The sequence below is a fragment of the Camelus dromedarius genome, chromosome 5 (genome assembly GCF_036321535.1).
Source record: "Camelus dromedarius isolate mCamDro1 chromosome 5, mCamDro1.pat, whole genome shotgun sequence".
NCBI lineage: Eukaryota > Metazoa > Chordata > Mammalia > Artiodactyla > Camelidae > Camelus > Camelus dromedarius.
Window position 1 is genome coordinate 32,062,336 of NC_087440.1, and position 121,896 is coordinate 32,184,231.

General features: G+C 48.2%; 5 protein-coding genes, 1 long non-coding RNA gene and 2 other non-coding genes across 17 annotated transcripts; 5 read left to right on the plus strand and 3 right to left on the minus strand.

Moving 5' to 3' along the window:
• Positions 1 to 37,398: 37,398 nt before the first annotated feature.
• TRNAD-AUC (transfer RNA aspartic acid (anticodon AUC)) lies at positions 37,399 to 37,471 on the minus strand. The gene has a single exon. It is a non-coding gene; the product is annotated as a tRNA-Asp (tRNA).
• An 18,681-nt stretch (positions 37,472 to 56,152) lies between these two features.
• Positions 56,153 to 56,225, plus strand: TRNAF-AAA (transfer RNA phenylalanine (anticodon AAA)). The gene has a single exon. It is a non-coding gene; the product is annotated as a tRNA-Phe (tRNA).
• Positions 56,226 to 60,590: 4,365 nt separating this feature from the next.
• LOC105102407 (dehydrogenase/reductase SDR family member 4) lies at positions 60,591 to 72,245 on the plus strand. Of its 4 annotated transcripts, XM_010995752.3 has the most exons (8): positions 60,602 to 60,901; positions 62,643 to 62,820; positions 66,948 to 67,049; positions 69,082 to 69,152; positions 69,247 to 69,298; positions 69,593 to 69,727; positions 70,161 to 70,216; positions 71,718 to 72,245. In XM_010995752.3, the coding sequence occupies exons 1-8, from the start codon at positions 60,771 to 60,773 to the stop codon at positions 71,830 to 71,832; spliced, it is 840 nt and encodes a 279-aa protein (XP_010994054.1). In that variant the 5' UTR covers positions 60,602 to 60,770; the 3' UTR covers positions 71,833 to 72,245. The 4 variants fall into 4 exon arrangements, with proteins under 4 accessions (XP_064341914.1, XP_031309325.1, XP_031309322.1 ...); XM_031453462.2 differs by lacking the exon at positions 69,593 to 69,727 and having other exon boundaries at positions 60,598 to 60,901; XM_031453465.2 differs by lacking the exons at positions 69,082 to 69,152; positions 69,593 to 69,727 and having other exon boundaries at positions 60,592 to 60,901; positions 71,718 to 71,856.
• Positions 61,995 to 73,557, minus strand: LOC116153489 (uncharacterized). The gene is made up of 3 exons (XR_004137254.2): positions 73,371 to 73,557; positions 71,676 to 73,151; positions 61,995 to 64,971 (listed from the first exon to the last, which is right to left on the minus strand). It is a non-coding gene; the product is annotated as an uncharacterized LOC116153489 (long non-coding RNA).
• CARMIL3 (capping protein regulator and myosin 1 linker 3) lies at positions 73,075 to 89,800 on the plus strand. 6 transcript variants are annotated; one of them, XM_031453459.2, is made up of 40 exons: positions 73,075 to 73,158; positions 74,611 to 74,705; positions 75,010 to 75,060; positions 75,164 to 75,223; positions 75,309 to 75,424; positions 75,641 to 75,738; positions 75,978 to 76,048; positions 76,150 to 76,223; positions 76,461 to 76,536; positions 76,614 to 76,702; positions 77,154 to 77,248; positions 77,476 to 77,562; positions 77,773 to 77,882; positions 78,032 to 78,109; positions 78,651 to 78,727; positions 78,809 to 78,913; positions 79,009 to 79,078; positions 79,550 to 79,631; positions 79,759 to 79,855; positions 80,001 to 80,055; positions 80,135 to 80,307; positions 80,562 to 80,630; positions 80,853 to 80,946; positions 81,037 to 81,135; positions 81,570 to 81,698; positions 81,877 to 81,990; positions 82,437 to 82,612; positions 83,418 to 83,505; positions 83,647 to 83,784; positions 84,071 to 84,134; positions 84,252 to 84,460; positions 84,865 to 84,968; positions 85,577 to 85,892; positions 86,252 to 86,380; positions 87,004 to 87,070; positions 87,171 to 87,260; positions 88,693 to 88,811; positions 88,904 to 89,078; positions 89,239 to 89,349; positions 89,472 to 89,800. In XM_031453459.2, exons 1-40 carry the CDS (start codon positions 73,119 to 73,121, stop codon positions 89,498 to 89,500), a joined length of 4,119 nt encoding a protein of 1,372 aa, XP_031309319.2. In that variant the 5' UTR covers positions 73,075 to 73,118; the 3' UTR covers positions 89,501 to 89,800. The 6 variants fall into 6 exon arrangements, with proteins under 6 accessions (XP_031309319.2, XP_031309320.2, XP_031309315.2 ...); XM_031453460.2 differs by having other exon boundaries at positions 84,868 to 84,968; XM_031453455.2 differs by having other exon boundaries at positions 73,076 to 73,158; positions 88,898 to 89,078.
• Positions 89,801 to 91,636: 1,836 nt separating this feature from the next.
• CPNE6 (copine 6) lies at positions 91,637 to 98,438 on the plus strand. Its single transcript, XM_010995753.3, has 17 exons — positions 91,637 to 91,731; positions 93,000 to 93,171; positions 93,595 to 93,774; positions 94,098 to 94,172; positions 94,330 to 94,404; positions 94,563 to 94,646; positions 94,738 to 94,827; positions 95,183 to 95,287; positions 95,529 to 95,615; positions 95,867 to 95,926; positions 96,524 to 96,657; positions 96,734 to 96,788; positions 96,881 to 96,932; positions 97,266 to 97,399; positions 97,527 to 97,763; positions 97,963 to 98,137; positions 98,243 to 98,438. The coding sequence occupies exons 2-16, from the start codon at positions 93,004 to 93,006 to the stop codon at positions 98,098 to 98,100; spliced, it is 1,674 nt and encodes a 557-aa protein (XP_010994055.3). The 5' UTR covers positions 91,637 to 91,731; positions 93,000 to 93,003; the 3' UTR covers positions 98,101 to 98,137; positions 98,243 to 98,438.
• Positions 98,439 to 100,171: 1,733 nt separating this feature from the next.
• Positions 100,172 to 110,044, minus strand: NRL (neural retina leucine zipper). Of its 2 annotated transcripts, none has more exons than XM_031453476.2 (3): positions 109,919 to 110,044; positions 102,810 to 102,902; positions 100,172 to 101,571 (listed from the first exon to the last, which is right to left on the minus strand). In XM_031453476.2, exons 1-3 carry the CDS (start codon positions 110,024 to 110,026, stop codon positions 101,167 to 101,169), a joined length of 606 nt encoding a protein of 201 aa, XP_031309336.1. In that variant the 5' UTR covers positions 110,027 to 110,044; the 3' UTR covers positions 100,172 to 101,166. The 2 variants fall into 2 exon arrangements, with proteins under 2 accessions (XP_031309336.1, XP_031309334.1); XM_031453474.2 differs by having other exon boundaries at positions 102,495 to 102,902.
• Positions 110,045 to 112,740: 2,696 nt separating this feature from the next.
• Positions 112,741 to 121,168, plus strand: PCK2 (phosphoenolpyruvate carboxykinase 2, mitochondrial). The gene is made up of 10 exons (XM_031453468.2): positions 112,741 to 112,917; positions 115,190 to 115,435; positions 115,863 to 116,047; positions 116,134 to 116,337; positions 116,697 to 116,884; positions 117,208 to 117,370; positions 117,642 to 117,860; positions 119,759 to 119,896; positions 120,203 to 120,298; positions 120,541 to 121,168. Exons 1-10 carry the CDS (start codon positions 112,889 to 112,891, stop codon positions 120,993 to 120,995), a joined length of 1,923 nt encoding a protein of 640 aa, XP_031309328.1. The 5' UTR covers positions 112,741 to 112,888; the 3' UTR covers positions 120,996 to 121,168.
• The last annotated feature ends 728 nt before the right edge of the window (positions 121,169 to 121,896 follow it).

The following is a 121,896-nucleotide window of genomic DNA, read 5'->3' on the forward strand; positions in this document are numbered from 1 at the left end:
TGTAATATTCTTTTCAAATTTTGAAATGAAAGTTTATGCTGGTCTTATGGAGTGGCTTGAAAAGTGTTCTGTCTTTATTTTCTGGAAGAGTCAGCGTAGGATTGGCTTTAGTTTTTTCATAATTGTTTGGTAAAATTCACAGGTCTGGAGTTTTCTTTATGGGATTCATTTTTTTAAATTGTTATGGAGCTATACATATTTTTCTATTTCTTCTGATATAAATTTTGGTGAGTTGTATTTTTCTAGGAATTTTTGCATTTCATCTAAATTGTTCATTTCATTGGCACAACATCACTTATAACATACTTCTATTATCTTTTTATTATCTGCAGGATAAATAGAGATCCTTCTTTAATTCCTCATGTTGGTTATTTGCATCCTCTCCCTACTGGCAGTCAGGTGTCAGTCTTATTAACTTTTTTAGAAGACTGAATTTTGGAGTTTTTGTTCCTCATTATGCTTGTTTCTTACTTTCCTACTCCCTTTGATTTATTCTTTCCTTTCATCTGCTTTCTTTGAGTTTATTTTGCTATTCTTTTTCTAATTTCTTAAAATGGATGCTTCATTCACTGATTTTTCAGCTGTTCTTTGTGAATAATGCATTCAAGACTAATTAATTTCCGTTTAAGAAACTTCATTACACAGGTTTTGATATGAACTATTTTATTATTCAATTCCAAATATTTTTATTTTTTAATTATTTTTAAATTCTTTTTTTAAAATTCTTTTGAGGGGAGGTAATTAAGTTTATTTATGTGTGTATGGAGAGGTAATCAGGTTTATGTATGTATGTATGTATTTAATGGAGGTACTGGGGATTGAACACAGGACCTCAGGCATTCTAAGCATGTACTCTACCACTGAGCTATACCCTCCCCATCAAATATTTCTAAATGTCCATTATGATTTGTTCTTTGACACGAGTTATGTAGAAGTGTATGTCTTAATTCCAAACATGTAGATTTTCTAGCTTTGGTTGTTGTGGTTGTTAGTTGAAGTCTAGCACAACTGAACTGAGGACCGAAATCATGGTCTGTATGATTTCAGTCTCTTTGAGACTTGTTTTATGGGTCTTCATTCCTGCCGTGTAAGTTTGCTAGGTTGGTAGTTATTTTCTTTTGGCTCTTTGAAGGTATCTGTTCATCTGGCTTCTGTTGTTTCTGTTGAGAAGATCAACCAGTCATTTGGCTGGTTCACAAACTGATTATATTGGACCACTTCATTCAGAAATTCATCCTGATGGTGACTGACGTGTGTTCTGGGTAAGATGTTTGGCTTTTCCACTCACATTTCCAACACCATTAATCAAGGACTCACAGACTGTCTAGTTTACCAGTAGGGGATTCCACATAATATTACCCCAGGTCAAAAAACCCACTCTATGTGAAAAAAAAAAGTGTGACAATGGGCACGTGACCAGAGGATCTACTGGTTCCACCACGTGCTACGTCACCCAGAAGCTGTTCATCTGAAAAAGCATTGAAAGTGTTTTTTGAAGGCATGCTAAGGCACCAGTGTGGAGATAATATGCCATCTTTCAGGATGCAGTGGACATCTTAAACCAATGGTCATTAAACCAATGATGCTGTGTCCCCATAGATAAAACACATGCATCCAGACACAAAGCAAGAATAGTCCATTTTATTGCCATTTCCAGCAACTCACTTGTGTAATTTTTGCTTCTTATGCCCCTGACTTTAATTTCTGCAAATGTAGAGGTCCTGAAGCCAGCAAAAACTGAAACTGGTTGCTCCCTAGTCATTGTGTTCTCCTCATGTACACAGGCCAGCAGGCAAAGAAAGGAGTTAAGACACTCGCAGGGACAACTGGTCTTGATCATCTTGAGGATATAGGTTGCTGCTACATTTTAGGGACAAGAAGAAACACGTCTGGAACTGAGGGAACCATTGAGGCATCTCCTGGTGCTCCCATGCCCAGACTTAACTGTGAATGGGCAATTGTTACCAACCATACCTGACAAAGGCATGCCAAGCCACCTAGGCACGCAGAAATGCTAGAATGTGTTGTAGATGAATGTCAGCTATAACATCAGGACCAACTGCAGTTGTGGGTACATAGATTGCCCAACTAAGTCTCCTCTTTCAAATTTTCGACATGAATGGTGGCTAACCACCATCTTGAATTACCACTGCTAGGATAGAGCGAACATAATGAGAATCTTGAGTGGATATGAGTGACACAAAGGGTGGACTATAAAGGACAATACTGTGCTTTGCTTAACAAAACATCTTTCCCCTTGGCTTTCTGTTTTATGCTTTCTGTGCGTGCCCTGGGGCTAAGTGTGCTTTCATTTCCAGGAGTCAGCACCTATGACCTTCTTTTAAGGACTGCCCTCCAACCTCATTGAGAGCCAGAGGATCTAACTTTATGTCCTGCCTTATTCCCCTCCCAATATCACTAATTATCAGAGAAATGAAAATTAAAACTACAATGAGGTATTACCTCACACCAGTCAGAATGGCCATCATTAAAAAGTCCACAAACGATAAATGCTGGAGAGAGAGTGTGGAGAAAAGGGAACCCTCCTACACTCTTGGTGTGAATGTAATTTGGTGCAGCCACTATAGAAAACAGTATGGAGATTCCTTAAAAAACTAAAAATAGACTTACCATATGATCCAGCAATCCCACTCCTGGCATATATCCGAAAGGAACTCTAATTTGAAAAGGTACATGAACTCCAATGTTCATAGAAGCACTGTTTACAATAGCCAAGACACAGAAGCAACCTAAATGTCCATCAACAGATGACTGGATAAAAAAGATATGGTGTATATATACAATGGAATACATTCCATACAAAAGAATGAAGTAATGCCATTTTCAGCAAAGTGAATGGACTTAGAGATTGTCATACTATGTGAAGTAAGCCAGAAAGAGGATAGAAAAATACCATATGATATCACTTATATGTGGAATCTAAAACAAAAATACCGCAAATGAACTTATTTACAAAATAGAAACAGACTCACAGACATTGAAAACAAATGTATGGTTACCAGGGGGATGGAGGGTTGGAAGGGATAAATTAGGAGTTTGGGATTAGCAGATACAAACTACTGTATATAAAATAGATAAACAACAAGGTCCTACTGTATAGCACAGGGGACTATATTCAATACCTTGTAATAACCTATAAAAATATGGAAAAGAATATGTATATATATGTATAACTGAATCACTTTGCTGTACACCGGAAACACACCATCCTAAATCAACTATATTTCAATTAAAAAGCCCATCTAGGTATGACTCCTATACATAATTTATAGAATTTCTACCATCATCTTCAGTTCTTATGTTAGTTTTCCTTTTAATCTGTGTATTTCTCTCTTTCTTTGGAATTATTAGTGCTTGCCAACACCTCTCACTACTTTTTTTCTCCCCTTCATCTCTGTAGTCCAACAATTTGCAGTGAGTGTTTCTGAATGTACTTCTCTCAGTCCCTGAATCAGATGTCTCTTCTGTGCGAATATAACCTGCCTCTAGTGGGGATTGTGTCGTCAAGAAATAGGGTGTGGCTGTGATTCCGGAAGTCTAAGGAGGGGCCTGAGCATGTTCACCTTCATAAAGCTCCACCAGCAATCCTGACATGTTCCTCCAGTTGAGAACCTGCCTGAGAGAACTCTGTATCTTCTGTTTCTCTGCATCTCTGCTCCACCTCTCTCTTGCTTCCAAATGGACATTCTCTGCCATGAGAGTGGGTAAAGGACTCACCATCCCTGAGAACTGCCTTTGTTCTGGGGTGAGTTCCAGTTTGGGTGAGGGTGTCCTTTGCAATCAAAAGAGCTTAAATAACACAAACTAGTTATTGATTTTTTGTGTCAACTTGGTTGGGCCACAGTACCCAGATAGCTGGTCAAACACGAATTTGGATGTTGCTGGGAAGGTATTTTTTAACCCTAGATTGACATTTAAATCAGTAGACTTTTAGTCACACAGATTATCCTTCACAATGTGGATGGGTCTCATCCATCAATTGAGGCTCTAAGAGAAAATAGACTGAGGGACCCCAAAGAAGGGGGAATTCTACCTACAGATTGTCTTTGAACTTGAGCTGCAACATCAGTTCTTCCCTGGATGTCCAGCACAGCAGATTTTAGATTTACCAGACTCCACAGCTCCACAATCACTTGAGCCAGTCCCTTGAAATCTCTCTCCCTCTCCCAATAGACAGACAGATAGATAGGGATAGAGACAGAGGTTCTATTTCTTCAGAAAATGTTAACACACGCATTTCTTGGTCTCTCACCCCTTGTTCTTAGCTCCCTGAGTGAACCTGACCTCTGGATGTACAGAATCCTGCCTTGAAAGAGGCTGCAGATCCTGGATGATTGGAGACAGACTCACTGGAATGAGACCCAGAGGCTGGACTCAGCATTGGTGTGAACACTCTCATAACTGTTAAGGGATAGGTTTAACGCAGCCTGCAATGAATAACTTGGAAGACTTGTGCATACATTTTTAAAAGGTCCTTTATCAGTAAGCAAATATCCTGGTTTTGTTTTCCTTTTTCTGTTTCTCTTGTCCCTGGGGACCCGAAGGAGCAAAGACCCCTTGACATTCAGTTTCATGACTCTCAATGATAAATTTCTGATAAAATTAGCTTCTTTCTAACCAGCTTCCTTCATAGTTCATGTGAGCAAAAATTCTCCTCTCATTCCAGCAAAACCGTAGTACTGAAACGAGAAAGACTCCTTTTCTTGTTTTTTTTCTTAAGCTTCCATGAATCTTTTTGTTAGTTACGTGACACAAAATGTTTCTGAAAATGTGGCAACCTATGAATCAAAGTGAGAAACTACTCACTTTCAAGCCACATATTGATCCTGAGTGCTTTTCTAAATGTATGCGTCACTTCTGGGAGTTTGTGCTTTCTCTCATTCTTTCTACGCCTCTTCCCACCCAGTGGTGCCTCAGTTTCCCTAGCCGGTCTGCACTCAACAAAGCACAAGGGAATATGGACCAATCTGATCATTTCTAATGGATTCTTGGATGAGTCATCATTTTCTAACAAGTAAACAAGAGTCGAATGACTTCATTTTAACTGAGAGGTAAAATGTTATGCAGGAATCTGTTGATTCATTAGCAGCTTGTCTGTTTTCTTTCTCCTTTTTCTTTTCTGCATCTTCATCCAGAACCTTGGTGAAAGCAGGAATCATTCCATGAGCTCTGATTCTTTGACTACCAGCTCTAATGCCTTCCCAGAATAGATATGTGGGGACTTCCTGCCTCCAGCACTCAGAAACCTGTCCCAGGCCTCTCAGCCTGATGGGGGCCCCTGGGGAAAGGCTGTTTCAGGGAAAGAAGGAACGCAGGCTCTCCGTAGTCTCCTGTTTCTCACAGACCTCCCTAGAGCTCTCCTTGCAGCAATAGCCCTTCTCCCCTCCCCCAGGGATTAAGTCATCATGAATTCAAAATCTAACTGCAGGAGAGGCCTTGTTTGTCAAAGGTTCAAGAAAGACCAACACTCTACATTTTTTATTTCTGTCTGAACAGGATCATAAATATTCTAACTTCTAGCCTTCCTGGTTGGGTACAGTGAGTTAGAGTTCTGATGATCTGAGCAGAAGCCCATTTTGACCTAAATCAAGTCAGTGACACACTTTCCAGCATCTTGGCCATCACAATTTTACACAAAGAACCTGACGTTCTATGCACGCAACTATTTTTTTTTTCACTTTTATTTTTTGGGGGAGGGAGGCAATTAGGTTTATTTTTATTTATTTATCACTCAACTATTTTGATGCAGTAGTGAGGAAAAGTGTGACTCAGACTAAAAAGGACTGTCACGTAATCAGAATGCTTGCCTTTGCCCCATTTCTGATCCCACATGAGGCTCTGGGAGCTGAGCTGTGGTCCTGTGATGTCTACTGCACACATTACATGCAAATTTAAAACAAAGCCCCTTGAGGAGGGGATTGGGTGGGAGGTTTGGAAATCTAGGGTTTTAGGGAAAAGTAGATTGTTTAAATTAAAGAAAACGGAGACAAAGCTCTTTTGGACTGGATGGAGGAGGTATGGTGCAGCTGTCCAAGCTTGCTACCCACCTGCTGACTGAGAAGCCACGCCAGCTGCAGCCCTCATGTGCTGGCAGATACCCTCCACGCAGCTGACAGGTATCCACCCATCCTGGTGTGGGATGAGGGGAGGAGAAGGGTTCCTCATGAGCCAAGGTCTGCACCTGGAGACGGCCGGACTGAATGAGTCCAGGAAGGCAGTGCATAACCGGATGTAGAGTGCACGGAGCTCCTTTATATTTCTTCTTGTCCCACAACATCGCAGCAAGAGACAGAAGTGAAACAGAGGGAACAAGCAAAATCAAATTTATAAAATGGTATACCCAAACCAAACATGCCAATAATTACATTTAAAAAAATGAGATCTATCTCCATGCTCTAACATGGAAAAGTCTCCACACATATTGTTACCTAAAAAACAAGTTACAGAACAAAGCACTCATTGTAATCCAGCGAAGTTCTTAATATATTCCTATATGTCCATGTATATTTTCCTTTCCAGCCCGACACAAAGGCATTAGAAAGATCTGAAAGTATATTCAAATTGAAAATAGTTCTTGAAAAGTCGCTAGGATAGGAGAGGAGAAAACAGTGTCGAGAGGAAATTTTTTTCTGTATAATTCTAATTTTTATGACAAGGAAGTGTTTATGTATTATTTTGTCATTAAAAATCGATGAAATGGAATTAATTTCAAAAGAACATATTGTTTCACAGTGTGCTGGTTATACCATCTGGGAATTAGACATTTTTAGGTTCCCTAACTCAGGAGTATACTCAACTGTTTTCAGCAGAATTTGTCAGATGAAGTTATCAGAATTTCAGTCTATTTCCTATCTGTGCCATGTATCTTCTACTCCCTTTTTTCTTTCCCTTCCCAAATTTAAGCCCTCAGGTCTGGAACCCTGTGACCCCAAGGGTCATGGATGTGATCTCCCTTTTCTTCACCCATTCCAACATCATACTACTTTTCTAGAATTTAATATTTTCCAAATTTTAAATAGTCCCAGGAATGGCTTTTCTATTAAATATCTTAAGCAGTTTTTCTACTATTATTTTTAAAATAGCTTTAAGAGCAATGTTTTTTAAATTGTAGATCTCAATTAGTAATAGGTCATAAAACTTATAGAGTAGGTCTCAGTTTATATTTATTTTTAAAGAAATGAAATAAAATAGAAAATATCAGAGTACATTGAAACTGTAGCATGGGTGAGAATTGTTTCGTGAAATTTTTGTTTTGTTCGCACATGTGTGTGTGTAGTGGGTTATAATAGAAAATGTACTGTGGGTTGAGGTAAAAGGAGGAGTAGGAAGAGAAGAAAGTTTTAAAACACTGTTGTAGTGAAAACATTTAAAAGAAATGATGCAGACATGGAAACAACCCAAATGTCCATCAACAGATGATTGGATAAAGAAGATGTGGTATATATTCAATGGAATATTACCAGCCATAAAAAAGAATGAAATAATGCCAATTGCATTAACATGGATGGACCTAGAATTTATCATATTAATCAGACAGAGAAAGACAAATATCATATGATGTCACTTATATGTGGAATCTAAAACTTGATGATGAAATTATTTATGAAAGAGAAACAGACTCACAGACATAGAAAACAAACTTAGGTGAACCAAAGGGGAAGAGGGGGAAGGATAAATTAAGAGTTTGGGATTAGCAGATATAAGCTACTATAAATAAAACAGATAAACAACAAAGTCCTACTGTATAGCACAGGGAGCTATATTCAATAACTTGTAATAACCTATTATAATAAAGAATATTATATATGTATAACTGAATCACCTTGCTGTACAGTAGAAACTAACAAGATTGTAAATCAACTATACTTCAATTATATAAATTAACTAATTAAATAAAATAAATGATGTAATATGCCTTCTTTCCTTCTCATACTTACACATGTAATTAATGCATAAGTACTCACACATTAAACAAATGTTTGTTTAATGACTGACCAACATACTCTTAGCTGTGTAGGCCTAGGAGTGTTAAGTAATTGGAATTTTTACAAATAATGCCATTCAGCCATTCATCCAATCAGTATTTATTTAGCATCTATTATGTGCTAGGTCTCAGTGAAAAGAATCTTTGGAAATGTCAGGGGGGAAAATAACTAATCTCTTGGATGGAATAATGAACAAAAATAAATAAGACATTTGCACAGGGATTTAAGCTGGTTTTGTAATACAAATGTAATACCATGCATAGATATCCCCGAGAGGAGAAGGGACAATCAAGCATGCGCACCAAGATTCACCGTCTCTGGTGGGGCTGGGAAGGACTTCCAGAGCAGAACAGGCCACAAGGCTGGCACCACAGTTCCACCTCAGCATAGGATCCCTTGGGTGGAGATGCCAACCTTCTGGGGCCAAAAAAAAAATACTCTCCTCACCAGGAAAGGCTTGGCTCTCACTTACACATGACTCAAAGGACATTAATTAAGGGATGGGAAACAGTGATGGTTTTGACTGTCATTTAGAGAGTTGATTATTAAAAAGGAAGGAAGGGTGATTTCCATTTCCTGAAAGTCAGAGTTGGCTTGTGAAAGGCTGTTAAACAACATGCTAAATATGAAAGGTCAACCCTCACTCTAAACTCCGTGTTCAGAGCATCACATGAAGACTTCATGGGGTTTTATAGTGGTTTTCTGATTTTGGTAGTCCATTGAAAAAGAGAGTCTGAAATGTGTTGTATACTGTTAGCGATTGTCTGCCCACGTCCTGCCTGGAATACCATGACTGTTTATGAAAAGCATCTTTAATAAAGCTGGACACAGTTTGGTTTGGAAAAAGAGAAGGAAAGGTGAAGGAAATGAGGTGGGGAGGGAAAGGGGGAGGGAAAGCCACATGAGAGGTGACGTTGGTAGTGATGTGGACAGTCTGCGCCATGCCACTGTTGTTCTTCCATGGTGGCCCAGGACGAGCCATTGGGAAATTGGCAAAATATGCCAGTTTATAGCTGAGTTGAAAGGCATAGAAAAGAGACAGCCTTGGAGTGGGTGTAAGGTAGATACTGTGATGTCTGACCAAGAGAGTCTTAAATGTCCTCTCGGCTTGACTAGACTTTAGGCAGGCTTCTTCCTGACTCCAGTCCCTCACTTTCCTTTCCTTAGAGTGCTTACTTTTCAAAACCTATAATTATAAATTCTTTCTCTGCCCCTTTGATATGTAAATCTTTTTGAAAAGCATCTTGCCAGTTTTACAACCCAGGAATGTCTTTTTCAAGGACCAGGGAGCCATCCCTTTGAAATATACACATCAAGGGAGACAGCACCCCTATCTCTCAGCTTCCCTGGGAGCACAGGAGCTTAATTTTGGTAGGCGCCTCACTCCAAGCTGTAAAACTACCTCCTGTCATGTCATGAAGATACAATAAAGTTTATTTTTCCTTTGGGTAAGACCAATTAACAAACGCCAATGGCCTATAGCACCCCCATCCCAGCTCCTAAAACTTCCTGCCCTTTGCACAGAGTAGGGCTCAAACCGAGCTCTGGACTCCAGACCTTGTTGCAATAGCCTTGAAGAAAAGGCTTCTTTGCCTGTTTATCTTTGTCCAGGGAGATTTTTCCTTTGAGATAGCCAAGGGTTAGCCTGGAAAAAAAAAATACCTGGACTGAGGGTCAGGAAGCTGGATCAAGGTACCCTCTCTGCTCCTAGATTAGAGGACCAGTGGGCAAAGCAGTTCACCCCACTGAGCTCAGGATCTTCAAAATTTAGAGGTTAGAAAGATGGTCTCCAAGATTTCTTCCAGCATCAAGGTTTTTCGATGACAGATGTGCTTGATTGACAATGTAGAAAAATATACTTATAAAGAAACACAGCAATTTAAATCCAACTGGGCTGTCATGTCATATTGAAAAAAAAAATGAAGGACCAACAGGACCATACACTGTTGCATTGCTCTTGCCTGGTCCTTAGAAGACAAAGGGGCTCTTGGGGAAGCATGGATGTGACTCCCAGGTGGAAAACTCTTGTGCCCTGGGGAATGATGGATGCCCAAGATTCCCACCTTGACTCCCCAGAGACACTTATTTCCAGGTGGGTATATCTTTGAGGTCACTTTTAAATAAATATTCTTTCTCTACAGATTCTTTTTACTTGTTATAAACACTGCTCTGCCCTGTCATAGGTCAGAAACCAAGACGACTGGTGGGGATTTGGAACAAGAAGGGTCAGAGTGGGGATAGGAACCCAGATAACCAGTTAAGGGGTTGTGATGATTACTCCATACTATTTAACTCACTATGCACTTCTAGTGTATAAATCTATCACCTTCCACTCATTCTCCTCAAATAAAAATCTCATTCATTTATTTATCCAGAAGAAACATTGAGAACCTATGGTGTGCCAGGCACTGAGCTGGTTACTGGGGAAAACCTACTATAATCAAAGCACCATGGTCCCTGACCACATAGCTCTTGCTGTTCAGCAGGGAGCCATACATTAAACAAATATTTACACAAATAAATATTTAAATTTTAAGTATGATAAGTTCAGTGAAGACGTTTGAGGGAGGGTTTGGCTAACTTAATCAAAGGGGGTCAGAGGAAGCTTTTGTAAGGAAATTAAAAATAAGCTGAGGTGGTAAGGATATGGAGAAGTTGGAACCACTGTGCATTGCTAATTAGAATAAAAAATAGTGCAGCAGCTATGAAAAAAATATGGTGGTTCCTCAAAAATTAAACAAGAGATTTACTGTATGATCCAGCAATTCCACCTCTGGGTGTACACTAGAAAAAAATTAAAAGCAATGTCTCAAAGAGCTATTTATACACTCATGGTTACAGCAGGATTGTTCACGATAGCCAAAGGGTAAAAGCAACCCAAGCGTGCACAGAAGGATGAATGGGTAAATAAAATGTGGCATATACATACAATGGAATAAAGGAAGGGAATTCTGACACACGCTACAACGTGCATGAACTTTAAAGACTTTATGCCAAGTGAATTTATGCCGATCAAAAAAGGACAAATTCATAGAGACAGAAAATAGAGTGATGGCTGCCAGAAACTGGGAAGAAGGAAGAATGAGTTATTTTTTAATGAGTACAAAATTTCTGTTAAAGAAGATGAAAAAATTCTGGAGATGGATGGTGATGACGATGGAACAACAATGTGAATGTATTTAATGCCGCTGAAATTTAAGAATGGTTACAATGGTGAATTTTAGGTTATGTGTATCTTGCTACAATAAAAAAATGATAAGTTGAAAGATGAGTCTTGAAAAACGTGTGAGACAGGCAAGGAAGAGGAACATGAAAAGGCTTCTAGGCAGGGGAACAGAATACAGTCTTGGGTGTAGAGGCATTTTGATTATGAGCATTAAGGCCAGTGCTGCTGGAGGGTAGGGTGTCGGCAGAAGGCAGGGGATGTGGGGAGAGATGGGGCTGAGCAGGCGGTTACTCTCACAACCAGTCAGTCACCAAACCCCACAGCCCCACCCTGAGAAACCCCTGGGGCCCTGCTGCCCCACTTATTGGAGACCCTAAACATCTTTCAGAAGTAGAACTAAAATTCTCTCTCCCTCTCTCTCTTTTTTTAATTGGAGTATAGTTGATTTACCATAATATACAATTTAGTTTCAGGTATACAGTGAAGTTATTCAGATAAATTTTTTTTCAATTCTTTTCAATTATAGGTTATTATAAGATATTGAATATAGTTCCCTGTGCTATACAGTAAATCCTTGTTGTTTATCTACTTTATATATGGTAGTGTGTATCTGTTAATCCCATACACCTAATTTATCCCTACCCCCCATCCCCTTTGGTAAACATAAGTTTGTTTTCTATGTCTGTGAGTCTGTTTCTGTTTTATAAATCAGTTCATTTGTACTAGTTTTTAGGTTCCACATGTAAGTGATATCATATGATATTTGTCTTTCTCTTTCCAGCCCACTTTTCTTAAAATGACTACTTCCAGGTCCATCCATGTTGCTGTAAATGGCATTATTTTATTCTTTTTTATGGCTGAGTAGTATTCCATTGTGTATATTTATACTGCATCTTCTTTATCCAACATTTAGGTTGCTTCCATGTCTTGGTTTTCGTAAACAGTGCTGCTATGAATGTTGAGGTGCATGTGTCTTTTCAAATTATATTTTTCTCTGGATATGTGCCCAGAAGTGGGATTGCTGGATCATATGGTAAGTCTATTTTTAGCTTTTTACAGAATCTCCATACTGTTCTCCGTAGTGGCTGCACCAATTTACATTCCCACCAAGAGAGTAGGAGGGTTCTCTTTTCTCCACATCTTCTTCAGCATTTATTATTTGTAGACTTGGGGTTTTTTGTTTGTTTGTTTGTTTTGTTTTGTTTGGGCAGGGGGAGGTAATTAGATTTATTTATTTATTTTAATGATGTGCTGGGGATTGAACCCAGGACCTTGTGCATGCTAAGCACGTGCTCCACCACTGAGCCATACCCTCTCCCCCTGTAGACTTGTTGATGCTAAACCTGTCTCTTAACCTGGCTTCTCCTACCATTGAGTCTTTTCCCATTTGACTGTCAATGGCATGGATGAGATCACAGGTTCTAGGGGCAGATGGCTTAGGTTTGAATCCTGCTTTGCAACTTGCTAACTATGACCTTCGGCAAATCACTTGGTATCCTTAAATGCCCATGGCTAAATGTGGCAAATAACATTTCCTGCTCCACAGGGTTTTTATGATGATTCAAAGATCCAACACATAGGCAGCGTATATGAAGCTCAGGCAACAAACACAGGTCTACAAGAAACATAACTTTATTCTATAATCAGACTTTTAAAAATTTAAGCCACCATTCTAATAGCTGCCAGAAAGTTGATCTCCAGCAATACAAGGCATCCCCAAAGCTTTCCTTTCAGAGACTTTCCGGAGCCACAGCGTTGGTCAAGGAGGAGCCATCTGATCAGACTCTTAAGGGTAGGATTGAAGGCAATCAGTTCATGTCAGAGGTGATCCCGGGAAGCACCAGCAAGTGAAGGTGATGTGAGTGACAGAAGGAAGCCAAGACTCATGCCTTGAGGAGGAAGTAATTGCTCTAGACTACTGTTACTTCTGCCAGATAAAAAACAGGACTCCTGGTTAAATTTGAATTTCAGATAAAGAACAAGGAGTTTTTTATATGTCCCAAATTATTGTAAGGAACATAATTTTACCCCCAAAACATTCATTATTTATCTGAAATTAAATTTAAGTGAGTGTCCTGTTGTTTTGCTTGCTAAAGCTGACAACCCTGGCTACTGGGGCCCAGCTCCCTCTGAAAACCTCTCACAGAATATGCCTCAAAGCTGTCCCCAAGGGCGGGTGAAGAAGATGGGGGTATTTATCTACCTGCGCCCAGTCATCATTGGTTGAGGACTCCCCTGGCATTTCTGCCCCCCTTCCTACTCACAAGCTGAATGTCCCCTGGCCAGCAAAGCCAGGTCATAGTCATAGGTGCTTGCCTTAGGCTGCTGTCTGCGGGAACGGTGGGTGCTGAGGGGAAATGGGAGGGACGCTGGCAGTGTCTGCTACAAGGGTCCTCACCACAGAACGAGGCGGGCATGCACTGAGACCTTGCACCCCCAAGTTGTCCTTCATTTCCTTTGGCCCCAACGGCCAACTTACCCAAGGACTTACTAGCTCAGATGTTGTGCTTTAAAAAAAAAGGGAAAGGAAATGTGAGTCCATGATAATGGATAAGAGTTCCTCCATGACATATACACTCACATCTCTTTTCTTGAAAAAACAGTCCTCAGATGGCCCAGAGGTGAGGAGTGGACATCCGTCCCTTTCATTCAGTGTCATTCACTGCCATAATCTTAGACTACAGCCAGAACGTGCATTAGCCAACCAGCCCACCTTAAAGGCAGTGGCTCAGTCTCACTGAACTCCAATAAAGAAAGGTCACAAGAGAAGAGGGAATAAAAACTGACCGTGTTTGTCCTGCTCCATCAGCAGCGATTGTGGTATACATACAGCAAGGACCTCTGGCCACAGGGCTAAAGGAATTATTCAGGAGCTGCCTGGTCTATCATACTAATAAATCTAATACTAATATACTGATACACTAATAACTCATAGGAGTGAGCACTGCCCCTAGCCACCACTGTGACCACCAGCAGGAGGCGGGGAGGTGCTGCGGGGATGTGCTAGCAGGCAGAGCGCTCTTGGTAAAGGGGAAGCACTTCTGTGTTCCAAGGAGAAAGGAATTAGAAGCTTATACCATGATTTGAAGGGCCGGGGAAATGGAATGGAAACTGCTGCTGGTTCATGAAATCAGGACAGGGTGGATCCTAGGAAAACCGCTGACAATAATCCCAGCTGTCTGCAACACCAAAGCAGGTGGTTCTCAGGAGGGGGCCGGTAGTTGCAGCAAATCATATGTCTATCATATGTCCAAGCACCTGTTCGCAGCCACCAATGGAGACACTGACTCCTCTTCTGCCTTCCAAATGTCCCGTGAGTACCGTTCATTGGAAGACTCTAACCCAATACAGGAAGGAGATCCTAGGAAATGGAGCTGTGATGCAGGGAATGGAGAAAGGGGTGTGGATGATGTCGACTTGACAGTCTGGTATGAGCAAATTAAGCCAAATACCCCTATCAAGGGCAGAAGGCACACAGGATGCCATCAAAGCCCATTCAAAGCCCATCCCCGTGGATTAGTACAGAACCTCATGGACCCTATGGGCAGAATCCTTAGGGCAAATTAAGCTGGGCAGGTGTGGAGGCTTGATAATTCAGCCAGCTTCTCTTTCCTTCTCAGATGTTAAACTGCCTGGAAGTCTCAGATATGGCTCTGACACACACACTCAACTCCCACTCAACACAGGCTAACTTTTCCTCAGCCTGGCAGTACTCTCGAGCATAACTAGACTCTTCAAAGCTCAGGCCCAAAAGATCAAGGTCTGGAAAGAGAAAGGAGTTCCCTCCTCCCCCGCCTAGGTCCTCCCTGGGGCATCGCTTTGTAGGGCCCAGAGCATGCCTGATGGTTGACATAATACCCAAGACCTTGTGTTTTCAGTGACACCAGAAAGATATGGCCTGAACCTATGACCCCACAGGACAGCCACATCATTATACAAAAATTTCACCATTCACCATATAAGATATAAGCATCCACAGTAGCAGGGGGGTTATTCTGCTGCATGCTCAGATGTCTAAAGGCAGAGATGGTGGTATTATGAGCACAGGAGAGAAAGGAGATTTAAAGGAGGGAGGTGAAGGCAGCTGGACACTCTGAGTTTAAGCTGTCTGCAGGAGAGCGGGGTAGGCAGCCAAGAAGGCCCCGGAGCCAGGATTCTGTGTATTCCTCCTGTTGAAAACACATGACAAAATCACCACGCCGCAAACCCCCCAGCTCTTCCAGATTCACTGTTGTTCCTCCAGGCCTTTCACCCCCTAAGGGAACCCTGCAGATGTCTCCTCTCCGCCACACTCTTCCCTCATTTCTTCTGCCGCATCAACCGTTTACAAACGCACTGTGCGTGATCTAAGCCTAGGGTGCTGAGTGTGACTGGGTCATCAAAGAGTAGTCATCTTGGGATTAACATATATAAAATAGATAACCAACAAGGGCTTCCTGTATAGCCCGGGGAACCACATTCAGTATCTTGTAATAACCTATAATGGAAAAGAATCTGAAAAAGAACAGATTTATATATATATACATAACTGAATCACTTTGCTGTATACCTGAAACACTGTAAATCAGTATTACTTCAATATAAAAGATGAAATAAAAAAATAAAAAAGAGATGTCGCATAATAAATATTTGTTGAATTGAACTGATGGGAAAGGCTAAAGTTGTTTAAGTTATTACACCTTAAGCTGTTTCCAAATCAGATTTGAGGAGGAGCCAGTTAAGGCCAGATGGAGCCAAAAACAAGAAGAGATCATGGATGCCTGGGGTCCTGGCCCCGCACCGACAAAGTTCTCTTTTGTACTGCCCCATGCAAATCCATCAGCGAGCAAATGCTAATCCACCTGCTACCTACTGTGATTCAGAGAGAAAAATCCTGGTGACACAAGGATGCTGTGATCAACTCTAGAGGCAGGGAGCTCTGGCTTAGAAGAAGCAACTCATTCCTTCCCCTCCCTTGCCTCACATACAAGCCTGGCTGTGCTTTTCCTGTGTCAGAAACAAAACATGATTAGTTATCTCATTCCCTGCTAAGTTTGGTTAGAAGGCTATACCTGTGGGGCTGGCCCGGAATAGAACCAAGACAGAAGGAGACCCCTGCTGGCCCTGTCTCCACTGAAGGAAGGCAGACCCCTGCGACCTGAGCTATACTGAGCCTGTCTGGGCTGAGCTCCCACTGCCGGCCCCGCCTTTTGGGGTGCAGAAGCACAGACCATCTGGTACCTGCCTCTTCTGGCGAGCTGAGACTCACAGACCAGAGCTGAGCAGGACAGAACTTGAAGGCTGTGACTGTATTTTGTCCTTATGTTAAGGGTCCAACCCTAATCCAACACCAGTTAGAGTGCCATGTTTGGTGGGTTCCTCAGAAATCAGAACTCAAAGCAAAGCTGACACGGTAACACCTTATTAAGGGTCAAGGCTGAAAAGTGAAGGACACAGGGCAGTGAGTGGGGGATGGAGGGCAAGAGAATTCAAAGGGGCATGTTCCAGGGCTGTCCGCAGCCTCCTAAGAAAGATTCTTGATGCTCAGTCATGCCTGATGTCTGGGAGAGGCTGAGGAGAATCCCAGTGCCTCACAACAGTCTGGCTGAGACAGAAAGGACAAGAACTGTATCTGTCAGCTCTTTCCTATCTCCTGTCACTCACACCCACGGGGTGTGAACTCTCCTATGCTCCCTGGTTTGTGATCAGCTGCCGGGGAAGCCAGAGCCTCCCCACGTCTCATAGAGTCAGGCAGCTTTTCTAGAATCCTGGTGGTCGTGTAACATGGGAGAAAGACCCATGGGGAGTCTTCCTTTTCAACTCACCATATATTTTTTTTTAACTGAGCACCATCCAAAGGAGGTACCTAGTGCAGTTTTGGGGTTTAGTCATGATGACATAAGAGTCTTGGCCAATGGCCACTGTGTCTAAAATCTCTGGGGTATTTCTCAATACTTGAAACCAATTTTAAGAAATGGGAGAAAAATATTAAAGAATCTATTACTTTTTAATACAGTTAGATATTTCAAAATAATGTGAATTCAATTTTTTTAATGGAAAAAAGAAGTATAAAGAAGATAACTACCAAGGCCAGTGAACTGGACACGTTCTCTTGGCTCCCCTTTCCCCCTTTCCATTGCTGCTGTAATAAGCTTCATGCAGGTGTAAACTGACACCACCTTCCTCAGCACACCCTGCATCTCTTGCTCTCTTCCCAGCATATCGCTAATGCGAGGGACAAGACTTCCTTAGGAAACCCTTAACCAATGGGAGAGGGAGCTGGTTGGACAACTGATTCCCCTCTCCCAACCTTTGAGTGGAGAATCCAAGGTGCATTCTATCTGGCTTCTCGGAGGATCCCAGTGGCTCAAACCCCAGCCTCCCACAGTGGTGACTGACTGGAGATCACACCTTCGCGTTGGCTTTCCCTTCCTCTCTGTTTCACTTTCCTCGCTTCCTCTCTCCTTCTCCTGAGAGTATTCCCCCAAAATTGCCTGTATGCAAGTCCCATGTTGAGCTCTGCTTTCACTTTTTTTTTTTTTTTGAAGCAGGGGTTGGGGTGTGAGCAAATAATAAGGTTAAATACGGTGAAAGACCATGTTTAAGAAAATGAAGGGGTATCGCTTGAGATTGAAAAGAAAGAGACCCACACAGGGAAAAACAGACCCCCAAATTTTAAAGCTCATCAAACATTTCGTCCCACTCTTTACTTAATAATTTAGGGAACTACAGCCCTGAGAAGTAGGTGATTAAGCCAAAAGGAGACATCTAATTAGTGGTGGGGACAAGTGAATAAATCAGACCTCTTGACTCACTATCCATTATTCTTTCCACCACACCAGGCTGCCCTCAGCAGATGACAGGTAGGCAAGGCAGTAACAGATTCCCCTTAAACAGAGATTTCAACTGCCACCCTAGAAAGATGGAAAAGTGGAATCAGCCTCACCTTTTAACTGTGAGCCCTCTGCAGGGAGCACCTTAGAGGGTGCTAATGAGCAGCAGAGGGAAGGATGGAGCTGGGTGACAGGACACCTGGCATTTCTGCAAGTTGACTGAATGCCAGCAAAGTTGTTGCCCATCAATTCCGTAATGGGAAATCACGTCTATTTAACTTCTGGCAAACGTTTCATCACAGGACAAGATTCTGACACTTTACAAAATGCTTTTTTAAGAGCAATAAGATGCAGAGGGAAGAGAGGAGAGGAGGGAGTTGCTACTTAATGGGCACAGAGTTTCAGTTCAGGAAGACTAAAAACTTTTGAAGATGGATGGTGGTGATGGTTACACAACAATGTGAATGTACTTAATGTCAAAGAACTGTACACTTAAAAATGGTTACAGTGGTCCTTTTGCTCATTATGCCTTCTTTAAGATAAAATTAGCCTTGCAGATAAGAAGTACCCATCTTGCACTGACAACATGACACATCTGATCAAGGCTAAATAAGGACAAAAATCCCTCCTCCTTTTAGGATGGTGCAAAAACTGGGATGAAAATCAGGAAATACTACTCAAACCCCTCCCCCCTCATTGAATATTCCACCCATTCATTTTTTACACCCTGTGTAACCAGCCTGCCAAAGAAGCTCAGCACAGCTACTCACCTGAGTCTGCCCAGTCTCCCCTTGAGAGCACTGCACTATCACTTAAAAAATCCTCACTTTTGCTTTCTCAAAAAAAAAAAAGTTTACTGTGGTAAATTTTATATTACATATATTTTACCACACACACACACACGCACACACACACAAAGATGCCAGCATTGGGAAGGGTTGGGCAGAAGTGACTTGCCAAGGGAGTTACTACTTGGGCCACATATCATATTGCTAAGGTATTTAGGTCCCATTGGATATGTTTAAGAGAGTTATATAACAGTTTTATTTCAAAATATGAATATTTCAAATATGCCAGAAATTACTTCCTTAACAGTGATTTAAATGTAGGTATTAACTCAAGAATCTGTCAGGGTGGGGAGGGAGGTCGCTCAGAGGTAGAGTGCATGCTTAGCATGCACGAAGTCCTGGGTTCAATCCCTAGTACCTTCACTTTAAAAAGACGAAGTAAAAAAGTTAAGTCAATGTGATTTTTTTGAAAAACAATGTATAAGGGCTGAACTAGTTTTTCAGAATCCTTCCAAAGGTTCATAGACAAGAGAGTGGGGACCACTACTTGCTCTGGCACTGTGATTACCTTTGCATGTGTGACAGTGACAGAGACAAGAGAACACTAGTCGTCACATCAACCAGGTTCAGGTCCCAGCGCTCACAAGGCTTACTCTCCCATCCACATCAGACTCCACTGACTCCACTCAGAAGTCACCTCCTCAAAAGTCTTCTCTGCGCCCTTGAAAAGCTGCATGCCAGTGCCTTCTGCACCAGACCTGCTGACTTTACTTCCCAGCACTTCTCTGTCTGCAGCAGGATGTGTAGTTCTTTGTTCATCTCCCCTCTTGAGGGTGCCCTCCTTGAGGGCAGGGCCTGGGGCTCTCTTGTTCTCTGTGGCATCTCCTGAGCTTAGAACCGTGCCTGTCAGGGTGAGGTAGACTGGTTCACGCAACGTTCCAGCCTCTGGACTTGCCTGACGCTTATAGACCCTTACAGGTTTTATGGGGGATGGCGCTATAGCCAAGCAGGCTCCCAGGCAAGACATGGTGGACGGAAGCCAGGAGAAGTCACTACCGCAAATAACAAGCAGCCCCACGGCCCTGCTTAATTAAGCGCAGGAACAGAAGCAATGCAGCTGCAGCCCCACCTCACTTCGGCTTTCCTAGCTCTTAAAAAGTCTTTATAGACCAAACACAGTTTGGAAACTATGACATAGGGAATGTTTTAAGAACATTTTTTAAAGCACAAGCAATATGAATAAGCAATTAAAGAAAGCAAACCATTTTCGGTTACTCAGAAAACACAGATGCGTGCCATTTGTGTTCCAGTCTCAGAGCCAGGGGATGAGGGTCGGGGCGGAGTCTTGAAGAACAGGGTAGCGTGTTCTGGCAGAGGCTGGATGTGAGGATAATGAGCAGGTGCAGAAAGAGGTAGCTGAACTCAGCTGGCAAAGAGGGCTCTTTGCAGGGGAAAGTGGGAAGCTACTTATTGGATCTGTCATGACCGCCATCAGAGACCACTGCAGGCCAAGTTCATCAAGAAGGTGACCCAGACAGAGGCCAGCATGTTGAAGATGGTGGCCTAGGCCTCCTACCTCTGTAGTCTCATTCTCCTGGGGGAGCACCAGCAGCAGAGTCAACAGCAGGAGGACATCAGTCAGTCAGATCACAGGGTCCACAGTGGGTGAGTGCCCCTCATTGGGGGTCCATGGAGTGACAAGTGACCTTGGGCTGTCTGCCTCATGCCCTAACTCATTCCATCACTCCTAGTCCTCTGATCATCCCATAAGTAGAGAGAAAGCTTATCAGCTCTGGGCTGTGGATAGAATCCAGATGGTGGGGGAAGGGGCTAGGGTCTCAGAAAAAGAAAGCCCAGCCTGGAGAGAGGGGTTCAGCCCAAAACTGAATTGTCACATCCTCTCCATTTCTGCTCCCAGGATCGGCTTTGCCATCAGCCAGCATCTGGCCCAGGATGGGGCCCATGTGGTGGTCAGCAGCTGGAAGCAGCAGAACGCGGACTGGGCTGTGGCATCCCTATGGGGGAGGGGCAGAGAGTGATGGGAACTGTCTGCCACATGGGGAAAGCAGAGGGCCAGGAGTGGCTGCTGTCCATAATGAGTGGTTATTTTAAAACCATAACTGCGGAAAAATCTGGGTTTGAGTGTCCAAAGGATCCACTGGGAAGTGCTTTTAATATTATTCCTACGCATGCCTGGTATAGAACACCCTCAAGCCAGAAAGAGATCAGTAGTCTAGAATAAAGGCAAATTTTGGCCTTATCTCGTAAAAGCACTCATACTAGTACTCCTTAGTGGCTACTGAGCATTCAAGTGTGGCATGAAAATGAAGAGTTGGGTTTGGCCCTCTGGATGCTCTTAGACAGAGGAGACAGACTGAAGGAAGGCAGGAGAGGGCTCTGATCCTGACCTAAACTCCCCTTGTGCACCTTCATGGTCCTCAGTTTCCACTTCTGTTCATGTCCCAGCTGTATTTGCCCCATTCATATGTGGATCCATCTGGATTTACCAGTTTTTCCTTCCCAGAGGAAATTCTGTGGTTCTGTCATTCTGGTCTCCTCTGTTGGAATGTACGCCTGGAAGCTGTAAATATGAACTTCTATGGTTCTAGATTCAGAGAAAGGACACAGCCCCATTTGCCAGGAAAATGGAGAGGTCCAGGGAGACCCCAGGGCAGGCTATTGCTAGGTGAGGCACACTTACATAAAATTTGATCAGTGAGTGTCTCAGATCTTCCTTCTCCAGAAAGAACACAAATGAATGCCTTTTACCCTGTTTTAATGACATTATCAAGTGATCTCTGCAATTCTAGGCACAGGCCTAGAAATCCAATTAAAACTCTCCTCCACAGTTACCATATATGCCATCTACTTCCTTTTCTGTTCACAGAAACTAAGGGCCTGTAACATCAGTAAAGCAACCATGCTGGAACTAAACATGAGCTGGCACCAAACATCTAGTGAACTGCCTGGTGCCGGGAGTCACTGATGCACACTTCAGCCAAGTGGTGAGGACCAAGGACAGCTCCTGCTCCTGCCCCACTGAGCACCAGGGTGCCTTCTCCTGCCAGCTCATGCCCTACGGGAACCTGGACTCTCAGACCTGGACCTGTGGACTCCCATTTTTTTTCCCACAAATAAAATCTTTTACTTGTTACTATTAAAATTCTGAATTTTAAACAGATTCTTGGACTGGTGGCTCATATTCATCAGCTTGTCTGTGGACTCATTTTGATGCTCTGATCCACAGCCTTTGAGATCAGCAGCAGAATCACAACTTCAGTCCTCTGTGAGGGACCAGCCCAAAGTGTCCCCTAGCAACCCTTCCACAAAGACATAGGGCTGCATAATGTGAAGCCCATGTGACTTCATCTGTAAGAGCAGTACTAACCTTTTGACTTTTCCTTTAGCTATTTGAGGACTTAGTCTTTTGGGACCATACGAAGGGACTCCATGAAATACAGAGGCAGGTTATGAGTGAGGCAGAGTCCTTTGTAGATCCGGATTAATGTGACCCCAGAACCTTCATGATGGATAAAAGATCAAAAGCATCGCTCTGCAGGCTGTTACCCATTCCTCTCTCTGAGATCTGATGACCCACCTAGCCCTAGGATGAGTAAAAGTCCCTGCAGAGCCCACATACCACCACTTGTAGCCCTTCGCTCATCCCCATGGGAGTCTCGACTTCGCAGCATCCCACAGGAGCCCAGGGTTCATGGAGAGGCAGCATCACTCTCAGCCCCACCTCCTCTTTCCAAGCAGAGTGAAGCGGTCTGAGGACTGTGTGGGACTGTTGTCCTTCCTGTGCTCTTCCTGATGCCAGCTACATCACTGGCAAAAATATCATGGTGACTGGCTACCCACTCACCACCTCTGAGGGGCATGAGCTCAGAGCGCAGGCTTGCCTCTGGATGTGGAGGCCCATGTGGCTCCAAGGCCACTGTGTTGCAACACTTCTATTAATGATGAGCCTGTGCTCCAAATACACACTCTAGTTCAAAACCTTCACTGCCAGAAATAATAAAGGACATCAGAAAAGAGGGCTTGTGGTATGAAACTGTCATTAAACCAGCTAAAATAATGTCAGCTTTGCCAGAAAATAAATATGTGCTTGAGAGTCTTGGGAAAAAGGAAGGAGCTAAAGATAGGAAAGGAAAAAATGCATTTTGAGCACACTAGTAAATGCTTTCACACAGATTATCTCCAAAACACCTCTGTGAGCCTGATGTTTATGTCTCTAGTTAATTCTATGGTTGAGGAAGCCAAGACTCAGAGAGACTTAAGGAAAATGCTCTGATAACACAGCTACTCCATGAGCAGGAACTGAACCCCAGGCTTTGGCACAACAGAAAAGGACCACAATGGAGCTGGAGGTGTCTGAAGGGAAATACCAGCTCTTAGGGTTCTCATTCTTCCTCAGATCCCCATCCTAAGAGACTAGATTTAGTCTACCTGCATTCATACAACTCAGCATTCTACAGATATATGCCAGGGCAGTAACTTTTATCTCCCATGCAATGAATTTAGACCCTTGGTGCCTGAAAGTCAGGGACAGTAGCAGACCCTATGGTTATATCCTGTCCATATCCCCTTGGCCCACACTGAAGTCACAAGCATCTTAGTGGACAATTCCCATACACACTGAATGCTTCAAGCTCCAGCACCCACGTCTGCCTCCCTAAGGGCTTTCTCTGGTCCCAATAGTGTGCTCTGCATATGGGAGCAGTTAGTGCCTGCAGAGCAGCCCACCAATAAGGGATGGTAGTTGGGGGATCAGTACCCCCGCCCCCGCTGTTTGCCACTTGGTGGGACAATGCTGGAGTGTGTTCTACACAGTGTCTCAGAGAATGCCCAGCAGTGGGCACTAGCCCACAGTGATAACTTACTCTTAAACGCGCACCTTATTGCCTCTTCTCCCTTCCCTCTCTCATTTCCCACTCCCTCACTATTCTCCCCTGGTTGATCTCCCAAGGAAACTACTTACACCCAAATTTTGGCCTTAAGGCCTGCTTTGGGTGCAATCCAAACTAAGTTGGGGACAAAACCTTTCATCTCACATTTATAAATAAAAGGCTAAAAATGCAAAAGTCTCATTGAAGCAACACCGTGACTGAAAATCATTCACCCTAAAGAATAATAAGCCAATTATTATCTACAAAAAGCACATATATTTGGAATCAGATTTCTCTCTCTTAGATAGTCACAAAGAGTTAGAAATCAGAATAGTTGTTGCTTAAAGTTAAGGAAAATGATTGTCAAATTTTGAAAGAAGTGAAGGAAAATAAGAATTTATGTAAATTACTAACATCAGACCCTTACTAAGGTTATTGGGGAAGGGGATAGTAAGCAAGATGGCACTGAGTACTTAAAAGCTAAGGAGGAGGTAACCCTAGAAAGGTGATACAGAGCAGGGACAGAGACTGGGATGCCAGAAACCCTGAAGTTTGACAATGCTGTCTTCATATCTTTCCTGAATCTCTATTTCTTCATTTGTTCTTGAATTCACAGAAGATTTCTGGAGGTATCTGCAGCCTATAAAAACTGTATACACATAGAGGAATCTTGGAAGATGGCAGAATAGGAAGCACCAGGATTCTGTCTCTCTTCCTAGACAATTGTATCCTCAGAATCTGTCTGATCTAACTATTTTGGAACTCTGAAGTCTGTTGAAGATTTGCAACTTGCAGGGGGAAACTTGGATAGTAAATTACAGTTAATTTCAGTCAATTTCAGTTCTTAGCATAGTAGCAATTACCCATCCCCCACCCTTAACCACCCGGTAGGTAGGCAGCTGTGCATGTGTTCCTGGAGGAGCTTGCACACAGCTTCCAGGAGCCAGTGTGAGCAAAAAGGACCTTATTCTCCAAATATCATGGATCTGTTCTCTGACTGCTGATTGCTGCTTCTGATCACAGAAGTGCAGACAAAGAGGCAGGCAGTCATTGTTATAGCACCTCCCCCCCCCCACTAGTGAAAGCCCCTCCCCCTCTGGCTGAAGGTGACTTTAGGGGGATTTAAAAGGCTGGCACCCTTCCCCTATAGTTCATTTTTTACTTTTTTCCCCTTTTGGAACCCAAATATTAAAGACTGGGACATCCAAAAACAACTGTAAATACAGGGGAAATTAGAAGGTGACTGTGCAAGCCCAAGGCTCAGAAAAGATTCGAATGGACCTTAAGTTTACACCTCAGGCTGATCCCCAGCACAAAGACAGCACAGAGACAACAACAAAACAAAAATCAGCAAATCCTGGGAAAGGGGAGAATCTGATTTCCAGAGTTACCACATTATTACATTCAAATGTCCAGAGTTGAACTAAAAACAAAACAAAACAAGACAAAAAAAAAAAAAAAAAAAAAACACCACACTAGAGATACAAAGAAACAGCAAAGTATGGCCCATTCAAAGGGGAAAAAATCAACAGAAACTGTTTTTGAAAAAAACAGATGGCAGATCTACAAGACAAAGACCTTAAAATAACTATCTTAAAGATGTTCAAATAACTAAAGGAAGATATGGACAAAGTCAAGAAAACTACTGGTGAATGAAATGAAAATATTGATAAAGAGACAGAAAACCTAAAAAGAAACCAGAAAGAAATCTTGGAGCTGAAAATTACAATAATTGAAATGAAAACTTCACTAGAAGGATTCAAAGACAGATTTGAGTAGGCAGAAGAAAAATCAATGAACTTGAAGATAAGACAATGGAAGAGTCTGAAGAACAGAAAGAAAAAAGATTGAAGAAAAGTGAACAAAACTAGTGGGACATTACAAGTGGACTAACCTACGGATCATGGGAGTCCCAGAAGGAGAAGAGAGAGAAAGGGATTGAGAGAGTATTTGAAGAAATAATGGTTTAAAACTTTCTTAATTTAATTAAATATACAAGTATAAACATCCAAGAAGCTCAGTGAACTCTGAGTTAGATGAACTCAAAGACACATTAAGACACATTAAATGGCCCATACATATGTCTAAGTCACAATACCACAGATCTGCACACAGTGTTCTTTACGCCTTCTCTCTACCCCAAGCAACCTCACTTCCAATTTGACTCCACCCTCCTCCCACCATTTTCTTCACTTCTTTATCTTAGCCTAAAGATAAAGCTAGAGCAATGCACTCAATTCAGGAAAGTGTCACTTGGGTGGTTGAAGTTGACATGAATTACCAGAGATGGAATTAGCTCTCCAGAGGAATGCTTCTTAGGGCTACTCATGCCTGCAGTCTGACGTAAAGATTCCTCACTGGAGAGTTACAGGGGAGGCACTCTCTCTATCATCAAGAAATGGACAAATTAAGGGTAATCCATAAAATTCATCCACAAATTTGAGAAACTTTAATGTACAAGGAAGTTCTTTTGACATGGGCATGGTTGATGTTGCAGTAAACAATGAAAACAGGAGTGCATCCTATGAAGTCTAGAAATAGGAATGTTAAAGCAAAAAGATATGTCACTTTCTTTTAAGCAATCTACAGGAGGAAAACAACAGGAAAACTTGATCCACATTAAATATTCCTTAGGTGAGCTGGGTGAAAAGTTGTCTATGAATCTGAAGAAAATGTTAACATCTACCCAATATTATTGTGAATCCATAGTTCATATTCAAATTGCATTTGAATATTTGAAATATTCATTTCAAAGTTATTATATCTATAGTCCAAATTCAAAGGTAAGTGGTCTAAACATTCCAATTAATAGTTGAAAACCATTAGATTGGATTTTTTTTTAAAAAGCAATATCCAGCTATGAGGTGCCTACAGGAAATGCATTTTAAATATAAAAACACAAATATGTTAAAAGAAAAAAATGGAAAGATATACCATGTTATTAATCAGAAGAAAGAGCTATATTAATAGCAAACAAAGTAGATATCAAAGTAAAGGATTTTACCAGGAATAAAGAAAGTCATTTAACGATGATAAAGCTCATAACAATCTTAAATGTTTATGCACCTAATAATACTGCTTCCAAATACATTAAGCAAAAAGTGATAAAACTGCAAGAAGTAGACAAACCCACAATTATAGTCAGCAGTTTAATCAGTTTAATACCCCCACAGAAGATGTAAAAGATGTGCCCATTGAGAATTACAAAACTTTGTTGAAGGAAATTTTTAAAGACCTAAATAAACAGAGAGATATACCTTGTTCATGGATTGGAAGGCTTAATATTGTTAGGATGTCAATTCTCTCCAAATTAATTTATAAATTCAGTGCAATCCCCCCAAAAAATCCCAGCTGACCTTTTTTCTGGGGATTTTCTGGGAAAAACTGATTGTAAAATTCATATGGAGATGCAAATGACTGAGAATTGCCAAAACAATTTTGAAAAAGAACAAAGTTGGAGAGCAAATGCTACCAGATTTCAAGACTTACTTTAAAACTACAATAATCAAGAGTGTAATATTGTTCCCCAATCTTAGAAAGTTAAATATACACCTACCTTATAATCCAGCCATTTCTCCTGTAGATATTTATCCAAGAGATTCTTGAGGACACTTGTGTGGAGTGAGCTTAGAGCTAGGGCTTAACTCTCTAAATAGGTACCACATGTGGCCCTGTAGACTACAGTAGTATATCTTTTTCTGACTTATCAAATTTTTTAAATCTCTGTTTATCTTTACTTGTACTCAGAGACATGGCAAATACCTGGAGATATCTCTGACCTACACAACTGCACATAGATGTTAGGGTTTTGGTATACTATATTGTCTCCTGTTAAGCTTTAAAGGGAACATCTCAGTACTGTAAATAATTTCCCTTCTACTTTGGCCAATTTGATTCTAAGAACAATTTGTTCCCAGAAGACTCATTAAGTAAATTGTCACTGCACTTAAACGCAACTGAAGCACAAACTGTTGGATTTCAGCAAAACAGTTTATTATAAATAAGGCTTGTTACAAGTGTAGAAGCTCATTTTCTTCTAATATGACTTGGTTACAAGCGGTGACTAGACTCATCCCATCACTAAGCATTTAATCATCTGGCTTTTGCTCTTACCTTGGCAGTTGACAGTCCTCTTGGCTTTCCTGCAAGTTCACCTTTATTTTTATCAAGGACAAGAATTCTCATATTTCAGGTTTGGGAATATCATCGAACTTTAATCTCTGTTTGATGTTTGAATTCCCTCCACAATAGCTTGCAAAATGATCTTTCATCCTCTATCTCAAAAACTTAGTGTTAGGGAATTCACTATTTCTTATGGCAGTATATTTTATCTATGGATAGTTCTGGGTGTTTGAAAATACCTTCTTAAATTGAGCTGAAAAATATCTCCCCATAGCTCTTCCCCATTGGTTTTATAGCTATCCAAGGAGTACCATTGATCAAGTCAATGCTCTCTTCCTCATGACAGCTCTTCAAATGATAACACAGTTCTGTCATCCCCACACATCCTACTTTGGTCTGTTCTACATCCCCATTTCCTTCTTTAAGAGCCTTTGATCATCAGATAAATAACATTTACTAACATCACTCTTCCCACCAGGAAGATATTGATCCTACTATAACTAGAAACACATGAGCAATATCAAAAATCTTAATTCAGTCCACACAATTTTTTTTCTGAACTGCTAGTTCACACTTTATTTGTAGGATAAAACTGTTCTTGAAACTACCTAAATTTCCAAGTGTTCTGAAAAACACTTAAGCATCACCAGTAAAAATCACTTAATTCAGGCTGGAAATCACAGGTAGAAGAGTCAGAAGATTTTGAGAAGGATCTCAAAGTCTCTTGGCATCCTGCAAAGAGGCATCCTTAGACCCAGTTGCAGCTGGATGTACAATGGGGCTGTGTTCCATGAAAGGGACCCTTTGAGTCCTTCAGAGAAGGAAAGAGGAGTGTCTTGGTTTCTATTTCACCTAGTGTTTTTTTAATGGAAGCACTTTTTACATAAATTCTCACCTCAAGGTCAACTTTGGGAATCCACCTCACTATCTCACTTACTGCCATCAAGGGGGTCCTGGATATCAGTGAGTATTCTAGAATCCCATCCTGAAGGTCTACTTGCTAGGGCCACTCCTGGTACCAGTTATCTTAGTTTGGGTCCCTTGAAAGCAGACTCTTTAGGCTTTGGTACAAACAGTGTATTTGATACATCATCCTAGGAAGCAGGAGTAAAGGAGTGGGAAATGTGACATAGGTTTAGTGGAATCATTTCAGTGTCCTTGGTAGACGCACCCAACTGTCACTAACATGTTCCTCACTGCATTTGTATAACAAGTGTCTTCTAGGTTCTCCAGGGGACCATAATCAGTCAATAGGTTCTCAATCTTATGTAATAAGTCCATTGTAAAATACCCATTTCTCCAACGCTTTTGACCACTTCTTCAATACTCTAAGGCAGTTCCAGCTTCTCCACTCTCTTTATTGTCATTGTTTTCAAGCCTCAAGGAGCCATCTACACAACACACTAGGACCAGCTCCAGGTGTCCATGCCTAGATGTTAATCCTTGGTCACCATATCAGTAAACTCTATCTTATTTAGCCTTATAATCCAACCTGTCTCCAGTTCGCACCCTCAATATCCACTCCAGACATGTTTTCTCAGTTCCTACCAGTATTATTTATTATTATCCCAGTACTGCAACTTTTTTGGTGAATAATGCTACTCTTGAAGCATCGCCTGTATTTCCTCCACTGGACCATGTTGAGATCTGACCCTAACTAAAGGCCTAGAAGTCATGGGAGAGGTTCAGATAAACTTTGAAGAAGGTAAGTATCATCTTTCAAGGCATACACCTTGTGAGTCCTCTGCATGATCTCCAGCTAAAAAAAACCTGCTATTCTTGAGCAAAGAAGGCGGGGATAGAAGATGAGGGCCTCCTCCTCAGGCCCAGAGAGTTTAGAGAGACCTTTAGAGGATTCAAGTTTCTCAAGCACATCCACCCAGATGTCCTTATCCCAGAGCTCAGGGTCAGACTCTTTTACTGTCAGACCACGATTGTGATGTGAGAGATTTGCTGAGACAACCAATTCATCCTTCTCATAAGGCCCACTACTTTTGCAGTTAGTTCCCACCTCTGGTCTTCACCATGATCTGCCCTCCAACTACAGGAGTTAGAGTTCTCTTTAAACATTGCCAAAGAGGCTGTCTGATTTCCTTATGCCCTAAATTGGTAGTTGTCTCACATGAGCCTGTCATTTTCTCTCTTCAATACATTAGTGGCAAACAGTGACAGTCAACTAACTCCATGTCATTATAATTGATACTTCCCCCACAATTCTCAAATACTAAAAATGTCTTTCTTTCTTCCTTTCTTTTGATCTTTCAATGTTTCATCAACTCTTTATGTTGATGCAGAATGTGAAGCAATGGGAACTCTAATATGCTGATGACGTGAATTCATACAACTGTTTTGAAAACAGCTAACCATTAGCTATTAAAGCTAAAGACACACACTCTATGAACTAAAAATTCTAATTCCAGACATACACACAACACAACTGCATGCCCATATGCACTAGGATGTAAGATGAGAATGTTTTCTAGCAACACAATTCATAAAAACAAAAAATTGGAAACAATCCAAATTTCTATCAATGGTAGAATGGATAAATTGTGGTACAGATATACAGTAAAATGGGTGTTGGCTATCTATTGTATGTAACAAACCACCTCTGAAACTTAGTGACTTAAAACAACCTTTTATTTAGCTCACAGTTCCGTGGGTCAGCAATTTAGGCCAAGCTGAGCTGGAAAGTTCTTCTGGTTTCAGCTGAGCTCCCTCACATATCTGTGATCAGCTGTGGGTCAGTTTTGCTGATCTTGGCTAGACTCTTTCCCACTTCGAAGGCCTCAGTTCAGACAACAAAACTAACTCAGTTATGGTCCCCGTTTATTATGCTCCAGCTGGCTAGGCTGAGCTTATTCAAATGAAAGAGGCAGAGGTCCCAATACATAGATCAGAAGCACACAAGGGCTCTGGAGGCCGGGACTCATCACTGGCACATGGTCACTTTGACCTCATTCCATTGGCCAAAAGCAAGTCACGATGCCAGACCAGATTCAAGGGAAGAGAAAATAGACTACCTCTGTCCACAAAAGGAGTTTTCAAGTCACGTTGCAAAAGATGTGGGTGAAAAGGAGTGAAAAATTATGGGCATTTCTTTCATCTGCCACAGAAACTTAACTATATAGAAACTAAAAGCAATTAGCTACTGCTATACACAACACAGATGAACCTCACAAATGTTGAGTGAAATAAGCCAGACAAAGACGAATGCATACTATACTATCCTATTAATATAAAGTTCAGAAACAGGCAAAATTTAAGTGTAGTGTTATAGATACATGCTGAATTAAGCATTTTTTTAAGCAGTGAATTAATTATCATAAATATCAGAATGGTAGTCACTTTGGGATTGGTAGCTACTTTTAAGAAGAGTGGAAAGGCATTGCAATTAATACACAACACACCCGGGCTTCTGGGTTGTTGGCAGTGGTCCTTTTCCTAACCTGAGTGGTAATTACCCGGGTGATCATTTTAAATCAGTAAGTGGTAGATTTATGTTTTATTTTCCCTTGTGTTACATTTTATGATAAAAACTTAAATACTGTATGATATTGGCATAAGAACAAAAAGATGGACAATGGAACAAAGAACTGAGAAATAATTGATACCCACAGATGAGAATTTGATATACAGTAAATATTGCATCACAATTTAAAGACAACACACTGTTTAAAAGAGGGTGCTGAAAAAACTGGCTCACTAGACGGAGAGAAATAAAACTGAATCCCTACTCTCTAGAGGACACAAAGAGAGCTCCAGGGAGATCAAAGACCTCTAGGCAAAAGATTGTAAGTTAATGGTAAATATTGTGGATTAATATCTTCCTGATACACAAGGCAAGGAAGTACTTCTGACGAACAGCAAAAGAAGAAATTATAGCATCAAAGCTGATTAAGTAAATTGCATCAAATTAAGAAAATGTGTTCAATGAAGAACATCATGATCAAAGTTAACAAATGGATGACAAATTGAGTGTTAGTTGTTATACTTAAAACTAATTTTTTTAAACTGATATCTATCATGTACAAATGTTGCCTGAAAATAGGTTCTTGTCTTGAGCAGGAATGAATTCAAGAGTAAAGTGAAAGTTTTTCAGGGAGATACACACTCCATAGACAGAGTGCGGCCTCTCAGAAGGCAAGAGAGAGCGTGACCACAGAATACAGAGTTGTTAGTTTTTATGCGCTCGGTAATTTCATATGCTAATGAATAGAAGGATTATTCCAACTATTTGGGGGAAGAGGTGAGGATTTCCAGGAATTGGGCCCAGTCCACTTTTTGACCTTTTAAGGTCAAAAGCCCAGAAACTGTCAGTGCCTGTGGGTGTGCCGTGAGGCTCAAGGTCTATTTGAAGTTGAGACTTTCACCATCTAGGTTGATTACAAGTTTGTCCTGTCCTCAAATGCTTTGTCACTCCTTCAGTGGATGTGCCCTGCCCTCTTCCCTCCTATCTCACAAGGAACTCTTAAGAGATTAAAAATCAGGAACCCCAGAAGAAAAATGGACAAAAAAAATGAAAAGACAATTTGCAGAAGGAGAAATCAAAAGGCCTGGCAAGCATATGAAGAGACGCCCAAACTCCTTAGCTATCAGAGTAAAGCAAATTTTTAAAATAATATTATTTTATTCAGCTGGCAAAAATTATAAAGCTGAGTAATACCAAGTGTTGGCAGGGACTTCAGAAAGAGAGAGACCTCTTATGCTGTTGGTGGGAGCGCAGTCTGGAGAGTAATCGGGCAGTTCTTGGTTGTAGACCATTGTATTTCATGACCGGCAAGCCCCACTTCTGTATATATTTCTCAAAAAAAAATTCCCTCTCAAATTCAGATGAAGACATCTATAAAGATGTTCATTCCACTGTTTGTGGTGGTGAGGAGCTGGAGGTGACCCTGATGTCTATCCAAGAAGTAGACTGGAAGATGAGGAGTACCGTGCAGCAGTCAGAAGCAACAATTACACGTACCAGAGCGACAGGCATCATGCCGAGGGAAAGCAGGAAGAAAAGAATGAGATCTCTAGCATACACCACTTACATAAATTAATACATCACACCCAACAGACAATACACACCTTACAAGAACACATACAACTCAAAACACATTCACTGAACAGGATGGTTATCTATAAGGTGGAAAGAGGCAAATGAAAGTGGAGAATGGGTCCTACCCAAACCTATGAGTGCCATGAACCAAAGACTATAATGAACGCAATCCTCTATGTCCAGAATTCCCTCAAAAAAAAAAAAAAAAAAAGAAAACCTCAAAAAAAAAAAAAAGGAAAAGAATAGGAAGGTTTGAAAGGAAAAATATAATCTTTCTTCCTCCATGGCTTTTCTCTCCACACATCTGCTTTTAATCTGTGCGTCTGTGTGTCTGTGTGTCTGTGTGTGTAGCACATTTTCTAGGAAAATGCTGAATGCATTTACTAACATACGTTCGTAGGGACATGTAATTTTATTTATATCACATTGTTCTCTATTTTGTTCTCTTTGCTTCAGAATATACTTTGGACACCTTTCCCTTTGAGCACTTACAAATGGATCTCCTTTATGAACAGCTGTATTACGTTGATATACTCCAATTTAATTTTCCTACAAATAGATATTTAAGATTACTTTTTAAGTTGTTCACTATTAAACAAGTTAGCTTTTCAAATTGTTATTAAACAATGTCTTGCAAACATTCTTGCACATAGATTTATGGGAAATTTTAGCAAGCATATTCACAGTGTAAACCCCTAGTGGTGACTTCTCAATCGAAGCAGTCAAAATATACGTACACTTAAATGTTTGATAGATGTTGTCAAATTGCTTTCCCAAAGGTTGCAACAAAATAAAATCCCATCAAAAATATCTAAAAGTACCTATTTCCGCAGACTTTTGCCAGCTCTGCATATTATGAAGCTTTTTATTTTTTACCGATCTAAAATTTGAAAGATTGTATCCTTGTTGATGTTCTGATCTTCGTGTTTTTAAACATAAGTGAGATGAGTATGTATCCATAATTTTATAGACCATTTATATTTTTCCTGTGAACTGTCTGTTCTCACAACTTGCCTATTTTCTTTTGAGTTGTTTTACTTTCTTTCATTCATTTGCATGAGGGTTATTTTGCAAATTACGGCAATTAGCCATTTTATCATATGCTCTGCAACTACATTTTCACAGTCTGTCTTGTCTTTTGCCAAACAGAAGTTTTAAATTTTTTACACAAATTTATCAATCTGTTCCTTTATGGCTTCTGGGGAACAGATATTTTAAATTGTATTTTGTCACTTGGAAGTTTAAGTGCTTTTCTGAGAGGATTGATTAAAGTGTCTGAGGTGAAGAGGGAGGAGGGGAGTAGTTGAGACAGTCACAACTTATAGGCAGAACAAAGAATTTAAACCAAGAGGCAAGGGGGCGCTGGTGTCAGCAGGAATCGCAGCCCCACTGGGGCCAGTTCCCGACAGCAGCATCCCAGCAGAGCCTGCTAGGTCCAGTCACTTAACGGGAACTCTTAGCTCCCCCGGTGAGCAGCCCAAGCTGGTCCTGAGACTTGAGAAAACACACCTCGTGCTTCCTGGACACATCAGGGAAGGGACCTTCCCAAGTAACTGAGACATTTCAAAATAGGGTGTCATTAATTTCTCCAAAGAAGACATCCCGATGGCCAACGAGCATATGAAAAGATGCTCAATATCACTAATTATTAGAGATATGCAAATCAAAACTACAGTGAGGTATCACCTCACAGCAGTCAGAATAGCCATCATTAAAAAGTCTACAAATACTCAATGCTGGAGAGGATGTGGAGAAAAAGGAACCTTCCTACACTGTTGGTGGGAATGTAAATTGGTGCAGCCGCTATGGAGGACAGTATAGAGGTTCCTTAAAAAACTAAAAATACAGTGCATGATTGGCATACAAGAGGTCCTGAGTTCAATCCCCCAGTACCTCCATTTAAAAATAAATATATTATTATTTTTTAAAAAACCTAATTACTTCTCCCTAAAAAACAACAAAACCAAAAGAACCATGGAAAAGAAAGCAATTATAAGAAAAATTTAAAAAAATATATATATACATGTATATACAATTTTATATGACATTCTTAGGAGTCCTCTGCCTGAAGATGGGACAAACTGTTTTTTTCCTGGGACGGGAACACTGAGTTATACCTACATGATCTAAGTCATGTTACGATTTGTTCTGAATAAAATAACCAAAAAGATGAACAAGTTCTTGCAAGACCAGGTTCTAATGCCAGTTAACCTGTCAAGGATGCGAATCACTGTTCCTCTCAAAAGCATGTGTGGACTCACAGCCAGGAAAGCCAAATTACACTAGGCATACTTTGGTAAGAAACTACCTGGTAAAGAAGAATTGGTTTTGTTTTTTTAAGACTGACTCCAAAACTGGCTATGGAAGCCTGTATCTTGCTAATAAGACTTAGACATACAATATTTGAAAAAGAACAGGTATATCCTATTCCAAGGAATTAGGAACAGACACAAGGGAGAAGGGCAGGCGAGCAAGCCTTTAGGCAGCAGCCCAGGCTGAGCTTTGAGAGGCCCACCTGAAGGCAGGAGGGGGAAGGAGGCCCCATAGTTACCCTGGTTTTCACCTTCAGCCCACATTTATACACCCTCCTATGTTGTAGATGTGTTGGGTCGGGATGCAAAATTATTTGAGTTTAAATTCACAATGTTTAATCATCACTGAATCCATAAAACATGTCCATATATAAGATATGCATCTAAGATATATATATATAGATAGATATTAAGAGTCGGGGACTTGGAGACAGACCCCAGTGCTGATGAACAGTGATTATCTGTGGTTGGACAGGTTATTTAACTACTCTATGACCTGGTTTCCTTCTGTGTAAATGAGGACAGAATCACTTACTTCAATGGGTTTTTATAAAGATGAAAACACCTAATGAATCTGAGTTTGATACACAGCAAACACTCAAAAAAAAAAAAAAAAAGGAAAGAAAGAAAGTCTGTTGGACACCCCTCCACACACACACCGCCTTAGGAAGAAAGAGGCTGATGTAACAGAGAGCATCAGCTAGACCACACACCCAGTTTCTCCAGCCAAATCTCAGGCTCTGACTCTTCGGGTCGTGACATGCATCCTCACAGTGCCGTAAGAAGCTCGAGGCATCTGCAGAGAAGAGACATGTAATTTTTTTAAAGAAAATTCTGAACAATAAATGCAAATCTAACTCTGGAGAAGTATAAAATATCAATTCTGACCTTAAGGTACTATCAGCCTGATTGGGTGTGGGAGGAGGCATAGGGCTAAAACATAGAGTTTGGTTGGAAAGACCAAATAGGTGAATCAAATAAGGCTTCCCTGCAGACATGATTATCTCCAGAGGAGATGATGCCTGTGCTGAGTCCTGAGGAAAAGTAGGAACAATCCAGAAAATGAGGAGATACAAGCATAGAAATACAAGAAAGTTGTTATGTTTCTAGTAAAAGGAGCGTGTGAAGGCTAAGGGAAATGAAGCTAGGGAGATAGGTCAGGGACAAATCAACAAAATCCCAGTACGAGAAGCCAAGAATTTAAACTTTATCATAAAAGTCAATGGAGAGCTGTTGAATTTTAGCAATGAGATGGACTTGATCAGATCTTCACCTTGGAAAGATCACTCCAGCCTGGGGCTGGGGGTAAGAGTAGGGATTAACTGTGAAGGACATGAGGGATCTTACTGGAGAGATTAAAATGTTCTAAGACTGTCTCAGTGAGATTGTTTCACTCCTGGGCAACGTTACCGGAGATCATTCAATTGTATACTTAATTTTTACATGTAAGATATACTTCAATAAATTTTTTTTTGAAAAGAAATCAAGATCTTTCCAGATCTTCAACTTCCATATATGGTCTTTTCTAAAAAAATTATTTGCCTGAGAAAGTACTTGTGTTCAAGGTTATGTAAAATCGCCTTTCCTATCTCCCCTTACCAAGCTCAAAAAAGGGGAGAAAGTCATATTATTCCACTATGGTGTATTGGCGCAGAGTGAGAATACCTCCCAGTTGTCAACAAAGACTATTCTAGACATTGGTTTCTGGGATGCCCCATTTAATATTTAAATACCTTAGGGCTTCTAATCTTTCTCTAGCTTATTCTTAATTTTGTGAAGAATGTAGCCTGGTATTCAAAATTAAGTGTTTCAGCCTGTGTTGTGTTGTTCTGAATTCAGATATATTGTGGAATGAGGCAGTGGATGTGTGAACAATTTTTATTTAAGGACCTCGCCTTTGCACACACCTCAAGTCTCATCAAGGAACACATATGGGGAAGAGTTCTACAGGGGCAAAGCGAAGATAGCGTTGATACAAAACAGTCAATGCTGAAACTGGCATTTCCAAATATTTAAACATAAGCATTCTTTTCAGCTCTTCTCAACTCTCAATCCATAGGTTGTGCCATTAGCTAGGAAAAAACATTACCTTTGAACAGACGAAGCTGAACTGTTTAGAATGGTTTCTAATACTACCGAAATTTCAAGATATACTGATTAAAGTCATGAATAAAAATTTCACATGACTTCTTGCATTTTTAAAAAATTTGAGGGGGAGGTGTAATTGGGTTTTATTTATATATTTATTTATGTAAATGGAGGTACTGGGGATTGAACCCAGGACCTCGTGCATGATAAGCATACACTCTACCACTGAGCTATACCCTCCCCACTTTTTAAAAATATTTTTTGTGGGTTTTTTTGGGGGGGAGGGTAATTAGGCTTATTTATTTATTTATTTTATTTAATGGAGGTACTGAGGATCTAACCCATGACCTCATGCATGCTAAGCATGTGCTCTACCACTGAGCTATATCCTCCCCCTAAAATTTCACGACTTCTTCAGAGTCAATCTGAGTTTATCGGAAAGGTAGTTAAAGCTTATTTTATAGATTTGCATCATAAAATGCAAAGTCCAGTGCTATGATCGCTAACCAGTCTTGTGAGCCTTGATGCTGTCCCGCATCATACTCTAGCTCCATTTATTCTCCCCCTCTCTTGACAGCTGCTTCATGATTTCTCTTCTCAAAGCTCCAGCACTTCACTCTTAGCTGGTGACCTCACTTCCTTTTTCTCTGAGCAAATGAGGCAACAGAAGAGAACGTCTACAAGCTCTCACCACATTTCTGCATGTTTACTCTTATCTCTTCTCCTCTTCCTCTGGATGAATGATAGGTGCTCCGAGCTAAAAATCAACCTTCTCTTTCAGGGCCCCCCTGGAGTGGGCAGTAACACAACAGTGGCCATCTTGTGCTCACACCAACATATCATTTACTCATTGACCAGGACCAAGTTACTTCCTTATGTGCCATCTGGTCATAGGGGACACTGCCCTGAGGCCCCAGCATAAACTGAGAGGGAGGCATCCACACAATAGGGGTAGGTGACCTGGGAGCCTGGTGTGTAACCTGTAATACATGGACCTGCTTCAGCCTGGTCCCTGTTGTGCCGCTGCCTTTGACCTCCGTGTGAGGCTCCCGTAAATACTTGTTTTCCTCCTGTTCATCTGTCTTCCGTCCATGACTAGACCAGCCAAAGGAGCCTACAAGGGTGAGGGAAACTCTTTTCCTTGCCAGCACTGTCTTGTACTTGCCCCTCCAGACTCACGCCCTCCAGGTCTTCACTCTGTTCCAGGCTCTTGGAGGCTGTCTGTACTTGACTCTGCAATCAATTCATCTTAGAAATTTTGTTGAACATCTTCTAGAAATGACTACAGTAAAACTTTAGGTTAGTAGTGGGCAGGAGAAAAAAAAAATGCCTCTTCCAGAATGCTGTCTTAATATGGCCTATTTCAGTCCAGAGCGATCACAGGGTACACATTCAATATGCCGGAGCAGGGCACAGGAATCAGAAAGTTACCAGTATTTATGATTAATACATCATGTAACAAATCCTGCCAGTAAAGCTTTTTGGCCTTTTTCGTCATTTGTATTATAAATTTGGTTATCAAATTTTTCATTAGTAGAAGTAAAATCTCATTATAAATGATTCTAGAGAATAGCTCTCTTCCAAGTCATCCACAGGGCAATGCTTCTGATTCCAGTAGTAGTTAATTGTCCAGGAGGAAAACCCCCAGTTGTCCCCTGTCTTTAGCACAGAAAGAGCTGGAAGAACTCCACCAGCCACGTAGCAATTCCGTTTTTCCCTGTGTCCCTTTCTAGTAAATGTCTCTTTACCACCCTGGACATTCTAATCATTCCTCCCCCTCAAAAAAAAAAAAAAATCATAAAAAATAAAATGTTTTTAATGTTTAGAAGTTGTAAAAAGAAAAAGAAAGCGTTGGCTAGCATTTTCTTCTTTGTTCTACTGGATGTAGAGTTCTTGATAATTCAGTCTCTAGGCTTCGTTCTGATTCACTTGCAGGTTTTACACCCCTCATCACTGCTGTCATCAGCCTTAGGCTGGCTTTGCGAGAACCACAGGGTAGACACAGAGCTAGTGGATCCTGCCCTCAGCTTCCTGTGCCACCTTCTTTATTTTGTGTCACCAAGACAAAGCTTAACTACAGGTTCCTACCCTCAGTCAACTTATCAAGATTTCTAGGGGATCACTAGGAATATGTCACTATTAGTTGTGTTCCTGAGTATACAAGACAAGAATAATATTCTCCATTGCAGAGTAAAAGGAAAAAAGTATATGGCACATAACACATATATGTGGTTACGTATGTGTGTGAATATCTGCATGTAGATTCTCATATGTACACACGTATTCTGTTCATATATTTTGGTGCTTTTTTGTTTCTATATGATTTCTATACCTTCTCACATAACTTTTCACTTTTTTCCAAAATATTTCTCCTTCCATACAATATTCAGAGGTATTTTCAGGTAGCGGTTACCAGAAAAAAAAAAAATGTCAAAGTGCTTTAATAAGTATTTCTAGCTTTCACCAAAAACGAATGTTTTAAAAATACAACTGGTCTTTATAATTATATAAATGTGGTCATATTAAACTCAGTAATGTCATGGATGAGATTTTTTTTTGATCTCCAATAATTGGACTAACTACAAAGCCAATTAAGATTTTTAAGTGTGATTTTCATTCCCAAAGAAAAGAAACAGAAATACAAAAAAGATAAAACCTTCTTGGTCACAGCAAGAACCCGGAGAACTATCCCACCTATCTCTTGGCGTAAATTTTACCTCAAACATGCACATACAAAAATCTACTTCAAACAAACCACTGCCATTAGCTCAAGCCTGATCAATAAAGTCAGCAGAAGAGGGGTCCTCTCCATGCCATTAGAGAGAAAATATATCTCCATTATTTGAGAGACCTAGGGAGAAAGAAATCTAAAAAAAATTTCCCCTTGAAAATAGTAAGAAAATTAAATAGCCGTCTTTCAGTTTCTGCGACTGGGGTGACATGGCTGGAACTTACTACACAGGGTCTTCAGAAAATCCTTCTGCGATTTTCAACTTAACTCTAAGGCTTTGTTAAATCTGGTAGTGGGAATAATTAAAACACATACATTAGAGGGGAGAGGGTATAGGTCAGTGGTAGAGCACATTTGGCACGAGGTCCTCGGTTCAATTCCCAGTACCTCCACTAAAAAGATAAAAAAGTCAAACCTAATTATCTCCCCTGCCAAAAAAAAAAAGTGTTATGACATGAAACAGTAAACTCTCCTCTGCTAGCTGAAATGAACTTCCATACTAGGATCACCAGACAGAGTCTGTCCTCTCATTTTCCGAAATCAGTTATTTCCTCAGGACCTGAACTAAGACAGCACAGCGGTTCTGTAAAGAGCTCAGATGGACACCACCCAGTGTCCCTTGGTGCAGGTGGAACTCACAGTGGCAGGGGCGGCAGGGCCAGGTCCCTGTCTCCCAGGAGAGGTGTGCTGGGCCCAATGGAAGTCACGTGCCGCGGAGGAGACCCGCGGAGCGCTTGTCCCACCCCCGGTACTCCTCTGTTTTATGAGATGTGTATAAAAGTGGCCTCACATGGGGGATTAGACATTTTTTTAAAACACTTTTAATTGATTTATAATCACTTTACAATGTTGTGTCAAATTCCAGTGTTCAGCACAATTTTTCATTCATTCATGGACATATACACACTCATTGTCACATTTTTTTCTCTCTGAGTTATCATAACATTTTGTGTATATTTCCCTGTGCTATACAGTGTAATCTTGTTTATCTATTCTACAATTTTGAAATCCCAGTCTATCCCTTCAGGGATTAGACACTTTTGATATGCACACCAAACAGTTCTAATCTTAGGTGCCCACTGTCGAGCGGGTTGCTCTGGGATGCCTCGGTTTCCAGACTTCGGAGACTTCGAGAGGCCTCAGTCCCGTGGGGCACTGAGTCTGAGAGCTGGCGCGTTGCCAGGCAGCTTAGAGAGAAGCCCAGGCCCAGAGTCGTGCTCAGATAACCCTGGGGTCTCCACAACTCACAGCAGTGTACAGTTCACATACATACGTACACAACACGCACACGTCTACAATTGGGAGGGGGTTACTTCACAGATTTTATTTTTTTTAGGGTAGTTTTCGGTTCCAGGTGATCGCGATGTGTCAATGTAGGGTCACCAATTGCAACCATATCTATTTAGGTTTCTGTGTTTAATTCAGACTTCAGTTAGAAACAATCCTCAGAGCCAGCTGGAATAAGGTGAGTGACTGGTTGCATTTCTAAGACCTTGAAGAGTCTTTGTTGCATCCCACATGAAGGGCAGCTGGGCGAGGTCAAGAATGAACGGGCTCTCCCTTTCTCTCCCTCCTTTTCTCTCTCTCTGTCTTTCTCTTTCTTTCAGATTCTTGGTGAGAGTTCCATATCCACCAAGCTCTTTTTATGTTACTAGAGAAGGCAACAGTCTTTCTAATTTACATTCTTTTAAAAGTGCTCTTTTCTTTTTGCTTATTATTGCAAATGCATTTTCCTTATTGTTTAAAATGTGTCTAAGATGCTCCCACTTGGAGAGCAAGACCCAGACTTGAACTTGGGCTCTTCACTTACTAGTTACACCCCTTGGGCAAATCACTGAGACTCTTGGAGGTTATTTTCTATCAGCAAACTGAGAGAATAATAGTATCTGTCCATCTCATACGTTGTCGTGAATATCAAAAGAAAAGACAGATGAGAAACAGACTCACAGACTTACTGTTACCAGGGGGGAAGAGGGTGGAAAGAGATAACTTGGGAGTTCAAGATTTGCAGATACTAACTAATATACATAAAACAGACAAACAACAAGTTTATACTGTACAGCACAGGGAACTATATTCAATATCTTGTCATAATTTATGGTTAAAAAGAATATGAAAACGAATATATGTATGTTCATGTATGACTGAAGTATTGTGCTGTGCACCAGAAATTGACACAGCACTGTAAACTGACTATACTTCAATAAAAACCTATTTTTAAAAATACAGATGAGAGTGATTAACAAAATGAAGGGGAAAAACCATATAATCAAAAAAAAAAAAAAAAACAACCATATGATCATCGCATTAGAACTCTTTTGTAAACAGCAGGTCACTCCTCAAATGTTCATACATGTTCTATTGGACCTTATGACACTCCTCCATCTCAAATCTGATCTCTTCTTGGCTCTGGGAAAATGTATTATTGCATCTTTAATTATTGATTTAGTGCCTTTTATTTGGGTTGCTTATTCGGGAAGCCTAGCTATTCAGAAATTGCAATGCTGAACTCTATTCCCCAGATCTGCCCCGTGAAATGTTTCATTTCTTATTTCAGTTTCTTAAAATTCTGGATATATTGCTGAAGTTTTCCTGTTGCTTATTTAAGTGCCATTTCTGCTTTGTGCAGCTGACACATTTTCAGTCTATCTTTTGCCATGATCGTTACCTTCATTCTTTTCAATTCTGACCTTCACTCACTTGAGAGGATGTGGAGTCCATTTTATTTCTTTGAAAAGAGGCTCCAGCCATTTTCTGAATTCTGTGTATGGTCCTCTATTGTTGCTCTTTTTCAAGATTAATTAAAATAATTTTCTGTGTACTCTTTGGTCTTGCTTCGAGTGGTGAAACTTTTTCAGAGAGCCCACATAAATTTTTCCAGTTTAATGCATCCTCCCTTAAGTTACCTTAGTGACTGATCTCTGCTCTACTGCTGAAAATTCTTTAGTAAAATTTCTGATTGATTTTGATAGAATTTGTGATTAGGAATTTGATTGGGTTTCTAGTCACTCCACCATCTTCCTGGATAATTTTCCTACCATGTCAGATCTTTCTATCCTCTGGTTCAATAGAATCTGGAAAGATGCCAAGGACCAAAGATGGGATTAAAACCAGAGAGCAAAACATTTTTAATAGAAAACTGGAAAATGCCTCTTTTGTGCTTTGGTGCTGCTGTTAAGGCTCAGGCTGGGCCTAAGAAAAGGGGCGCAAGGATGGAATGTTGAAATGAAATCTTACTACAAACCCCTTCATGACTCTACTTATTAACCACATTCCTAAAGGTTCTGAACTCTCCAGGCATCTTGCAAGCAGCAAAGGCTGTGTTGGTTTCCTTTATAAATGAGGGGGATGCTAAATTATCTCCAAGGTCTTTTTCCAGCTCTGAATTTCTACATTAAATAATATTTTAGTTGCAGAATCAGGCATGAATTGATGTAACCAGAATTATCCCCACTTCCGGCTACCCCACCTTCAAAATGGTGCGCGCGCGCACGCACGCACACACACACACACACACACACACACACACACACACACACACACACAGGTCTACTTTGATTTGTAAATTTTCCAAATCAACTGTTACTAAACATAAAATGAACCAGTAAAAGGGAAAATAAGGGAACTGGATAGGAAATTGCCCCCCCCCAGAATCAGGACAGCCGCTGCTCCCCTAGATCTACTCCAACTCGAGGTACCCAGGAGTAGACCCCACAAGCAGCCAAGGTAGAAATGAGGCACCAAGTCTCAGCCCAGTCCGGACTCTGTGAAGGGGAGGCCCTGCAGCCCTCTGGTGGACACAAGGTGAAACTGCAGCCTTCTTTGCCTCCAAAAAGGCACCAGTGACCTGAAACCCTAACCAAGGGCCTACCTGAGGGACAGTCTAGGTCTTTGCTTCAAAAATGATGTCTTGTGTCATTTTGAGGCACACCTACCAGGAAGCTATTAGATTTGAAGCCCAAGAAAACGAGGCTGGATTTCAAACTGGGTAAGGTTAAATGGCCTACATCTTTACTAGTATTTTGGGTGCTCTCAGCAGAAGAAAAATTTTTTAATTCATGTATTTCAGAATGAAGTTAATCAGAAGGAAGCTGCTGACCCCAGGGCTCTTGACTCTCCTTTGAACTTCAATTACACTTAGTTTACATTGTCCAAACTCATGTCTCAAGCAGATATCCATGGCAATAAGTAGCAGAGAAGTGAGGCATGGAATTGTTTTGACAGGCTGTGAATGGGAGGGTTGTGAAACTTTAGATTACTGTTCAGCCAATATTTAATGCATGTCTATCTGCCTAGTCATTCACTCAAGCCACAAATATTTACTCGTTCATACCGGATCGATCATTGCCTGTTTACTCTCAAATCTCTTCCCCATCCTTCTCTTGAAAACTGTTTCCTGTTTGTCTTTGCCAACTATCTTCCAGCAAAAGCCAATGGGAAGCACTAGCAAGAGATTGGAGGCTGAGAAATAAGGAGAAGGTAGATTTTTTTTTTCTGACCCTCTCTCTCTGTTTTGTGCATAATTTTCCTACAGTGGTTCCAGCTCCTCATCAGATGAGCCCCTCCATCCAGGGTCTTTGGCAGTTCCCACCATGGGACAGCCTCAGCCTCTGACTCTGGTGACACCAACCCTCTCCTGTGTCCTTCAAGCCCCAGTAATGGTAGCGTTTAGCTTCTCACCTCTATGCATTTCTTGTGTAATCAATTCATTGTTTTAAATTCCCTCTTTGACATGCCCAGGATGATTTTGTTGAACTTGGCAACAGGGATACGGCAGTGGGCAAAGCAGGCTCAGTTACAGGTCTCAGGGAGCCCATAGTCCATCAGGGAAAATTCAGATGTTAAATATACAATCAGGAGCAGGGTAAGTATTTCAAAAGAAGAGTATATAAGAACATAGAGCAGAGACATCTAACCTAGAATAAGAATACATTTTATAGCTTTATAGGTGACACTAGAAACCCTAAGTCAATGGGTCTTAACACAAAGAGATGGCTCCATGAGCTAGGGTTACCGCAAGGCAAGTTTTAATGCTACCTCGCACCCTTCTTGGATCTGGCAGGGAAGAACGGAAGGGTCCCAAGTCAAAGAGGGAAGTTAAGGGTTTCAAGCAGGATTCAAGGCCCAGTAGTGGCAGAGAAGCAGAGATGGAGTCATTCTGGCAACCTGCAAGGGTCCAAGAAAATTAGGCTCTGCCTGATCCACACAGGGGAGAAACCAGAATCTTGGAGGACTGTGTCGTCCCCCTGGCAACCTCCAAGGCATGGGAGTCCGGCAATGTCCAGCCAAGCCTAACTCAGAGAAAACGGCTTCCCAGAGATTTAAGCTCCAACATCCTAGTATGTCCCAGGCCTGCTCCCAGCCCAGCACCGTGTGGTGGGGAGGGAGGGCAGGCAGGCCAGCCAGCTCCTGTGCCCTTTTTTCCCAGCAGGTTTCTACTCATGCCTGGTTGAGTTTGGGGCTCCCTTATCCTCTCCACCTACTCCTCTGTCCTAAAGAATTCCAGATTTACTTAACTCTTTGACTCGTCTTGCCAAATCATCAAAGCTCCAGCTTTATACATCAGATGGGGTAGGCATACCTTCTTCACTTTTGCCATTTAGGTCACAGTTTACCAGATCTGAAGTGCGTTTGTTTTTGTTGTTTTCAGAGCACATGTGAGATTTAATCATGGGGAGGGTCCAGTGGAGACATTTTTACCAGGTTGGTGTCAAAATGAAACAAGGTCCACACATCTTTATTCTTCTTCTTCTTCTTTTTTTTAATAATCTCCACTTTTTAAAAGTTTTCTTTTTCTTTCTTTAAAGCCTTCTTTTTTTTCAGGGTAAGGGAGTAATTAGGCTTCTTTATTAATTTTTTTTTAATGGAAGCACTGGGAACTGAACCCAGGACCTTGTGCGTGCTAAGCACGTGCTCTACCACTGAGCTATAGCCTCCCCCCGGGACATGGTTCTTAACACAGACTGAAGTGTGTTTTTTAAGTGGAGATGTTCCAAAATTCCATTCTGTGCATGACTCAAATACACGGCCATTCCAAGCCACCCTGGCACCCTGGCAGGAGCTCCCTGGTACGGAAGGAGACAGAGAATAAAGTTTGAGGGTCCGCCCCTCCCTCCCAGCTCACTGCCTTCTAATAGGTCAGTATTAGCACTTAGCACATCTGATAACATTATAACTCAACATCCCACCCACCACCGGGCTCTGGTCTCCCTTTCGAACTCCAATTACCCTTAGTCTATACCATCAAAATTCATGACTCAAGAAGTTATTGTGGGTCACCTGTGGCAACTGAGGCAGGCTAAGAAAAGGAGGGAGTTCAGTTGTTGCTTGAGACCCTTGGACATGGGCCAGGAAGCAGCCCTTCTCAGTCTGGGTTCCAGGACAGAGCTAAGCCCTAAGGCATCTAGTGTATGTAATGGATTAACTTGTATCTCTAATGCTTCTGGGATGGTACTTGCTATGTACCATCCTTGGAAGCATTGAGAAAGTATTCACTCTAATAATATTCCATAGACTTTAATTCTCTCTTGGAAACCCTGTTGAGAAAGACTGGCCCAATAGCAGAAGCTGGTTCTGGTAATGCTTTTGTTTCATCTATTTCAAAGGATCATACACGAATGATTCGACACATAAGCATTACCAAAAGTGGGGGGTGTTTATTTTAACAATATGGGTATAAATGCATAGTGAGAGAACACAGCAAAACAACCAGGGGAGCCACCAAGAAGTCCACACCTGTGTCTCCTGATGGCCTTTTGTATTCCCTCTGACCCATTCAACTAACGAAATTCAGTTTTTTTACTTTATTTTTTCTTGAAGTGTAGTTGATTTACAATGTTAGTTTCAGCGGTATAGCAAAGTGATTCAGTTATACACATACATACTCTATACACACACACACACACACACACATTATTTTCAGATTCTTTTCCATAATAACTTATTACAAGAAATTGAATATAGTTTCCTGTGCTATACAGTAGGTCCTTGTTGGTTATCTATTTTATATATAGTAGTGTGTATCTGTTAATCCCAAACTCCTAATTTATCCTTCCCCACCTCTTTTCCCCTTTGATAACCATAGTTTGTTTTCTATGTCCATGACAAACCCATTCAATCTTAACAGATGATCAAAGAATTAAACTTATTTTCACCTGCAGGATCCTCTTATCAGGGTCCATTTTCTGGAATTATCTCCACATGAACCTTTACTCGCAGCCACCAGCACTGAGCCCAGTGGGAAGGCAGGGGACTAAATCCCACAGCATGAGGAGGTGGGGGGGGACGGAGCCGAGATGCGCATTACCTGCCTGGCGCCTCCAGAGTTCTGCCACCTGGGGTCGGGAGAGCCTCGCTGCAGGGGAAGGGAAGGAGGTGTGAAGAAATAACACTTAGCGGAGCACTTTTTTAAGCAGTTGTTTTCTAGGTGTTTCACTGACATGTCGGATCTCTCTGCAGCTAGATTGTAAATTGCTTGAACGCAAGGACTCGGTTTCTGCTGTAAACCTTTAATCTCCTGCAGTGTGGAGCCCAGTGCTTCTCCTGCAGATGCTTAATCAGCACGCTGTTGGTTAATTAGACTCTGCTTTGGAGAAGAAAAAAAATAGTGTATCTTTGCAACAGTTGCAGTGTAAGGTTTATGGGAAAGTACTGTATGAATATAATAAGGTTCAAAATATCGAATACTTGTGCACTATAAACCAAGAATCTCCCCACATCCCACCCCACCAAGTCTCATAGGAGCCACCCCACCCCACCCTGGACATTAGACAGAGAAGCCTGAATGAGGAACAAGCTCGTCACCACTGAAATTGAGCAGAACGTCCCCTGGAGACACAGCCCAAACATTCCCTATATTTCTAGGAACAGCAGGCCAGACAGAAACGGAAGACAAACTTGATCCTCCCCCAACCCCATCTGCTTTCCACCCAGCTCTGCTTCTGAGGGTCAAAGTTCTCTCTCATCCACCCCCATGTGAACACCCCTTTATTGCTGGACTCCAGAGTCTCCCCAGCAGTCCGAGCTGGGTACTCCCTGTTAGGCACTGGCAGGTACTGCCTGTCCCCAAGGTCTTCAGCTCAGCCTCAGGATGAGGCAGGGGCCTGGCACTCCTCTGTGGTCTTGGGGTCTGTGAGATTGGACTGCCTGTTTCTGGCAGGGTCCCCCAGCGTCCTGATTCCTGAGTGGCTCTCGGACTGGTCAGCCAGGAGCTTGGATAGTCTGGATAGTCAACACCTTGAGGGGAATACAGCAATGACTCTCACACCCCCAACTACACGAAATTGATTTAGTCTCAAAAGCCAGTGGACTCAGTTTTGGTGGGGAACAGGTCCTTCCAGTAATAAGAAAGGTGTTGTCCGTGATCTGTACCTTCTACCTGCACTAACAATCAGAAAGCCACAGAGCAAACATGGAATCAGGAGAGAGGGAGGTGGCTGGTGCTGAGGACCCTTCAACTAGAACTTGACCGAGCTGATGAGTGCCCACTCCCACACTGTGGCACATCTTTGGGGTGACCAGAATGTCATGTCTACCAGAAAGCATGTCTCTTCCCCAGGACAGTACTAGAGACCCCATGAATTCTTAACTCACAGCCGTCTTCATCCTAAACTTGTTGAGCTTAATCATTCCATTGGATTTTCAATGTATTAGTTTGTTTATTGAAATACAGCCAGTTTATAACGTTGTGTCAATTTCTGGTGTACAGCATAATGTTTCAGTCATACATGTACATACATATACTCATTTTCATACTCTTTTTCACCATAGACTACTACAAGATATTGAATATAGTTCCCTGTGCTATATAGTAGGATCTTGTTGTTTATCTATTTCATACATAGTAGTTTGTATCTGTAAATCTTGGATTCCCAATTTATCCCTTCCCACCTCCTTCCCCCTCTGGTGCCATAAGTTTGTTTTCTACGTCTGTGAGTCTGTTTCTGTTTTATAAATAAGTTCATTTGTCTTTTTTTTTTTTTTTTTAGATTCCACATATAAGTAATAGCATATGGTGTTTTTCTTTCTCTTTTCTGGATTACTTCACTTAGAATGCCACTCTCCAGGTCCATCTATGTTGCTGCAAGAGGCATTATTTTATTTTTATGGCTGAGTAGTATTCCATTGTATAAATATACCACATCTTCTTTATCCAGTCCTCTGCCAATGTACATTTAGGTTGCTTCCATGTCTTGGCTATTGTAAACAGTGCTGCTGTGAACATTGGGGTGCATGTATCTTTTCAAATTAAAGTTCTCTCTGGATATCTACCAAGGAGTGGGATTGCTGGATCATAAGGTAAGTCTGTTTTTATTCTCTTGAGGAATCTACATACTTCAATGTATTTATGTTATTTTTTTAACTATAGAACCAATCTTATATCAAGTACTGACAGTAAGGATCTTCGAAGGACACCATGATGGAAGGGATCCCTAGGCTTCCCCTGGAAGATGAGTATCTTGCCCTTTCCTTTGCACTGCCTTCCAGATCCTGTCTCTGCTGTCCTTTGGGAATTGGTGCTCTCTGCCTTACACTCATTGCCTCTGATGGATTCCTGCTCCAGGATTTCTGCAGATCTGACTGACAGAGACTTGTCTGATCTCTTAGCTAGGTCTCATCGGTTGTTAGGGAGACTGTGATGTGTTACCTTCCCTTCCTTTAGCTGCACTGTCTTTGGGTGTAAATGCAGAGCAATTCTGAACCCCCCTACCCTCCCCATCCAAGCCAAGCCTAGGGCCAGAGCTCTGAGATGTCTACCCGGCCATGTGGTCAGGCACACCATCTGGCTCTGCTTCAAGGCAAACTTGATCTTCGTGTTCCTGCTAGTTTGCAAAAATTTCATAAACAACCATCATGAACTTTATACCACATTTGCCAACCTTCACAAAGGGAAATCTGGACTTTGGAAGCTGTTTGGCAGGCTTGACTGCCCAGGGTTCAAAGAACAGCCTAATCAATTGTATCAAAGTTGATGGCATTCTCTAGACCCATGACTAATACAGTCTTATTCAGTATATTTTAAGTCGCTGTACTCAAACAGGCAATGAAACCCAGAATCTGATCTGCGGTTCTGATTCTGGGGCGTCCAGGAAACTTTCCAGCTCAGTGAACCATACACAAATAGAGAGACGGTTTAATGTGGTATAGGACAGTGGCTTTCAAACTTCTTAGCTCCAGACTAAGAAATACATGTTAAATGGCAACCCAATCCCCAGACACACAGAGACATACACACTCCTCCACATAACTGAAACAGAAGTTTCTTGAAACAATACTGCCTTAGGGGAAGACATATGTGAAAGTAATTTATTAGGAAATATTTCCAGGGAAAAGAGAGGAATGAGAAAGTTGGACCAGGAAGGGTGTATTATCAAGCCATCACATAGAGGGTAATTTTGATTCATTCTCAAAGAGGGCTTGGGAGGCACTACAGGTCATACCTCAAAGTCATCCCAATGAGAGGACGCTAGAGCTGGAGTTTGTATATTTCATCCCCATCAGTCATCAGCCAAGGGCTGTGGAGGGAAGGAAGGGACACACATTCCAAGGCCCCTCTGGTTCTCCTACACATGCTGGCTAGGGGGAAAGAACTTGCACTGGAATTCAGCTGGTGTGCACAGAGAAGGGGACAGGATCCCAGGTGACACAAGCAGAAAATAGGGCAGCACCTGCTACAAACACTCTAACCACGAGTGATCAACTGTGTATATTCTATTTTGGTTTGTTTGCATGTTTTTTAACTGTTGGCCGTAGACTTGAATCTCAATGCAGCCACTTAAGAGCTGTCATTCAACCTGCTTGAGGTATGTCCTCATTCCTAAAATAGGAATAATAGTATCAACTTTGCTCATCATGATGAAAATCAGAATTGACATAGATGTCCCTAGCAAAGAGAAGATGCTCAGCTTGTAGCTATTATGATTAATAAGTATATCCGCAAAATGCCTCAAAAAAGTAATACAAAAATTTCTGTGTGCTCTTGACTGTACTCAAGACATGCGCACATGAAAACACAAGTAGTGGAATGTGGGCTCCTTTTCGCAGGTACGAGGGGCATCGACGCAAACTTTCACCGTCTCCTGCCTCCACGCCTTTGCTCTTTATTCCCTTTGACTAATGTTGCTCATCCTTCAAGCTTCGTCTTAAGTGTCCCTCTTTCATGAAGCTTTTCCAGACTACCCCAACTAAAACTACTCTCTCCCGCCTCTAAATCACCATGCTGTTCTGTTTGAAATTATTTTATGGAACTTATTCCACTTTCCTTTTTCCTTTTTGCAATGTTTATTAAAATCCTGACTTGGGAACAGATAGACGAATCAATAGAATGAAATAGAATCCAGAAATAGGCCCAAATACCATATGGGAGCAATAAAAATAATCAAGGCATTGGGGGGGATAACACAGATAGTGCGGAGATAACTGATTAATCATTTGGGAAAAACACTAACCTGGATCTCTATCTCACTTCCCATAAAGGGCAAATATTAGATGGCCCAAAGATTTTCACATACACACACACACACATACACAAACCTACATTGAATAACTACACAAAAACATGAGTGAATTATTTATATTCTTGGAGTAAGAAAGGCCTTTCTCAGCATGACATGTAACTCAGATGCCATAAGAGAAAAGATAAATAAATTTGATTCTGTAAAAATTTAAAACATCTATGTGGCATTAAAAAGATATAAACTCAAAAGTCGAACTGGGAAAAACACTTGCCACACGTGACAGTCAAATGGTTAACTTCCTTTCATAAAGAGTTTAGAAGAATAAATCCTAACATAAATAATCAACCCAATAAAAGTGAGACAGGAGGGAAGGGGGCAGAGCACAACCATTCAAAGAATGACACAGCAATTAGCACCAAGAAGGCAGAAAATTCAACTCCCAGTAGACTTTGAGCTTAATATACGCTCATTGAAATGCAATAGCTGCTAAGTGGCACTCTCACAGGTGCTGAGACAGTTTCAAGGTTGACCATAAGAGGTCAAAAAGTGGGTGATGGCTGGTTCCTGGGAATCCCAGCCCCTCCCCAAAATTAATTGGAACAATCCTCCCACTTGTTAGCATATGAAGTTACCGAGCCCATAAAAACTAACAGCGCTGCATGGCCGATCTCACTTTCCTAAATGACCCCATGCTCTGGGGCCACCTCTCACCTCTCGAGATGGCCTGAATTCTGCCTGTGGAATGTGTGTCTCCTAGGCCTCTGTCGCTCTCTCCCACCTGCTGAGACAGCCCGCACTCTGTCTATGGAGTGTGCCTCTCTCTGAATAAATGTACCTCCACTCTCCTGTGGCTCACTCTTGAATTCCTTCCTGCACCAAACCAAGGACACTCACTTTGCCGGGCACATCCCAGAGGCTCAGCCGAGACCTGAGACATGACCACCCTCTCGTGCCCCGTTTTCCTGCAGCAGAAGTGAAGAGAAGACATAAACAAGCAGTTTATGAAACAAACACAGATACCTGCGAACATATGAAAAACTAATCATCTTAATAGAGAAATATAAATCAAAAATACGTCTTTTACACAGATTGGCAAAAATTAAAATGTTTGGTGAAACTGAGTGCTATGAGGGGGTGATGAAATGGACACCATCACACAGAACTGCCTTTTCAGGAAGAGTCCCTAAGATGGGAAAAGGGCACAGCTTTTCTGGAGGGCAGCTGGCAATTTCTCTCAAAATGTCAAAGGCACATACCCTTTGCCCTGTGGCTTCCAGTATTTACCTTGGTCCGCTACAAACAAGTTCTCCTAAATGTACAAATATGCTATTGAAACATCCTAAATGTCAGAGAAAAAATAAACAACTGAAGTAGACTTTAGTGGGTGGTCGATGAATGATCGTCCATCCAGATAATGAAAGAAGGAATAAGGATGAAGCAGATCTGTCCGGCCCACTCACAAAACATATAGCAACAAGCTAGAGAGTGTGTGTACACTGACACACACAAATGTGTCAAACATAAAAATGATGAACGCTGAGTAAAGTCTTTAGTCTGGTTAACAGTGTTGCACCCCTGCCAGCGTCCTGGTCTTGACATGGTACTACAGATATCGCCACTGTGAGACGCCACCATGGGGGAAGTGGGGGGAAAGAAGGGTACATGGGGACTCTGTGTACTACTTTTGAGTTCATAATTACTGTGAGGCTATAATACTTTGAAATAAAAAGTTTAAAAAGAAAAAAAACAACAAGATGCAGAAGGTGTGTATTGTATGATCTCCTGGTTTTTCACAAGCATCAAAGGGTAAGAACAATCCCTATGTCATTAAATTTAATCTGAGTGAAAAAAGCTTATGTTACCGGAAAGACAAACCCACCCACCCCCTTCGCTCCTGAGGGGTTGCTTGAGGCAGGAGGATAATAAGTTCTTAAACTAGCCCCACTCCCTTTGCAGAGATTAGAAAAGAGTGAGTTTCTGCTCAAGAACTGGATCTGGCCCAACAAAGAGAGAGCCCTCGGAAGCAGACCACTCTGTCGTTTTGGCAAGGCTCATGACAGTCCTCACTCATTTCATACCGAAGGCCTCTGATGCTGTTCTGAAACCAGGACAGGGCGCCTGAACCTGCTCTGCATAATAATGGTAAATATTATCTCCACCCTGGGGCGGGCTGGCACCTCCAGGGAAATGGTTTGCTTTCTTTTGTGGCTTTAGGTCGCATTGTCTCTCAGAATTGCTGTTGGTTCTTGGAAGGAGTGTGGGTGAGTGGGGTGTATGTGTGTGCGCGGGCTCGTGCGCGCGCGCTCCCTGGATCCAAAAATTCACAGAAAAATAAAATACTTTTGGAGGGGCGAGGGAACATTTCATCTCATACCAGCAGAGAAGTCTCAAGGAAAACACACAGAGCTCCAGCGCTGGCCTCGCATGCTTGTACTAGCCTGAGACTGTCAAAGCCCACTCTGCAATTTTCTGCTCAAGCCCCCATCATAAAACGCTAACTGGCAGGAATTGCAGCTACAGAGTGCCCTTGACATTGTACAGCGTCCTGATGCTCTGATTCGGGGGGAAAGGACAGATCCTCAGGGAGAACACCCGCTGTGTGTTGGGAGGGGGTTCTTGTGTTTAAAAGATTCTGAAGAAAAGAGACTGTCAGTGAGTCCCCAGCAAAGCAGATGCCTGGTTGAAGTTAGGAGCCCAAAGGGTTTAGTTACAGTAACACTGTAAAAGAAAAAGGGAGGAAGCAGGGTTAAGAAGGGGGAGTAATAAAAAATTCAAAGACCTTAATTTGAAACTAGTAATTTTTCTGATTTAAGCATTTGGGGCATCATACTGATTTCTCGCCATTTTCTTAAGTTTGTTTTTGTTTTTTAAACAGATTTTCCCTATTCTAGATCTAATTTTGGGGGGATATAAGGTAATTTTGCACCATCAACTCTAATTATTATAATTAAATAAAGGCAGTTAATGTGCACCAGGAAAAAAAAAGGAGGAGCTGTTGGACCCCAAGATGCAGATCTGACCAACGCCAGCCCTACAGGAAGCCCCAGAGCAAAGATGCCCCTGAGAGGAGCCCCATGTTAGGCAGAAATGGTGAGGTCCCTGTACTATGTCCTGCTCAGTCACTAGCTTGGCCACCCTCAGAAGGCGTTAACTGTCAGCTGGAGGTGACAGCTAATCAGACTCCCAGCAGCCAAAGTGGGTCCTTTCTAGAAGGTGGATCTGAGCTGTTATCTGCATCTCCATGTCTGCCACAGGGACTGTCTCTGAGGGAGGCGGTGGAGGAAACCACGATTTTGAGAACAGGGCTAGGAATTTGGTTGTGCCCATAAAAGATCCAGTGTGAAGTCATATTAGGCATCCTGTCTGGGGAATTTGTCCTCCTAAAAAGATGCACAACGTGAGAGCTGTGAGTTCAGTTTTATTTGGAGTTTACTGAACACTATAGCCCGGGAGACAGCCTCTCAGGCAGCTCTGAGGAACTGCTCTGAAAAGATGAGGGGGAGGTCAGTATATACGTGATTTTGGTGAAGGGAGTACGTGCAACCAAGTACACGTCTCGGTAGAAGGTTGCTGCTAGTCATGAGGAGACGGAAATATGTCTCCATTCATGACTTTGGTATTTTTCTTTTTTTTTCTTTTTCAGATTTATTAGGTAAAATTATTACAGTTTGAATGCACATACACATTATGTTGCATGTAAATACATATATACAGTATACTGCACTTTTTTTTAGTTTACATATATGTACTGATCATTGTTTCTAAGAACAGATTAGAGCTTTAGCTTTTAAAACTTACATAGATATCAAAGGAATAAAGCCAACTACAAAATAAGAATCAGCAGAATGTGTTTCTCCAACCATAATGGACAGTCAAATTTGTTTACATGTATTCAAGAAATCAATCGTCTAAATTATAAATAAATGGTAGTTCATTTTTGTCCTTATTATTTTTAGATTCCTTATATAAGTGATGTCATATGGCATTTTTCTTTCTCTTTTTGGCCCACTTCACTTAGAATAATGATCTTCAGGTCCATCCTCATTGCTGCAAATGGCATTATTTTATTCTTTTTTATGGCTGAGCAGTGTTCCATTGCATATATGTACACTTTCTTTATCAAGTCATCTGTTGATGGACATTTGGGTTGTTTCCATGTCTTGTTGACTTCAGTGTTTTTCTAGGTATGAGAAGATGCAAGAAATTGCATTCCTAAAATTTTCTCTTGAAAATATTTAACTATCTGAAGGGCTATTCTTCCATATTTTCCCAGAGCACAGAGTGCCTCATTCCTGATCCCCACCCTGAACTCCTTAAGGGTCAGGAACTTCAGTGGCTAATGACTCAATCCTTGTAGAGCTGAATGGTGAGTGACATTCTTTAGTTTGCAATTGTAACTCACTCTACCCCCAACTCTTCATTAATTTTTTGGTGCAATGGCACTGTGAGGGAAAGAGGGTAAGGCAGCTGTGGAAATGTGGCCTTCCTCATCTGCCCTTGCCCTAAGCCTGTGTCCCAGCAGCCATTTGAAACCACGCAAGGGCTAGAATCCTGGAGTTCCCAGGAGGGACGAGAGCAGAGAGCACGGAGGCCCAAGATGAAACCAACTGCTCCTTGAAAATAAACACCCTTCACCATTAGCACCCCTTTTCAAGTACAGCAGAAGAAAGCAGTCCTGGGCAGGAGGAACAAGAGAAACTGATGCCTGTCTTGTAAGAATCTTTGCCTGCTAGTGGGAGGGGATAGCTCAGCGGTAGAGTGCATGCTTAAAATGCAGGAGGTCCTGGGTTCAATCCCCAGTACCTCCATCAAAAGTAAATAAATAAACCTAACTATCTACCCCCGACGGAAAAAAAAAAAAAAAGAGAGAGAACCTTTGCCTGCTGCTGTATAGCATTTCTGAAAAGAACCTGTACACACACTGAGTGGATGATTTCTGAATAGAGTTTGTGAACAACTGCCTAAATACAGGGAAATCAGTTAAAAACTGAAAAACCAGAAACTGAATAAGCTCTATGACAGAGTTATGAGATTCTAGATAGAGCAGTATCTCACAAAATTAATACACCATCACATGGAAATAGGCAAAGACCAGGTCAGTCCCTGGCACCTACAGACACAGTCACTGCTTTCATTTTATCTTGTTGTTTTGGTTGTTTTGTGGGGTTTTTTTTTTAGTAAATTTGTTGCCAACATTTAAGAATCAAATATTTCATAGTAAAATCCAGATTTCTACCTTCTGTTTAAAATTCCTAAGATTTGGCAACGGCCTTGTCAATGCCAAATATGATAAAACTGAATGAGCCTTAGGTCTGCAAGCTGCAGGTCAAAGGAATCCACCAGTCCCCATTGGCTCCCAGCCACTGAGGCTAAGGCATGCTGCCTCTTGTCACACTTACACCACCCACCAAAAGTTTAAACCATTCTACATACGATGTAGAAGAGGGTAGGGCAGCAGGTAAATTCACTTTAGAAAAACAAATCCATCAAAACTCGTTATATCTTTCTTAAGGTCATTTGACCATAGCCATCAATTTAAAACATTTGACCCAGGATACAAATGTACTTGCACCAATACAAAATATACATACATCCAAGGTTGTTCATTGTAGCGTTGTTTGAAACAGCAAAACACTGGAAGCTACTTAAACGTTCATCAGTAGGAGACTAACTAAAGTTATGGAATATCTACATAATAGAATACTGTACAGCTATTTTTAAAAGGGAGACAGAGAATAAAGTAGATCTATTGTGTACCACTCAGAACAGTCTCCAAGAAAGTATTTTAAGAAACAAAAGAAAACACGGGGAGGGGATAGCTCACGTGGTAGAGTGCATGCTTCCCATGCACAAGGTCCTGGGTTCAATCCCCAGTACCTCCTCTAAATATAAAATAAATAAAACTAATTACCTCCCTCCCCCAAAAAAACACCAAAAATAAAAGAAAGAAAACAACAAGGTCCTAATGTATAGCACAGGAAACTACATTCAATATCTTGCAATAACCTATAATGAAAAAGAATATGAAAAGAATATACATATATATATATATATAGAACTGAATCACTATGCTGTACAGCAGAAACTAACACAACATTGTAAATCAACTACTAAAGAAAAAATGAAAGAGAGAAATGGGGAAAAGGAAGAAAGAAAAGAATCAAGCAATTTATAGGACAGTATGTGTAGTGTCATTCCATTCATGGGAAACATTTTTAAGGGAAAAATGCATATAAATGCATAGGAAGCTTCTGGAAGGATATATAAGACCAAGAGCTATATGGGGAGCAAGTAGAAGAAGCATAGGGTCGAGTGACTTTTTTACTTTTCACTTTGTAACCCTCTGTCTCTTTTAAAAATCATAAAAATGTATTTTCTGTAATTTAAAGGATACTTTAATGATTACACAAAAATGCACTGATGCTGAAAGTAAAATTCCACTTCAGAGAAAATTAATTTCCCAGAAAACTGTCATTCTCCAACAATGTCAGAAAAATTAAGTGTAGCTATTCAACATTGACAATAGGTCAGGTTGTCATGACTCACTCTGATTTCACATATGGAAATAAAACTGCCTACCTCACTGGCTTAGACGTCTTCAATAAAATTTATAAAAAGCAGCCAAGAGTCCCTGGTGCTTAGTAAGTGTTCAGTAAAATTCACTATTATCACACAGCCCTCCCACACCAACCAATCCTGACTTGTGTCAGTGATGCATGAGTCAATGACCAATGCGGAATGGCCACTGCAAAATGCAAGACCTAAATTCCATCCCAGGTGACTTTCCCTCCACACTGCACTCAGCCCTTGAAGAAGATGGAAGTCTAGTCCTCAGTCATGGAGGCCTTTCCACAAACACCGCAGATGGTGCCACCTCCACACAAGAACAATCCCATTACCTATTAAAGTTCCCATTTCGAAAAGACTCCTACACGCATATGTATTTCCCCCGAAGATTTCCTACCCCCGTCTCCAATAAGCCAGCCTGGGGTGGGAACTAGAGATTCCCACACTTCTTGCCTTCCTTCTAGCCTTTTCCATTCACAGATGCCTTCCCTAATGCCCCCTGTGCTCTCCCAAAAGAAATGGTGCTGGAGACCAAATATTGACGCTGCCCAGACAAGGAGGGGTCATGAGATGTTCACGAGCTCTCAGGCCAGAATTCTCTTTTCCCAAAACCCTTTGCTCTTGTGGGTGTGGTCTCCCTCAGCCTTCCTACCCCAAAACTCAGCCCCTGGATCCTGCTGCCCACCTCTGGGCAGGAGGTGAAGAGAGATCAGATAGGCCCTGCAGGCCTGTCCCTTTGAACCAAAAGCCAGAGAGGCTCTGCTTGGGTCCTTCTACATCCCCTCCCCCAGCCCCGCACACAGGTGGGGAACGCTGGGAAGGGTTCCCACAGTGCATTAGCTTTGAGCCGGTCAGGAGGAAGAGTGTCATGCTATCCAGCCTCTGTTGTCAATAATTCATGAGGTTCAGACTGAGGGGCACCAGTCAGAGAGTCAGTTTTCCCCAGACATAGGGAAATTTAGACTCAAGCTTTCTTATCTCATCGGGATGTGCTGAGTCCTGCAGCTGTAACATCTCATTTGAGAAATAAACTATAAATCCAGTGCATGCTTGTTCTATCACTCACTACTCATACACCCCCTTCTGAATGCTGAAATCCTTTTTAGCTGCTCAGCTGTCCTACACATACACTAAATGAATCTTTAGCAAGTCTGAATTTTATTAAACAGCGATTCCCAGAACTGAATTTCACAGACCAGGATTCTCTCTCCTAATTGTAGGGACTGACATCGAGTTGCCAGACGGGTGATTTCACGAACTAACAACACTTTTCTCAACCTACCCGTCTGCTTCCATCATCTTCTCTTAACAAAAAGACTAGCACCAAAAAAAAAAAAAAAAAAAAGGAGCAATAGCATGTCCCAGAATAAAGGACTATCTGTTAAGTTAAATATGCTCAGCTTTATGAAACTGACTATGTTGTCTTTATTTTTCTCTTTTTGCCTTGAACTAGTGAAAACTTTGCCAGAGATCAGCACAACTTCTCAGTCCAGCATTTGGAGACCACTGGGTTAAACCAGTTCAGGCTGGCACTGGGTCTGGTGGGGCCTTTCTACAGTATATCATAAGCCATCTAGATTTATTAATTCTCCCAGAAACCCAGGAGGGAGATCATTTCAGTCCACTTGGCAGAAGTAGAGGCTGAAGTCTTGGATGCAGAATTTATAGCTGGAGAGGACCTTATCCATCATCTACTCCAGCATCCTCAGTTTGGAGACGAAGAGCCTGGCCTATGGCGGCAATAATAATTACTCTAAGGTGGCAATAATTACTAAGTGTTTAGTAGTTTACAGCTTATAAAGTGCTTTTATATCCAACCAATATTTTTGAACTAGGATGGAGGCTAAGACCTGGGGACATAGTGATTACGGAGAACTTGAGTGCTCCTGAGTTCTCCATATTTCTACCACTGACTGGGGGACACTCTAGCCTCCCTGCCACCACTCAGGCCTGAAAAAGGAGATGTCCTCTTGGGATGGAGGGTATAAGAGATCCTGTCCAGTCAGGATCTTTATCTCCACACACTGGTTCCCACTGGTGGTGGGAGTCTGCCCTCCAGGCCTGTGGGAATGGAGGAGATCTTGAGCCAGAGTGAAGGGCAGTGCCGGCCTAGCCCAGCTGCTCCCCAAAACATCTCTTAGGCTCCTCCACCCTCACCTGAGACCCTCATGTGGTGGATTCCGTGGGGACCACGGGCCGCACGCCCAAGGGCAATCTCAAAATATTCACCCTTCTGTGGCTTGTTTCATAGGTAGATCTGAACTTTCATGGAAAACGAAGTCCATCTTGACGTTCTGGAAAGTAAAAGCAACCCACTCAAAGTCTTCTCTCCCCCAAGAAAAGAAGTGGGCAAGCAGATGTAGAAGGAGGGGTGGGGGGACAGGGGATTCTGCGGGTTCCCGAAGATGGGGGCAGCCCTACTGGAAACCTGAACCTACAGCACTGTCCCACACAGGCTGGGGAGGCCGGGGCGCCGCGGTCACAGCCGGCAGGGGGCGCCCGCGGCCACAACTGGCCCCCGGCGCAACGGGCCGGTGCCGAGGGGGACGAGCCGTCCAGACCTCCGGCTGGTGGGGGGTGGGGGGGGGGTGGGGCGGGCAGGGAGCCGGAAGGGAGAGGAGGGGGGAACAGGGAGCCGAGCAACGAGCCGAGCCGGGAGGGGAGCGGGCAGCTGCGAGGGGACCGCGCAGCGGGGCGGGGTGGCGGCACGCCCCTCGCCCTGCCCCTTGCCCTACTCTGCTGACGCCACCCCTGCGCGCTGGAGAACCCTGAACCCGGCCGGCGCCATGCAGAAGACGGGGCTGGTGCTGAGTGCTTGTGCCCGGACGTGGAAATCGGTGCAGATGGCCAGCTCCGGGGTGGCGCGCCGGAACCCGCTTGAGAATAAGGTGGCCCTAGTCACGGCCTCCACTGATGGGTGAGTGCCCAGGCCGGTGTCTCTGAGGCCCCCGCTGTCTGCAAACAATTACTAACCCCTTGTCCTTGGTCTCCTCTGCCCCGTCCTCAGGCCTCACACGTGGCCAGAATCCTGCCCAAAAAGAAAGGAACCACGTGGTCGGCCTGCAGCCCCTCAGAATCCCCTGAGCCTGGCTCCTCCATTGCCAGCGCTTTTGTCCCTGCTGCCTCTGGCTCAACCGCGCCACTTGGGTGTTGCCCCCGCCCATCCAATCTCCCAGGGTTCTGGGCTGCCCCAATCAGCCGGCCCTATCTAGGGTCTGGGTAAACCAGACCAGAAATCCAAGACAGTCAGATTTTAAAAATCCCATCCACTGCCTCCTCTGACTGTGGAAATATTCCAGACACCCCATTTTAGCACCCGCCCCCACAAGTCTTGCAGAACTGCACCCCTTACCTAGAGGGGACACAAGACCCATGTGTCCAGGTTTTGGGTTAATTTAGTACCTTTTAGCCTCCCTTACCCAGCCTGTTTCTCGCTGTCTCTGGGGTCTACCCTGTGTCTCATTCCCACAGAACTTTGCTAGGTGCCAGCTCTTCACAAATCTAAAATATAAATGGAAGGGCAATGCTAATGGCTAACAAGTGCAAAATGTGTAAGTCTTTCTCCCAGGGGATTATGTAAAAAATCTACATTTGTAACTGGAGACCCACAGTTTCACATGTACCCCCAAAATGTAACTAACAATAGAATACTGAAATGATGTAGACTAGTAAGGAAGCTATTTGGGGGTATGAGCTTTTCCAAGTGAGACCCTCGAATCATGGAAGTAGCCTCTGCTACACCCCTATTTCATCTCTCTCCTCTTGGTCCCCACAGTGTATGGGGCCTGTGACCCATGGTGACACCTGTGGAAGGTGATGTCACTGCCTGGGAATTTACCCTGAGGACCAAAACCATAAGAAAAATAAGTAAACAAGTACCAAAAATGTGCTAACCACGTCTGTCTGTGTGGTAATGGCTGTGCCATCAATCCTGTCTAACACATGGAGGTCCTGTTGCTGAAAGATTGGCCCCCACCCCTGACAAGCCGAAATGAAACTCAGAGACAGGGTCTTAGGGCATAGAAGAAAGGAGATAGCTTTATTACTTTGCCGGGCAAAAGGGGACTCACAGCAGGCTAGTGCCTTCAAAACTGTGAACCCATCTTGGGGATGGGGCGGGGTGATTATATAGCCATAGCTCAAACAATAAATCATCTATAACAATCAACAGAATCATTTTCTTCTCGAGTGGTGTCATGGTGTCTCCAGGTGACCAATTCTGTAGATGCTAGTGGTTGTCGCTCTTTTGATCTCTTTATCTTATAAGCACCCAATGCATGGTCTTCTTGGTAATTCAGGCTATTTTGTGAGGTTACAGTCCCGTGAATTTCTCCCTGGAGAATGACTCAGAGACCAAGCATGATTACTACTTTCGATTACTGGCATAAAGCAGAAACAGTAAAATTAATAACTTTATTTTAACAATGGGCCTGGAGCTGTGAGTAGCAACCGGTCAGTCAGGTTAGTTGACCGTTTTAAGGACAAGCATAAGAATAAGCAATCTGTTAGCCTAAGTATGGCCATCTTATTAATTCTCTTTCAGTCCTACAGAAAGAGAGAGAGCTGAAATTCAAAGCCCGGGCAGTCTGACTCAGGAGCTCATGCTCACCCTCTCTTCCTATTCTGGACTTGACATTCCTCTCTCTCTCTGCCCACAGGATCGGCTTGGCCATCGCCCAGCGTCTGGCCCAGGACGGGGCCCGCGTGGTGCTCAGCAGCCGGAAGCAGGAGAACGTGGACCGGGCGGTGGCAGCACTGCAGGGGGAGGGGCTGAGCGTGACGGGCACCGTGTGCCACGTGGGGAAGGCTGAGGACCGAGAGCGGCTGGTGGCCACGGTGAGCAGCAAGGATATGGGCGCAGAGCCAGGAGGTGGCAGAAGGAAGCCAGCCTGAGCTGGCTTTCCTGGACAACAGGAGTGTAAGCCAAGCCAGCACTGTTAACTAAAACATAACAGTGCATTCTGCATACCCACACCAGTCCACTAGCATATTCTTATTGTGTGTCTTTGTGTTCTGCTTTCAAGAATCATCCCATATCAGTCAGAGAATCAAAAACCACTATAATACTTCAACCCTGCATCATCCTTTGGAGCACCACACCCCAAAGAAAAAAAACTGGTCCTAGTTCTCCAGTAATTTCCAATCTAAATACAGTCGCAAAATAGGTATTCCCACTTGTGAGCTAATAAACCATCAATCCCTTATTCTTCAGTTTATAAAGTCAAGTCCCTGGGAACAGACACGAGGTAGTCCACCATGATTCAACCACCTGCTGTGTGCCATTAACTTTGTTCCAAGCCTTACTCGGGTTATCTCTAAACCTGACAACAGCCCAAGCAAGGCAAGGACTATTCTCCCTGAATAGAGAGACTGGTTCAGAAAGCTGGTGCAACCGCCCACTGTCCCACAGCTAGTAAGAGAAGAGCTGTGAGCCAACCCAGACTTGCCAAGCTGCCTACAGACTACCGGCCATTTCCCCGTTAGCATTTCCCCATCAGGTCAGGCCTTGGGTGCCCACGAGGACTTTAGTCTCAAAGAAAGTGTCTAAGCCAGTGTCAGAGTTGGTACTTGGCACCAGCCTTCCAGCTGCACAAGAAAATATGAACATCTGGCAAAGGAGGCTGCTCTCCCTAGGCTCAGGGCACACACTTTATGTCTTGGAGTGGGAGGGAGAAGCTAGCCAAGAATGAGAAGTAAAAGATTGTGCTAACAGAATGGAAAGTGGCGGAAATAATTGGAGTAATCGTCTTAGACAAGGAGGATGTGAAATGATGGTAGACAGTGGTATAGACGACAGCATAAGGTTATTCCATTTGTAGGGAACCATTTGGCAGAGGCTCAAATGTGCACTGGCTCCAAGAAAGTCACCTTGCCTGGCACAGGCTGCTGCACAGTGCCTGAGACTGAGACCTTGATCCTCAGAATGAAGAGAGCCATCTGGGATCCTGGGCCGACTAATAAGCTACATGGAAATGTGTGTAGCTACTTAATGTCAAAATCCTGCCAGAAAAATGACCTCTGGTCCCTCACCAGTTCCACTTCACCCATCCTGCAGCCGTGGCCCAGAAGTGGGGTCTGAGCTAGACCTTGAGGAGTAGGTGGGACTGGGCAGATGGCATAGGGCCGGGATTCCGGATGACCCTGCAAAATGAGCAGACAGCCAAGGAGGGACAGAAGGGGAGAGGAGAGCGCTGTGAAGCCACAGCAGAGAGTGCAGGTGCCGGAGCGCTGGTGGGAAATGTGCCAGGTAGGACGGATGGGGGACAGGGGCCTCCGTGGCCTCCCAAAGGAGTTTAGACACGTTCTTGGAGGAAATAAGGAACCATGTGAGGTTTTGAGCGAGATGAAAATGGTTATTAGAGAAAGATAATCTAGCACTGGTAGGAAGGTTGTATTGGACTAAAGATTCCAAGCCAAAGACATCAGCGAGGAAGCTGATGCTGTCACTTAGGTCTAGAGCAGTGGTTGTAGGACCAGAACAGATAGGCCCAAGAGACATTTAGTGGGAACCAACCAAGATTTTTTTTTCCCTAACCTGATGTCAGGAAATGGGAAGTATAGCAATGAATCAAAAATGACCCTCAGGTAGTTTGAATGACCAGTGTCAGTGGTGAATGATAGGATACTTGTTAGCAGTTTGAGATGTGTTCTGCCTCTTGCCAGCTGTTACCCTGTGATGAGGAAAGCTGCTGCCCTGAGGATGGTTACTCCCCAGTGGCCTCCTAATCTGCACTTCGAAGCTTGTCAAAGGCATCGTGAGCTGAAACCAGATTAGCCGCTGCTCTACTGGATTCTTCTTTTTCTTAAAAATAGACCTGTCAGAACACAGAGCAAGCAACTCTTAACTATTTTAGGGTAGCAATCACGCAATCTAGAGCAAGACTTAGAAGACACCTGGATGGTCAGAGTACCCTTGCCATTAATCTTCCATGGTTCTCTGTCTGTTCAGTCCAAAGCCAGTCTTCTCTCCTCTCCACGCTCTTAGGCCTAGAAAGAGAAGGGAACGGCAGCAGTGGAAAAGGGCTCCAGGTGGTTTGGCTGCGGTCCACCATCTTCCCACCCCCCAAAGACACGCACGAGCCCAGCACACTTCGCTTTCTAATGCATTCTGCACTTTCCGCATCAGAATTCCATGAGACTTAGAGCCAAGGCAGGTGTCGGGGGCTTTGTGCTGGGACACTAAAATTTAGAGAGTGCAAGACAGTATTGATACAGGTTTTAAGAGATTATGTGATTTTAAATTTTCTTAAATTTACATGTTGATAGCCCAGGCATTCCCTCAGTAGTGTGGAAGCAACTGAGCTTAGCACCTAGTTAGCAAGAATAATTAGTTAAAAAACGGGAGCTAGCAGATGGTACACATTGTTAATAACACCCCTCCGTGTGCCAAATCGCGAAGCACAAAGTTGATGGAGGGCCCATTTACTGTTGCTTGCCCAAGGCATCAAAATTGCCAGTTCTGGGCAAATGTGAAGTCTGGTTTCAGGGTGGAGTGTATTGTTGGCAGGTTCTGTTTGGCTACTCATTACTCCAGCACATGCCTTCACCACCTACTTACAATGTATTAAGGAGGTGAGATGTTGCCTTTCTTAGTTTTCCCAGCTTAATCTCAGTTTCTGCCTTGAATCTTCCATACCTCCAGCCCCCCCCCCCCCAAGAAAAGCAAGTGGAGGAGGGGAGAAAATGACATCCTCAATGAGTGTGGAGCTGCTTTAAGTCTCCTCCATCATGGCTCTCCTGGGTAGTCAGTTTCATAGTGTTGCAGGAAAATGGGACACAAGAGGATGGCAAGTCCCTGGGACACTCCCCATCAAGTGAGCATCCTTGGCTTTGCACATTAAAGAATCTAAAAGCAAGCCAGAGTGAAGTGAAAGCAAGTGTATTTAGAGAGATATTCCATAGACAGAACATGGTCTGTCTCACTCATAAGGGAGAGTGGCCACAAGGTATGCGGGTGATTAGCTTTTATGGTCTGGGTGATTTCATATGCTAATGAAGGAAAGGATTATTCCAGCTATGTTGGGGAAAGGGAGAGGATTTCCAGGAACTGGGCCCCGCCTACTTTTTGGCCTTTTTCCGTCAGCCTGGGTGCTGTCATGGCACCTGTAGGTGTGCCATGAGCCTCAAGGTCTACTGGAAGTGGAATCTTCCACCATCTTGGTTCTTAACAGTTAACCTATCCTCAGTTGCTGCGTCATTCTTTTAATGGTTGTGTCCTGCCCCATCCCTCCTGTCTCAATAGTTGCCCTGACTCTCTCTTGAGGACTCTTATATTAGCTCTGGGTTGGAAAGTAAGTTCTGCCACCACTAACTAGCCTTGTGCCCTGGGCAAATCACTTCACTTCTCCCGAATACTGAATGACCAGGCCTCCTGTTCTTAGTCGGCGCTAATGGATCATTACTGGGCCATATGACCTTGAGAAATTAACTTCCCTGGACCTCAGTTTTGTCACCTTCATAATGACTTTGGGGTAGATGATCTCAAAGGCCCCTCCCAGTAGCAATTTCCTATGGGTCTATTTAAACTCATTTCTCCATTCAGGTACATGTGGACAGGCTGAGTTTGAGATAATGGTAACTCATTCAAGGAGAACTTGACAGTAAGCATTTGGAGAAATGGGGCCGGGACTCAGTGTGAAAATAGGAAGGGTCTAGAAATGGATTTTGAGGTGAGACCTGAAGCCATGAGAATAAAGGTACTCCCAAAAGGGAAAGTCTAAAAAGTCAAGGGTCAGCGACAGCCTTAGAAAAAGCAGGGGCAGAAAGAAAAGACTGCAAAAGAAATTAGATGACTTTAAATGTTTTAGCAGCAGAACTTCGGGTACCTTTGGAGAAAAAATGTTTTAAGGAAAAGAGGTCATTTTGACAACTGTTCCTAAGAAGGAGTTCGTTATCGACATTGATAAATGCACACCCCCTCTTTCTGGCCATGCAGCCCTAATTCAGACCTTACTCCTCTCTAGGCTGTGAAACTTCATGGGGGCGTGGACATCCTTATCTCCAATGCAGCCGTCAACCCTGTCTTTGGAAACATAATGGATGTCACCGAGGAGGTGTGGGACAAGGTGAGAGGGGATGGAAGTATCAGGGGGCAGGCCTCAGAAGACAGCACACACCCAGTCTGCTTTTAGAATGCATTTGTCAAGTACAGTGTAAATGTGAGGAATCTTTGCAATTTGCCACACACCTGGAGTGCACCTGGTAAAGGGGGAATCAGGGGAGGGCTGGCTTCCTCTGTCCCTGCCCTTCTCTTTCATTTCTGCTTCTCCTCAGTTCTGTCTTCTTCATTTTCTCCTTGTTTCTTTGCCTCCCTCCCCCAGCTCTCTTCCTGCAGCGGGCTTATCCAGGCTCTTCCTGATTTATTTCCAGCAGACATGGCAGCTAATATGCCCATACCTAAGACACTCAGACTTATACACCATCCCTCCTCTTTTCAGCTGCCAAAAAAGAATGATCTTTCATTAGTTGGAAAACTTTAATAACTGCTAGTTAAGTGAAATATCAGTTCTGGTGAAATGTGCTAAGTTGCCACTTTATAATATACAGCCTTTGAAAAAGACCTGCTCTCTTTTCTTTGTAACTCTTATGTCAAGAAAATCTGACATCCAGGTGTTCAGGGGCCAGAATACTGGTTTTTGTGTGAGCGTGTATAATTACTTTATATTTATAATATATTTCACACACCTACATTCTTTAATTATAAGGTCTTAATTAAAATATTTGTCTTTTTTACTAAGGTTAATATTCCTACATGATTTGGAAATGCTTAATTTTTTATGATCTCCCATAGTTTTGCTTTTTTACCCTGATGTCATCAATAATTTCTCGACGCTAAAGTTTAAAGATACTAAAATATTCTAGTTCGTTTATCAGTGTTTCACAGACAGAGAGACCAAAGTGCCAAAATGCTCTTCAATGAGTCAGTTCCTGATTGATATTCTTTAAAGCAGAGAAACATCTTTCATGAGGAGGTTGAATAGAGACCACGTGAAAATCAGTTATAAACCAAGTCATTTTTCTTTTTACTTGGCTTTTTTTAAAAATATCACAGTCTATCAAATCTAAAGGCAATGGTTGATCCTTGATTGAACCTGGGACTTTTAAAATAAGGACACTTGGGGGACAATTGGGGAAATTATATTATGGACAGTAAAATCTTTATCAATGGTAGGTTCCTTGGGTGTAATGATAGACGGTGGTGTGTAAGAATGTCCTTATTCTTTGGAAATAATGCTAAAATATTTAGGGCTAAAGCATTAGAATGTCTGCAACTCACCTTCAAAGGGGAAGGAAAATCTGCATAGATACATAGGGCAAATGCAACAAAATGTGAACAACTGGTGAATGCAGGTAAAGGCTATCTAGATATTCATTGTCATTCTATTTCCACTTTTCTGTACGAGTGAAATTTTCCAAAATAAGAAGTTGCATGGGAAGTGTAGGAGGGGACTCTCCCAGCAGTACCTAGAGCAATGTAATCAAGGGTCATGCATTTGTTTTAAATTATGGATGTGGGGTTTTGATTGTAGCCTATATCCCAGCTCTCCCAAAAATACTTCCTCTCAATTCCACTTGTCAATAAATGTCCAGCCAGATAGTCCATCCCGGAGGGCCGAGAGCATCTTGCTCCCTGAACTCAAAAGCCAGAAAAGTGCTGGAACAACCCCAAGGGCCTGAGGTCAGGCCATGTTTTTTCTGAGAAACACAGCCCGCTCTGGGGCAGATCCAGGCAGCCAGCCCAGTTCCAGGGTCTCCCTAGTTGGAAGACATGCAGAAAATCCAGCTCAAAATCAAGGCAGCCCTGAGCATTCAGGTCCATTCTGGGCCAAATCATACTTAGCTGGTTAGGAAACAAAAGGAACCAGGCTCCGTTCTCTCTCCCTTGAAACCTAATGTGTCATCTTCTAGCCGAATAAGCTGGGGAAAGCCACCTCTCCCCGGGCCTTGGTTTCTTCACTCGTAAGGTCGGGTAAACCATCTCTAAGACCTCCACTGGCCCTATGAAGAGAAGCCTATGACCCCCACTGCACCTCCCCATCGCCCTGCCTTCTCCAGCTCCCTCCCCTCATGCTGTTCCTGCTCTTCCCTCCATTTCAGGTTCTGGACATTAACGTGAAGGCCACGGCCCTGCTGACAAAGGCAGTGGTGCCAGAGATGGAGAAACGAGGGTACAGAGTGAGAGGGAGCTTGGGTGTAAGGGGCCCCTGTGGGCTGAGGGGAGGGGTCTCCACTGGGAAGAACGTCATTCTGTTCTTTTTCCAGAGGTGGCTCAGTGGTGATCGTGGCCTCCATAGGCGCCTACAGCCCATTTCCTGTAAGAACCTCCTCTGCTACCTTCATCCCTTCCTCTATCTTGTACCTCCCGCCCTTCTGGTCACCCTAAGAAGTTTGTGTCCCCTTTGGGAAATCACACCACCAAGTACCTTCCCCCAAAATAGAGGCCTTGCCTCCACAAACCCTAACCAAGGGAGGTTTCATCACAAGACAGTTTTCTCACTGGGACCCTCCCTTCCAAGAGATACTCTATTATCTGTTGCCCTTTATATCTTGTTAAGAACCAAGAATGAACTGGAGTTGAAAAGACTAACCCATTCTCTCCTTTCCCCAGGGCCTGGGCCCTTACAATGTTAGTAAAACAGCCCTGCTGGGCCTCACCAAGAACCTGGCCAGAGAGCTGGCCCAAAGGAACATTAGGGTGAACTGCCTGGCACCTGGACTCATCAAGACTAGCTTCAGCCAGTTGGTGAGAGAGGGGAGGCCTGCTTCCCGCTGGGACCCTAAGGGGTACCTTCTCAGATGGGGAAGCCCAGCACCTGGGTCCTGAGCTCCCAACCACTTCCGCCCCCCTCCCCAGGCTTTTCCACATCCATGCTGCATACGTGTCCAGACTAGACCCCTACATGACCCTTTCTTGAGGTGCACAGTGAAACTGGGGAATTCAGACTTGACTCAGGCCATTTCATATCTCCTTAAGTGGATGAGACCTGGGGTCACCCAGCAAAATGCATCCTTAGAACCTGAAGAGAATGAAGCAAAAGAGGGCGGTGGACAGAGGCTGGGAGCTGGGAAGGACCAGGGAGTGAAGTGGGCAGCTCTCCATCCTTCCTCCCCATAGAGGGCTGGCAGTTTCCCCCCACACTGTCCCTCACAGGAAGAGATTTCTCTTTTTCCTGCAGTTGTGGATGGGCAAGGAAAGAGAGGAGAGCATAAAAGAAACCATGCAGATCAGAAGGTAAGGCTTCACAGGGGAGGGCTGGGAGGGATAAAGAAAGGGCTGGTCCCTCACAGCTCACAGCTCACCGTCTCTCGGGCCCGCAGACAACACAGGCATGCTTTCCTCTACTTCAAACACACAGACCTCACAAGTTCGCAAACACTGCAGCACTACAGTGAGGGAGCAGGGAGTCTGCTTCCATTGCCAAAACTAAACACAGAGGCATCCAGGGTTAGCAGAGCAGAGCCCTGGGGGAGACCCTGACTCTTCTCTCCACCTGGGTGTCTGCCTCCACCTCTGGGCATCCCAGCCATAAGGGACAAAAACCAAAACCAAAACATGCTTTTTTAGTCCCCTTGAATAAAGAGTCATGTTTCCAACACTCAGGCTAATGATCCTACAATCCAAAGAAATGGAATGAAGAGCTTTACTAAGTCCCCAAACCCCCCTTGCCTAAGAAAACTAGCTTCTTCTCCAAAGGGTGGGCTGAACTGTTCAGGCACCTTTGTCTGGCTCCCTTTCCTCCTCTAAGTTCCCTGCCTTCCTCCAGCTTCTGGCTACTGGGAACTCTCTTGTCTTTAGCTCCTCCACCTTGTCCCCTCAAGGACATATGTCAGCAATGCCTCCTCAGGAAGGGAGACCCCAACAAGGGCTCCCAAAGCCATTCTGATGTCAAGCATGAGCTGCAGGCCTAGTTCACAACTCATTAATAAGTTGGGGAATCCTAGACCCCCAACTAATGATCGATCTCCGTGCTTCTCAGTCTTGGATGCACATTAGAATCAGCTGGAGCGCTTATGAAACCACAGATGCTCAGGCCCCACTCGCAGAGATTCTTTTTCAATTGGTCCAGGGTAGGATCTGGACATCTTTTGGAGGGTATGGGGCAGTGCTGAGGGGAGAAGTGAAGCCTCCGGGATGACTACCGTGTGCAGTTTGGAGGGAGACCCACTAATCCTTCTAGGTTTGAGGTGCCCACTCTACCCACCTCTAAGCATTCCATGGCAGTCAGGTTAAAGTGTTCCCTAACTATGCCATCACTGGTACAAACACTGAGAATTAGCAAATCTCACAAAATGAACCTGACTTTAAGGGACAAAAATAGATTCCTGGAAAAGTTGTCTGTGAATTGAAGCTGTACAAATGGAATCATTTGAAACAAACCATTGACTGTCTCGCAGACTCCCTGACACTTGAATAGTATGCGTACATGTCAAGCAGATTCTTTGGAGAATGAAATAGCTACTCACCAGTTTATCATGTATAACTTTGGATTTTGATGTCCTGAATTCTCTAAAAAACAAAGCATTTCTATATTGTATGAATATAATATGTAGTGTTTTTTGCAAAGTATTTATGTTTATACTAGATTATAAATAACAGCTTATCCTCATGGTAACCCTATTTGATGGGCAGTAGCTTGTACACTAGTCCTGAAAAATCATCTGATACTTTCTGATTAAGCAAATTTCATTACCTGTTTGACTTTTAGTCTCTTCCTTGTTTCCCCTCCTGCCAGGTTAGGCAAGCCGGAAGACTGTGCAGGCATCGTGTCTTTCCTGTGCTCTGAAGACGCCAGCTACATCACTGGGGAGACGGTGGTGGTGGGTGGAGGGACCCCTTCCCGCCTCTGAGAACCTGGAGAGCATCCACCAGGGCAGAGATTGGGCTCCAACTCCTGGGTCCTGTTCCAGTATTCATCAACTGGCCTTTCCCACCTCTGCCTAGCATACTGCTCACCTTACACCATACTCCCCAAAGTCAATTCTGCCTTGTAAAAAGATCCAGTGTTCTCTGTGGTCAAGGTGTGGCCTTATGAGGATTCCCACTGTTGCTGTAGTCTTGGATAAAGGCTTCCCCTGAGAGCACAGGACAGGCCTGCTGTGAGGGCGGAGTCTGCCTTGTCGAAACCAACTAATTTTTTTTTTTTTCTGGGCATCAGGGAATTGAGGGCTATGAGAGAGAAGGAATCAGGAGTAGATGAAACAGGGTTGAAAATTAACAACTTGCTGCAAATGAGGTGCAAATAAAAATGCAAATGATCACATTGCTTTGAATCAGTGTGGTTTTTTTCAGTGTAGGGTGCATAGATGTGGTAGCCCAGCAGAGAGCACTGAGTGGACTGGATCCCTCTAAGATCCCCTGAGATCCTAAGTCTGGATCTTCCTGACCCTCCTCCCTGTCTCCAGGACCTAAGCGTAATGCTCAGGGGTGGAGGTGTTTGCAGAGCTGCCAGCTGGAAGGGGGTGGCAAGGGAATTCCCAGGTGCTACTCTCGGCCTCATACCCGCAGGGATGGTGCCAAGGACGCCGCAGGGATCTCCCAGGCTGGGCAAGCGGGAAAGGAAGGACGAACTCCCCCAGATTCTGCCAGGTCCTCTCCCGGCATTGCCCTTGGCCGCGAGTTCCTTCCTTCGCGGGTCAGTGAGGACAAACTGGACGGTCCCGGGCAAGCAGTGAAAAGGGAGGATCCTTGCAAGGGTGACCCGGCGAGGGGTACCCAGGCCCACAAACAAAAGAAATGGGTTCTGCTCACAGTGCCTGAGGAGTAGGTGACACGGAAAGTGGGGACGCTGCCCCCCACCCGGGAGATGGCCCAGGCTCCAGGAGACACGCACAGGGCGTCGCACGCGGGAGCCGGCGGGAGGGGTGGGCGCGAGCGCGCGCGGGGTCTCACGCGGCTGGGAGGCGCGGCGCGCATGCTCAGTCCGGCACTTCTCCGGGCGGGGCGGGAGACCCGGCGCTCAGAGGCTGGGGGGGAGGAGCGCTCGCGCAGCCGCCCCTGACTGGAGCGGGCTCCGCGGCTGCTGCAGCGCTCAGCGCCCGGGCCCTGCCGGAGCCGGGTCTAGCATGTGCCGCGGCTCCCCGGCGGCGGCGGCGGCGGCGGCTCCTCTGCAGCAACAGCGGCAGCAACGGCCGCCATGGCCAAGTCCAGCGCGGAGCTCACCCGCGAGCTGCAAGGTACGAGGCTGCGGTGGTCTCCGGGACGCCCCGTCCGGGAGCCTCCCAGACCCAGTGCGTTCCTCCGCGCGGTACACCCTAGTCCCGGTGCCTCCCGCCCCTCATGCATCCCGGTTCCAAGGCAGCCCCCTGCCCCTGCATCCCAGCTCAGGGCATCGCTGTCCCCAGAGCATCCTCCGTTGCCCCGCTAGCCTCACCCCGTCAGGATCTACCTGTCCCAGAGCCTCCTGTCCCGATCATCAGTAGCAGGTGCAGTCCCCTTATGCTCCCCGGGGCTGACTCTCAGCGATCCTGGCCCACCCATCGGCGAAGCACCCAGTGTCCCCTCCGGAGAGTCCCCGTTTCCCTGCCGGGCGGGGCCAGGCCCGCCCCGCCGGGTGATGGGAGCTGCCCCAGGTCCTGACGCCTCTGGGCTCAACACCCTCCCTCCTCCGGGCCCCGCCCCGGAACTGGCTCCGGAGTCCGGAGCCCTTCTAGCAGCCAGGCTGTGCCCAGGCCAGTGGGGCAAAGAAGGGAGTCAGGGAAGACGGCCTGGATTGGAGCTAAAAGCAAGAGCAGAGTCTCTGTAGCTTACCTAGCACAGTCCTGTCCTAGCCTGCCCTCTTCTCCCTACCCCACACCCACACCCACACCTCAAGGGCTCTCCTGTTTGCGTGGTTCTCAGACTCAGTCCAAACCAAGGCTCAACTCCCCAGTACTGCCACAACCCTGACCCCCAGAGGCGGGAGCACAGGCTAGCCCACGCAGAGACCAGGACGCTCAAGGATACTCAGAGGCATGCTGCACCGTCGCGATTTCCCACACCATACACACACACATAAGCACAATCATGAGATATGTGTACACATCTTTACAGAAATTGTGTGCACACACACAGGGATATCTGGATGGTTCTGCCAGCAGATGGGTTTGGGACTCCTTTAAACACTAACTCCTTACTACCCCCCCTACCCCCACCCACACCAGGACTGTCTGGCTCTGTGCCCCTTTCACAACTGCAGGCACAGCATACTCATTCACACTTACCCATCCCCACCAATGCCACACACGGGCTCCCTGGCATCTTCTTTCCATGCGTAGTAGAAGGCAGACACTCACACCCGGACCACATAGAACATAGTCAAAGGGACACCCCCGCACACTGACTCACTGTGTATGTGTTGATGGCTGCTGGAGTGCACAGGTTGGAGAAATCCTTCACACTCTCCCACAGTGTCACTCAGCTACTGTCCCCTGATTTAGGGACATCAGGAGCTGGAGTTTTCTCCACACCCCTCTGCTGCTCTAATAGGAAGAGACAAGTCACCCAAGAAGGAAAAGTCTCAGTCCCTGTCCTTCTGTGTCTCTCTCTGATTCTCTCTCCTCCCCTCTGACCTGCCTCTGGAGACCCTTGGGTAGGTGGGGGGTGGCCAGGGTAAGGGGAACTCTGAGCAGCCCACTGCCCACCTGCAGACAGCATCCGGAGGTGCCTGAGCCAAGGGGCAGTGCTCCAACAGCATCGCGTGAAACTGGAGACGAAGCCCAAGAAGTTCGAGGACCGAGTGCTGGTGAGGGCACTGGGCTTGGGGAAGGGAGAGAGGATCGAGGACACCTGAGCTGATGAGGGCAAGGAGCCTGGGGGGTGGGGGAGGCAGAGGTGGGGGACAGCTGAGGAAACATAGCCTGGGGGAGGGGAAGTCTGGACTGAGTGGATGATCAGGAGCCCCGGGCAGGGCATGAGAGGGGGGACTTCCACAGCAGAAGGCCAGCTGGCAGGGGGTGCTCATAGGCTGAAGGGGCTAACGGAGGGCAGGGTGATGAGGGCCCAGGAAGCTGCCATTTGCTGCTGACACTCTTCCCCTCTCTCTGAAGGCCCTGACCTCCTGGCGCCTCCACCTCTTTCCCTTGAAGGTCCCAGCCAAGGTGAGTTGGGCTGATGAGTGGGAGAGCACCTGGCATGCTCCCCCCCAGCCTGGAAGCCAGGCCCTGACCATGAGCTGGGCATCCCCATGCCCCCTCCCCCCAGGTGGAGAGCTCCTTCAATGTCCTGGAGATCCGCGCCTTCAACACACTCAGTCAGAACCAGGTGAGCACCAGGGCTTGGGCCCCACTGCTGGGCCAGCAGCAGGAGGGAGTTGGCATCTGAGGCCCTGCTGCTCCCCCACCCCCAGATCCTAGTGGAGACGGAGCGCGGCATGGTGAGCATGCGGCTGCCGTCGGCTGAGAGCGTGGACCAGGTGACACGACACGTGAGCTCTGCCCTCTCCAAGGTCTGCCCAGGCCCTGGGTGAGTGGCAAAGGAGGAGTCTCTCAAAGGGTTAGGCAACAAGGAGACCTCCCTTCCTTCCCTCTCTCCTTCCCCTGGACCTGGTCCCCCAGGACACCAAGGAGAAGAGCTCTCATGTCCCCACTCCTGCCTTTCCTGGGGATCCAGAAGCTATAACAGGGGAAGAATTGAGAGCGTCATTCCACCCCTCTTGGGATGGATTTGTTTACTTTCCAGGAGTCTAATCCGACGTGGAAATGCAGACACCCCAGAAGGGCCTCGAGACACGTCCCCAAACTCTGAGACTTCCACATCCACCACTCACAGTGTCTGCGGTGAGTAGGGGCAGACTTGAGGAACGTGGGGCCTACACCACCCTGCCCCTTGCTCAGAGTCCTCTCTGTAGGAGGCTTTGCCTGCCCTGAGACTCCACAGTTCCCACACCTCAGAGGTTCATGATGTAGCAGGAACCCAGGACCCTGGCACATAAAATGACCTTGACCTGTCCTTGAACTCCAAGCCTGTTCCCCATCCCCTTCCCTCTCAAGGAGTCAGCCCATCTCCTGCCCCACAGGTGGCTTCTCCGAGACCTACGCTGCCCTGTGTGACTACAATGGGCTGCACTGTCGTGAGGAGGTGCAATGGGTGCGTTGGGCAGGGACCCAGCCTGAGGGCAGGTGGGACCCGGAGGGAGTGGGCAGAGGAGGCGGAGGGGAGCAGGTGTGAGCCAGTTCCATCTCTCCAAGGATGTGGACACCATCTATCATGCTGAGGATAACCGGGAGTTCAATCTTTTGGATTTCAGCCACTTGGAGAGCCGGTAAGCGGATGGGGTAGAGACTCGACCCCCCAGCCCAGTATCATTCCAACCCTGGCCCTTCTCGCCTCTCCCTTCTGGTCCCATCCATAGCCCCAGCTCTGTCTCTCACTCCCCACCCCCCACTGCCTTCTACCTATTTAGGCTTTCCCCAGCCCAACCACCCCATCCCTTGTTTCTTCTTTCCTGCCCCAGCCACCTGCTCACTGCTTTCCTGCCCTCTTCTTCTTCTCCCCCCAGAGACTTGGCCCTAATGGTGGCAGCCCTGGCCTATAACCAGTGGTTCACCAAACTCTACTGCAAGGACCTGCGGCTGGTAGGGTCTAGAGGGGTGGGGGGAGGGGAGAATTGTGCCTTCTCTGGCTCTGAACACATGACCCCCTCTGTTCTCAGGGCTCTGAAGTGCTAGAACAGGTGCTACACACCCTGAGCAAGTCAGGGAGCCTCGAGGAGCTGGTGCTGGACAACGCTGGGCTTAAGACGTGAGGCCAGCCTCCTCCTTGGGCAGTGGTACCCCCTCGATGTAGTCTTAGGGTCCCCAGAACCTTAGAGCATGATGTGGGCCTCTGAACTATTTCACCCAGCTCCTCACTTTACAGAAGAGGAGACTGAGGACCAAAGAGGGCACAAAGCAAGTCACACCTAAGCCTCTTGACCCCCAGCTCCATGGCCTTCCCCAGTCTGCCCCACCCCCTCCTGCCATCAGCCACTGAGCAGAATGCACTGCTCCAGCCTCAAGGACCTGAAGCTGGGCTTTGTCTCAGCACAACTTCCCAGGTACTCCAGAGTGATGAGAAGCTCCCTGGCAGGCCCCGAGCTGCTTCCCACCTGTGGGGGCCTCTGGCCACTGCAGCCCCAGCCAGGCAGGCAGGTGGAGGAGGAGGGGCAGCCCAGGGGCTGGGACAAACACATCCTTCCTCCCCTTCCCTGAAGGGACTTTGTCCAGAAGCTGGCCGGGGTGTTTGGGGAGAACGGGAGCTGTGTGCTGCATGCCCTCACTCTGTCCCACAACCCCATCGAGGACAAGGGTGAGCCCCAGCCCTGAATCCTACCCACACCTCAATGCAGACCCCTGTCCCAGCCCAGAGTCCAACCTGGGTCTGAATAGGAGCTCTCTGACCTATGACAGCCCCTACCCCAACACCGCCATCCTTGACCCCAGGCCCGTACTCCACTCAAGCCCCCAGTCTGACTCTGCACCACCTGTCCCCACCCCCCACCTCTCAGTGGGCCCATTTCTGTCTCCACTTCCCAGGTTTCTTCAGTCTGAGCCAGCAGCTCCTCTGCTTCCCCACTGGCCTCACCAAACTGTGCCTGGCCAAGACTGCCATTTCCCCTCGAGGTACTTTCCCCAGGACCCCCCGACTTCTGACTCTGCCCCTCCCCCAGTGCTGCCTGGGTGTGGAGCCCCAGAGATACAGTCACACACTCACACAGCATCCCAGGGACCAAGGAAGGGAAAGAAGCCACGTGTCGGGAGCGGGGAAGAGCTGTGTACAAGGGAAAGAAGTGGGGATGGGGGCCAACCCAGCCCAGTGCCCGCTGTGCTCAGGGCTCCAGGCGCTGGGCCAGACCTTCGGGGCCAACCCGGCCTTTGCCAGCTCCCTTCGATACCTGGACCTGAGCAAGAACCCTGGGCTGCTTGCCACCGATGAAGCCAATGTGAGTCCATAGTCCATGAACGTAGCCTCAAGCCCCTGCCTGCAGAAGCAAGCTCAGGCTTCAGGGCCTGAAGTCTCTGCCCTTAGCCCCAGTGAGGGGAGGGGGTCTGCCACCCTTCCCCCTGCAGCCCCTCTGTCCTTCCTTCCCAGGCCCTCTACAGCTTCCTGGCCCAGCCCAATGCCCTGGTGCACCTGGACCTGGCGGGGACTGACTGCGCCATCGACTCGGTGAGGGGTTGGCAATGGGGGAGCTGGCCTGCGGTGATTTGGGGAAGCCAGAGTGGGCCTCTGCCTCACCCGCTCCTTGAGTACAGAAGTGGGCAGCGCTGGTGAATAGCTTGAGGTCCAGCTGAATTACAAAGCAACGCCAGAGCTCACACCTTCATGGCACTTTATCCCGGTGCTGCCCAAGGTTGTGCCTAAAAGCCAGCTCCAACCCATTCCCAGGCCGTGAACCCAGGTGCAGGGCTGAGTCCACAGGGAGGAAAGGACTCCTTCCTTAACTTGAACAAGGCACCTTATGAGTCTGTGATGGTCCTGGCCGTACCCATCCACTGCCTGTGAACCTCTCCAAACTACTGGGGGCCAGGCCGGTGGGAGCAGACAACCTACTTTGCATAGAGGGAACACTGAGGCTTGAAGAGGCTAAGATAGTGGGGCTGGCACAGACTGACTGCAGAGGGTGAAGTGCCAGGTCCTTGATGAGGAGGGAGGAGGGAGGAGGGAGTCCGTTCCAGCCCCGTGAGACACACTGGGTCTCTCCCCATAGCTTCTGGGTGCCCTGCTCCACGGCTGCTGCTCCCACCTCACCTACCTCAACCTGGCGCGCAACAGCTGCTCCCACAGGTGGGAGCACAGGGGTGCAGGGAGGGGTGGGACACAGGCTGTGGGCGCCCCTTCCCTTGCTGACCCCAGGCATCTCTGCAGGAAGGGCCGGGAGGCCCCACCGGCCTTCAAGCAGTTCTTTAGCAGCGCCTACACCCTGAGCCACATCAACCTGTCAGCCACGAGGCTGCCCTTGGAGGCCCTCAGGTCGGGTGGGTGCAGGGTTGGGGGGCGTCCGAGGGGGATCCTTGGGAGAAGGGGGGCGAGGGGTAAAGGTGGGCCTGCTGACCTTCCTCCCACAGGGCGCTGCTCCAGGGCCTCTCCCTCAACAGTCACCTCAGCGATCTGCACCTGGACCTCAGCAGCTGTGAGGTGAGCCCTCTGACCCCCACCCATCACCCCACCCTCCATTTCTCTGACCTAAGTCCAGCTCTGGCTCCATCTTGGCTCTGCACTGCCCCTCTGCAACCCCTGCCCCAAGCTGACCACATCCCCACTTTCCCTTCTCAGTCTCTGGTCTGCAGCCCTCTTTCCAGAGGTCATTTTCAGGCTCTGGATATCTCCTCCTTTAATGCTCTGGGGTGGGAGATACCAGGCTTTCCCACTAGAGGGCAGGAGCAAGCTGTGTCCGGAGCAGCAGCCTGGAAATTTTTCTGGCTGAAGGGAGGGGAGAGAGCCCTTGGGAAGGATCTGGTGTAAAGAAGGGTCCTTCTGATTTTAAACCTGAGACCCAGTATGACCTTGAATCCCGGCCTGACTACTCTTATCTCTAAGCATTAAAGGTGCCCTATCCTCTACCCTGACCCCTGCCTCCCCCGCCCTACCCCCACCACATCCCTGCAGCTCCGCTCAGCTGGAGCCCAGGCTTTGCAGGAGCAGCTGGGGGCTGTCACCTGTGTGGGCAGCCTGGATCTGTCTGACAATGGTGAGTGGGGGCACTTCCCTTCCTGGGACTAGATGGGGACAGGGGCCTGGAACGTGGGAGAGAAGCTCTAAGGAGACTCCAGTGGGCCTCAGGCCTCATGGCCACGCCTCTCCTATCTACTGACCAGGGTTTGACTCGGACCTCCTGACACTGGTGCCCGCCCTTGGCAAGAACAAGTCCCTCAAGCACCTGTTCCTGGGCAAGAACTTCAACGTCAAGGCCAAGTGAGACCCTCTCCCTAGATCCACAGACCCTCACTCCATCATCCACCTGTCCTTCTGGCTGACTGTATTACCTCCGGCTGCCTGCTGCTCTAATAGCAAGACCCCAGCCCCCTCCCCTCCTGCTCTGAGCCCCACCTCCCCACAGGACCCTGGAGGAGATCCTCCACAAGCTGGTGCAGCTGATCCAGGAAGAGGACTGTGTGAGTGCCTGGGTCCGGGAGGGCGCCTGAGGGGTCAGGGCTGCAGGGACTGCGCCCAACCCCCCGCTTGCGCACGCAGTCCTTGCAGTCCCTGTCAGTGGCGGACTCCCGGCTGAAGCTTCGCACCAGCATCCTCATCAATGCCCTGGGCAGCAATACCTGCCTGGCTAAAGTGGACCTGAGCGGCAATGGCATGGAGGACATCGGGGCCAAGATGCTGTCTAAGGCCCTGCAGATAAACTCCTCCCTCAGGTGGGGCCCACATCTGGACCCTCTGGCCTGGAGTCCCAGCCCCGCCCCACCCCCCTACACACACACACATAGGCGCCCTCCCTGCTGTCTCGCTGCTCTGTTCCCCAGTTTTCAGGAGACCCTCAGTCCCAGAGCCATGTTGCAGTCAGCCTCATTACCCAGGAAAGGAGGGAGGGCCCTCCGGGGGTGTGTCCCTGTCCCCTAAGAGAGATCCAGACGGAGGGGTAACAAGTTGGTGCTGACCCTCTCCCCAGAACTATCCTATGGGATCGGAACAATACGTCCGCCCTGGGCTTTCTGGATATTGCAAGGGCCTTGGAGAGGTGAGTAGACCAGGGCCCTGCCCTGACCCAAGCCTTCAGCCTCTCTGTATCTGGACCAGGCCTGAGCTACACTAGCCCCACCCCAGCCCGCTTGACCTCATTGTATAGAAATGTTAGGAAGAACCACAGGAGAGGGAAATGGTCAGCCAGAGGAGGGGTTTGGGGAGCGGGGGCCTCTCCTGCCCACCTCTTCCCACGCAGCTGTGCTGCTCTGTCCCACAGCAACCACACGCTGCGTTTCATGTCCTTCCCTGTGAGCGACATCTCCCAAGCCTACCGCAGTGCCCCGGAGCGCACCGAGGACGTCTGGCAGAAGGTGGTGGTCTGAGCGGGGTGGAACGCGAGGGGCAGGGACTGGCCCACATCCCCTGGCCCTGACCCCACCCCCACCCGCTTTCCTCTCCAGATCCAGTGGTGCTTGGTGAGGAACAACCACTCCCAGACGTACCCCCAGGAACAGGCCTTCAGGCTGCAGCAGGGCCTGGTGACCAGCAGCGCCGAGCAAGTAAATGTTTCCCTCTGGGACACGGGGCACGTGTGGCGCATGCAGGGCCTGGGTGTGATATGACGGAGCACAGGGCAGGGCGGGGAGAGGGCAGGGAAGAGGCATCATGTGGCGTCCACAACAAGGTTGAGCACGTGGGAGAGCAAAAAGACAGGACATGCAGAATGTGAACCCCAAATATGAGAGAACATGTAGGCAGACATCAGAGGGTCCCAGACAAGGGATGCACAAGCCTGTGGGAGCTCCACTGAGCATTCAAGAAGGGCACCCCAAGAGGAAGAGGAAACAGGCCCTCCAGAGACATCACTATTACCCCTGTCAGCGCTGGCACCAGCAGCACTGCACAAAGGGGCCCAGAAACAGGGCACCTGGGGGCCTACCTGGGAAAGTGAAGATTCAGCGGTCCCCTGACCTTCCTGCCACCTGTGCTACAGATGCTGCAGCGGCTGTGTGGACGGGTGCAGGAGGAGGTTCGGGCCCTGAGGCTGTGCCCCCTGGAGCCTGTGCAGGATGAGCTGCTCTATGCTCGGGACCTCATCAAGGATGCCAAGAATTCCCGGGCGGTGAGCCCTCCACAGCCCCACCCTCCCCTCACAGCCTGGAGAGCCCAAGAAGGCCAGCATATGAACCCAGGAGTGGCCCGGCCCTGTGCCATGCATCTGCCCCCCGCCACTGCCCAGGGCCCCCAGGGACCTAGCGAGGCCTGATTCTGGCCTTCTGACCAGAACCCCTTCCTTCCAGCTGTTTCCCAGCCTCTATGAGCTGGGCCACATGCTGGCCAATGATGGGCCTGTGCGGCAGAGGCTGGAGTCAGTAGCCAGTGAGGTGTCCAAGGCTGTGGACAAGGAGCTACAGGCAAGTCCTGGGGAGGGAGCCCAGGGCTGACCAAGGCCCTAAGCTGAGGGCCAAGGTCAGCTTGGGGAGATTCCTGTGGGCAAAAAGGAAATGCAGACTTGAGACCACCTACACCCACATTGTGCCGAACGCATTGCTAGAAAACTGGGTTTGGATTTTTGCTGCTAGCTTCAATCTTAGCCCTCAAACTCTGACCTCTCCCTCTAGACTCTGATCTTTGGACTGACTCGCCCCTGCCCACATGGCCATGTAGTAGGATGGAAGGGACACTGACCAGAATGGGGGAAGCCTGAGTGTCCAGACTCTGCTGCTAACCAGCCCCATGACCTTGGCGAGCCCCTCAGTCTCAGGGGAGCTGGAATAGACAGGCTGGAGTCTGTTCCACTGTGCTGCCAGCCCTGACCCTGCCTTCCTTGGGGCTCTGGCCTCACTTCCCCCCATACTAGGTTATCCTGGAGTCCATGGTCAGCCTAACGCAGGAGTTATGCCCCGTGGCCATGCGGGTGGCCGAGGGGCACAACAAGATGCTGAGCAACGTGGCGGAGCGTGTCACTGTGCCCCGGAACTTCATCCGAGGGGCGCTGCTGGAGCAGGCGGGGCAGGACATTCAGAACAAGCTGGAGTGAGAGGCAGGGGTGGGGCTGGGGTGGGCTGGACTTGGCTGGGAGCACCTAGGGACTTGGGGCCCAGCTATCAGAAATGAATAATTAATGACACAATGTCCATTACAAGGGATGAATCTTTAACCAACTGCAGCCTTGCTATTTAGGGTCTGACTGGTCTTTGCCCTAGAAGTCTAAATGCTGAGCTAGGGTTTAGGAACCTGGGCAGTGTACACAGATGTATACACACACGCAGAGACACCCATGTAGCTGCACACATACCCCAGGAATTGACCCCTAGAAACAGCACAGCTTCCTCAGAGGCACGGACGAAGAAAAATGACGTGAATAGGGGTGCATGGACTGCACTGTCTCTCCCCCCCAAGTTTCCATGGCCCCTAGAGCTCTTTCATTCCAGTCTGGGTGCCACCACTCACCAAAGCAAAGGAAAATTATTACAGAAACCCATGAAGCAGCCAGGCTCCCAAAGTACTGGTTTCTGCTCTTACAACAGAGACCAGCAGAGCTCACTCAGCACTCCAGCTTACCTCGCCCTGTTCCACTGGAGCTCCAGGGGCCCGACCCAGAGCCCCCTGCTCCTCCTCCTCCTCAGTTCCTCATTGTCCACTCTCCCCATCCACACCCACCTAGGCTGGAGAGGCAGCGGGTAGAACTGGGGAGTAGACCCAAGGGGCTTCCTGCAGCAGCGGTGTTGTCTGAGGGCAGCCAGAGCCGCTGGCCCACTCCCTCGGGCATCTGGGGGAGGGTGGGGCCAAGGCTCAGGGGTGGGAGCAGGGAGCTGAGCAGCCCTGCCTATGCCCACAGTGAAGTGAAGCTCTCAGTTGTCACCTACTTGACCAACTCCATAGTGGACGAGATCCTGCAGGAGCTGTACCACTCCCACAAGAGCCTGGTAAGGCCCCTGAGCCCCAGCCAGGCCCCTGGCATGCCCTCCACCTCACATCACCCCATCTCCCTCCACCACCCCTCCCCATCAAGGTCCTGGGAGGAAGGCAGCTTCTTTGGGATCCTGTTCATACCTGTCCTTCCCCAGGCCCGACACCTGGCCCAGCTAAGGACGCTATCAGATCCACCAGGGGGGCCAGGCCAAGGACAAGATCTGTCTTCCCGGGGCCGAGGCCAGAACCATGACCATGAGGAGACCACAGATGATGAACTTGGGACCAACATCGTGAGCACCCCCCTGCCCACTCCGATCCTTAACCTAGGTCCTGTCCCTGAACCTGCAAAACCCCATCCCATTCCAATTCCCCGGACTCCCACTCTCTGCTCCTAACTGGGTCTCATCCCCTCACCCTGATCCCACCCAGCCTCTTCCCTCCTCCCAGTGCCTTGACCACCTGAGGACAGGGAGGCAAGATGGACTCTAAAGAGAAGGCTTTATGAGGAATGGGAGGCTCCAGGTGAGGCTCCTGGGACTTGCCACCTGGCCCCACCATTCATCTCCATCCCTGTAGGACACCATGGCCATCAAAAAACAGAAACGCTGCCGCAAGATCCGGCCGGTGTCTGCCTTCATTAGTGAGTCTTCCAGTCTCTATGCTAATGCCCCCATTTCCCTTTCTCTTTTCTCCCTCTTGGCAGCCTGCTTTCTCCTTGCCCCTCCTGCTAATCCCTCTAACACTGCTGTCCCCACAGGTGGGAGCCCTCAGGACATGGAAAGCCAGCTGGGGAGCCTGGGGATCCCCCCTGGCTGGTTCTCAGGACTTGGAAGCAGTCAGCCCACAGCTAGTGGCTCCTGGGAAGGTCTATCCGAGCTGCCCACTCATGGCTATAAACTAAGGCATCAAACACAAGGGAGGCCCCGGCCCCCCAGGACCACCCCTCCAGGACCTGGTCGGCCCAGCGTGAGTCCCTAAGGCCTCACAAGAGGACTGACTTCACTTAGCAATGCCAGAGCCAGGGTTTCTAGCTTTGGGATACCAATACCAAAGGTACTAACCTTAGGGGATCGGGCAGGAGCCCAGGCAGGCCATGGAACTGGAGAAGGATTATCCAGATTGGATGGAGCTAGACCTTGTCACAGACTGGAAATCTCTGCCTGGTAGACAGTTGGCAGTTCTCATTTTGGTGAGAAAGTCAAGAGCTGCCAAGCTTAGGAAATGCCCAGGTGGCTTGAAGTCTAAGTTTCCATGGGTCAAGAAGAGGCAAGTCCAAGTTCAAAGGGGAAGGCCCTGAGTGCATGGGGGGTGGGGGGTGGAGGGGATTGTTCCTCCCCTAGATGATATATCCCACAGGACTTTCCTTCCAGCAGGTGCCAGTACCTGGGACTCGTCAGGAGAATGGGATGGCCACCCGTCTGGATGAGGGGCTGGAGGACTTCTTCAGCCGAAGGGTCATGGACGAGAGCTCCAGGTGTGACGCCCAGGGACATCCCCAATTTCAGCAGGCCCTAAGGCCCTGGAAGGGCTCCTGTGTCCACCCAGCTCCCCTGGAGGCCCCTCCAATGGCAGTGCCCCAAAGCCTCTGGGACCTTCCCCCACATTCTCATTCTTCCCCACCCAGCCTGTAGCTCCCATGTTCTCTGAATCTCTTCAGGACAGCTAGAAGGAATGGAGCCAGAGTGAACCACCCCAGTGGAATGGGGTGGGGGAACAACAGGCCCTGGGATGGGATGATAGTTAGACCTGGAGGGTATGTTCTGTCACTGTCCTGCACAGACTCCCCAGGAGGAACTGGATCACTTGGAGAGGCTGAAAGGAGATGGGCGAGGGCTGCTTGGGAGGAAAGAGGCTGCTGGAGGGTTATGACAGGGAAGGTGAGGACACCATTCCCTGAGAGTAAGTAGAAAGGGTTACACAGTGGCAGGAAAGACTAGATAAGAGAGGAGGGAGAGGAGGTTCCTGAACCAGGACTGGCCTATCACCAGCACCACCCTGGGCCCTGAACACCCTCAGCATCTGACATTGGCATCTCCCCACGTCCCCACGGCTTTGTCACTAACTCACCCCGACCTTGCCCAGCTACCCCCGGACTCTGAGGACCCTGCGGCCAGGCCTCTTGGAGCCGCCACTGCCTCCGCTCCAGAAGAAGAGGCGCCGAGGCCTGTTTCACTTTCGCCGGCCTCGGAGCTTCAAGGGGGACAGGGGGCCAGGGTCCCCCACTACCGGCCTCCTCCTCCCTCCACCCCCGCCCCCACCCCCGACTCAGGAGAGTCCCCCCAGCCCAGATCCCCCCAGCCTCGGCAATAACTCCTCCCCCTGCTGGAGCCCAGAGGAGGAGAGCGGCCTCCTCCCTGCATTTGGCGGGGGCCGGGGGCCTTCCTTCCACAGGAAGACGGTAAGTGAGGCCGGGGGTGCTGAGTCTTCCTGGTTTTGCTGTCCCACACATAGCCCATCCGCCCACCCCACCCCAGGCCATTGATGGGAGAATGCTAGGACTTGGGGTTCAGGGGAACTTCGTCATCCCAAATCCCTGCTTCTTGAGAGCTCCTTGGGCTAAGCCTGCCCACCCAGAGCAGAGCATGCTGGGAGTCCAGCATGCACATGAGGGCAGCGGAAAGACTCCTCAGAGGGTCTGGGTAGGGCTTCCCCCAGGGAAGGGGGAAGGGCTTGGGTGGGGGGCACTCCCCATCCCTTGCTGCCTGTGGAGCCCCTTCTTCATCAGGACCTGCTTCCAAACCTGAAACTTTGTTCCAGGGCACCGAGGGGGCGGAGCCTGGGGAGGGGGGCCAGGCCCCTGGGGCAGCACAGCAGCCAAGGGTCCACGGCATTGCCCTTCCTGGATTGGGAAGAGCCAAGGGTTGGAGCTTCGACGGGAAACGAGAGGTGAGGGGAGTCACGGCAGTGAACTGAGGGTCCTGTGGGTCCCTGCCCACCACGCTTTCCTTCCCGCGGCCCTGCAGCGGGTCGATCAGGGGAGAGAGTTATGCTCTGGCATTAGACGATGTGAGCTGCAGTTCTGTCCCCACACTTGCCAGACAAGTCACTTAACCTTCTGGAGCTTCTGCTTCCTTGTAAAGTGGGTGTCCTAAAAACACTTACCTCTAGAGCTGTTTCCTAAACTCAGGGGACTCGATTACCACCTTTATGACTGCTTTTGAACTTCTCCACATACCACGGCATCATTTACATAGTATTTTTATTTAAGTCAACTCACCTTTTTAAACTTAGACTGGACTGAAGCATCTTCAAAACCACAGGCTGGCTGTGCTAGTCATGTCTTTGCTACCCCATATAAAATAAACACATAACTATTAAATAACAGTATGTTCATTCGGGTAAACCATTTCTCATGCCCCTAGGGGTGGTATGGGTGCCACTCTTTTGGGAAAAAGTGTCCAAGTGTCTAGGGACTAATGATATGAGATGCTAGAGCAGAAGCCCCTTGCTAACTGCGGTCCCCACACAGAGGGGACTTTTTTTATGACCTGACTCAGCTGTCCTTTCAGGGCACAGGCCCAGACCTGGAGGGCAGTGTCCAGGCTTGGCAGAAACGGCGCTCTTCAGATGATGCAGGTGAGAATGGTTGCCCTCACTTTCTTCCTTTGACTCCGCTGTCCAGACCTCTCCTAACATGCTTTTTCCCCTTTCCCCTTTCCCCCTACCTCCACTCCAGGCCCTGGAGCCTGGAAGCCCCCACCACCACCCCAAAGCACCAAGCCAAGCTTCAGTGCCATGCGCCGAGCAGAGGCCACGTGGCACATAGGTATGGAGAGCCTCTTCTCAGGCAGCAGCTCTGAAGGCCCGGGGTGTGTCCAAAGAGACGGAAGCCATGACCCTGCACTGGGGAATTTACAACCCAGGTGGGGCTGTAAGAAGTCAACACAGTGAAACTGCTTCAGGATATTTACAAAGCTGCACCCAAAAGAAACAACTTAATCCAAAGAGAGGTCCCACAGAACAAAAGTGGCTTTGCCAGGCTTAGCAGACAGGAGAAATGCTTTGTGAATGCTTCTGGGGAATTCTCTAGGTCAGGGGCCATCAGCAGAATGGTGCCTCTATAAAGAAGGCCTCTCTCTGCACCCCAGCTGGGGAAAGGGTGGGCAGTACTAGCCATGCCAGGCCCACCTCAAACATTCCAGTCTCCTCCAAGAAGAGTTCACCATCTTCCATTCACTCTGAAAATGCCACCCAGAAGAGGCAAGAACCTCGCCTTGGTGGTCAGAAACCCCAGGTGTTAGTCCTCAGCCACCACCCGCGGTATTGACCTCAAACAAGTCATTTACCTTCCGGAATAACGGATGACAGGGATCAGAGTAAGACGCGTCCTCTCTGCTGGGTTCAGAGCACCTTTCACTTAGGGAGCTGCTAAAGGAAAGCTGGTCAGCTTGGCATCAGCCTCAGTTTCCACAGGCCTGGAATGTGATCTTCCACCAAGACTGACAGGGACAAATTTCCCCAGAGAGGTAGACACTCCCTTCCCTCCTCCACCCCCACCACACAGCTAGGGCATAAGGACTGGGTGAGAGCAGGGCTGGCCCGGGGCTTGGCAATGCCTGTGCTTCTGCCCCATCCTACAAGGCCTACCCAGCGCTGCAGGCATCTTCTCTGATTATCCCATCTCACACATTGACTAGTTAAGACACCTGAAGCGGGGCTCCATCCTTCACTGAGGAGATCACAGTAGTCAGGTCTCCCAGTGCACACACCTCCGGCCGGCGCCTTCCACATCTTCCTCCCCCGCACCTCACAGATACACATGCAGACAACCCCTTCCACGTGGCACATTCTCAGGCTCAGGTTGTGTAAAGCCACAGAGGCGGGGTGGTGGGGGTGGGGTGAGGGCGCCAGGCACCTCTCCTCCAGATTCACCATCTAAATCAGACTGGCAGAGAGTCCCAGGAATGCCAGGCTGCAGCCATACCCTTCAACCCAGCAGGCCCAGGCAGGCCCTGGCTCTGTCCCTGCTCTCCAAGAGGGTCAGCCTGACCCAGGCCCCCTCCAGAGGTGACAGGCTCAGGAGGATACTGGGGACCAAGGGCTAAGGAAACAGTGGGAGTAGAAGGGGACAGCCAAGGCAGAGACAGGAGCAAATGGGTGTGGAGGGGGAGAGCCCTGGCCTCCACAGCTTCAGGGGCCAGGGAGGGTTATGCAAGAATGCCCTTTCCTGCAGTTTCTCCTCTCTTCCCATTCCCCAGCTGAGGAGAGCGCCCCCAACCACAGCTGCCAGAGCCCCAGCCCAGCCTGCCAAGACGGGGAGGAAGAGAAAGATGGGGCCATATTCCCAGAGAGGACAGTTTCTGCTAGGAATGCCAAGGTGAGGGCCAGCAGGGCTGTGGGGAAGACACTGTGACAAGGCCAAAGAGCTAACTAACTGACCCAGCATCTTCCTTCTTCTGCCAGCTGCAGGACCCCCCTTTAGCCCCACGGCCCCCCAGGCCAGTGGCTGTGCCCAGGGGCCGTCGCCCTCCCCAGGAACCAGGGGGCCAGGAGGAGACTGAGGCTGGGGGTGCAGCCCCAGGAGTGAACAAACCCCGCCTGAGGCTGGGCTCACAACAGGACCAAGAGGAGCCTGAGGTCCAAGGTCTGCCATCTGGCAGGAGTGGGGCACGGGGCACATCTGGGGCCTTGCTGCACACATTGGGCACAGGATGAGTGACAGACAGCCAGGAGTCACAGCCTGGATGAGTACCCAGCCTGTGAGCCCCACTCATTTGCCAGGCCTACCTTGATTGTCATTTCAGGGCCCCCGGATCCGGGCCGCCGGACCGCCCCCCTGAAGCCCAAGAGGACACGGCGGGCACAGTCCTGTGACAAGCTGGAGCCTGATAGAAGACGGCCCCCTGACCCCACAGGTGCCACAGGGGTGGGCAAGAGGGTGATCCCCCTTCCCACTCATTCAGCTGACAGAGCAGCCCCCAGCGGGGCGGCTGGCTCTCCCTGCCCAGAAAACAGGGCTCCCTGGATCTATCCCCAGCAGGAACCAGTGAGCCAGGAACAGACTGACAGCCGCTGCGGCACCCTCCCCAGCCCTCCTCTCGACATGTGCCTCACAAGGACTCGGACCCCCTCCCCTCCAGGCCCCTCTGCCAGCCCTTGTCCCACAGGATGGCAGGATGAGGCACGGGGGACAGGAGGCGGGGGACAGGAAGGGAGGGAGCAACCTGGAGAGACGGAGGCTCTCAATGCCTTGCTCCCTCTGCAGATCTTAGGAGTGGGGGCTGTCTCCTCTCCTGGGAGGGTGGATCTGTCCCTCTATCCCCAGGGGCTCTCTCTCCACTTGTATAGAATAAAAAACCAAAATCACTGCCTGCCTGAGTCTTTGCTGTCTTCCCTGTTCACTGCTCCCACTCCCCAGCTGCTGCTCCCCTTCCCTGAAACCCCCACAGTGGGGAAAAGTGGGGAACACCCCCCAGGGATGGGGCTGGGGCTCTGAGGGGAGAAGCAGGAAAAACCAGAGAGCTGCTGGACAGGAGGGGTCTGAGAAGAGCCGGGTGGGTGTTGCATGCAGGATGTGAGCTGAGCTCGCTGGAGAAGGGGCCAAAATGGCAGAAACCAACACAAGTGTGTGTCTGGCTTTAGGGGGTGCTGTGGGATTGGGAAGATCCCAGTATACCAGAAGGAGATTGGGGACTACTGTGTGTGTGTGTGGGTGTGTGTGTGTGTTACGCACAGGCAGGCTCACTAATGGTGGAATTAAATGGTGGTGTGTCATCCTGGGGGCACCATCAATAGTCAGAAATCTCAACAGCAGGGTAGCCTGCAGGTGAGCAGACGTGCCTATGGTGGGAGATCAATGACTCAAATTAATGGTTTCCCATTGATATACTAACAAATCCTAGCTCGGCATTCAGGTCTCCGCCCAAGAGCCTCTTCCTCTGTGAAGCCCTTCCTGATGCTTCCCTAGACTCATCCAAATTGAGTCCTTCCTCTTTGTGGCCCACCAAATCCTGAATAGGTCCATACTTTACCACTGTCATACCTCACCTGTGTATTGGCTGATCATCTCTGTGAGGCTTTTGTTCTATATACATGCACCTGCCCCAGGGGCAGGAGCTGTGTCTTAATCACCTGTGTAGCCCCAGCCCCTGGCACAGTGCCTGGCACCCAGGAGATGCTCAATAAATGGCTGCTACCTTAATACACGAGCAGCTTCTGGGATGGAGGGTGAAGATGTCTTGGTGACCCCCCCCCTTGCGTACTCACCGTGTACCCAAATGCCTTCACATGTGATGTGCAGCTCCCTGGGCAACTTCTTACTTCTCCTAGTCTCACTAGGGAATGACTAACGTCTTGTTTCCTCCAGATCTGTGTGTGGCACAGTCCCTCCCACAAGGATGTCACCATATGGGTTGAATCTGGGGTGGAGGGGTCAGTCGTGGGCACCCGGAAGGTACCTCGGAAACCAGTTCTTCAGCACATCTTCGCACTGGGAAGCCCCTGTCTTCAGGATGTGGCACTGTGTGCCGTTAAGCCATTGTGTCCATTTCCTTGGATCTCTCTGTTAAAAGGTGATTAGGGAACTTTGAAGTCTCAAAGCTATGAGGATCAGTGAGGTACATGATGGTTTTTAAGGAGCACGTGAAGATCTCCATTCTGTTGTATTCGGGTTGGTTCTAGTGAGTGAGTGAATGTATGTGTGTGTGACAAGTATAGCCCAGTGTTCTTTTACACGTGACTGCAACTGTCCTTAACAAATGCGGTATGGAGAGTGTTGTGAGACTGGGTGTGTTTCCCTGTGTGTATCCGTAGGGCTGTAACTGTCATGGTGTCACAGTGAGTTTATGTGCTGGCACCTGCACGTGTCAAGATATGTGTGAGCCTGTGAGCCGTGGGTGCATGTGTCTCCATCATTTCCCAGCATGAAAGTATGTGTGCGCACGCACCACCGCAATGTGTGCATCTCAGTGATGCTGGGTGTGGGTGTGGCATGAAGGGGAAGATGTGTGTCACTGTGTCTGCAGGGGTCCAGCCTCTGAGCCATCCCTAGCCTGCCCTCCTCCCCCGGCTCTGTGGCTCCCTCCTAAGCAGTGGCCCTGCCCCTCCCCTCTTCTCCCTCCTAACTGGTCTATGAAGGGGGAGCTGGTGCTGCGGCCCCCCCACCCCTCCCCATCCAGGCCCCATAAATAGCAGCAGAGTCGGAGCCGGAGCCAGAGCCAGCGCCAGCGGCTGGAGCAGCAAAGGAGTCAGGGCCAGGGGCAGAGAGCCGGAGAGAGGAGCCCCCGACTAGAGCCCAGGTGAGCACCCCTTCCTCCCTAGCCCAGCCCCAGCCCAGCCCAGCCTGGCCCAGTCTCCATAACAACATCTCCCCCAGCCTCCAGAGAGGTCACCAGTCCTGCCCGATATCCTCACAATCACATGCCCCTACCCAGTTCAGGGGACCTGTGAGAGCTGGGAGACTTGTGGTCGGAAGGCAGAATCCCCCCAACCCAGACCCTCCCTCACTCATCCAGAAAGGCACATGATGCGGGGAGGGGGTACCCAGCCAGGGAAGGGTCCGGGTTCTGAGGGAGGTACGGGAACTGTCATACCCTCCTGGAGACGGACACCCAACTAGGGGACAGACACAGGAGTGGGGGCATTCAGACACACACACTCCGGGGAAGCACAACACAGGATCAGACAGCCTCACCCTGAGATGTGGGCAGACACAGATAGATGAACGGACCAGCCATGAGCTTGGGCCAGAGGACCCCTGCCTGCTGCTGCCCGAGGCTTGTTAACCACTGCTTGGGGGAGGGTGGCGTGCGTGCATCCCACGGGCAGCATGGAGGGGGCTGCAGCTCCCCAAAAATCCTGTCGCTAAGAGACAGTGCCAGTGTTGCCAAGAAGTGTGAGAACAGGGGAGGTGGGGAGGGAAACCAGAGTTGTCATAGTGGGAGCCACTGCCAGGAACCGGGAACAGATTTCATCAGCGACCAGGCTCTGCTTCTAACTCTGCAAGCCCACCACCTCCCCTTTTCTATCAGCCAACCAGAAGGTGAGTCAGAGGAGGTAGACGGGGACAGCCCTGCAGGGCACCTTCCCACCTGCCTCCTCTGCCCACCACAGTCTCCATTCCTGACCTCTTCAGACTTCCAGGGGCCCCTCCACCCCCTTCCCCACCCCCTTGCCCCAGTTCAGCTCCCTTGAGCCAAGGCTGAGTGCAGCGCTGGCTCAAACATCAGCCGGGAAATAGCAGAAGATGCTGAGATAGCAGAAAATGTGGATCAATCGATGGTCTGGGAGCCAAGGCTGCCAGGAACCCCCCCAGCCGTACAGCCCTCTCCAGCCCCATCCACACATACTAGGCCAGCAGGGATGACAGGAGCACTGAGCTGTGCAGGAGTGGGAGGCTCATGTCCTCCACTCTCCCTGGCACAGAGCTCCAGGGTCAGAGCGAAGCCAGTCCACGGGATGCCAGGGCCTCAGGAAGCAGAGCAAGGGCTTGGGGCCCAGAGACAGACCCTCTCTCCTGACAAGTAGTCCCCTTCCAGTGTCCAGGCCATCTGCTCTGTCCCCACAGTGACATGTCGGACCCTGAGATGGCATGGGTGCCCGAGCCCCCAGCCATGACGCTGGGGGCCTCGAGAGTGGAGCTGCGAGTGTCCTGCCACGGCCTCCTAGACCGAGACACGCTCACCAAGCCCCACCCCTGCGTGCTGCTCAAGCTCCAGTCCGATGAGCAGTGGGTGGAGGTGAGAGCGGCTGGGCTCTCCTTCACTAACCCCTGGGCCTGGGAGGGAGTAGGCTGGGTGGGGACAGTGAAAGCCTCATGGGGGACCATGAGGACTCCCAGCAGCCTCTTCAAAGCTGTGTGGGTAACCCTGGAGATGGGTGTGCTATCATTACCGACACAAACCATTTCAACAGCTTCTGAAGCCCACGGAGTCCCATTGGATCCTGAGATTGCCCCCAAAGGCCGTGGCACAGCTCTCAATTGTGGGAGCCCCAGAGGACAGATGGTCGGGAGGGGGCTGGCAGCACCCTGAGCTTGGGGTTCAGCCCAGGGAGGGAAGAGCTAGTCACTGGGTGTGCAGGAGCCTGAGGAAAGCTGGCAAGAGCAGAGTGGTCCAAGGCAGAGCCAAGCAGCCCAGCAACCTGCTCCCCTCCTGCCGCAGGTGGAGCGCACAGAGGTGTTGCGCTCCTGCTCCAGCCCTGTCTTCTCCCGGGTGCTGGCCCTCGAGTATTTCTTTGAGGAGAAGCAGCCTCTGCAGTTCCACGTGTTTGATGCAGAGGATGGAGCCACCAGCCCCCGCAACGACACCTTCCTCGGCTCGACAGAGTGCACCTTGGGCCAGGTCTACACTCCCACCCCGCCCCCATCCCCATGCCTCTGGAAGCCAAAAGGAGACAGAGCAAGAACTCTGGAGCTAGTTAGGTCGGGGCTTCGACCCTATCTCTGCCATTCACTGGCTGTGCAGCCTTGGGCTAGATATTTAGACTCTGAGTCTGTTTCCTCGTCTGAACGGTGGGGGTCACAGTGCCTACTTCTTAAGGTTGCTGTGGAAATTAAGGCCAATTCTAGCCCAGGTATAGCCCCTGTGAACACTTATTACCTTGTCCTTTGTACCAAAGCAGGTGGGGGCATCACAGCTGGGTCTCCCTCTACCTCCATCCCCAGATTGTGTCACAAACCAAGGTCACTAAGCCGCTGCTGCTGAAGAATGGGAAGAATGCGGGCAAGTCCACCATCACGGTAGGCAAGGTCACCTGTCCTCACCCTTGGGCAGGGCATTCAATATCCCTGCATGGACATCCGTGGTGACAACATGCCCAGGGCTGGCCCCCACCTAAGGGAAAGGGCCTTGTGGGGGTGGGGTGGGGAGAGTCCTGCCACTTGTGTCCCCTTGCAGATCGTGGCCGAAGAGGTATCTGGCACCAATGACTATGTGCAACTCACCTTCAGAGCCCACAAGCTGGATAACAAGGTTGGAACCCCAGAAATCAGGCTCCCACCTCCCCTGTGAGGGTGCCTAGCCCCCGACTTGGGACAAATGCCAGATCCCAACCCTGCTCCCTTCTCAGTGTTAGCCGCCTCCCCTGCAGACCTCACGAGGCTCATGGGTCCTTTCTCCTGTGTCCTCAGGATCTGTTCAGCAAGTCTGACCCTTTCATGGAGATCTATAAGACCAACGAGGACCAGAGCGACCAGCTGGTCTGGAGAACGGAGGTTGGTGCCTGGAACTATGGGGAAGGAGGGAGGAAGGGCAGAGGAAGGGAACCCAGATTGGAGGTGACCAGCTTTCTGGTGCCTCTCCAAGGTGGTGAAGAACAATCTGAACCCCAGCTGGGAGCCGTTCCGTCTGTCCCTGCACTCCCTGTGCAGCTGCGATGTCAACCGGCCTCTCAAGGTGAAGCCCCCACAAGTGAGGGCAGCCTGTTAGAGCATCCCACGTCTGTCTGAGACCGTCCCCCTGCATGTGGCAAGCCCCTCCCTCTCCCCCATGTGATCCCCCTTCCCACCGTAGGGTAAAGAACCAGTCACAGCTCCAGTTTCCTACACGTGTGCCCTCTGTCAGAAGCCAAAGTCCCTGCCAGACTGAGCCAAAGAATGAAGTTCAGTAGGTGGCCTCTTTGGGCAGGTCGAGGACATCTGTTTGGGCCTAGCGACCGACCGTCAGGCCCCTACCTCCCTGAGTCCCCTCTCCTGCCCCCAGGAACCACTTCAAAGCCTCCCTGACTCTGACCACCCCCCCTTGCCTTCAGTTCCTGGTGTATGACTATGACTCCAGCGGGAAACACGACTTCATCGGCGAGTTCACCAGCACCTTCCAGGAGATGCAGGAAGGGACAGCAAACCCCGGGCAGGAGGTGTCACAAAGACCCCACACCCAACCCCTATCCCCAGCATCCCACCCAGATCTCTGGGAGAATCCCAAGGGTAATGCTGAGGAGTCCTTCACCTGTAATGGGACGGAGAGAGGGTGGGAACCCCCTAGACTCAGCCTAAAGACTGAGCCATGGGGGTCTTGCTCTGGGAGGCTCTGCTGCTGGAAGGGGGAGGAGGGGTCCTGGGATGTGACCCTGGGCTTGTGGGGTGTGTGGGGTCTAGATGCAGTGGGACTGTATCAATCCCAAGTACCGGGACAAGAAGAAGAATTACAAGAGCTCGGGGACCGTAGTGCTGGCACAGTGCACGGTAAATCCCACTGTTGGCCTCAAGCCCCGCCCCACCCCGACCCACATGGCAACCTCAGATTCAACCCTGCCCTCATTTTACAGATCAGTTTCTCTGCTTCTGGGAACTGAGCACCCTTTCCCTATCCACCACCAGCTTTAACCTCAAAATCTCTGGTCCCTCCATTTCCCCTCCATTCTACCTGCCAGAAGCCCCACCCGGCTCCCTCCTCAAGGCACCATCCCTCCATCTTACCTCTCACCTCCCACCAGGTGGAGAAGGTGCACACCTTCCTGGATTACATCATGGGTGGCTGCCAGATCAGCTTCACGGTAAAGGCCCAGGGGATGGGGACGTGGCCAAAAGGGAGGGGTTGGCCCATGGTGAACAGAAGGAGCCTGGAATCCCCACTGCCCCTACTTGGACTTCCTGTGAGCCTTAGCTTTTTTTTTTTTTCCCCTGCATTTAATTATGTATTGTAATTGTGTTACTTTACCTTTTTGCATCAGAGACAGATATACAAGGAATATTCAGTTATCACAGATCGCACACTAGATAGTAATTCTTCAGGCCTTTTACATAACCACCAAAGAACAGATATTGGATTTTGCAATATAGCATAGAAGTGCACAATCAATCCAGCCTTAGCCAGTATCTTCAATTTACTTTTGCTGCTGTACAAATAATTGGCCATTACTGGGGCTTGCAAGTTAATAACAGGACAAAAAAAATATACATTGTGCTGACACAAAAAGTCAGGTAATCAAACTTGTTAATCTGGTCAGATTGCTCCCCTCACCTGACCTTGTGATGAGGCAACCTGTGGGCTTGCTCAGATCACCTTGGTTCTCCCTACAGATCCTAGCTCTGGCCTTGCCTCTCTGTTGGCTCTCACAGATGCAACATAATCCTTTCCCCATCCCCACCAGGTGGCCATCGACTTCACCGCCTCCAATGGGGACCCGAGAAGCAGTCAGTCCCTGCACTGCCTCAGCTCCCGCCAGCCCAACCACTACCTGCAGGCCCTGCGTGCAGTGGGAGGCATCTGCCAGGACTATGACAGGTAGGAGGAAGTGAGGGTGGGGCACAGGCAGGGAGGCCTTGCCCAGTGAACCCCCACACACTTTTCTTCTCCTTAGTGACAAGCGGTTCCCAGCGTTCGGCTTTGGGGCTCGAATCCCCCCCAACTTCGAGGTAGGCTGGGTGCCAGGGGAAGAGAGGAGGTGGTGGGAGAGTCAGACCAGAAGAAAAGACATCCCCTGGCTGGCCTCCTCTTACCCTCACAGGTGTCCCATGACTTTGCTATCAACTTTGACCCGGAAAATCCTGAATGTGAAGGTAAGGGAGGAGATCCCCACCAGCCCCGCCTCCCTCCAATGCAGCTTGCAGCCCACCCCTGTGCACCCCATGCAGGAGCACAGACTCCATTCCATAGGCCCAGCTCCCTGCCCCTTCACCCATTCAACGCCTGCCTTCGTTTGGGAAGACTTCCAGCTCCTGGCCCAGCATCTGCCCACCCAAATCCCCCAGCACCTGGACTGTCCAACTCTCCTACTTAGTGAAGAACCTGGTAGCAAGGCAGTCCTGGTACAGGGAAGCCCCTCCTTGCTTTAAGGGGTGTCAGGAAGGGCTCCCTGCTCATCTCTGCCTTCCTCACCTCTTTGTCCATAGAGATCTCAGGGGTCATCACCTCCTACCGCCGTTGCCTGCCCCAGATCCAGCTCTATGGTCCCACCAATGTGGCCCCCATCATCAACCGCGTGGCAGGGCCAGCCCAGAGGGAGCAGAGCACTGGCCAAGCCACGGTGAGGATCCAGACATGAAGCAGAGACAGCCTGGGTGTCCTTGGGTGGGGCCAGGGCCAGGGTCCGGGCTGGGGGCGGGTACCAAGGACCCAGAGCTGACCCTCGCTCCCCCTCTGCCTACTCTCAGAAATACTCGGTGCTGCTGGTGCTCACAGATGGCGTGGTGAGCGACATGGCTGAGACCCGCGCCGCCATCGTGCGGGCCTCCCGCCTGCCCATGTCCATCATCATTGTGGGCGTGGGCAATGCCGACTTCTCTGACATGCGGCTGCTGGACGGCGACGACGGCCCTTTGCGCTGTCCCCAAGGCGTGCCCGCGGCCCGCGACATCGTCCAGTTCGTGCCCTTCCGGGACTTCAAGGATGTGAGTGCCCAGGGCCCCCTTCAGGCCGAAGGACGCCTCAGCTCCTCCTGCCCCCCAAATCTGACCTGTCTTTCCCACCCAATTGGTGCACCGCGTAGGACTCTGGAGCCCAGCTGGCACTCGAAGCCCTGCCCCTCACCTGACCCCCTCCAGCTCCTCCACTCTCCCGCGCCTAACCGTGTCCCCACCCTCAACCCAGGCGGCACCCTCTGCGCTAGCTAAATGCGTCCTGGCCGAGGTGCCACGGCAGGTGGTGGAGTACTACGCCAGCCAGGGCATCAGCCCTGGGGCTCCCAGGCCCTGCACACCCGCCACAACCCCCAGCCCTAGCCTGTGACTGCCACCCACTGGGCCAACACTCCCTCGGCCTCTGGGTGAGTCCTGGGACACTAGGGGATGCAAGGGGGGACTTGGTAGAGTCCGTCTCGGCTGGATGTAGTGTAGATGAGGGTGCTTACGACTCTCCCGCACTCTCGCAGGTGCCTGCTCTGACCCTTGTGATTCAAGTGACCAGTGCCTCTCCCTCTTGGACCAGCTGTGCCCCCTGAGTGAGTGGTGAGCCCTGCCCCATCTCTCCAGGCCCCTCAGCCTCTCGGCCTTGTCGCCCCTCAGTGACTTTCTTCAGTGATCCTGACTTTCTGACCATTAATAAAGGGAACCACTCCTAGCACCTCAGCCTCTATCCATCATGCCTCAGATGCCCACTGGGTGGTCCATAGCACCCCACACACACCATTAAGATATGAGGACCAGCACGTTTCCAATTCTGGGCCAGAGCTCCCCAGGCTGCCTGATGTCTCTGCAGTTTCACCGCAACCGTGTGCCAATGAGACCTAAGGAGTCCCTACCCTCACCTCCCAACCCCAGGAGGCCCAGGCTCCCTGGGGGTTAATTACCAGAGATGGAGGGGTAATAAGTGGCTGTCAAGGGGGCAAGTTGATGCCCTCTTAAGCTGTCTCCAAAGGGGCTGAACTCCAGCCCCCACACAGCTGTGGGGCAGGCTGAGAAGGGGCGGGGAGGGCGGAACTGAAGGGGGACAACACGTCTGCTAGTGAGTTATGAATACAGAAGGGGTATCTAAGGCCTGTGCAGCCTGGTTTTCCTGGTGTGTATGTGTGTATGCGTGTGTGTGTGTGCACGCGTGCGTGCATGCGTATTCATGCACTACATATCTCTGACTCTCTAGGATTGTGGCCTTAGTGGTTCAGGAAGACCAGCTGTGTACTCTTAAGAGCATTAACAAGAGCAAATATTACCGTTTAGCATGTGTGAAGCTTTGTGCTTAGTGCTTTAAACATATCCACTCTTAGTAGGTAATTACCATTATTTTCCCCATTTTTTTAACAAAGCAAATGAGGCTTCACTGAAGCTCACCCGTGATTAAAGAAGAACTGGTAGCCCTGGAACTTGAGCCCAGGCCCATCTGACTAAAAGCCCTCTGTCTTAATCATAAGTGTGCAACTTCTGTTGGAGGTGTATCTATGTGACCCTCATCATGTGACCTGAGTGTGTGTAAACATGGCCCAATTGTGGGTATGGGTGTAGGTGCCTGTGGATGGGCGTGTCTCTGCGTGTGTGTGCGGGGCCTCAACCAGTTAAGAAAGGTGGGTACAGTAGTGGGTCTGGATCACAGCTCCAGAGAGCAGGTGAGGATCGGGGAGCTGTCAGAGAGAGAGAAGAAGAATTGGGCTCCTGGAGGGACCTTCCCAGCCCCAGCCTCTCCCTTCAATGATGTGATTCATGTGGAAAGGGTTGGAGGAGAGGCTAAAGGTGCTAGAGAGAGGAGCCAGAGCCAAAGAGGATGGCCAGTGGTGGGAAAGGGAGAGGAGAAGAAAAAGAAATCCTGGGGAGATGGAGGAGAGGACTCCCTGAGTGGAGGAGGGACAAGCTTGGCTAGGGGAGGGGGAGGAGGGAACAAGAACTGGCATGGGAAAAGACAGCTGGGGAGGGGGCGGGTAGAGGGAGTAGAAAGGAAGAGAGACATATGGGAGCCTCTCCCCCCACACCCAACTGCTTCTCCTCATTTATTATGTCCCTTAGAGGACCTATGACAGTGGCTGCTGAGGTAACTACTCTCAGCCCAGTGCCTCTGCTCTGCCCAGAGCCCCTGCCCACTCTCTCCATAGGCTGCTGAACTGGAAGCCTGGGTTCCCATGGCAACTGTGAGCCCTCAAGATAGCCATAAGCAGGCCTGGCCCGGTCACTACTGCTCCTGGGCTCCTTTGCAGTGGAGGTGGGAGGAGGAGGCACCATCTGGCCCAGTCCCCGCCCTTCCACCCCATTTTCATTGTGCTTCCAAAACTGAGAGGTTCCACTCAGCCTAAGTGGGGGCTATCCAGTCTCTCTCTCTTCTCTCCCCCGCCCCCACAGGCCTGGAATAAGGGTAAAGAATGAACAAGAATGAACACTTCTTAAATTGCAAGAACATCTAGCCAGTAGCATAGAGTTCTGCCTGGACTTCAAGTTTAATTCACAAAAGCTGCATTCTCTCAGCTCCTTGTCAGACTAGGGAAAGTCTCACCTCAGCCCGCAGAGAGGCAGGAGGTAGCAGGGGCACCCTATGCAGGTCTGGAGGCCAAGGCAGCATGGAGGGAGCAACAGAGGACCAGTGCATGGGCTCATCCACCACCTAGGCTGCAGTCAGGAAGCTGGAGTTGGGGGCTTCTCGGGGACACCATTAGGGATCCCACCCTGAGATGCCAGAACTGAAAAAGTGTCAGAAGTCATCCAATCCAAATGAGGACTAGATGAGGCAATCAAGACCAGGGAGCAAATGGTTTGCTCAAGGTGACAGAGGCATCCTGTGGCAGAGCTGAGACTAGGGCCGAGGTCTTCAGACTCCTGTTCGGTGTTCTCTCTGAGCCCACACCCACCACAGGTCTTGTTGCATTGGGCCCTGGAGGCCACTGGGTTGGACAGGAAGAGAGCCTCTTGAATAGAGCTCCTGGTCTGCCTTGATATTGGGAATTGAAATGAAAATGCAGTAGTCCTAAAATGGGGAGGCTACAAGTCTTGGAATGAAAACACAGCCTCATTGCTAATTACCACCTTAATGCACTACAGGTTGAAAACCTTGAATTAAAATCTAAACTGAGGGAGGAGCTGCACCACTCCCTCACCTCCCATTCACTGTGTCACCCAGCCATCATCCACGCTCCCTTCCCTCGCCCCCATACGCACAGTGCCTGGCACTGACTCCTGCGGATTTCAGTGTCCTGGTCATGTAGAATGGGGCAGGAGGTGGAAGGTTTCTGTGCACATCCTGTGTGAGGGGACGGGACCCCTTTCCCAGAAAATGACCAGCATGTAACCCCGGAGTATGCCTTGAGGGTCCAGGAAATTGGGGGATAGTTGTGTGGTCATTCAAAGGAGTGTCTAGCACCAGAAAGGGCTCAGTAACCATCTAGTGAATGGTACAGCCGCCTCCGGGGTGGGGGGCCCCGCCCGCCCACCGACTCCACCACTCCGCGGCCAGCGGCTCAGAAGAAGTGGAAATGGCCTCTGGCTCCGAGCCGCTCGGGGCCAGCCGGTCACAGCGAGCCTTGTAGAGGTCGCGCTCCCTGGCCAGGCGGGCCACCTCGGCCCGCAGCGCGTCCAGCTGGGCGGCCAGGCGGGCGCGCTCGGCCTCCAGCCCGCGCCGCTGCTGCAGCCGCTTGGAGCGACAGGCCTGCGCGTACCCGCGGTTCTTCAGCGTGCGGCGCCTCTGCTTCAGCCGCAGAGCCTCGTCGCGCCCGCAGCCCCGCAGCTGCCGGTTTAGCTCCCGCACAGACATCGACACCAGCGCCGCGTCCGAAAACCGCTCCGCCAGCTGCAGAGGGAACGGGCAGGGCCCCCGGTCAGCGCCGGCATCTTGGGGACTCCACGCTAGTGTCGCGTTGCCCTCTGGCCCCGCCCTCGGGAAGGCTCCGCCTCCGGCTGCCACCTTCACCTGAACGCCCGCCTTCCCCTGAATCCAACCCGCGGTCTAGATCCCGCCCCAGGTCCCAACACGCCCTCCCCTGCCCCACCCCAACCTCCGCCACGGGTCCTTGCCCTGGGACACGTATCCCCGTACCCTCTCCTAACCACCGTCGGTGGAGCCAATCGCGCGCCTGAAACCCGCGCCGCCCTGCGCGGTCCTCAGCACCCGCTCCAGGCCCACATGCGTCCAGTGGGCCCGGGCCCAACAGACCCTGACCCTCCGACGCACCTCGCTTCTCTGTCCTAAAGGCCGCAACCCTGTGACCCTCAAAGGATTTAGATTACATCTTAATACCCTCAACACCCCCATCTGTGTCTATAACTAATAGGATGAGTCCCAATCCTTTCTGAGAAGGTTGAGGGCTGGGGAAGCACGGAGTCTTGAAAAGTCTAACCTCATCCTGGTTCCCACAGTTTCAGCTTCGCTCCATTCCACGCACAACCCTTTCCCCGGTTTCCACAGACAGACTATCTATTTACCACCCGGTAATCAACCGTTCCTGATGCCCTTTAAGTCTCAACTCTCCCCTTTCTAACCTTATCTTCTCCCCCTCCCTCCTGGTTCAGCCTACTCATTTCTCTCCATTTGGGGGAAAAAAAGGAGGGGCCAGAACATAGTTTTCTCTATCTGATATTTTTCAAGGCCCTTCTTCCCTTCCCCTGAACTCTGGCCCTTTCCCAGTCAGAACCCTCTCCAGGGTCTCTCCTTCCTCTCTGGGCTGGCCTCCTCCTTCACCTGCACTGCCTCAGATCAGCTCACTGATCACTCACCTGGGCGTGTTGGGCTCCTGTCTCTTCTGGGCTCCCTGGATAGTAGGTGTGGGAGCCCTCAACAGGGACTGGGCCCTGACCCTGCAGCAGCTCCACGGCCTCCTCAGGACTTAGCCCCAGTGCCTCCCCAGCCCCCAGCTGCTGCTGCAGGGTGGCCAGCCAGTACAGCTCCTCCAGGCCTGGCCGGCTGCTGTCGGTGGCCCCCGCCATGCCTGGATCACTGAAGGTAGGTGAAGGAGGCACTGAGCTGTAGGGTGTGGAGCCCAGTGAGGCTGTGGCGGGGCCAGATCGCCCCTCAGAGGGTTCCCTCTTTACCTCAAACTTCATCAGGTCAAAGTCATTGACATACTCCATGGCCAGGGGACTGGGAGGGAGTGCCATTCTGGGGCTGGAATGGGAGGGGTGCACCTGTGAAAAAGAGGAGAGAGTTGGAGCACCGGGAGGCTGCCTGCCAGCCTCCTTCACCAATACCTGCTTCCCCCAAAGCCCAAGTGCCCTGGAGCCAGAGTTCTGGAAAGCCGGGGTGATGCTGAGGGACAACTTCTCAGATGGCAGGGGCTCCTGACCAGGGGGCAAGCAGCTTAAAGTTCTGAATGAGGAAGAGGAGAGCACAGCCTCTGGCCCCCTGGTGCCTCTGGGATCTACAAAAAATAAGAAGACTATGGCAGTACTTCCAACTCTAGTGCTGGAAACTGCTGAGCGGCTCTATCATCTCAAGAGGCATCATTCCATTTCCAAGCAATTAAAAAACATGGCTTAATTAACTGTGACACAGTATGTGTATATTTCAGGGCAATGGGAAGGCACATATGCTGTGAATTTTAATATACGTAGATAACATACTGTTACACCTCTCTATCTCTCAGAAATAGATGGAGAGGTATAACATTCTATGCCAATGCCTTGCACAAAGAAGACCCTCAGTGCACATTCATTCTGTGGATTAATCAATCAATGAATCTCTTTTCTAGGAAAAGAGAAAGGAAAGGAAAAAAGAAAGGTCCCAGAATCAGTTCTAGAAAAATCAGGACTGAGTGGTGACCATCTTCTGCCATTTTCTCCAAAGTCAGCGTCTCCAAGGGGAACCAACGAAAACTAGTTTTCCTCCTTCTATCCAGGACCTGCCACATTGTGTGAACTTGAGCAGATCACTTTCCCCTTCCTGACCCCAGTTTCCTCTTCTGTTCAAGGAAGGTAGTTAGACATTAACATATCCCAAAGCGTGTTCTGTGAAACACAAAGTCTGAGAAATATACAAGGAGGGGGTCTGTGCTCAGATAATTTTGACAAATGCTACCTCCCATCCCCACCTCTTGCAAATTCACAAGGCACGGCAGCATAGTTCTCTGGAGGTCCTTCAGTAAACCACTTCAGCAGTGTCCCAAACTTATGTCACCCAGGAACTCTCCTCCCTGTTATCAACTGTGGAGCATGTGCCCACTAGAGAAACCTCTGGCTGGGTGACCTTGGGGATCCTTCCCAGTTTGGGAGTCCCAAGCTGGAACCCAACTCCCAGTTCTAACAGCCCCAGGTGGGGCAAGGCAGGAGGTGCTCATCCCCAGGGCTTAGAGTTGGCTCCATCTTGATGCCCCAAGACTGGGTAGTCCACTTTCCAACCACATCTCAGGCCCCCAGGTTCTGCCCAGAGAGGCAGGGAGAAGGGCAAGGCCTCTCTTCCAGTGCCAGTGAAAGGTTATTGACCTATCTATTGTGCCCCTCACTCTTGAGAGGACAGAGGGGATGAGAACAAAAACACAGTTAGAAGGGACTGATCTTTGGCAGGGAAGAGATAGTGAGACACAGAGAGAGCTGTCCAGAAAGAATTGGATGAAGAGATAAGTGAGGAGGGCTGTTTATCTTCCTGATGTGATAGCAGCGAGGGACAGAAAGCCAGTCAGGGTGGGAGTACAGCAGGAGCAGAAGTGTGAAAATTCCTGAAAACAGATACCAGAAAGCAGACAGCAGGTGTGGAAGGAAGGAGCTCTAGGTGAGAGGCCCGGCACCCAGATAGGCCTCAGACATACTCACTTTAGGGATAGCAGAGATGATGTGTCCGTGTCAGAGCCAGGCAGGCACAGCTTCCCCAGAGACTGGAGGCCCCATTGAGCAGGGCCTGGTGCCTCTGTGTTCAGAACAAGGGGCTATGGGCACAGAGCCCATTCCACACTCTTAAAGGGCCAGCTCTCTGCGGTCATCTGTGGTTCTCAGGCCTCCAGCCAATGAGGTAAAGGGATCATTTGCATATCTCATTGACGGGTTTGAGGGTAGTGAGAGGAGAGGACAAGTATACGGTTCTCAAGGAAGGGAACAGGGCATCTTCCCCAACAAAGCTCCTCCCTGATTATCTGACTCATTGTGTTCAGTTCCCCAGTACCGAGAGCTGCATTGGCCCCCACTGTCACCCTCATGTGGACACAACCCTCAGCCACTGGTGACTGAAAGCCTGGGACTGGAAAAGAGGGCCAGACAAGCTCCCAGAGCCCTTACCCTCCAAGGCTCTGCAGCGCCGTGTCAGTGTTTTGGGGGAGTACAAGTTCTCCCAAGCCCACTTCCACCTGGCCTCTTGGGTCAGCAAGAATGGGAGAGGCTGAGAACTGGATGGCCCGGCCCCAGGACAGGCAGGCCAGCTCAGGAGCAGAAGGGTGAATGAGGAACCCTTGCTTCCAAGCCACCTCGGGACACTGAAATCCAATCACCACCAATCCATCCGAGACACTTTTGTACCTGCCCTCATATGCCCTCTGCTTCCCCTCACCTTTTCCTTGTGTGTGTCTCTGTCCCTCTCTTTTCCTCTCTCACTCATTCTGGTTCCCAGATGGCTGGGGGATGACCTACATTTTCAGCCTAATCCCCTAACACCTCTTAGAGCTATCAGCCCCAAGTAGAAGTTGGAACAGGGATACTAGGAATTAGCCAAGGAGATGTTTAAACCTGTCTGAAGCTGTTTAAATAAGGTCTGTACTAGAATAGAACTCCAGGAGTTAAAAGCTATTCCCTTACCTTCTAAGGACATCCAAACACTCCCACGAGGTTAACAGGTCCTCTTTTCCAATTCAGAGAGAGACTTGGATGTCCATCAGCCCCAAGGAGCATCAGTTGCAGAAATTAACCTGGTCCTAGCCTTAGGTGTTAGTTGAAGAGTTAGTAGATTCAGATGATCTAAGACAGTGACCCTCAAACTGTGGTCCCCAGACCAGCAGCATCACCTGGGGATGTGTTAAAAATGCAAATTCCCCAGCCTTACTTCAGTCCTACTGAATCAGTCACTCTGGGGGTGGGACCCCCAATATCTGAGTTTTAATAAGCCCTCCAAGCATTTTTGATGAACACTAAAGTTGGAGGACCCCTGGTCTACAGAGTGCCTATAGTCAACTCAGCTTCCTTTGTCGATGGGTGGGGGGTAGTCCGTGTACTCTCTCCTACCATGCTCTCTTCACACATATAAGGAGATGTGGGGGGAGTGGGGTATAGCTTAATGGTAGGGAGTGTGCTTAGTATGTGTGAGGTTCTGGGTTCAATCCCTAGTACCTCCTTAAAAAAAAATCTAGATCTGAGGCTATCTCTCTTCCCACACCTAGCCTCCATTTTGTACAGAGGAGACCATTGTCATTATTCAAGTGGAAAGGCTTCTCGGTATGATTGCCTGGATCTAGTGCTGTTTTGGCAGAAGAATCAAAAACCCCAAGGCCTGAGAACAAGGCCACAAAATGGGACTGTGGATCATGGAGACCGGGAACCCCATACACATGCCCACAGAATGTAGTTCTAAGGTAAATACCCAGGAAAGAGATCCCAGAATTTCCCTGGTTGAAGAAAGAGTAACAAGTGTTGACTGCCACCCCTTTCACAGGCCTGGTCTGGTCTAGCCAGACACCTGCCCCCAGCAGCTGTCAGGTCTGCGCTGATCCTCTTGTTTACTGGAGCGCTCAGAGGAGAGGTGGGAGGGCTAAGCTGCTAACGGGCTCAAGGAGTCAGACTAAACAAGCTCAGGGGAGCTGAGCCGCTTGGGGCTCAGACCAGGCGCCACTGACCAGGGAAAGGAGTCTAGGAGGTGAGGGCTGGGCCAGAGGAAAGGACCAAGGGCACAGAGAGGAGAGACTGCAGCATCAGTGGGGACCCAGGAGGTGGTTAATGGGTTCTCTTGGCAGGAGAGGGGAGACACACTGAGACTGACTGGCCCATGGACATCTGGGGACAGGGAAATGGGGATGAAAAAGATGAAACCAGGTGGACCCTGGGGAGGACAGAACAGAGAAAGGGAGGCAGAAGACTTAGCTAAGGAGGCAGTAGGTGTAAACCTAGGGGAGAGGGCAGAACTAGTCAGGGGGTCCCCAGGGATTTGGCCTGAAGGAGACAGAGGCACATAAGCATGTGGAAGAGACAGGCAAAAGCCCATAGGGAGCTAAGAGTGAGGGGAAGGGGACCAAGCAGGGAGGAAGGGGTGATGAGAGGAAGGGATTAGAAGAGCAAATGTGGTAGAAGAAGGGACAGAGGAAAGTAAGACTGGGGACTGAGAACTAGAAACAAATACAGAGGAACAGGCAGATGATCAGGCCACAGAGAAAGAGCAGTGGACAAAGGACAAAAAGGCAGAAAGATACGGACAGAGGGATGTTGGACCATGGGGAGATAGGGCCAGGCAGGCAAATAGCCTGGAGAAGTGCAGTAGAAAACAAAGAGGAAGGAGAGGAGGGGAGTCAGAGTCGATAATCCAGGATTCTGCTCCCCATCTCCTCTGTCCTGTACCCCAATTTTTGCAGCCCTGTAAGACCCATACTCATCCCTAGTTCTGACTTCTGGTATCTAGATCTTCAGTGATGGATCCAAATTCTCAAACTTCTTCCTGGTCTACCTCGTATATTCATTTGACAAATATTTATTAAACACCAACTCTGCACTAGACACTATGCTAGGCACTAGGGACACCTTAGTAAATCAGACTGACACCAGCCCTGCCTTCATGGAGCTTATAGACTGATGAAACAGAAACATGGCCCCTGCCCTGGGCCCTGTGCTTTGGAAGGCTCCACTCTGGCCAGCTGGCTGTGTCCCTTGGAGTGAGAAGTCCCAGCCTCCTCTGCCTGCACTCCAATCCCCTTCTACACCACACTCCAGACATATAGGAATTCCCTGTCCGAAGGCCTCCCCAGCCTACTCCTAAGGTCCACTTGGACCTCTCTCCTGGGTTTTCCCTCCCAAGGTTAGATCACACTACTTATATACATACACATCCTTACATCCTTGGCCATCCTTAGGGTGGCTGTCTTCAGGAGGCTGTGCACAGAATTGGGATGTGTAGACAAGAAGGTCTATATGCATACACATGAGACTCCTCAGAGCAGAAGGTGGTGTCAGAGGTGGGAAAAGACGTGGGTCCGAGGGCCCGTGGCTGAAAGCTGCCACTCCCTGCATCACCACATTCTGCTGTGGAATCCTGAGGATTCCAAATAAAATCCAAATCTGAATCCAAGCTTGAACCAAATTCGAGACCATTATGTGTGTATTTGTCAAGGTAGAAGAATAGAACATATATTATTTAATAGTTTGTTAGCTTGAGTCATACATTTTAAATACTTAAACATAAGGTTTGTAAGCCTCTATTTGTGCTCTTGCCCCGGGCCCTACATATATTAGGGATGGGCTTACATAAAAACAGACCATTATTATTATTTTTCCAGCTCCAATAGTGTATATTAAAGTTGCTGCAGTTTAAAGGCTCGTAGTTGGATCTTCTGAGCAGGCGGGCGGTCTACTGCAAGGCGAGCCACAGCCCGTCCCTGCCCCTTGCCTCTCTGCGCCCCCTCGCTGCTCTTAGTTGAGTGTCCCGTGGGGCCCGAAAAACAGACCATTATAAGAGATGAGTCTTTGAAGGAGAGGGACAGGGTGCTGTGAGACTTTATTTCATGAAGACCTCATCTGATGTGGGGGCAGGGGAGAGGGTGGCATTGCAGCGACAGCTTGCCTAAGAAAGTTACATTAAACTGAGATTGGTCAGGGGAGTAAGAAGTGACCATGCCTGGAGGTATGGAGAAGATGAGGATTCCAAGCCACAGGAATCATACACAAAGGCTCTGGGCAGGGAAGCGGTAGATGTCTTCACGAAACTGAAAAAAAGACCAACATAGCCAGAGAGTAGAAATCAAGAAAAGCGGGAAGAAAGGCGGTAGGTGAGGGCGGTGAAGTCAGCAGGGGCCAGGTCATGCAGAGCCTCAGAGGCCAAGTTTAGGATGTGGGGTCTACTCTGAGAGCAGGGAGAAGCTACTGAAGGATTTTCAGCAGGGATGTGGAATTATCAGATTGTGTTTGAAGACACCACTTTGGATCTAGTGAGGAGGGCCAAAATGGAATCAGAGTCATATTAGGGGCTTAATGCAGTATCCAAGTTGAGTTGGGAAGATATCTTAAGCCGGAAACAAACTCCGAGAGGATAACTTGTGTATGGGTGGTTTGTTGAGGGGAGTTTTCAAAGTCAGTGAGAGAAGCAGGACTCTGCAGAAGGAAGAACTGAAAAGCATTACAGCTGAAACAGAGGATTCCACTGACCCCATAGAAGCTCTGGAGCTGGGATGGACCTTCAGAGTGTCCCAAATGGGGGAAAGGGGCCAGGCCTTTGGACTCCTGCATCAACCTGTCATTGGATACAAACTGCCCCGGGAAAGGGGGGCTGCCTTTGGCAAGACAACACCCTTCAGCTCCAGGTGGTTCTCAGGGAAGTGCTTAGCTGTGAGCCATCAGCAGCCAAACTCAGCAGCTGGGACCATGAGTGCTATGATTGTGAAGGGGAATCTGCGGTCACAGCATCCACTGCAGAGGGTCTGCAAGACATCCCAGGCCCAGACCCAGAGGGCCCTGGGGAGGAGAAAATGCAGACCTGGGTGACGCTGGTCACACCCTGCCCCTCTTACTGAATGCAAGTTCATGTGCCTGAAACACAGTGAGGCCAAACAAACCAAAACGTCAGAGTGTGAAGCAGAGAAAGTTAAGCAGGGCCAAGCAAAGAGAACAGGTGGCTTGTGCTCAAAGACCCCAAACTCCCCAATGGTTTTCAGGGAGAAGATTTTATAGGCAAAATGTGGGATGAGGCTGCAGGGCATGTGAGTTTCTTCTGATTGGTTGGTGAGGTCACAGGACAGTGTTCTAGGAATCTTGCGTTCAGCCTGAAGTTGCCATCCTCCACCTGGGTGGGGGCCTTAGTTCCCGCAGAACTCAAAGATACCATGATGTAGATCCCTTGAGGAGGAAGCAGGACCCTGCTTTATAGCTGCACTGTTGTTTCTTGACTGTTCCTCCTTTGTTTCTGCCTTACCTCCCCTCCCTGATTACTAACTGAATCTGCCCTTTGTGCCCCAGGGGAGGTCTAGGAGGCTGAAGCCTTTTCTAACAAACAAGAAACAAGAAACGGGGGACACGGAAAGGATCTGTACCTGGGAGGGTCCCACAGGGTTCTGCTCAGTTTCAATCAGCATCATGATCCTGAAGGGGACATCTGGGCAGCGCACCACGATATCCACCGCAGGAGGTCTGCAAGACATCCAAGGACAGGACCCAGAGGCCCTGGGGGAGGAGAAAATGCAGACTTAGGCAAGGCTGGTCACACCCTGCCCCCTGGTGGTGTGCCTCTGACACTGGGCCAGCTGGTGGGCCAGGCTGCGAGGAGGGCCAGGAATCTAAACAAAACTATGGGGCAGATAAAGGGAATCAGCAGTGCAAGGAAACCCTCACAGAGCCCCTTGTTCAGTCTGCCTAAAGTTAAGGAAGAAACGGGGGGGATGGATTAGAAATGAGGGATTCATTCATTCTTTCATTCAACCAATGTTGAATAAGTACCTATTAATGGCCAGAGGCTGCTAGGAGCTCGAATGAAAAGAAGACTAAAATTGGGGTCCTTTTCCCAAGTAGCTAACAAACTAGTGAAGATCACAGAGATACAAAAACAACTATAATAAAGTGTGATTAATTCAAAACTATAGGTATGTACACAGTATAGAACTGACACAGATGAGACAGCTGTTAATTCTAAGGGGCACTCTTGACTTTCACATAGGAGGTGATGTTTGATTTAAATCTGAAGGGCAAAAAAGATTACAGAAGTGCTCTGGAAACTGCAGAGTTTGGTATGTAGGACAGAAGGCAGCAAGTAGGCGAGTGGGGGTGACACCTTGGGGTAAGTAGGAGCCAGATTATGAAGGACATCAGTTGCCACATATGATAGGAAGCCCTGAAGGAATTTTAAGCCTCGGAGTGAAATGATCTAATTTTTTTCTTAATGATAAATCAAGGAAACAGTATAGGATTGCAGAGGGGAAAAAAACGTTGGTAATTAGAGTCAGAAAGACTTGGATTCAGATTCCATTTCTCCTGCTGACCAGCTGTGTGACTTTGAGCACCTCTAAGCCACAGTGTCCACATTGGTAAAATGGCGCTTTTGTGAAACTGAAAGAGATTATGCGTGTAAAGCTGCTGGCTCAGAGCCTGGCACTTAGTGTCCACACAATAAACATTATCCCTCTCTCTGAATTTTCCAAAGTAAACTTATGTGCAAAGTTCGGAGAATAGCTTTGTGGGAGGGAGAGGGGGTGGCATTTGGAGAGGTGGGAAGCCAAGACGTTTCTTGGAAGCTATTGCCTGAAGCCAAGTGAGAGCTAAGCCCTGAACTATGGCAGTGGCCATTGGGTCAGACACCAATTTAAGAGCTAATTATGAAGTACAAATCCAAAGGTCCTAGTGTCTGATTGTCTATGGAAGATAAGAAAGGAATAGTCTAGAGATTCGGGTTCCTCTGGGACAGCTGGCTAGATAGTGGTGCCATTTGCTGAGATAGGGAAACTTGAGAGCAGGTGCAGGATCACAGAAGAAATGATGACCTTCGATAGATGGAACATGATGACACTAGTGTGCACATCTTTAGGCCCAGATGGTGACCAAAGAGGCAGCTGTTTGCAGTAGAGTAGATATGGACAGAGTCTGGATGTAGGGACTAGACAGAAGAGTCCCAAATACATACACATGAAGTTGAGCCCAGGATGGAGCCTGGGTGGAAGAGATGAGGGCCAGCAGCAAGCCCAAGGCTGGAGGCCAGCTCTCCTTTTCCCGTTACGTTCCAGCACAGAACTCTGAGAAGTCTGAGAAGTGGGATTGTTTCTGTTACCAATGGCAGAAATTCACTTAAATTAGCTTCAGCAAAAGAAGAAATTTATTGACTCCTATGCCCAGAATCAGGCATCTGTCACTCTCCAATCCCTCTGCTGGCTTCTCTAGTCTGACTTCCGTCTCAGGCAGGTTCCTGCTTTGCAGGGCCAAGCTGACACCCAGCAGCATCAGATTTACATTCTACCAGCACAGCAACCCCTGCAGAAAGAGAGCTCATTTTGAAAGTTGACAGAAAAAGCCCCAGAGAGGGACCTCATGCCCAATCCTGAATATTCCCAATAGCCATGGCCAGAGCAAAGAACACACAAATTGGCCAAGCTGAGATCCTACCCCAGGAGACCCACACGACCACACAGACTGAGGAGGTGGTTCTCCAAAGAAACATCAGGGTGCAATTACCAGAAATGGGAAGCAGATGCTGGGCCAATGCATACCATAGCCATGTTGGGTCTGAGATACTATGGCATTTGGGGTGACACCAGTGGTGTTCAGCTTAAGAGAGATGTCTGGATGGAGACATAACTTGAGAAATTACCTAAGGACGTTAAGGTGGTGGTTGAGTGGGGCAGATGACTTCTTCAGGGGAATATGGAGAGAATGACCACAGCAGAGGCCCAAAGAAGACATGCTGGGGTGGAAAGACACCACCACTTCACGGTAAGGCAGAAAATAGCCTTCATCACTAGGAGAAGAAACAAGGATTTGGGGTTGGGAACTCAGGGGACCTTAGCACTGGGCCCTGGGAAACAGAAGGGCCTGGGCTCACAGTACTCAGGCCCCAGGCAGAAGGGGAAAGGCAATAACCAGGCCCTGGCTTTTAGGGCCCCTGGCTTTGCGCCTAGTTCCTAGCCTGTTTGCCACCCCATGTCAGTCGCTATCTCCAGGAGCAAGAGTCCTCAAAGTTACATCATGTGCAGGGGGCGAGGCGGAGCGGTGGGGCGGGGCCTCGGGGAGGGGGAACCTAGGAGAGGACCCAGTCCTCCAATGGGAGACAGGGGTTTGGGGGCTAGGACGCAGGGGGTGGGGCGGCGGCTGGGCGGACCTGGGGCAGGAACCCCAGGGCGGAGAGAGGGTCCTGCCGGCCCTGCTAGGTCCCGCCCCTGTGCCCGCCCGCCTCCTTTTTAAGCGCCTCCCGCCTAGCCTGAGCTCCGGCTGGCTGCGCCACGCTCCCTCCTTCCCCGCCTTCCACATCTCCCCGGCTCCGTTCCTTCTCGTGGCCACCCCGCAGCCCCTGCCCAGGTGCCATGGCTGCTGTGTACCGCCCCGGCCTGCGGTGAGTGACCCCCAGTCCGGGGCGGACCCTCACCTTTCGACGCGCTCACCCTTCGGGGCTGCCAGTTGCACTCTCCTGCTCGCCCGCCCCCACCTGGTTTCTCACCCGAGGAGGAGGTGGGCAGGGGGCGAGTGTGTCTGGATCCCCTGCCTCTCGGGTCGTGCGTCTCGCCGGAGATCAGGGCGACCTCAGCCGCCCCAGGTCTCTCTGTTTCTGTCCCCTCCTCCCTCTCCCTGTTGTGCTGGTCCCTGACCATACCGTCTCTATCTGCCACTCTCAGAACTTCCTTCCCCCTCCTTGCTCGTCCCCGCTGGGCCCAGTCTCCGTGTCTCCTCCTTTGCTTTACAGATGTAACCCCCTCGTGCCCCAGGTTGCGGTGAGGAGCAGTAGGGCCCTGGGGTCAAGGGTGCACGACCCCCTGGGGATGGAGCTCAGAGCTCCCTAAAGAAGGTAGAAGGTAAACAGCCTTTCCCTGGTTTCCCCCGACTGGAACCTGGCCAACTGGGACCTGGCTGGAAGCCCCGGGGGCCGCCAGAGGGACCAGGGACCTGGGCCCCCGCGGGGAAGGGAGGGAGGCAAGGTGGAGGTGGGGGCTAGGTTGCCTTTATTCTCATAAGGCTGGCTTTGTCCCCTGACAGGATGGGAGCCCCTAGGCGCTGCTTGTCTGCCCTCTCCTCCTTTTCACAGCTTCCTGTCTTCCCTCTGTGGCCTCCCTTTTCCTCAGCTTTGGTCCCAGAGTCTGAGGGAACCCCCGTCTCTCCCACAGCTGGTTTCACTTGGCCAGCCCTTGTGGGGGTCACTGGAGCAGACAAAAAGGAGAAGGTCCCACTCAGGGGACTGAAGGAGAATGAGGGAACTTCACAAGAGACTCCCTGAGCCCATCTCCCCCACGGAGAGAAGTTCTCCCCAAGACTGTGTGCCTTTAAAATTAATTCTAGAGGGGAACTTCTTTCCCAGGCAGGAACAGACCCAGGTCCCAGGAGCCTTCCTCCTCTGCCCCAGGGCCATATTGGATTTCTACCCTGCTCTACCCAGTGGAAGCCACACCAGTTCCCCCTCCAGCCAGGCTCCAGCTCCCACATCTATGGCCTGAGCTTCCCCTCTTCCCCAGGCTTACTCCCTCTGAGTTGAGCGTCCTGCAGGCTGATGGTCCACCCTGCCACCAACAGCCAAGCTCTCTAAGCATGTGTTCTCCAGGAAGGAGAGCCAGGGAGGGACAGAGTCATGCGGCTCTGGGCGTGTGGGGCACAGTTTGGTGGGCGAGGCCCTGACATAGGAGGAGGGCAACTTCCCTCTCTTGGCCTTTGCTCTCTCTGGGCCACTCCACCCTGGGTCCAGGCCAATCAGAGCAGACCCTACCTTTCCCTCTCCTAGGAGTATGAAGGGACAGACTGTAGGGACCCTGCTCTCCTACAGATTGGGGCATGAACCCCAGCCAGTGACATTCCCCAATAGTAAGCCTTCCACACAGTTCAAAAATATCTACCCCATGGCAACATTTTATGCAATCCTTATTGGCTCAAGGGGGCAGCTGCAGATTCAATGCCTGGAACCCCCACATCCAGTCACCCACTCTCTGTACAAGGGCCCTAATCTAGAAACCTGAGACTTACCATCTCAAAGACCAGGTCCTTTGCTTGAGGCTTTCACAGGCTCACAGCATGCACACCAGAAGAAAAGAATAAAAACAGCTGCCCCCTTTTTTTGTTATTGAAGTATAGTTGATTTACAATGTTGTGTTAGTTTCAGGTATACAGCAAAATGATTCAGTTTTAATATATATATATATATTCTTTTTCAGATTCTTTTCCATTATAGGTTATTAAAACATCTGCCTTTTTAACTTATAAAAACTATACTTGAGAAAGAACAGGGATGAGAGCTTCAAACATCAGACACATGAAGCTATCACCTAGGCACCATTTATTGACATTTGGGCCATAGGGCACCTGTTCACTTCCAAACATTGGCCAGACACAGTTAAACACGGGCATAGGCTAAGCATGCAATAATATTAGCATGCCTATACAAGCACTTCCATGCAGCCAAGTATGTGCCTTTATGCTCATTTGGTAATATCCGTCCCCTCCTAATCAGGAGACACCCTCACTAAGCCTCATAAGGGCCATAAGATGCACGTGGCCTGAACCCACACCCCACACCTATTCTTACCTCTTCATGGTACCTGCACCCAGACCTGCTTTAGCATGTTTCCTGCAGCCCAGCTTTCACGAGAACACCTGGCCCATTACCTCTGTTTCTCCTCTCATAGGCTTAGCTGGCATGGGCTGAGCCCCTGGGGCTGGTCATCATGGCGCAGCGTCCAGACCCTGCGAGTCCTCAGTGGAGATCTGGGCCAGGTGCCTGCTAAGGTTCGAGACTTTGTGGAGCACAGTGCCCGCCTCTGCCAACCAGAGGGCATCCACATCTGTGATGGGACCGAGGCTGAGAACACTGCCATACTGACCCTGCTGGAACAGCAGGGACTCATCCGAAAGCTCCCCAAGTACAACAATTGGTAAGCCTTGAGCTCAGCAACCTGCAAGATGGGGGCAGCTGCATGAACTGAGGCCTCTTTGGGTTCACCAAGACAAAAATCAAATTTAAGTAGAGCATCCCTATGGAATGAGCAAGAATGGGCACTTTGGGGGAAACAATCAGGAATTCTTGGGATTGGTCTATATTTTCATGTTAAGTGAAGAGCTGATGCAAATAAAAGCTTTTGCTTTTGTCTTTTTTAACTCACAAGTTCAGAGTTTTTGCTGAGGCAAAATTCCTTTAGAGGGCTGGGGCCAAGGAAACTACCCCTTAAGATGGGATGCAAATGGATGGGGGAAAAATAAGGTCAACAGAAGACCTAGGGTCAAAGTTGGACTTGAAAGAGTGGGTCTGGGGATGAGGGAGATCTGCTGGCCACTATCTTCTTGGTATCTGCTCTCCCCTAGCTGGCTGGCCCGTACAGACCCCAAGGATGTGGCACGAGTAGAGAGCAAGACGGTGATTGTAACTCCTTCTCAACGGGACACGGTGCCCCTCCCGGCTGGTGGGGCCCGTGGGCAGCTGGGCAACTGGATGTCCCCAGCTGAGTTCCAGCAAGCTGTGGATGAGAGGTTTCCGGGCTGCATGCAGGGTAACCAGGGCGGGGACCCAGAGGCAGGGGCCCCGAAGGTCAGAATGGGTTGGAATCCTTCATCCAGGTTGCATTTTCCTCCACAGGCCGGACCATGTATGTGCTTCCATTCAGCATGGGTCCCGTGGGCTCCCCACTGTCCCGCATCGGAGTGCAGCTCACGGACTCAGCCTACGTGGTGGCGAGCATGCGCATTATGACCAGGTTGGGGACGCCCGTGTTGCAGGCTCTGGGAGATGGTGATTTTGTCAAGTGTCTGCACTCCGTGGGCCAGCCCCTAACTGGGCAAGGTGAGTGCCTGCTCGGCCCAGGGGAGGACACAAAGGCCTTCTTATATTCAGAGGGAACCCCAAATCCTACCCACCCTGATGGGTGAGATACCTATTTCTCAAGATCTTGGGTATCAGTGGGCTGGGGGTCAAGCTGTGTTGGTGGAGCCATTTGCATAAGATTGAGAAGACTCAGTTATCCACTTCCAAGAATAGGGGCATGAGAACTGATGGATATTATGAGGTGGGGGTCTTTAGCCACCCACTGGCACCACCACTGCTCCCAAGTGTTTCTCTTACCAACTCCTGCCCTCCTCCAGCCCCTGATACCCCAGTGCCTGATGCCCCTGTTGTTAGCGCCATGACCCCATTGTCCCCAGGGGAGCCGGTGAGCCAGTGGCCATGCAACCCAGAGAAAACCCTGATTGGCCATGTGCCCGACCAACGGGAGATCGTCTCCTTCGGCAGTGGCTATGGTGGCAACTCCCTGCTGGGCAAGAAGTGCTTTGCCCTTCGCATCGCCTCTCGGCTGGCCCGGGATGAGGGCTGGCTGGCGGAGCACATGCTGGTGAGGGCCTGGTGAGGATCTGGGCAGCTTTGGGGAGCAGGGCAGGGGTGGGGCCTGGCCAGTCAGCCTCAGCCTTGCCTCTCCACTGCCAGGTGCCAGATCAGTGGCCAGGGACTCTGACCAAATGCCCAAAGCTTTGGCCCGAGGCTGCTGAATGTTGGGGGGCTTCCCCTTGCCACCACCCCAGGCCCCGTGGCAAGGCAGTGCCCCTATTTAGTGAATAAACACCAGTCCTCCCTCTTGACCCCTAGCTTTCCTTCCCATCCAGACCATGTTTGACCTCCCATGACCTCCTCTTTGTTCCCTCTCTCCCCAACTCGCAGATCCTGGGTATTACCAACCCCGTGGGGAAGAAGCGTTATGTGGCAGCCGCCTTCCCCAGTGCCTGTGGCAAGACGAACCTGGCCATGATGCGGCCAGCACTGCCAGGCTGGAAAGTGGAGTGTGTTGGGGATGACATCGCCTGGATGAGGTTTGACAGTGATGGTGAGAAGCCTCGGATTGTACTTTCGATTCTGGTTCTTACCAGAGCATAGGAGTCTCCCCTCCTCTGCTCATGGTGAACTTTGTCAGTAACAAGCTTTTCCTGAACAACTGCTCCTCCCAGCAGCCCGTTCACCTTGGAAGTGTAAAGCCCTTCCCCAGCAGATCTAGGGTCCAGCTCAGGGAAGGGAGGGACAGAGCAGGACCTTCTGCAGCTGAACCTCTCAACTCTTCCTGGTCAGTCCTTCCTTTCTTTCACTTCTCCTCCCAACAGGTCAACTCCGGGCCATCAACCCTGAGAATGGCTTCTTTGGAGTGGCACCTGGCACCTCTGCCACCACCAACCCCAATGCCATGGCCACAATCCAGAGTAACACTCTTTTCACCAACGTGGCTGAGACCAGTGATGGCGGCGTGTATTGGGAGGGCATTGACCTGCCTCTTCCACCTGGTGTCACCGTGACCTCCTGGCTGGGCAAACCCTGGAAACCTGGTATGTGGGGTGAGGGAATCATGACACAGCCCCCAGGGCTCAGCACCTTGATGATATAAAAGCCTCCTCTGCAACCTGCCACCATCTCCCAGGACCTCCAGGAGGCACAAGGAGTTACGAATCTTCAGTTTCCAACCCCAGGCAAGATTTCAGTTCACGTCCCAACTCCACCAAGTACTGGCTCTGTGTCCTGGCTGGGTCGCTCAGCCTCCTGAGCTTCAGAGTCCCCATGAGTTGAATGGGGAGAGTTATTACAGTACCTATCCCATAAGGTGTTGGAGGATTAAATTAAATAATGCATGCAAAGGGTTCAACACAGTGCGAAATACAGACTAAATTCTCAATATAAGTTGGATATTTTTAAAGGGGGAGGGCTGTCTTAGAAATTATTATAGAAGGAATTGGGCTCAAAGCACATCCATAAAGTTTGACCCATTAGGAAGGAAGAAGCCTGCCCCTCCCTCTGCCACTTGGCCCCCACCATCCCCCTGTATAATAACCATTGTCTAAAGGTCAGTATTATTGCCCTCACCCTTCCCCTGTCCCTCCAACACATGTACCCCAATCCTTCCAGATGAAATCAGACCAGCTCTTTAGCCTCTCTTAGAAGGTAGTTTCTCAACCCTGTCATTACCCTCTGGGGCCCTGCAGCCCTGCCCCCTCCCCTAGCCCTGCACTCTGGACCTTCAGCTTTCAGTGGCCTTTGGCAGTCAGATTGCCGAGGCCTATGGGAGGCGGGGGAAGCTGGACAAAGAAGAGTGTGGCAGGGGAGGGTGGCCTGTGGTCACTGAAGCCCACATTCAAATCTTCCAGGCTGGCCTAGCAGTCACCCTCTTCATCTAATCACCCTTCATTTTCTCTACCACCATCATTAAGCCCTTCTCAGCCTCCCCACCCGACTGAGAAATCCAAGAAACTTTCATATTTCCCCACAGGCTAGTTCCCCAACCCTTTCATCATCTCTGGATTCAGGGGTATAACTGGGGCATATTGTGCCCAGCTTCAATTCTCAGAATAATACCCTGTGCCAGGTTCTGAATTGGGGGCGGATGGAAGTGCAAGAGAGAAGCATTAGAGATGGCTCTTACGTGAGAGTGGAGGCAGGAGCTGGGGGCCCTGGCTCTGCGACTTCCTTGCCCCCCACGTCTGACCAGCAACCTCGAGCAGAGAAAGCTCCGTGTCCATTCAGGGTCCCCATGATGGTCCTTTATACATCTGCCAATGACTGGTCCCAACCCCTCTCCAGGGCACCTAAGAGGCCAAATGACCTGGGCTCCTCAAGTTATGCCTGCCCAGGTTATCTCCTAGTCTGAGTTCTTCAAGCCCTTTCACTCCAGCAGGGTCTGAGCAGACCAAGGGAAATCACCAAAATCCTGCTAGCTTTAAAATCAAGTCCCCTTTGCATTTTGATAACTCAGGAGATTGTCTTCCCGCATTTGCTGATGGAAAGTCAATTATCTGAAAAACTGACCTGACAATCTTCCATTTTTGCTTTAGGTTTGAGTATTTATTTAAATAATCATCCTGTAAATTAAAAGAAGCATTTCTGGGGGAAATTTTCTATTATAACCATATGCCAAAATCTAACCCCATTCCCTTGAGCACTGGTCAATGCCATGTGGCTATGGCTTGGCATAAACATTGGTGTCCTGCTAAACCCCAGTTCTTCTCCCACTCTTCTCCCACAGCTCAGCCGATACCACCATCATGGATAAATAACCTGATCTTTGAGGGTGATGTTCTGGCTCCCTTCCCCCTGCTCCTTATCAACCTCCAACCTGAGATTGCAGGGAGCCGATGAGGCAAAAAGAAATTGTGCAAGAGTACCTGCAAATGTTTGTGTCTTTGGGGGATGCACATGCCCTTGGGAGTGATAGTGATGGTATTTCCTCTGCCAGGTGACAAGGAGCCTTGTGCACATCCCAACTCTCGCTTTTGTGCCCCGGCTCGCCAGTGCCCCATCATGGACCCAGCCTGGGAGGCCCCGGAGGGTGTTCCCATTGATGCCATCATCTTTGGAGGTCGCAGACCCAAAGGTAAACCTCATGTGGGCTCCATGCCTTCTGGGTGAAGGGTATGGCTCTCTATCAGGGCCCACCTCCCCCTTGTACTTGAAGCTCAGAGAGCGTCAGCCTAGATCGCCAACTACAGCTGTCTGCCTCTAGAGCGCTCCCCTGGAGAATGCAAAATTAGGGCATGGTGGGGAGGCATGGGGTTTGAAAAGGCAACAGTTGAGGTCCTAGGGGAGAGAGAGAGAGTGTGTAGGAGTCAAGGTTACCAGAAGGGATGGAGTGAGGGTGCAAAGATACGAGCTGCCTGTGATTGTGTGTGTGGTGTCCCAGGAGTCCCCCTGGTTTACGAGGCCTTCAGCTGGCGCCACGGTGTGTTTGTGGGCAGTGCCATGCGCTCAGAGTCCACTGCTGCAGCTGAGCACAAAGGTAAGCTCCCTCCCTGCCCCTTTTCTTTGTGCCAGCATCACCTCTTCTCTCCCTTCCTGAGCCAGACCTTCCTCCTGCCCACCGCTTCCCATGTTTCCTTCCCCCATTCCCTTCTCTTCACCCTGCCTCGAGGCTATTCCAGAACTGCCAACATTTCACAACTTCCTCTGGCTGGAGGCAGGGTGCCCCTCTCTTCTCCAATAAGGAGGAAGACTCCTTACCCATTCTGCTCTTCTCCCCAGGGAAGGTCATCATGCATGACCCATTTGCCATGCGGCCCTTTTTCGGCTACAACTTTGGGCGCTACCTTGAACACTGGCTGAGCATGGAAGGGCGCAAGGGGGTCCGGCTGCCCCGCATCTTCCATGTCAACTGGTTCCGGCGTGACGAGGCAGGCCGCTTCCTGTGGCCAGGCTTTGGAGAGAATGCTCGGGTGCTAGACTGGATCTGCCGGAGGCTAGAAGGGGAGGACAGTGCCCGAGAGACGCCCATCGGGCTGGTGCCAAAGGAAGGCGCCTTGGATCTCAGCGGCCTGGGAGCCATAGACACCACCCAGCTGTTCTCACTCCCCAAGGACTTCTGGGAACAGGAAGTTCGTGACATTCGGAGCTACCTGACAGAGCAGGTCAACCAGGATCTGCCCAAAGAGGTGTTGGCTGAGCTGGAGGCCCTGGAGGGACGTGTGCACAAAATGTGACCTGAGGCTCCCAGCCTGGGGCTCCTGCCTAGTGAGAGAGCACAGCACCCCACCCCCACACCCCAGAATAAGCGAGCCACCAGGCTTGCAGAAAATATGAGCAGCTTGCCATGAGACACGGCCACAGACCTCTCCCCACATGCTGTCCAATAATAAGAGATGCTTGTTTATAACATCTGTGCTGTTTTCTTTTCCTGCCTACCATCCCAGGCTTCCCTCTAACACCAATTTCACAATCTTCTTCCAGCCCTTCCAAGCAGCTGGTGGCCCAGTGCAGCCCGGCCTGGCACAGCCTGGTGGTATGAGGCAGCTCGACCACTGGGCCATATAAGTAGAAATTGGTTGGAGAAGGAAGTATCCACTCCTGTCCTGAGATCTTTAAAAGGTGGGGCCTCTGTGAGCTGCTCAGTACAGCCTGTAGGTCTAAAATTCTCAATCTCCCATCAGAGATGCAGAAGCCAGTATAACCGACCCCACTCTCCAGTGAAGCAGCTCCACTGTCGATTCTCGACCTGTTTTTCCTCCTGCCTGACCTGAAATTGAGACTCGCAAAGAATGCATGAAGACATAACTCAGCATCAAGGCAGCTAACACTTCTGTGTGCCAGGCACTGTTCAGGGGCATCAGCTGAGAATAACTTCACCTGTGATCTGGATCAGGCTGAGTGAATGTATAAACTGAGATGGGTACAATGAAGTCTATACCCAGAAAATGAGAACAAATTTTAACAAATAAAATTAAAATTCTCATTTTAAAAATGGAAATAAAAAAAAAAAACCTAGGGATTCCCTCAAAAGAAAACACTGGAGAAGGAAACACCAAGTGTTCTCATAGAAAACAGCCAATGACGAGCTACAATGCGTAAGAGCAGGAAAGAATCTGAAGGTCAGAGTGGTTCACA

Coding starts and splice junctions, on each gene's coding strand:
- NRL (XM_031453474.2), bottom strand. CDS start 110,026: ATGTCTTGCAGACCTCCTGCGGTGGATATCGTGGTGCGCTGCCCAGAT. Junction 102,903..109,918: donor ACCCTGTGGGACCCTCCCAG/GTACAGATCCTT, acceptor TCTTTTTCACAG/GTGCACCCCTCCCATTCCAG. Junction 101,572..102,494: donor CAGGAGCCCAACACGCCCAG/GTGAGTGATCAG, acceptor TTCCCTCTGCAG/CTGGCGGAGCGGTTTTCGGA.
- CARMIL3 (XM_031453455.2), top strand. CDS start 73,119: ATGGCCAAGTCCAGCGCGGAGCTCACCCGCGAGCTGCAAG. Junction 77,249..77,475: donor CAACCCCATCGAGGACAAGG/GTGAGCCCCAGC, acceptor TCCACTTCCCAG/GTTTCTTCAGTCTGAGCCAG. Junction 83,506..83,646: donor ACCACTCCCACAAGAGCCTG/GTAAGGCCCCTG, acceptor GTCCTTCCCCAG/GCCCGACACCTGGCCCAGCT.
- CPNE6 (XM_010995753.3), top strand. CDS start 93,004: ATGTCGGACCCTGAGATGGCATGGGTGCCCGAGCCCCCAGCCATGACG. Junction 94,828..95,182: donor ATGTCAACCGGCCTCTCAAG/GTGAAGCCCCCA, acceptor CCTTGCCTTCAG/TTCCTGGTGTATGACTATGA. Junction 96,789..96,880: donor GAATCCCCCCCAACTTCGAG/GTAGGCTGGGTG, acceptor TTACCCTCACAG/GTGTCCCATGACTTTGCTAT.
- LOC105102407 (XM_010995752.3), top strand. CDS start 60,771: ATGCAGAAGACGGGGCTGGTGCTGAGTGCTTGTGCCCGGACGTGGAAA. Junction 60,902..62,642: donor GTCACGGCCTCCACTGATGG/GTGAGTGCCCAG, acceptor CTCTGCCCACAG/GATCGGCTTGGCCATCGCCC. Junction 70,217..71,717: donor GAAACCATGCAGATCAGAAG/GTAAGGCTTCAC, acceptor CCCTCCTGCCAG/GTTAGGCAAGCCGGAAGACT.
- PCK2 (XM_031453468.2), top strand. CDS start 112,889: ATGGCTGCTGTGTACCGCCCCGGCCTGCG. Junction 117,371..117,641: donor GATGAGGTTTGACAGTGATG/GTGAGAAGCCTC, acceptor TCCTCCCAACAG/GTCAACTCCGGGCCATCAAC. Junction 119,897..120,202: donor TGGAGGTCGCAGACCCAAAG/GTAAACCTCATG, acceptor GTGGTGTCCCAG/GAGTCCCCCTGGTTTACGAG.